Source organism: Larus michahellis, chromosome 5 (genome assembly GCF_964199755.1).
Source record: "Larus michahellis chromosome 5, bLarMic1.1, whole genome shotgun sequence".
Taxonomy (NCBI): domain Eukaryota; kingdom Metazoa; phylum Chordata; class Aves; order Charadriiformes; family Laridae; genus Larus; species Larus michahellis.
Window position 1 is genome coordinate 71,028,354 of NC_133900.1, and position 110,029 is coordinate 71,138,382.

Below are 110,029 nucleotides of genomic sequence, written 5' to 3' on the forward strand. Positions count from 1 at the left end.
AAGCGGTTTTACCCCTTGTTTGTTTTGTTGGTGGGGAACAAGAAACTCCTTTTCTCGTCCAGTTCCTCGAAAAGTAAACTGCGGCTTTGTTCAAAGGTGGAGAAATGCCCTTTCCTGTTGCCAAAAGCCTCCGTTTTCCCAGGAGTGCCAAAAGCCCTGACGATATCCCACCCCCACTCGCCAAATTCACAGCTTCCTCCCATTGCTTCTGCGAACAAGCTGTGTTCTCAGTGTGACAAACTGGTACGTTTTGGAGACAAGAAACTTAGGAACATATCCTTCTGGAAAAATGCGGCACTCAGTGCTATTCGTTCTGCATATTCCAACCTTAATTTTTATTAAAAAAAAAAAAAAAGCTTGCCACAGAGTACACGGGGCCTTGACTGTAATTGGTTTGGTAGTATTTATCTGAGCAATTAGGTACTAATGGTGTAGGAATACGTCTTGGGTTTTTTTTAAATTATCATTGTATTTAACTGTTTTCCAAGTAAATTAGTATTGGAACACTGACATAAGGAATACAGGATCTTTTTTGTTGTTGTTGTCTGAAAGGAGGAATTAAATAGCCAGAAAGAAGCTTACCTTGTAACGCCAAATCTGCGTTATATGGTGTGGGTAACAGAAACATTTAAACTATGCAAATTTAAGCTGAACAGCTGTGAATCAGACTAGGCACTTCAGAGCATACGGATTGCTTCCTTAATTGGGGAAAGGAGAAAGGAGAAGGCGGGGGGGGGGGGTCAAAACACAGTTTCAAGCAGGAGTTCTCACTTACTGCATTGGTCACATACTATGAAGGTGAAGGGTTCCATTTTCGGCGCGAGGGGAAACCCAACTGTGTGCAGGGCCCTTGTTTCCTTCCTAAATACCAACAAAAGCTAGCTTAGGCTTGGAGGCTTGCCCAAAGGGGGAAATGTTAAATAATTTAGCAGTGAAAGTTCGTTTTACTTCATGCCTGCTGGTGAGCAGATGCGAGGAGAAGACGAGGTGGCCTCTCCTGCTGTGTGTTGTTGCTAGAGTTGATGGGAGCCATCGCCGTGAGCGTGGCCACTGGTTTGCCATCAGGCGGTGGGTTTTCCATGGGTTTGGTGTGCAATTGATTCAACGATAGCGAAAGCGTGTTTCATCATGCTGTCTGTTGGGTCACAGAACTGAAGCATGAAAGTCCAGATGCTCGTTGGGTGCCTAAAGCTTTTTCTGGAAAGACCATGTAGATGTTTTCATTGTTGCCGTCCTCGTTTTCCAGGCACAGCTTTCTCCTAGGGCCAGGCAACGGGGCAAGCGCTGCTTCTTTCTTGATATTCCAAAGCCATGGGTGAATTGCGTAGCTTGCTCTTCCCGTTTGTGGTGTTAGTGTCATCAGCTGATTCATCGTTAGACTCACGAGACCAGCTGTCCTCGACGCGTTTTGCTTCTTGTGTGGTTATGCGGCCGCGGGGCTCCCTGTAGGCAGCAACTCGACTTCAGATTTGGTCTGGCTGGACAAACTCCTGCAAATCACTTGCGCTGTACTGTGACGCAGTGTTCCTTCTCTGCTGTTACCTGCTTTGTAGGCATCAAAATAGCTAGCCCATCGCTTACGGTGCTGAGCCATTCATTGGTAATGTAAGTTAAGATTTATGACTCAACAGACGAGGAAATGTACTGTGAAAATGCTGTTACTTGTCCATCTCTTACGGTTTGCGGCAACTGCTGGTGCTCTGTTGTGGTGTCTGAAGGAGGCTGCCATCATACGAATGCTGATGTCAACCGGTGAAGAACCCTGCTTTTCACTTACCTTTTCCATCCTAAATTCCTGACTTTTCTAATTTAAAAAAAAAAAAAAAAAAATTACCAATAAAAAATACGGCAGGAGGTTGGTTCCTGAGCATCAGCCTCCCTGTGCAGGAGGAGCGGGTGGGCTGGAACTCGCAGCATCAGTGTTTGGTTTGTTTTTTTTTCCTTGAAAATAAAAACTACACAAACACTTTTGTACACAAATGATTTTTTAATAAACACACATTTTAAAAGATGTTGATTTTCACTGGGAATGCTTAACAATAAATGCATGTTTCCCTGAAAGCGGTTTTCATTTTATTTCTGGTAATTGAAGTTGTGAAGGGTGTGCTGCCTCCATGTCGGTGACGAGGGAGAAAGGGAGGATGAGTTTCATGATGCACATTAAAAATTTTTGAAGGAAAAAATTGTGTAAATATAAGCTGTGTCATGAAAGCGTGTGTTACTTCAACTACGCCTGCCCTCATGTCAGAGCCTAAGACAGACGCGTATGTCTACACCACCTCCTCTCTCCTTTCAAAGGCTGTGTCTGAAGAAACAAAGTCGGTAACTCACAGAGGAACGAGTTGTCTTTTGGATTTTCCAGCGCTGCTCGCGCTCCTCTCACCTCTCTGCGTTATTTTAAACCGCGTTCTTTATTCATACAGTCGGTTCTTATGCGGGGAGGTGGCGGCCTGTTGGGTGGTGACACTGCCCTGTGCCCCAGCTGTAGGGAGAAGGGGGTGGTGAGGATGACTATGGATTTGTTTGCCACCAGTATGTCCTATTCACTTTTTTTGGGGCGTATTTGTTAGCTGGAGAAAAGCAGTTTGAAGGAGAGCGTGTGCCCAGCTGAGATGCTGAGCAGGGAGGGGGCTGTGAAGGTGGTTGCCATACTCTCTGTCAGACCTTCCTCCCATCTTTGGGGGTGCGCGTGCCCCTGGGGGGGTTTGCGGGTTTCCAGGCAGGCTCTACCAGCTGTGATAGCGCTGCACGGTTTTATGGTGTTAAAGCAGTGGTGTAAGGGGGATCTTTTTGTTTGTTTGTTTGTTTAAATTTACTATTATCATGAGCTGTGTTGTATTGTGGTACCTCATTCTTAAGAGGGGGGAGGGAGAGGGAGCGCTCCCCAGCCCCTCTGCTGCAGGTGGGGGCTGCTTCTCTTAGCCTGGCTATTAATTTAGAAATTTATTTTTTTTTAAATCCATATTCCCTTGTTCTTGTAGTTAGATGCTGCTCTGACTTGAGTAAGCGAGAGCTGCCACATACCGAAATACTTGCAAAGTTCTCCGACAGCCTTGTCGCTTCTCCCAGCTCCCCAAAACCGGGGGGGAGTGGGCAGCTGAGCTGGACGATGGCGCTGGCTCGGCTCCTCCTGCGCTTCCTTCTCTGTTGCGATGGCTGTGACGCTGCCAGGGCCAGCTCTCCAGCAAGGAGCCCCTGTGCTGCCAACACGGCAAAGCCAGGGTTTTAAATTGTTTTCTAAGGTCAAGTCTGGGTCTGGATCTGGCGCATCCGTGTCTGGTATGATGTCAAATAAATTACGTTGCTTCACTTAGTGGCTGCTTTGTGTTGAAATGCATAAAGTCTTTTGGGTGGGTCTGTCACAGCCTGGTGTAAAATAAAGGGTGATGGGCTGGCATGGTGGCGGAAAATGGAGTCTGGTGTTGCTGGGGGGAAGATGGGAGAGAAGCTGGTTTGTGCTGATGTTACCTGAGCCACCAGATCCTTCCACCACTGGAGTCCCTGGCATGGAGCTGCCTTTGCTCACGGGACAGGGGCTCGTGGTCCCCCCTCTTCTGGGTGGGAATAGGGACTCTGCACAGCCGCGGCCTTGCTTTCCCTGCCCTGCTCCCCTCCATCTCTCCCAAAACACCCCTTCTCCCAGCTGGCAGTTTAAGAAGGTGGTAGGTGGCGAGTAGTCGAGGCTCCTGCTGATCCTGTCAGAGAGGTTTGGGAAGTTCCCTGCAGCCAAGTGGCATTCCTGGATCAGGGGCGCAGCCCTTGCTTGTTTCAGGGCAAAGCCAGCTGTCCCCAGTTTAAACATCTCTCCATGGCCAGGGTGGGGAGCTGGGTGTCAGGGTGGCTTCCTTGAAGCAGGAACACCTCAGTGGTCGCAGCTCAAAAAGCAAGAGCCAGGTCTGCTCCCAGGTGGATTTTGGTTCAAAAAGCAGACCTGAACTCCCCTTTCAGGCTCCAGTCGGGACCAGCCTGGCAGATGAGCCTGTTCCGTAGCAAAGGGACAGCGCGAGGAAGTCATGGTGTTGCCATGGGTTTAAATTTCCCTAAATGTAAGGCTGAGGAACAAACACCAGCCACAGAGCAGGGCCCAGGTCTTCTGGAAATGGTGACCAACATGTCTTCACCTCACAGCAAGAAGCTGCGTTGGACGTGAGGTGGTTTATCTGTGTAGAAAGTGGTGCCGAGGAGCTGCACCCATCACTTCAAACGGTGTGAAGCCCCTGGCGTTTATGGCTGCCACTGTCAAAGGGACAAACGCTGAGAAATGAAGCCTGTGTAGGAACTTCCCCGAGGTGAATGCCCTGCTGGGTGGGGGTGTGGGGAGGGATGTTCTCCCTCTTCTGCTTGGCGTGCACATTCCCCACTGTAGCATCTTCCACATTCAAGTCCTGCAATGATCTGCACCACATCAAAAATGCCAGGAGTAAACTGTCTCTAGGCCATGCTTGTCAGAAGAGAGAGCAATTTGGAAGCAGACACGTCAGAACAAAGTAGCTACCAAAAGTTCACCGAGTCAGATGATGCAGAGGTGGGGAAAAAAAAAAAAACAAAACCAAAAACACCACCACAAAAGCCTAAAAAGGTTCTAAGGTTCTTAAGAACAAAGAGGGAAAGAGCTGTTCCTCATATTGTTCACGTGCTGTTCTCTGTTCTCCTCACCTGTGAATGGTCCTCACCTGCGAGCAGTTCAGCAGTGGGAAGCACAGAGGAACTTGGGGCAGAACAACCCCCCACACCAGTACATGCTGGGGCAACTGGAAAGCAGCTGGGCGGAACAGGACCTGGGGGGGTCGTGGTGGACACCAAGTTGACCGTGAGCCAGCAAGGTGCGCGTGTGGCAAAGGCAGCAAATGGTGTCCCGGGCTGCGGTAAGCAAAGGGTTGCCAGCAGGTCCGGGGCCGGTGGGGGGGCTGGGGGTGGGTGGGTGATCCTGCCCCTCTGCTCAGCACTGGGGAGGCCACAGCTGGAGCGGTGGGTCCAGATGTGGGCCAGAGGCAGCCTGCTCTCTGCCCAGGCGATGGGGGACTCGGGGTTGGGGGGGTCTGTGTCTGTCACGGTCTCTGCAAAAGCAGCAAATAAATGCACAGAAAAGGGCTACATCCTCTAGCTGTGCAATGGCAAAGTCCTCTTGAGAGCAAAAACGTTTTGTTTGGTTGGGTTTTTTTTTTTAAAAAAAGACATTTTGGCTTAAAGGTATGATATTTTGGAAAGAAAGTAGCTCAATGATGCTGAGTCAAATGAAATTTCTTCCTAATGTCCAATCTAAATCTCCCCTCTTTCAGTTTTAAACCGTTACCCTGTGTCCTATCGCTACACTCCCTGATAAGGAGTCCCTCCCCACCTTTCCTGTGGGCCCCCTCTAAGTACTGGAAGGGGTTCTAAGATCTCCCTGGAGCTTTCTCTTCTCCAGGCTGAACAACCCCAACTGTCTCAGCCTGTCCTCACAGGACAGGTGCTCCATCCTCTGATCATCTTCATGGCCCTCCTCTGGACCTGCTCCAACAGGTCCATGTCTTTCTAGTGCTGAGGGCCCCACAGCTGGACGCAGTACTCCAGGTGGGGTCTCACCAGAGACAAGATGGGGAGTCTGTCCTTGTAAATTTACTAGGCAGGCACCTACCCCTGTGATGGTAGCTCCGGGGTGCACAGCACCCCTCAAAATGGCCAAGCAGGAGCTACTACCTGATGGTTACATAGGAAAGGGTTGTGTTGGTCAGACACAACCTGCAGCATCCCCCCACCTCAGCTCTGGTCCCCTGGCTTCCTCCACACTCGCAACCGCTTGGATGTTAAGGAAGTTGCTGCCAGCCTGACCTGCAATAAAATAAAAATATATTGTTTTAAATTATTTTTTTTTAAAGTAGGTCGAAGCTCCCTCCATTATCCCGCTTAGAAGGATTTCGGTAACATCTGCTGCGTCAGTGCACTGGCAGGGTCGGTGCCTGAAGGTTGCAGGAGATTACACCAAAAAAGCCCTTGCGTTACTCCCACACGCCGTCCTTACTGGATCCGCGCGCCACCGACATCTTCAACTCGGTGTTATGACCCACTGTTGTGGCAAAAAACCCCAGGATCAGCAGGAAGAGAAAATGAGAGGGAAAAGCTCTCCCTGCGAGGTGAAGCTACTGACACAACTTTGTGGATGGAAGACCCAAGCTCAAGTAATGCTTGATGGAAACAATCGTCACGGTTTTTGAGGACTCGGAGCCAAATGCTCAAATAAATACAGCACGTGTGTTCATTGAGAAGAGCCTGGCCCCATTTGTTTACACTCTCCCATTTAGGCATTTATAGACTTTGATAAGCTCTGATGGAGGATTTTGCCAAGAAGATGTCTTTGAAACCTGTAAAGCCAGAGAGATGACCGTGTCTACCTCATGGTCAACACAACAGGAGTGTAAATGCCACCACGATCTGGTATGTACAGTCTGTGAGGGTTCGGTGTTTCATACCCCTGTGGAAACCAGAAAAGGCGGCCTTGAAGAACAGCTGGGAAGCAACACACTGTGGCAGGAAGGCTGGGAAAAGAGGATGGGAAAAGGCACTAAGGAAAGGTACAGAGCTATTGCAGTCATGTCCGCTCCTGGGGTCTGCAGAGTGGCTTCCTTGTCCCATGCCCCATTCTGGTGTAATGGCACGAGGAAGGATGAACAGTGATCGCGGCTACCACATTCCAGAATAATTTACCCAGGCTACAGATTGCTCTCTCCCTTCCTGGGAACACTCAGGGATGGAAGCAGCCAAGAGGTGATGGCATGAATTACTTGGGCAGTGACAACCTCTCCGAATTTTGCAGGAAGCAGAGAAGATCCTACCTGTGGGGCAGCAGGGAGCAGCGCAGTGTCCGTGCTGGGACACCTCCTCTCCGGAGGGGAGACGATGGCTCACACCTCTGACATTGGTGTAAACCCACCCCATTTAATCCCGAGATGGATGATGCCGCGGCACCTGAATGTATAGGAAAGCGCATGGTATTTTGAGCCTTGATTTGTACCGCAGGGCAAAATATTCGGAAGGTCCCACTTTCCCTGGGGTAGGGTGCCAGCCAGGCGCTGGCTGCTGCAACCCTGCCACGCCGAGGTAAGAAATGGGATTATCGCCTATGAAGTTTCTAGTGCATGCAGAAATAACCCGCCTGCCGTACAGCAGCCGGACCCAACACCAAAGCAACTCTGCTCCTGCCTGGGACTGTCGTCATCACCCCCCACCTCTTGCTTCAGAAGCTTTGGTGCATCGGGGTCAACATACCTCCATCGCCGCGTCCAGGGCAACGAGAGGAGAATTAAATGCCTGGACTTAAGGAGCAAAACGTGTATTTCTTGTTCTGGAGCACGCCTGCCTTGCAGCGTTATGAACACACATCTGAGCTCTTGTGGCTGTTGAAATAACAGTCTCGTCGTGGGAGGAAGACGCTCGGGGTACACAAAGCTATTTGGTCGCACTTCTTGCCTCAGCTGACACACTGCTGAGATGACGCTGCTGCCAGCAGGACTTCAGCGAGTTACAAATTACCTCGGAAAACCTCTGTGCTCCTGCTGAAGAGCAGACGTGTCTCCTGATGGCCGTCCCTCCCATCAAGTAACACAGGACCCATCTGCATGGCCCACAGAGGTCTCAGTTCTGCTGCCCGTGGATCTAGGTGCGCTGATAAATCCACCAGGTTCCAAGCTGAACAGCTTCTTGCCAAAGCTGAAGGGGTTCACGAGTCCTGACTCTGCCTCCTGTTGGCTCACAACACCCAGCCCTTGCACTGACAGTTCCCCGATAAAAGTTTGCCATGACTTTCGCTGGGCAGAAACAGAGAAGATGCTCTCTGGTGGGTCAGAAGGTCTTCCCACCAGGAGGGACTCCCCAGCAGGAGGACTTCCCCCCAGGCGATGGTACGCTCACTGTACGCTGCCTGTTGTGGGCAGTAATTCCAGTAACATGCAGTTTGTGTCAAGCACCTGTGAGTGACACCGAGGCTCCGAGGGACGCGCTCGCAGCATCTGTAGGCACGTGTGATGCCGGCTGGGCTCGGGTGCAACACTGCTCCTACCAGCTGCTGGAGTAAGTGTGGCTGCTGCTTCAGCTTTTGTAGCCCCGGTCCGGGGGAAGGTTGTCTGAACTGGAACAAGCCTGAACCGACCTCTTGCTGTGGTCCCACTCATTTCTTTACAAGCAGCTGCAAACGTCCAGAAGTTGCTCGTTTCCTTTTGAAAATAAGGCTGGGAACTTGCACAGGAGTGAGAGACGTTCCTGCTCTGAATTCGAAGCATTTCTCGTGAGTCAGATTTGTGGAAGTGGTCGTCCTGTGGGTCACCACAGTGACGCGGTGCTAAGGAATCTATTGGGATTGGCCACCTTCAGTTAGAAACAGTTCATGGAGTGTGAGATCGAAGGCAGAAACGGGGGCGCTCGCCCCCTTTGGTCTCTCATGTGGTAAAACTACAGGAATAAGACAATTTGAATCCACTCTCCTGACCCAGGCTGTGCAGCAGGGAAGGGAAAGGCTGTTGGCCACTGCCTCTGCTGCTCCACCAGGACTTCCAAGTTCTGCTCCCGACGAAGTCCTGTCTTGTTTGCTGCCTTCCAGGAACTGAGGCAAATGGATCCAGGGAAGGTCAGGCTTACAGACTCTTCAAGGAATGGAAGCTGCTGTTGGTCTTTGAAGCTTAGGAGTATTTTATTTTGGGATTTGAGCTTCCCTCTGACCGTTTGAGCACCTGGTGTACTCATCGGCAGGATGAGTCCCTCCTTGTCAGAGATCTAAGCAGGGGCAGGCTTCAAGGGACATATCAAGTGCTGCTGTACAGAAGGACTTCGTTAGCTGCTATTTAACACCTTGCCATTCCCTATGCAAACCTGTTTCTGCACCGAGACACAATTCCTTGGGCTGCGACCAGCTACTCCGCTCTGTGACTAATGCTTGGTTATCAGCTGCGCACACCTGCAGCCTGGCCGGCAAGTAGACCTCACAGTCCAGCTTCTTCAGTTTGGGCTGTTTCCTTCAGCGCCCATTTGGGACTTGATTTCCGTGCACAAACCAACCTATTGCTGCTGATAAATACAATCGCGGGGCACACACATGCGAGCGAACGAGGATCCACGTGCATGATTTCTTAAAGGAGCAGATTTCCTGTGTATTGCCAATGTTTCATGGTCCCAAATCTTTTCAGATCTTTAAAGGAGATGGTCCAGCTGTGACAGCCCCAGCGTTAACTTGGAACTCAAGAGCCAGTCTGATGTTGAACGTGGTCCAACAACGTGTGCTACGTATCTATTGCCTGGAAGTACGTTTTAGATAAGGATTTGTTATTTATCAGCTCTAAAAGGCTTGTCAGCATGTGCGGAAAAGATTTGTAATGCATATTATTTTTCTTGTTTAAGATTGCTCTAGAAAACGTTGTCTTGTCTAGAACAACTATTCAGATTTAATTTCGTTAAGTGGTAGAGGTTTAATTTAGTACGTTACAAAGTATGTCTCAGAACAGCCTTCCTGTCTTGCTGCTGTGAAAGCCATGCGGTCCAGGCATCAGAGGACACAAAGAAACAGAAATAAAATGTATGTCCGCTAAGAAACAAAGCCACACTTTTATGAAGATGGGAACTTAAAAGACAAGAAGAACTTGGCTCTAATTATGTAACTGAACGTGAAACCTCAGCACCCTGAAATCCTACACTGGATAAAAGCCGTAAAGACTGGGTTTTATCGGGTTTCCTTTTATTCTTTATCACACGTTAAAAGTGAAAACCTCTGAGCATCAGTTTTCTTGTTACAATGAGAGAATCCCCATTCTTATGTAGAATATTTAAAACCTCATATGTGGCCAAGTACAAAACCCCCACCTCTTTCTTTGGAATAATTTACCTTCAATTCCAGTTTTAAACTGACTACTCTTGAATAGCTTTTATTTTTAAAGCATCAGAAGTACTAGCAAGGCATAATTTGTATAATGTATAAATGTATAATGTATAATGTATAAAAATGATGCTTGTACTTCCCTGTATTTGTTATAAAGGCTGACGGTTCCAACTACTTGCTATCAGAAGCTGTACGTGTGATGTGCAGACTGCTGGAATGACCCCTGGCCTTAGGGGATATTGTCCATCCTTAGGGAAAGATGTCCATCGCTGAGGCAGCTCCGAACCGGACCACGTGCTCTGCTCTCTCTGGACTCTGGTGAAGGATTAGCTGGGGGCAGGCAGAGAAATTCTCTACGTAGCCTCATCTGGGGCAAGTTCTGAAAAGAAAACAGTGGCCACCAGTAGACCTTTCCTACTTTATGCTGCATTTTTGCTCAGCCAGTTGTGCCCAGCATAATTTGCTGCATGATCGTACCGATTTTCTTTGACTATACTGATAATCAACAGATGGAAGTAACTCAAATGTCCCCTTAAAGAAAACAGAAGAAATGTAACTGTTTGCAGAAAGACAACTGAAAACCCTGCTCTGAGCCATGGCACTGAACCTCCAGAAACCCCTTCTAACCTAAATTATTCTCTGGTGATTGCTTGAGTAACTTGACATTTGAACTGATTTTAAAAAGGGGGGGGGGGAAGGAAAAAACCCCACCCAACAATTATCCACTTCACAAAACCCAAAGCTTCTGGAAACAATTCTGAATATTTGCAAGATTTGTCAAGTCCAGATTTCAAATCATCATTAGAGGCACAACGCTACGTACTAGAGCTCATTTTTAAAAGAGAGTTCTTTTTTTAGGTAGCACCTAAAAACGTCATTGTTTTAAGCCACAATACTGTAACTTTTGCACGAGGGAAGGATTAGACCAGCACACTACAAAGCAACTGCATTGTGAGCAGTAAATCCATCTTGTGAAATTACTTCAGTTTTAGGAATCAAAACCCTGATGGATGTGCAATTCAGTGCTTTTAGACTCTCCCAGTCTCTCTCTGCCAAAAGCACTGCAAATCCTTCAAATCAAAGCATCGCAGATCGCTTTAGAAAAAAAAAAGAGTGGCATATGCCGCTTTGTGCAAAGAGCCCGATTTTCTCTGTTACAGAGCAAAAATAACTGTAACGCCAGTTAAACACTGGGTAGGGAGACCTAGCCATTGTTTAAGAGCACACAACCGCGCCCCAGACGTTTTAGGAGAGCAAGTAATCCTTAACTAATGTCAACAGTAGCCAGCTCTTCTACACGGCGTCAAGGGATTTCAAAACCATTTGCAGAAGAGAAATGGGGAACTGAAGCGCCGGGAAACACAGCGAACTGCTCACTGCCGCTCTGCAGAGCAGCCCCCTTCTCCCCATACAACTTCACGGGATAAAGCACCGTAACTTCACCCAAACAACTTTTAAACTACGTAGCTTCCTGCATTACAACTTCTTTGCTCAATACGATATTTCTATGAACATCCAAGAGCATGCACAGATACGGCAAGTAGTTTTCTGTGAAAGAAAATTAAAAAAAATGAAATAAGAAAATAAAAGACTGCCACATGACACCTAGAAGCGTTTATTTTATGCAACAAACTTAAATATGATCATGTGTACATAAAAGTGTACACCGTATCTATGCTGAACAATGCCAGGAAACATAATATTGATGCAACAATCTTCTAAAATAAACATTAAAAAATGAGCCTGGACAGGAAGACAAAATGCAAAACAGACTTACTTCCAATCAGCACAATGCTTAAAATTGAGAGCAATCCTAAACATTTCCAACTTTCCTTACAAAGCTGCCAAAGTCCAACTATTTTTAAAAATGGATTTTTTTTTTCTTTACATCAATAATAAAAATCTGGTGACAAACATTATAAAATCAAATGCTGGACTGTCTTTACTCCTTTAAAATTTAGAATATTCCAACAGAACCGCAGGAGTAAAAACACTTAAAAGTGATATATGTTTTTATAAAACAAACATCAATATGTACATTTATTGCAAATTATATTAAACTAAAATGGAGGGAAAATTAAAAAATGAAATGTCTACTTGCGAATTAATAATAATTTTAAGTGATTACTTTCCCACTCTGATAAAAATCAGAAAGCAACATTTATAAAATTGCCACCACATGACTTTTCATAGCAGGGAACTGAAATCTGTACATCTTATTTTTGCAGAAAAGTAGGCAGGCAGAAAGAATTATACATAAAACAGTCTCCAAAAGTAAAGCAAAAAAATTTTTTTGTTATTTTTTTTTTCCTCTAGTCTTATTTAAAATCCATTCAGTAGGCTTCTACTTTTCCTGTGAAACATGGGAATACCTGGCTCTAGGACCATGAATTTTCAATGTCAGTGTAAGGACCTCCTCTGACTTTCTTTAAAAAAAAATGCAGCATGAAAATTAATGGTGTAAATACACTTTTAAACTCCAGAATGCAGGAACTGGAACCAAGTGTTAAGCAATTTGCTTAATTATTGACTTTTCATAAAAAAAGTCTCTGGGGAAATAAGTACAGATGCTTTTAGCCTCTTTCTCAAGAGTTTCTGCTTTACATTTCCATTGAGAAGGATTAATTTCATGTGAAAGGGAAGCATAGTTTTCCTTCTGGTTTCAGAGCTGAAAGCTGTGTGTTTTGAAGTAATTTCAGTTCCTGTACAGGAAATTTCTGAATCCTAATTTTTGCAGAAGCTTGGAGCATGCCTTTATTTGGCCTTCATTTCCTCCCTTTTTCGAGCGAGTTTTCTTTTTACCTTTTTGGGGGGAGAAAAGGAAATAAAAGTTAATCGTAAGGACACAGAAATTACAATTGATTCTGAATCAAAACACTACCTATATCATTTACATTTTAGCTTTTACACTCTTTATATTGTGATTTTTCCAGCTCCATCTCGTATCTTCTCAATGACTATGTAATTAATGGAATATAACTAAATTTCCTTATTGTATAGCACAACTTCCTGATAAACTTGGAAATACACAAGTTGAATAATAGTAATTCCATAGCTGAGTCATGTTTTTTCAGCATAAACAGAAATACATTTATCCATAGCTTTTACTGGAATCAGAGAATAAGAATGGTAACTTGTTCTAATTAACTGTATTTAATTACACAGATTTATAAAAATAACCTGTCTTTCTTAAGAATAAGCACTACTTCAAATGTTTTTCAAATATTTACAGTAACTTGTACATGTCTACTTGAAGGAAAAAAAAAAACCAACCCTCATCGTACACAGCTATTTTTACATACATTTTTCTAGAAGACAGACAAATTTCTTTTTCCTTGCTGTATAAGCTACAATAAAACACCCAGAATTGTCCTATATAAGATGCCTGCTACACCTTAAGGAAGCCTCCCTCTGCTATCTCTGTATCCTCAGTATCTTCCTGGCTGCTCCCACAGGCCTTAAAAAGATCCATTGCATTTTGGGAATATTCTGGACTCGAGTCTATCTCCAACAGTGAATCTCCATCACTTCCAAGCACCTGGCTTCTGAAAAACGTTTAACAATGTTTTGGTGTTTTTTTCCAAGAAACACTAAGGTATCACATATTTTAAAGAAGCTATCTGATACAGGTGGCTTATTAAAGACTATAGATAGTGCAATTTGTTATGAAGACTTACAGAAATATGATGTATAAAACAAGCACTGCAAGGCAGTACACAAATATCACTCTCTTGAAAGACCGAACAATTTACTAGTGTGTGAACCTTGCTGTGAGAGGAAAAGGTAATTCTTTTTGATCGAGGTTCTCTGTAAGATCTTCAATTTACAAAATGTCTAGAAAGAAACCGTTACAATCATTCTTTCTTCCATTAGATTAATTTGAGATTTCTTCCAGCACACTGGTTTGCTGACCTTATGTTATTGCTCTACAACCTTGTCCACTTTTGCATTAAAATTATTATTGTATCAGATTCAGCTAAACAAATTTCTTAATGTTTACGTGCATTTGTAGTTTGTTTATACTGGAAATCAATCAACACATTTAAACACTAGGGTATAGAAAAATAAATTATCATCCAAGAGCTGGTTTGCAGTTTACAGTTCCAAATTCTGCTTTTGATTTACTTAAAGTATGTATTGAAATATTATTAATATTAAACAAACACAGATCCAAAATATCAGAAAAGAATTACAGTTAGAATTACAATTTGCTCTGTTCATTAAAGATGGTCGGTTTTCAAGCCTTTGTTATCAATGAACTGAAGCAGAGCACCCGAATTCCTGCGTACACGGCATTAATGAATGCACTGAAACACCCTCAACTTTTAGTTCTTTTATGTAAAAGTGGAACAGACAAAAAATTAAATTTGGTGAAAACAGTTTAGATTACCCTGTTCTGACCAAACAACAAATTCATTTTTCCAATTCCAGCTGCCCTGGTACTTACTTTGAAAAACAGAACACACACAACGCGATATATGTTGGACAATGGTGTTTATAAATCATCGTGGTTTAGTTGTACCCTTTAACTATGCTAGATCTGTTTAATTATAAATTAATCAGGATCTATCTGGAAACAGGAAAGGCCCACCCCACCCATGTATTTTATTATTTATTTCTTTTTACCTTTGTAGATCAATTTGTCTCTGTGCTGCTGCTGGCTTTTTTGCTGTGTCTTGCTGTTTTGGGGCTTTGGCATTACCTGCCTCTAAACTCCCTGGACTTTCTTGACTGACTGCTGCCCTTTTCCTTCCCCTGACAGGTGGTTTATTTGTTTCCTCGTTTTTTGCAGTGGTACCCTGAGGTTCAGGTTTGGGTGGACGCCCTCTCCTGGTTTTTGCTGCGAGTGATGGTCCTGTTTCATCTACATTTTTTTCTTCCGGTTTTTGATGAATATTCTCAGTTCCGGATGCTGTTGCTGTTCTTTTTTTCCCACGTTCAGTGCTGTTTCCTTGTGTAGCCTGATCAGAATTAATCTCCTAGAAAATAAAAATCATGAATGTGAAGAAAAACAAAGATTCCCAAAGGCAAACTCAAATTGTTACCTCCCTCTGACAGAAACATGAGTTTATAAAAGAGAAGTGTTCTTATAAAAACACATCACATGGGCTGAGACCTAGTAAAAAGTTTTACTAAATGGGATTTCGGACATTAACTTTGCAAAAATATTTTCTACACGGTGTGTAACATTAGTATCTGCATGCAACGTATCTTCCAGTTGCTTGGAAGTGAAATTACAGTAAGACTAACAGTCTTAGCTCCTCCCATGATGGTTCTTCTGGACAAGCTCCTTTTACCGCCCCTTTGCCAACTGGCAGGAGAGAGCGGAGGAGCAAGAGTAATGATTCCGGTACAGCAAATGATATTTACTTAACATATAACGCAAATTTTGAGACCAACATCCAGTAAAGGTACAGATTACTAAAACCCTAAATACAAGTGAAAGGGAAAAATAACAAGGCTTGCAGGGAATAAAAGGAAGTAAGACCTAGTCACAAATGAAACTCGCTGTCTTTGTTAACTCTTTGTCGTGTCTGAATAGGTATGGCCTACATGCATGTTTTTTTCATTACACTGAAGAAGGTAATGGCAGTGATTAAATTTCATGAAGCGGTGTCTGTATATGCGAAACAGAAAGGCAATGTAGGTCTCTACGCAGGAAAGTATTCATATGGAAACAAAAAGGAAGCAACTGGATGATGGACTTTCATTTGAACACCAGCTTCCGAAACAGCTAGGAGGAGGGGCAGAGAAGAAGTAGGGCTGGACTGACTTAGCAATTGCAAACACACCAATTATAACAGTGAGCGGCCTTAAGTGCTGCGTTGGAACCAAGGAATTTTTTGTTAAATAGTCTTCCACTATTTCTTAAATGTTTAAATAAGTCAAGCAGTTGCTGCAGTTTTATTACTGTTCTAGAAACTGCATAGCAGTCATTTACAACTTCTATTCCTAAGAACTTTACACACAACTACTCTTTGAAAATTTCAACTAAACTCAGGTTTCAAGAACCTCAAAAGCATTTTTTAAGATTTATTTCATAAATGCTTTGCCTAACTTCTCTAACTTTTCAGAAGAACCCTATTTTGGGGGAAAAGAAATAAAAAAAAAAAAAGGAACCACATGTTGAAATTTGGGGAAGATTTTTTTCTTCTTCTTTAGCTCATGGGTGCGAATATCACATGGATATTACTTTAAAAGATTAAGAAAAAACTAATTTTTCTATGTGATGATACAAATCCAAAACACTTGCTTATTACTCTGATTTCATCTAATCAAAAAAGACTGGGTAGATATATAACTTATTAAAATGCATACATTATGAACCATCTATGTATCCCTACATTATTACAAAAATCTATTTTGATTTTAGAATCACAGAATCATCCAGTTTGGAAGCGACTTCTGGAAATTATCTGGTCAAACCTTCTGTTGAAAGCAGGGCCTCAGGGGTTATTCAGGGCCCTTGACAAGCCAAGCCATGAACAGCAACATTCCACCACTTTTCTGGGCAACCCAGTCCAGTGTTTTCCATGTTCCTCACAACGTAGATTTTTATTTCTTTTTTTTTGGCTTGCATCCAGATGGAATTTACCCTGAAGCAACTTCTGCCTATAGCGTTTTGTCCTGTTACCATGCAGCCTTGAGAAGAGAGTACTTTCGTCTTCTCCATAAATACCTTGTAGATATTGAAAGACTGACTGGATCCCCCCAAGGCTTCTCTTCCCTACGTTGCACAAACCCAACACTTTTAACCTTTCTTCACACAACAACTTCTCCAAACCTTTATCATCTTGGTGGCCCTCTGCCAAGCACTCTCCAGTTTTTCAATATCTGCATTAAACTGGGGAGGACACAGTATTCTGGACCCAGTATTCCAGGTGTGGCCTAATGAATGCCAAATGGGGTGGAATAATCACATCCCTCAACCTGCTTGCTATACTCTTGATGATGCAGACAGGACCCAGCTTGCCTGGACTTCACTGCTGCCAAGGCACACCGCCAACTCATGCTCCGCTGGCTGTCCACTGGGATGGTCCCCCACGTCCTTCTTGGCCAAGCTACACCCCAGCCAGGCAGATCCCAGAGTGTTGTACTGCTGCTTGAGTTTAATCTATCCCAGGTGCAGGACTTCACATTTACCTTTATTAAACTTCATGCAACTGTATGTTTTATAAGTTAAAAAATCATTATGATTTAGGCATGATCTTCTCTATCTAATGGAAGGGGTGGAAAGCGTTAAAAATCTTTAAAGTTTAAATAATATTTTAGTTGTGATACAATCCAAAAGTTAGATGTTTATGTCGTCCTAGAGGACCATTTGACATTTTCCTGGCAATATCTTCAGTTAAAGCTACAGGTGTCAACCTTCACTCAGAATCACAGCCTTACTGTTATTTATACTGGAAAACACAGAATAAAGGTGGGAATCTTTTGGAATTTTAGAGAAAAAAAAAAAGAAGGAAATCCCTTCTGATTTGCCTGTGCTATTTTTGAGCACATGAGCTCTATTAATTAGTCTGGATAAAATAAATAGTAGTTTTGAAAGTAAGGGGTTTTCTATTGGGCTAGAAAAGTGATATAACTACATGAAATGAAATTGGACATTACCAATTCCTCAGAGACCACCTGCAGTGATGTGTATGGAATAAACCCCTAATGGCAAGCTTATTATAGAGATACAGTCCACAAAATCCCCAGACATACCTTGTTTTTCACAGGTTCTGTCTTTGCTGGTGTGACTGAAATAATCCTCACGGGATTTTCATCGTTTTCACTGACCCCAGTTTCTGATATATCCGAACTTTGTTCCCTGGTAGCATAATTGAAGACAAAATAAAACCAAAATATACAAAACAAAAGAAGAAAAATGTTTTCAATTATTTTAAAAAATTAATTATAATAATAATCATCATCATCATCAGTGCAGACAGGCTAAATTAGTTTAAAAGAGCTGGATGTGCCTGAGTCCACACTCACATTTTCTTTCCCAGAACTGGGAAACCTCTGCAAGTGACTGGCTAGTCACTGAGCTGAATCCCTTATCACAGATACAGTACCGTATAATTCTTTTTGCAAACCTAGACCAATGCTCTAATCGAGGCCGTGTTCTTTTTACAGACAGAAAAAGCCAATACTGGCAAAGGTAGTGATAAAAAAAATAAAATCAAAGACCAGCAATGCTCAAACTTCAAGTTAATTTACACGAACATACAGTAATTTTAAATACAAAATAGTTTAAAAAAAAAAATCAAGATTATTACAGCATATATCAAGCACACTTACAGACGAAAATCTGAACTGAGTTATATTTCCCTTTGGCCTTATGAAATGCAGCAACTAGAGTTGACTTTCTCTACTTTCTTTAACCCTTTATCTTAGCCAGTTAATCAATTCCAAAACAAATTAAACAATCTTAAAATTTGAAAGCGTAAACTGTTTCTCCAGATTCATGACAAATTTATTAACTCTGGATCCACATAAAAATAACACTTACTACAAAAAAGCCCAAATATTACAATCATATGCTGCATCTTTCCACTGAGAACCTGATCCTCTCCAGCAAGCTCTTTTTAATTGTTCCTAATCTTAACTAGATCTGAATATTTCATCTACATAAAAAATATTTCTTGCTACCAATCAGGATTAATCCTAATTTATACATCAAAAATGTGTGAGTTGCAAAATCTGTTTAGTATTAATTCTGGCTGTTATCTTCAATTAATATATTTGCTGATGTAAAAATATTGTTAATAGTAACCATCGAAATTTCAGACAGTATAATGGCTCTTCTGCTGCATTATATGTAATTACAGGCAGGCCACACCTAAACACCGTACTGAGTTTTTCTCTACTAAAAAAAAGTCTCCAAACAAAAATCAAAGATGGAGATTTTACCTATAGAGAACTCTGGTATTTTTTAAAACTGGACAAGTTAAAGACACTCTTCAAACATACAAGCACACACACCAAATCATCTCCTGTTCTAAAACATGCAAGCACACTGGAGAACATGAAGTAAAAACGGTTGATGGAAGAAATTTCACACTCCTGTACCTTGATCTGTTTCCTGCAGAAGAGCTCAGCTCAGAGTTTACACTGATATTGCTTCCAGTCTCTGATCCTGTAGTTCTAATATACGGTCTCCTTCCAGTTGCAGATAATGGTTTGTTTACTGTACCTAATACAGCAGTTGGTTTTGGCTAAAAGAAAATTTTTCACCTTAAAAATGGTAACTTCAGATACATATTTAAAATATTTTCTTGAGTATTTTAAAATACTTTTTTCTGGATTAACACTCTTAATCACGATGGTATCAGTTTAGAGCTACAGACCTCATCTTCACTTAAAAACCATTGTCTATCCTGCTTTTATTTCTCATCATTTAACAGATCCATCAATTGCCTGGCTTTCTCTCACGCTTTGAAGGGACGGCAGATAGAGAAGACCCAGTGAAACCCAAAATGTTAGGTAATATTAGAGGACTGAAATGGTGTGTCGACATCCTGTATTTGCAAAGCTCAGCAGCTCTGGGGAAAGCTTTCCAAAATGCAACGCTGAATGAGGTTCACTACAACAGCAGAAAATGTATACGCTTACTATACAGAAAGCCAATGTAAAAATATTTAACGCTATCTATCTGTTCTGGGCTTCCCCGGTACAGTGATGGTATTTTAGATCTTGCTACGGCTGGTGTCTGTTGACTGATTTGGTCAAGCTGGGTAGGCAGTACAGAGGTTTTTTTTTTATTTTGTCTCTGGAGAAAACTCAAGGAAGTTTTCATAACTGGCATGTCACATTCTTCACGTAATTTTACATTTCCTCAGAGACCAAGTTAATTTATTAAGACGTTCTCACAAGAAAAATTAATTCCCACGTGTTGAAGTTATGAGGAAGCAGGCAGGAGAGAGATGCCACAGATGCTGGAAAACATTTGGCCAGCAAAAAAGGCAACACTCTCTGCAGAAACAACCTGTTACTGCGCACATGTTCAGTAGCTGCATTGTCCTAGTGCTAATACTGCACAACATTTACTTAAATATATTATTCTTACAATGTTTTATTTGCTCTGTTTACTGAGTATTTTATAAAAAGTAGGAAGCATTTGGTGCAACTAACAGGAGAGAGAAAATGTTTAAGGGAGAAAAGAAAGTGCTTCTGCGCAACCAGCAGGTTGCAAACCTCTGGCACCTCCTGCCACAAGATGTTCTGATGGCAGAGCATGGGGAGGTTCAAAACCAGAGAAGACACATTGGTCACCAAGTCCATAAGATGACATCAAAACCAGGAGGCACAGATGCAGAGTCCAGCATCCCATTATAAAAATTATAAATGCCGGGGGAGTACAAGGGGGAACGTACTGCAGAAAGTGGCTAGGCTTGCATGCTCTCCCTAATCGTGCTGTTTTGGTCCCTCTCGGGGACCAAAACCAGGCCAAAAAGGATCATCCATCTGAGTCAGTGGGATATCCTTATACATCTGTCTTTTCCAAAATGGAAGTAGTCAGAAAAAGAAGCAAGTGTTTGCGCGTTCTATCGGAGCATGGAATAAATGTCCACTTTCCTAGAACACTAAAAATTGCCTAAATAATACTATCTTGATACTGGCCATCCCTCTTCTCCCTCCCCCCCCCCCAGCTTGCAGTTATGGGAAAAACTGTAGTTAATCCAGAACTTATGCCTCAGTGTGAAGGTAACAATCTTGATGTTGTGTACTCACCAGGTAGGACATTAAAGGCGTTAATTACGCCATCAAATAAAAGAATCACAAAGTATTGTAAACAAATTCTTAATACAATTTTTGAACTAACAGCAGTCCAGGACATTTAAAAAAAATCACAAGTAATAGTAAAAGAAAAGTAACTTCTCAAAATACAGTACCTTTCCTGTCAAAAGAAGAACCCTTGTCTCTTCTGAAATGTAATTCCTGTCATTGCAGAAATCCTATATAAAAATAAAATAAAAATTAGTTTGTGTTTGATCTCTCAATCTTGCTGTTGTTTTTAATATATACACAACGGACTTCTCAAAATTAGATGCTACTGTCAAGTGCTACAGATAGTTCACACCATGCAACATGCTAACAAATTAATCAATCTCATAAAGATAGGTCAAACTAGTATTTTGAAGGAGATCTGTAGCGAGCATTACTGACAGTATGCCACACTTGAAGTTGGGATTAACATTTTTTCTTCTTGAATGACATGAATCATTTGAAGTGAAGCAAAACCGCCCTCCCTCTTTTTTCACTTGTGTCTATTTAATGGGAAGTCCAAAGAGAAGAAAAGAGGTGCCGTCTTCTCTAAACAAGTTGAAAGCTGCTACCTTTGTCACTCTGACTACAGTTGACACAGACCAAACCACTAAATCTGAATGCAGGTAACTATCACAGACACCAGCTCCCTGTCACCATGGCATCTGCCATCTCACAGTTAAATACGCAAACTCAATTTTGAAATGATCTGGCAAAACATGCTAACATATCCAATATTTATTCCAATTAGCTCTCACCTGGTTACAAACACTGCTGGTACACATTTACAAGACATAGATAGCATAGCGTAGAGCCGATGTTAAGAAATTTAGTTGCTACGGGTAAAATATACATGCATTTTCCCACACAGGATATTATGTTATGGAGATAAACAGCTCTAAACTATAAAAATAAAAGTATTTTCCCTTATTACTTTGGAAATTAAATTAACAAGTTTACCTTTTCAGGTTGTGTAAAAAATTTGGTTGGCAATACAGGGTCCTTCGGTGAATCTGCATTGCACAAAGCACTTTTGCTGTTGATTACACATAGTGCTACGTCACATACTGTATAAAGTTTCTGAAGAAAAAAAGAAAAGTATGCTTTAGAAATTACTTACTGTTTTTACAGTGTACACAGAACATAGTTCTTTGAAAAGTTTAATCTATGTGCTAAAATAACCACCACTAAGGACGTATTTTGTAATTACATCATTAACCATACCGTTGGCTCTTCAAACACATACAGAAGTCCGCATTTTTCATATGATACTATTTAATGAAAATTAGTAATACTTTACATGTCTATGCTGTACAACAGAAGCTCTTGCTCAATCAAATCACCATAAATTGTTTCTCATCTCTGCTAGAAACTAGCAGGTTGTAACAGTAGCCATATAATACACTATTTCCCCCAACAGCAGAAGATACTTATGTCAGGAAACTAGGCAGCAGGAGTTAAAATAAGGCAGGCAGGCAATAACAGGAATATTTTACACACATTGTTTATTAACTTCATTAGGCATTGTGTGCTGGGCAAGGTCAGCAAGGTTCTGAAAGAATGAGATTGGCAACATACAGACAATGCTCGCAATTAACACTCTCTCTAAAAGACCATAAAAATGTCTGAGCTAGTGCTTTCAGATTTCCTGCAGATCCTGTTCATCAACTGCTTGTGAAACTCTCAGCCCATCACCCAACACTTATCTGAACTGCATTTCTTACTTCATTGGCCTTTGGCTCATCAGGAGACTGAGCATCCCGGGTAAGCTTGATGTTTTCTGCCATCTTTTTCATGAAAGCATGGCTATTGTTCTCATTCTTTGTCATTAAAACTTCAAGCATGAACCACAGGCACCTAAAGCCATAAAACCACAAGCAATTACATTCCAGCTTTTATACTGCAGCTCCCACATATAGCAATGTCTTAAATTTTTTTGTCAGCTGTACTTGCTTTTCCTTAAGAAACCGCAATCATTTTGAAGATATCATGAACAGATAACATCATCTGAACGTGTAAATAGAGTACAGACCTTTAACACACAGAGTCTTAATCGTACTCTTTGGAATAAATCTGCCAAATTAGTGTGCTTTTCTATTACATCTGTAAACACTGGGCAAGCAATCAACTCTTGCAAGAAGCAAGAATTCTGGTGCTACCATCACCTAGATGAAATTCTCTAATCACTATCTTGGGCTATGTCTATGTTCCCATCAACAATGTACCATGACCACACTCAAAACAGGCTTAAATAAATCATACTGCTGCTAGACAGTTACCCACACTACGTGGTTTAATACAAAATTCACACAGGAGAGAAGATCCAAATCCGAACAGGTCAGATTTTTGCTAATGTTCCATATGGGAGGAAAAGGAATCCTTACAGATAGACATAATGGAATTAACTTTCCAAGTTTTCTTTCTTTAAATCTAGTTTATTTATAGGGAGAACCCATTATATTTTGACTAAAAGTTTGTTTTAAGAACTTTTCAATTATGATATAAAGCACAACGAGTCCGTCCATGCAATCATTTGCTATCAAACTTCAGAGGTGCACATGGCAAGAGGGTCAACAACAGTCATAATATGGTAAAATAATACTAAGTTGGGAAAGACATATGGGTGGGTCTGAGAAATGCAAACTTTGCCAGTAGCTAATTTAATTCTGAAGCTCTGGAAGAGAGATTACCTTGTAGAAAGAGGCTAATAAAAAAACTAGAAAAACAGGATGACTGAACATTAGAATTCCCTGTCCACGAAAGCCCCAATCTTCTTAACTGATACAAATTAAAGATTGTAACGCAAGAGATGAAGGAACATAAAATAAGACATCTATATTCTGACTTGCAGGCTATAAGTAAATACATGTGTTGGATACCTTTACATCCATCTATTCACTATTCTCAAGAACTTAAACGGGATGAATACCAGACCGATAACATACCACACTGACCCAGCTTCTCCAAAACACTGTATTGTCCAAAGATTACTGTTGAGGACAAATTTTACTCTGGTATTCCCAGTTAACACATGTCAACTTCAATAGCTTGATTTCCATACTAAGTCAACAAATTAAATAAATCTTCATCAACCCTGAACAAGACCTTTCCAGAACAACAGTGGGATTTCATGTAGGAAAATATGCACCTAGAAGAACACAGTCACATAAAATAAGTTCATTTTCTGCATCCATTTCAGTACTTTTGGAATACGAATTCAGAAGACAAAGACATCGTCTCAAGATAGAAACGAAACTCAAACCAAATATACCTCTGTAAGACAAGCTTAAAAAACTGCGTAAGAATAAATATGATAGATTATGGTTAAGGAACTTGCTAGGCACGTATTTACTTTACATGACTGTATTTAGGCCATGTAAAACCAAGACAAACTAGGGAGACAATTACAAAACACACTGCCAGCCTGATTTTCCAAGTTTGCAAGCATCTATGTCAACACTTTAAAGTGAACACTACAACTCTCAGAACTCCTGAAAGAAACAGTGTATTACATTATATGAGAAAAATGTTTTGCATTTATCTCAGGAGACTCTTCAGAGAAGTATTCCTGCCAAAATTCCTGTACAGAGTATTTCTTTGTTTGGAGCAGTCCTCTCTGGCTAGTTCAGCCAGCCTGTGACTAACATGAGGGAGGAAATTTGACAACAAAGGAGAGCTATACAAGGGGTGTCCAGAAAAGCTCTGTGCACTAGAAAGCACTTCTCAGAGAAAGGATTAACAACTGCGAATCAGAACTTGTTCCATGCGTTTTGGACAAAGTACACGCTGGAGAGTGCTTTCAGAGGTTGCCAGGAACAGGGAGTCCTGGGACAAAATGTAGACTTGATGATTAGGTAAGAAATCTTCCCTGACTCCAGTTTCTGACCAGGTGTGAGTCAAGTAACTCAGAAATCAGAACAAATTAAGTCTCTAATTTAAAGGAAGAATCAGACTTCGACTCTCACAGGTGAAGGTGCAAAAAGAATTACGATGTGAACTGGTCTATTTATGCCAAGAATGATCTGCTTTTCTGATAATGTATATTGTAGTATGTGGTTATAAATGCCTTTGTAATACCAAAACAACACAGCTCACAGTTCCACCAAAAATAAATATAAGAAAAAACCAAAACACTAAAACTAAAGCTGGGGAGGACCCTTTAACAATTTTTAAAAAGTGTTAAAATTTATGTATTTTTAAAAAATTCATTACAAGATATAAAGGAATACAAAAGTTATACTTAGGTATGTAAGATTATTTGAGGCATACAAGACGGTCTCAAACTGGAAAGAGTACAGAACAAGCTTCTGTATGACAGGCCTGTGTACAGTAATCTCTGCAGAATACATTAAGAAGCGCTAAGCCTGCACTGTAGACGTATAGTGCAAATGATAAGTCAGCAGCAAACTTTGCATGAATTCTAGTAGGTCGGCATAGGGGGCAAAATAAAAGTTTCCAATGAAGTAGCACTCTGACCCAGCATTGGTGGCACTACATTTTCAAGTCTTGGAGAAGCTCTGTATTTTAGAAGTTCCAAGATATGTGAACTGACATTATTTGGCATCTCTTTAAGTGTGCTGGGAAATTCCAGAGGTATTCCTAGGCACAAATACAAGAATCTCAAATCATTACTTCAGTTTAAAAGGAGCCTAGGCAACTCACTGATTTGGTATACTATGGTGCGACCTATAGGCTACCATTTGGACTTTCAGAATATGCTACTAAGCAGTTGTTGATGTCTTCTTCCCTCGGTTAAAGTGTGACACTCTTCCAAGATTGCCCTTTTGCAAAATACTGTCGATAAAGCAGTTCCTCTTCCTAATCAGTTTTTTCCAAGCACAGAAAAATTCTCAGCATAACAACTCTAGAATCATTTGACACTTACTCTTTGACATCACGAAGCTGATCAACATCCTGAGGTTTTGTGAAATCTGGATCATGTGCCAGTAAGTGAATCATATATGGTACCACATATTCAGGCAGCAAGGATAGCAATTTTTCTACAGTAACAAAAAAGTCATAAATAACCTCTATATTAAACACACCCCACAAGAAACACTTTTTCAAAGTATTACTTTTCTAAATATGGAATGTAAGATTTTGATTTGCATTTTCTTCCTACATATTTTACTTTTAATAAATCATTAAAAATAAATGAACGAGTTTTACTACTACAAAACTACTTGATCTTACTTCAGGAAGAAGGTCATAAAGCCTAAAATATCAGAAAACAAAATTTATTTTTTGAGCAAACCAACTACCCCAATAACAGCGTTGTATTTTACATGCATAATTCTCAGCAATGTACAGAGAAGTATTTCCTGGTTTATGCTAATGCTAAGCTAAGTAAATTTAGATTTGAATGTGTCTAATATAAACAGGAGGGAACACATTAAACTTATCCAGTGCTTCTTTAAAAAAGCAAATTGCTTAAGTTTTAATGAATACTCCTTCCAGTTCAGGATTTGACTATTGTATTCTTAACAATTTTACCAAAATACTAACCGTTAGCCATAGGATTCTGCTTAATATATTCTCTTCGTATACTGATGTTTTTGAGCAAGCACTGTCTGGCATGTGCTCTTCTCTCTTTCACAGGGTCTTTGGCACACAAAGCAAAGATTGCCATATATTCCAAAGGGAGCAGTAATTTCACAAGTGCCTTATGCAGTTTCTGGGCAAATATCTGCCTCACTTGGTAGCACTCATCCTATAGTAACATAAAATGTTAACAGTGCAACCATAAAAATCTTGGTTGTAAGAAAAAAAAAAGAAAAACATTCAAGGTGGAATTATGAGGAAAGACATTTTAAAAATATGAACAGGTGCAGCACAATAAATATTTGAAATTTCAAGAACTCTTCTGAAAGCTGCAATGAGGAATAGAAAATACTCAGTGGAGCAGGAACAAAAGCTCAGATGTAAGGACTCTGAACTCAATTAATTAAGAGCCACTTCAATTCAAATGCAGTTACTTACATTAATGACAAGTGCACAGAGCTGGAACTGTTCTGGGGTAATTATTTCATGGTAACAGGGTTCCTGTGCAAGCTTCATTATTGCACTACCAGCAGCTAATCGCAGTCGAGACATATCCGATTTACTATAAAAAATGAGGGAAAAAAAAGAAAAAAAACCCCACAACTCACCACAACTATTCTTAAATTACTTGTATGTCATGATTTCTTCTTTTTACAAGATCAATGAGCAATTAAGGTTTTTCTCTGTCCGATCTGATCACAGTTCTATAGCTTCAGATCAAGCTAAATTAACCCAAGCAAATTTGTGAAAATAAGGTGCTCCGCTTTCCCCACAAAAGACTTAACTCCAGTAAAATAGTGGAATGAGAAGAGTCAAGTTTATTGTTTTCATATTACTGTCTAAATGAAAGCAACGCTTTTGCCATAGATTTTCTTTTTCCTTCCTTCACCCTCAGAATGAAGATGAGGTGCAAAGTTACCTTACTGTTGGAATGAAGAAGCTCCACCCAACATCACCTAACTCTTAAGTGTGGTAAATCTCATCACTCAACTGTTTTCAAAGATACTCCTGGCAGGTCTTTTGATCTCTAGAATGTCTTTTACTATCAAGATGCCTACAGGGTTCTGAGTTCGATTAGTAAATTACAAGAAAGAGGGAGTTCCACTCCTAATGTTAAAACTCCAATCAGATCTGTTTTCTATCATCCCATTGTCCAACGCTGCGCTCACCTTCAAATTCTAAAAAAAGCTTCAAAAGAATTAATATTCTTTGAAATTCTACAACAAAATTGATGGAGGCCTGAAAGGAACAAAATCTGACCTGATTCGCTTCTGTTCTGTCAAGTCTCCTTCACTGACGAGCATAGCTGATAATAACCGGAGTGTGGAATTTGCGGATTTCGACTGGTTGTTTTTCATACCCAACAGCCAGCGTACCAAAAGTTTAATTGCTTGCACCTATCAAATGCAAACAAATCAACAATGAACTTACCTCCTAACATGGATAAGGCACTAAAACCTACTGCTGTCAAACTGAAACTTCCATAGACTCCTATTTATTAGAGCTGACAAATTTTTAAAGGAACAGAATGAAGCAGTAAATATTTACAGAGTGAAGAAGGAAGTAGCAGTCTTTGTGACATCGGGACATTTCAATTACGGTTCAGTGTCTTCTCACAAGTGCATCTAGAGGATGCAGGATACTTGCTACATGATTAAAAATAAGAGCAACTAGATAAACATTTCTAGAAATGGCCATAATGAGATTCACAGTAAATAGCCTATAAAGTTGAATGAATAAAACTCATCAGGGTCTCAATTTATTTCAAATCTGTTTACAGTCAGTAAAGTCAAAGTACCTTTCTTGTAAGGAAAACCAAAACTTTTGAATCCCTTAGTTTTCTCAACATAATTAACATCAGTAAGTGAAGACACCAAAATGCACGGTTTCTACCAGTTTTATAACTGTGTGCATAATTCACACAAACTCTAGAACACTGCATATTCTAAGGAGACTAATACAAAAGTACTCGAAGGGATTTATTCTAATACTTTCCACTGCACAACTTGGAAAAAAAGTATATTTTTTATCTCAAATATACACATTATTACTGACAGCAGATCATTCACCTTCGCTAGTACTTCTGGAGAAACCTCTTCATCTGGAGACCACAATTTTCCATTTTTCTCACCTGTTGACTACAGAGATTCATGTAAGTTTAAGAACTGGTCCAACCCATACAGAAAATGCAGAAGTGAAAATGGAAAAGAAGTCATTGACTAAGCTTTCTTTCACACAAAGATCTTTTCTACTGCAATTATCACTATAATAGCCATTTATAGAACATTCCTTTATTGACCCATTTAACAAAAAAGCTCTATTCCCCACAGAGTTAATAACAGGCAAACAACAGTAAGGACTTACCAAAAAAGAAAATCTTACCCTGTCATTCATTAGGAGATCTTTCACAATGAAATTTGCAACAACAGATTTCATTGGAGAAGCAAACTGGTCTGGAGCCAACATAGAAATATGACCCAATGAGACTAACGGAGTTATAAGTTGTTCTGGTACATCAGCATTCAAACTTCTACTAAGAGGCTGAGGAAGAGAAAAAAAAAAATAAATTCAAAATTCAACTATACAAGTAAGCTCGCAAGCCCAAAAATCATTTATTTTACTGCTGGATTGCTGATGAGTTTCACAGTTTTTCCCTAAGAATTATTAAAGTTAGAAAATCAAAATGGAGAAAGAATGCGATTTCCTAATTAGCAGGGCAACCAAAAATCTCACATGAGATAAGGGGAAAACAAATTTTATATTGTTTTAACAGTGAAACACATTCAGACCTGAGAGACATGGGAAAAGACCCTGACTCAATTCTATTCAGGAGCTGTGAAAACTTGAATCATAACTGCAAATGGCAGAAAATAATAGCCGGTAAAAAAACCTTGGAAACCACCGGGGACATTTCTATCAGTGATCAGCATTCCCCTTCCAGGTAACAGTCACCAGGATAATTCCATGCTGCTGTATCACCCTGACATCGTACTCTTGTATTAGGGAGGGAACATGCACTCTCACAGAAGCCTAAACAGAGATCAAACTCTGAAGCTTAATTCAAAGCTTTTCACACTTCTGAATTATGCATAGGTTCAAAGACAGCCAAGATTAAGAACCTAAGATATTTTACAAGTGCAGATTAACAATGTTATTATTTAAGAGATTATAGTGAAAAGTAATAACCTCTCTTCTCTGCATAAGGTGACTTTCTGCTTTACAACTTGTCTAAGCAAGCAGTAAGCTAACGTCTGAGCTTATAGTCAAGTAGTTATTCTGCACTAACTTCCTCAGTGAGGAAGTGCTGTATGTGCAAAGACCTTAAAGCGTGGTAATTTAATACATTTTGAAAGTAGAGGATGTTATCTCTCATTTAGTATCTGCTAAATGTTTCCTCATGGCATTTAGTGTGGATCATTCCAGCATATTTAGCTTATTTTCCCCCTAACTTTTCCCGTGTAATCAAAAAGGAATACCTTCGCTATCAGACATCACATTACAAAATCATAACTGTAAGACACAAACGTCAATAATTTGCTATTGTAAAATTAATGACTTATCTCAACTACCACATACCTGTCGGCTCATAAATTGTTATCTGTTAATAAACAGTATGAATTAAATTTATGTTTATTACTAGTTTCAATTAAGAACAACAGAAACATCTTAAAAACCGAAAAGCAAGACATACCTCAAAGATCTGCGCAAGTTGCACTTCTTTATTTGAAAATATGGCATGTATACAGTGAACAGCTTGTTTTGCCTGATGAGGAGTGCCTCTTTTTGCTTTCTGATGCAAAATCGGAATTAGTGTTCTGTGAACATTAAACAAAATACTTCAAAATGCAATTTGCAATCTACAAAAAATAAAGCTCTTCACCTATACAAATCTATCTTCACAATCTTATAAATCAAGCATTCCTTTGAAGTCTGTTCAGGAAAGATCATAATCATAAAGTGAAAAGCAGGACGGAATTGTATTTAGTAATACTTGTTGAACACCTGACTGTATGCAGTTAAGCAGAAAAAAGCCCACAGGGAAAAAAATCAAACATGAAAGAAAATAATGATCAAAATAAGGCTGTTTAGGAAGCTAAATATAAGATGGGGGGAACCCAACAGCTTCAGCTAGGGTAAACTCCTGGGCTTCTTATCCAAGCTTGGAAGTGACAGGGCTGAAGAAAATTTATGAAAGCTAGGAATAACCATTAAACATCAGTGTTTTTACAAGCCTTTACTGCTTTAACTTTGGTCTTTAGTCGCAGTGTATGCTCAAGTGAACAACTGCTTCGTTCTGAGCTTTTGCATTTGAATCCCCCAAAGTCGATCTGCTGATCAGAGGCCACTGAAGGAAAGAGCAGGGCAGAAGCCACCCCAAAGACCAGGTCGAGGTTGGTCACACTGTTCAGTTCCGCCCTTGAGAGCACACTGGAAAGCTGGCCTGTCCCCTGAGAGCTCATCGCCTGAGACGCTAACTCATGAGACTTACCACACAACTCACCCAGCAACTGACACAAGAAAACAAACTTGCCTAGAAAGCACCTGACACGGAAACATCTTAAAAAAAAAAAAAAGTTCCTTGTTTTCTTGAAAGGCTCAGTAACAATACAGCATTTAGTACATGGATTATTTAGCACCCAGCCTTCACTGACACGTTCTACATAATCAAAATCAGCAACAAGATGTGCAAGAGGAGCTTGAAGGGTTGAAAGAATGAAGTCTCAAACGTTTTCCTCAAAAACCACACAAAACCCAAAACCAAACCAAAGACCTCCAGAAAAATGTGAACAGTATTTAAAGTAGGAGAATGCCTCTTCTCAACTTGGTAAGATTCCACAAGTTGGATTAAATAAGAACCAAAATAGCAAAGAATTCAGTAAAACCTGCAGTTAAAACAAGCTTCAACGCCTAACCTACAGTTTTCATGGGGTAAGTACATGCATATTAAAGAACCTTTGCCAAGCGCTGGCACATCAGTTACAAACTATACCTCATCACGCCCCAACTGACAAAATTCTGCAAAAACGTGAAACCTGACGTGTTTACATGCACCTTTACACGTTTACATGCTGTCCCTAGGCTGCTCTCTTTGAGCATGGACAACGCTTCCATCAGACTCTAAGGCCATACAGCAGTCCTTGCCTATGAAAGCAGCCTGGTCTAGTAGGAGGTGTCCCTGCCCATGGCAGGGGGGTTGGAACTAGATGATCTTTAAGGTCCCTTCCAACCCGGATCATTCTATGATTCTATGAATGGTGCACAAAAACATTAATTTTCCATCCGAGGAAGAACTTGGACTACTGCTGCTGAGCACTACTTCAACAGAGAGCAGACAGCCTGCTCACACAAGGGGTTTAAAAAAAAAAACCAAAAAAACCCCCCAAAACAGGTCACCTGAAACAAGCTACCTTTTGTTTATGATAAAGGTTTCTGAACATATGAAATCTGGAACACCTACTTGTCCTCAGATTTCTTTTTCTTTGTGTCAGCGTAAACACTGACCTGGTTTTGGCATTCAGAACGTTCACCTGACTTGCTTGCAAACCATGCCAAAGGGCTAGACCTCCATTTTGACAGAAAGCAATGTCAGCAATACCAGCTCCTTTGACAGAAGATGACATACCCCAGCAATGTCAGTCTTGCCTACAGCCTAGTAGGGAACTATACTGACAATGGGGATTGCTGGGCTTTTCCTTCTCTTCACCCCTACAAACACCTTAAAAGGCATCTCATATGTGAACTTGTAACATTTTTCTTTTTGCCCAAAATCTGATTCAAATCCATAAGAATCGCTGAGGTTACACCTTCAATTTACTGAGAACTTAAGGTGTACACTGGTATATATCTTAGCATGGTAATACCTGAGATGTTATTTCAATATATGAGAACTTGAAACCTGTGCTTTATAATCTGGATTAGTTAGTTACTAACAGGCTAATTTTAAGGTTTTAGATGTTATTCACAAGGTTTTAAATAGTCTGTGAATACCTAGTAGATTATGCAGCTTTAATCAGCAGTTAAAGCATGAATTGCATAATGACGACTTATAGACAGCCAATTATTCTTTGTTAGAAATTCATGCCTGCTTTTGGATCTTGTTTCCCAACTTGTTTCATAACAAACAGAGCTGTTAACCACCAGAGATTATATTTTCGTTCCTTACAAAGATAGAAAAGTTGTGTGAAGGACAGATATAAGTAGAAATGATGCCAAGGAATTACATCTTTGCCATATTCTTGCTGTTGCTTATTTCGTAACCTGGGAAACATGCTACACGCTATTAAATCTGAGTACCTAACACCTTCAATAGATACACAAAAATTGTGAGAATGCAGAATTTAAAAATGAAGAGACAGAAGCAGAAAGGTAGCAAAGGAATACAAAATGATGGAGGAGAAGCTGTTCACATTTAACTAGACTATAAAGTAATTTTAGGGGCAACATATTAAGTAAACTATCAAGAGGCAGAATTCCAGTTATGAAAAGCTGTGTGTAAAGAAATACACTCACGATCTTATCTGTGGCAGGTCTGTTTCTATTTTGTGACCCGTGTTTCTGAAAATCTGTATGGCTGCCTCAGCTACCTTATCATCTTCCATCCTGAGGCACTGCAGCAGAGACTCATAGGTCTCTGCAGAGTGGAACGAGGTAGGATGTGTAAAGGACAGAACCTGTAGATACAAATTTAAACAAAGATACATTTAATCATGGAAAATGAATCATCAGCAAAATAAAGTTATGGCTGTTTATGAGCATTACCATCAACATAACTAGTTATTACACGCTCATATGAGATTACGTTCAATAACTTCAATAACTGCATTTTGGAGAAGGTGATATAGGCATTTTCAAATAAATTAATCTGTGCTTTGTTCTTCAGGTCCTCCAAATATCTGGTAAAATACTACATTATTTGAATATGTAAACATATTTACTGAAAGGAACACTTATTCAAGAGTATTCATTTATATTCCAATCTACTTAAGAACACCTTTATTCAACCTAACAGAACTGAAATCTTAATTTCTCCAGAATCCCTGAGCAGAAAAGATATCAAGAACGTTAAGACATCTACAAACAAAACATAGATTACTATCCTTTTAATCTAAAGCTAATGACATGTACCACATTCTGTTAAATAGGGGAAACGTCAAATAAGAAACTAAGCATGCAGGGATTCAAGGCAGGACAAGAGAGAACAAAAGGTTATCCCAAAGCAAAGCTATATTAAGTATAGTAAAGTTCAGACAACATAAGGTCGGGAGAACAATGAAAACTTGCATGTATTTTGTGTATTCTTTGGATTTGTCTTATCTTGGTTTCTTTCTCAGAGTTACCTATTGCATGAGTATCAGTGAGAAATAACGTTCTCAAAGATATCCATGTCACAGCAACAAAATTTTCAGCCTCGGCAGATTACTTTTCTGAGCTACATTCGCAAACAGATATTACTTCTTTGCATACTTCCGTATAACTATTTCTATCATGGTTGCCATTACCAAATTTGGTGTGATATGTCTCCATAAACTCCACCTCGTTCATTCACACTTCTGAAAAGTCTCACAATAATTACATAACCTTCCCCTCTGTTCCCTCCTATATGTTATACTGCTCTTTGTTAAGATGTTAAAAATAAAGGCTCATTAGTGAACTGCCGAATCCATCACAGATTTTTTCCAGAAATTTCAAATCCTTCTTTCTCCCCCAGCCATTTCTCATCACCAGTGAGAACACAAGTTTCCCGACCCCTTTTTGTCCTCTCCATAACTTGGCTCTTGAATTTATTCCTTGCTTTCCTTCCAGTATCATACAGGTCCCGAAGAACGTGCCTCACCTAATTTCTCCATTTATCTTCCTCTCACTTTACCTCTGCACCTTCTTCTATATGGCTTCCCTGAGCAGAAACCAATTTCTGCTTTAATATGCGTATTTCAACTCTTGGAACCCTTTTCAAAACATATTTCCTCCAAAACCCCATCTCTTTCATTATTCTTTTCCAAAGTGAGTATTAATAACCAAACAATTTCATACATTAAAAAAGTAATTATCTAAATAATAACTATTAAAACCACGCTAAGATTAATTTACTAGTCATTCCACTTTTGTTGCTTCATTACGAACTACAGTTGCTTTAATGTAGATTACCTTGAGAAGTTCAAGTCCTGCACGAATAGCAGTATCAGGACTTACACCCTCCTCTTCATCATCAGCTGTCCCCTCTATGGATTTATTCATTAGTTTTACTAGTGCACTGAAATAAGAGATACAAAAAGAAAAAAGCAAATGAATGTGACAATGTACAATGATAAAGGCTGGGGATAGCAGCAAGATTACTTGTTTGGCAATATTTGACAATAAATAAAGGGAAAGCAATAGTCCATTGCGGGGGGAGGTGTTGCGGTGTTTGGTTTTTGGTTGTGGTGTTTGGTTTTAGGTTTTGTGGGTTTTTTTGTTTTGTTTTGTTTTAAATCAAGCTATTCCATTATTCCTTTTCCTTCTGACTTAGCTTTCTGCAAAATTAATTCCTTAGGAGAAAAACCCAAACCAGCAAAAAACCCCACCACACTGGAAGCATTCAGATCAACACACAGTTGCGTGAGTTTCAAAATGTAATCAGGTTGCCAGACAAGTCTCAAATGAAATCCAAACATTCTCTTACACAATCCCACAAAAGATAATTAATTCAACTGCTATATGGAAGACCGTGTTGCAGTTAACTATGTGAAAATAATGATCATCATTTTCACCTAAAGCCCCACAAAGAGCAGTTTCACTGGGAACAACTACTATATTTTTAAAATCATTTACAGATGTAAATGAAAATGAACACATTTACAGAATTATTTAACAACAACAAAAAAAGCATATTACCCTATTTACTGCTAGGACAGACTTAAGAGAAATTCCAAGAAAAAAAAATTATTTTTTTGGTCATTTAAATCATCTTAGTATGATCTTTCAAACTTACCTAATGGCTTCTGAGTCAATATGTACAGGGGCAATTCTTTCCAAAAGAAATTTGACCATTTCCAGAAAAGGATTTGTTGGCTGCTTAGGATTTGCAAGTTTCCGGGCTATCTCTCTCTACAAGAATGTTAGATACAAACATGAATTATACTCATTTTACTTACTACTTAAGCATGTTGAATAAGCTGAATATAGGCACTTTTAACCACAGAGGTTGTCTATATAACCAGTGAAATGTATTTGGGGGGGGGGGGAGGGGGGGCTGATTTTATCTCCAAATCTTTCTTTATCTCAATATACTGAAAGCAGACACACTTTACCAAATTTTATTTACATGTAAGAGGTATTTAGGTTTCTAGTGAAAGTTCTTCAGAGCTTCCTAAGGAATTGCAGACCAGAACCAAAACAGAATCGAGGGAGAGCTAAGTGCAATGTAAATGGAATTTAAGTATCTGTGTCGTCAAGAGTAATCCATAAATCTGTAGGTAATCCTGTTGTATGTATGAGATTTCATAAGCAACAACAAAAAAAACTGCAGTAAAAGCTACACTACTGCAGATGTGCAGAAGCACTACACTACCTTGAACAACAGATGTTTGGATCCTATGTACTTGCCTTTGAATATTTTGGATCCAAAAATCTGGTTTTCCCCTCTGAATACCCCAAATGTCAAGAACATTACATTCAGCTGCAAATCCAGGTGGAAAAGAAGATATTTTTTGTTTTGAACAGAAGTCTAAAAATCTCTCTAAGAAAATGACTTCTTGACCTTCCCTCTCCTAAGGGTTGGACGCTGCAGACATGACAAACTAGGAAATTGTTCTGTTATGCTAATTTACCTTCAGGAAGAGGGAAGAAACCCTGGCTCTTGCAGCCGCATCACTGCATTCCCAAAGTGCAAAATTTACCAGTTTAGAAGGAGACATACTCTCTATATCAAGTAGTTAGGACATAATTCTGAAGGTCATTCTGTTCTCTTCCCTGGACAATTTCAAAGTCATTAGACAAACCCCAAGAAGCCTATGTTTGTTTGTTGATGCTCTCTATTGCAATTTCTATCAATGAAATTGCTTACTTTATTTTGGGACCACAATGAAACAAAATCTGTGATTGTTGGCACAATCTGTAAATCTCTGGAAAAGCCTGATTTAATATTAAGGTGTGCATCTTCATCAAAGAGATTAAATAGATGAGAGAGATGGAAAGACTGATCTCAAAATAATGTTCTAGGAAGAAAAATAAATTAATAATATGCAGATAGTATAATATTTGTCTTGCTGGTACTCAGAACAAGTTTCATCAGTGTCAGAAAACAGTTTAGGAACCTTACCAGAAAAGAGACACTTGAAATAAAATATTTAAAAAACAATTAAATTAGTCTTTCAGACTCCATGCTCGATGCTTATAATCCCAGGAAGGAATAAAGCTAATGTTTCCTTAGAAAGCAAAATAATCACCAAAATTATATTTTCCATAATCTCTACAGGTTAACCAAAAAAGTATTTTATGAAAACCAGAAATATATAAAATTCATGTTAAGGTACCAAAGGAGACCATTAACTCCAAATAACTGTTTTAAGAACAAATATTTAAGGTATAAAAGTTTGTTTTTCCATTTCCTTACCACACAGACATCTGCCTGTTTACAAGAACATGTAGGGCTAATTAACAGTTCAAGCTGGGACCGAAGTTTCTCATCATCACCCAGAACCTGATTGAATTTCTTCACAAAATCTTGTGCTTTTCCAGGATCTGGAAGATTTTCTGTACGATTAAACACAATTTAACATGAGATAAATATACTTCTGTGAAACTTGGCATACTGAAATCGTATAATTTCCAGGAATACTGTAATAACAGTTTATAGAACTTATTAATACTTACTTGCTATGGTCATCAGCTTTCCAAACATGGCAGCACTGTTTGCTTCTGACTGAGGACAACAGCAAAAACAAACAAACAAATCAGTGATATCTCCTTTATAAAATCTACCTTTAAGCTGACCTGTTAGTTCTTCTGCAGCGCTTTATTCTACTCTGGAATCTTATGCTTTATGTTTTTGTTTTAAGAATAAACACTAGAATAGCATAACAGTATCATTATCAGCTACTACACACAGAAAAAGGAGAAAAAATATTCTTGCAATATCAAAGAACCAGAGAAATTCACTAATTCACATAACAGATCAAAATCAATTGTTGAAAAAAAGACCTAAAAAAACCCCTCCAAACAATTCCCCCCTAGTCCACCCCCCCCACAAAGCCCCAAAGCAATGCCCTTCTAGTTAAAGTTTCTGCTAGTTTGAAAATGTGCTTGTAAGTAAAATTCCAGTATAAATACTTAAAAACTTGTTTTCAAACAATCATTGCGTTATGTTACAACATATTTCATTCTCAAAATATGTTATAAATAATATGTTATAAAATGATATGTTATAAAATGAGAAACAAAAAAGTTGGAATTTTTTTTTTTTTTTTTTAATTTTTTCCAAAGTTATTGACCAGTAATATAAAATAATGGTAAGCATAAGGAGGCCATATACCTTTAAGCATTACTGAAAGCAACTTTACTTAATGAGAAAAGAACATTGTCTGCATATGGAAATCAACAGAATAATAAAGTCACACTGAACATATGATATTTTAAAAAACCCAGTAAATTAGTCTAACAGGTCCACTGGACAAAGTATTAATATTTTCAAAACCGTACAGTGGGCTGCTTATGCAAGTCTAGTAATTCTCGTACGTGACTCCTTAGCATGTTCTGGCACTTCCACATCTCATTCAGTGCTCTGCAAAAGCGCAAAACAAGAAAAGAAAGGCTTACCAATTTGTTCATGACAAAAACATGCTGGATGTATTGGTAAACAGGATTGTTTATTTATTTCTCTTATAAGTGCAACATCTGCTAGGTACAATCGAAACCTACCAAGTATTAAAAATAACCATTCCAAATAAGGTGGTACTGATTTTCTTTTTTTTTTTTACAGAACACCACCTCTCTTATTATTCTACTTGGAACAATTTCACATATGCAGGACAGCCACAGTATATCTTATAACCACCCAAACGATCTTGAAAATAACATTTTCAAAATAAAAAACAGGCCACTATCAACCAGAATTCAGTTATAGATATCTTCATCATGGACCTAACAGAGCAAATCTAGAAGTCATTACTTGAGCACTTTTAACTCTGCATTGTTCTCATTGGATGAAAATGAATGGATAAAACCACTCTTCTCAAATTTCAAGGTATCTTTTTGTCTAATTGACATGTAACGTTTGTATGTAAAAGGGAAATGTTTTTAAATTCTACTTGCAAATAATGCTAAGCATCAATTACTTACATTTTTATTTAAATCCTGACAATACAAGATGATACAGACGTTGGAAAAGCCTGAGAAAGCAAGTGTTTGCTGAATACAAGCTATACTCACTTGACAGCATTTGGATCCAAGCTAGCATACAAATAGTACAAGCACTTCATTCGCTCTTCCGTTTCCAAATTGTGTGGAACGAGATACTGAGCAAAGATTTTCTCTACCAGTAATCTGCAGAAAACAAGGAGATAAAAAACTGTACTTTTACAAAAATGGTGATACCTTTCAAACAAGCTGAAGGAACAAGAAATATCGGAAGTCATTGAAACTACATTTTTCGACAGAGAAGAAAAAATAGTGCTCTTTCTCATCTGTAAAGATCCGTTCCGCTGTTGATACAAAGATTAACAAGAACTGCTTCTTGAGAGCTTTTCCATGTTCTTTCATTTTCACCTCTAAGAAGGAGTAATTGCTTTATTTGTCACCATCCAAATTCTCCTTTTTCTTTAGGCTCTGAGAATCTCCCTTTGTTCATACTTATACATAAACGAGGGGGATATAGACAGTAAAAAGCCCAAATAAAGGAGAAAGAATACAAGAATATATCTCAAGAAGAGGGAAAAGTAAAAATCTGGGAATGCCATATACAAAGAGCATAGAAGGCAGCACAGGTCAAACACACCATATTTTTGCTCAAAGAAAATTCCATGAGACATGGTGGCAAGGCACAGGAGTAAAAGGATGATCATGAACATGACTACAACTATGTCAAGGCCCACGATAACATTAAAGAAAACTTGGCTTTCTCCCTTTGAATGTACATTTTACTACTGATGACTCCAAGAAGTAAATTACTTGGGGTACAAGATCTTCAGATCTCATTGGAAACCACCTCTGTTTAACATACTAGGAGGTTGGAGGCATCAGAGTTATCTTACTAATTCATGAACATTGGTCTAGCCCATGTCTCTACAGATACATGTTCTAGTAAATCTGTCAATACAAATGGTGAGACTACATCACGCCTTCCCTGGTCCATGTTGGTTAGGGTGAAAATGTACAGAAATACAGAATATCTCTGGGACACACTTTTACCCTGTGGGGAAAGTCAATGGCTAGCATATCAAGAGTGGGTAACAGGGCAATGTTTAAGATGTGGTTATTTTACCCCTTTCCCTATGCATTTGTTGCAAAACAAGGAAGCCCAGAGCACACAGGTGATAAGCAGTTCTTACAGTCAGAAGTTCTCAGTCTTGAGTAGACAACGCACATCAATAGTCAAGTACCATCAAAAATATTATCAAGTGACTGAGTTAAGGACGTGTGGAGGAAATTTGTTCTATTCCACTTCATGCCTGAATACTGTGTGATACTGTGCTATTATCCTTTGAAAGAACTAGTGTTAATCCTGTGTACACAATGGAAAATACTCCACATCTCAGACAGCTGTTCACTGTTACTTTTTATCCTCCTCCCTCATTACAGAAAGAAAACAGGCCAGAGTTGGCTAATTTTGACCTCTGCTTCTGTGCTTAGATGACTGATGGACTCTGTCTTAAAAGATTATAGCATTTCTACTGCTCTTCAGGTGCTAAAAGTATTAACTTTCTAATTCTGACAATGGTAACATTGAAACCCATTTATTCCTTCACTCTGAGATGAGGAAACCAACCCAATGGTGTGACTAAGCCAGAACTTCACTGTCAGCCCTAAAAACTACCAGAATTTGAATTAAAATTGAACTAGAGAAAATCAAACCATCAATCTTTCGGAGTGGACACCCAGAAAACAAACAGCATACAATCCATGCCTACTCATGAAAAGACAGTTTCAATGGCTTAATCAGACTTTCAGAAGAAATCACTTCAGAGGAAGAAACTCAGCTTTGATGACACAGTCTTTCCTTAAAATTCCTTGCCTCATTTCCCTGACTGCATTTCCTGTGAGCAGGAATATGGAAAACATCTGTCCCATTCACTGTAGAACTTCAATTCATTCCCTGGTCACTATCAAACCTGCGTACCGACAGTGAGATGTGAACGTGCTAGAAAAAACATGAATGAACCTCTCAATGCAAATTAAAGCATAATTGATGCACAAACATATGCAGAATTAGCTTTGTACAATCTACGTGCAGATTTCCTAATTTTTCACTATTTAATACTTCTACCTCAGCAGACTTTCAGTGTAATTTCTGCATGTCAATCTCATAACCATACCTTTCTTCTTCTTAAAAAAAGAATTACGTCAACTAATCGAATACGTAACTCTGTCCCACTTATGATCAGCCAGATGAACAAAGTGAGAACCTTCACCACGGCAGCAGTAAGAATTTACTGTCATAATCAGCAACTGAAGGAGGTTATTAGCCCATTCCAACTAGTCACTATGATCACGCGCCCTACTGAGGTAGCAGACTGTATAACCAAGATGCTAAGAAACATTACGAAGAAATGGCTGGCTTGTGAGTCTGCTGAATTAAAAAATCTAGGCTGAAATTCTATCTTTGTGTGATCTCATAGTTTGGCTTTCCTTGTGAAAGACAAAGAATTAATAATGAGAGTTGAAAACTATCTTCCAAACCCTTGGCCAAAATACTTTTCTCTAATCCCAAATGGTATTTCCAAAATTAAAGGGACTGAGTGACAAAACAGGGGAGACCAGACAACAGTGGAAGCACCCACAACATTTCTGCAGCTTTTATGTAGAAATTAACCTTTTAGGTAGAACAACATACCAAAAGGAGATGTCTGTGCGTGTACTGTGGTGCATACATGCACGATGCTCACAGACCATGGATTTTAACATGCTAGCCTCTGGAATGTTGTATGGCAAACATGAACTGCGTACAGCATATGCACAATTTGACAATTTTTTCTATGCAGTGGTTAGTTAACAACAATCTACTATCATCACAGATCTAGTTCCATCAGTAAATAGAATGAATACATGAATAGACAATGCGACCACCCTGAGTATCTTAGTACATGTCTTAATGATTATTAATTAAATCTATCATACTTAAAATCACAAATACAGAATGTAATATAACAGCTTTCTCAGGATAAGCACATATTTTCAGAGTATCTCTTATGACTATACAATTAAATTAGGAAGGCTTAGGTTGACTCACTTGTCATCAATGCTATTTTGATAATATATGTGCAAAAGCTTATCCTTTATCCAGCTCACTTTCTCTGCAGCATCTTTTCCAGCCTCGGCATGAAGACAATACTTCTTGTATAGCTGGGCAAGACCCATCATAGCTTCTTTTCTTACTCGCCACTGGAGGAGGAAAAAAAATGAAAAGGAAGTGGGGAAGTGGTTTTGGTAAATAAATGTCAAACATATACAAAATATAGTAAACATGTAGAAGCGTGAAAGATAAAACGGCCACACTCTGATCTCCTACATTTAGAAACTTCAAAAGCTGAAAATTGCTGTTTAGAATGTCTAACATGAGAATTTGTAAAGCCTACATAAGGGATTACTTCTCTGTAGTATGCAGATTAAGTATTGTCTGTGCAGAGGAATCCAGTACTCCTCTGGGTTGAGCGAAGAAAGTCCAGGAGCTAGTCAGTATAAAAAAAAGTTAAGTACAGCTTAACATGTATGCCTGAATAAGTGCCTTCTTGAGCCAGGATTTGGAAGACTTATCTATTCAGAGACAGGCGGCAATCAGAGGTGGCAGCATTTTATCTCCCCATAGTCTTACACGGTCTTACAACACGCTTGTCTAGAAATGGGAGATCCGGAGCTTAGGCCTAGCTAAACCTGCCAAGGCTTGAACTCTTAGGCCACTCTCCAGGACAGTGGGAGAGGCTCTTCTTGCTGAAGCCTTTAAGTAATCACTGTAAGACTCCAGGGACCCAGGAAAAAGCGAGACTACAACATCCGCAGATGGAGTTCCTGGGTTTTCATCCATGCTTTTGGTGGTCACTACTTTATCCCCTCATGTAAACAGGAAACGTCCCACTGTTAAACACTTTAACAGACAAGATCTGTAAGCTCTCCTACGCTGACTCGTGGAAGGAATCACACCAGAACAGGCTGAGGATTAATTTAGAGAGAATAGTTAGCATCTCCCACTGAATGATTTGCACAGTAAGCCCCAGAAGAAACTTGTTTTGCCTCACCATTTAAAAAAAATGCATGAATTTCAAACTGAAAGAGATAATTTCTTCCAGAACACGCTAGATGTCAATTTTGGCCTTGAACTCCAAGGACTAACTGCTCAAATCATTTCACTCTATCAAGCATAAATGTAGATACAATCATTCACACTGTGCATAACTTCTTCAATCTTGTTAAACTGAAGGCTTGCTTTAATAACAGTAAGTGAGATATTGCACATTTGATTTCTTAATAGTTTTACTGAGTGACTTCCTTTACTTGAAGGGCAAAGAAAAGAAAAATCTTGAAGATAATATGTCTTATGTCAGCACAACAACCTTAGACACCACAAGTAGTTGGAACAAGTTATATCAAGAAGATGGAAAAAATAAAACTATATTTTCTTACATATTTCTTAAATATTAAAACCACAAGTAACAGGTCAAGATAGTAATGACTTTGATAGTATATAATATAATACTTTGTTTTCACAAAAGAGAAAAATTTTAGATATAAATTGACGTTATTGTTTAACTTCTCTGCAGGAATTTGTTCACACCCATTGCAATCTAAAGCACATTTGAAAGAAAATAAAGGTCTGAAAGAGAAACATTTTCAGAAAAGTATTCATTAGATCTCCTATATGAGACAGGAAAGATAGCAAAAGTATCGTCAGAACACAGTGAAGAAGGATTGCAAGAAATGATTCTAAAAACTTTAAGCCTAAAATGAAAGCAGAGTACTTAACAAGGGGTTATAAGGAAAGGAGGTTTGGATTGTCAATAGATTTCTGATCATTGAAATTGCTGTAGAGAATAAAAGTCAGAGCACACGGTTTCAGGCAGAAGATGGGAGACACCCTTAGATGGAAATCCCTTAAAGAATGCTTTGAGACATCCTGGAAGCAACTCAGTGAACAGGAGATACAGGTTAAAAAAAAAAAAAAAAAAAAAAAAAAAAAAAGAGTAAGGTGTTACTGAGAATTAAAGCTCAAAGAGCATAAAGTAAAAGATGAAGACAAAGGAAAATAAAGGGGAACGTAGTAATCAGTTTCAAAGGGAGCAGATCAATAAACACAGCTAACAGAATTACTACCCTGACTGAATTAACAGAAGAATTTTGAGTGTCTTATCTTCCTTGGTTAACCAGCATAATTAAACTCCTTCACTGAAGACTGCTGAGCTGAGTTAGAAAACCTGTTATTGAAAATTCAAGACAACCCCTTACCTGTCGGAATAGCTAACCTATTCCTTCCATAGAGTTAAGAATATTAAAATCTTAAAAATCTTTCTCCTTCATCTGGAAAAAGCCACAATGGGTTTTAGTACACACAGAGAAGGAAGAGTTAAAACTAACACATGAAGTAAAATATGTAAAGAGAAACAGAAAATGGGAGTCTGTTCTATGGCTCCTCATTCTATAGCTTTTGACTTCAAGCTGATGATGTGAAAGTCTGTTCTCATGACAGGACTGAGACTCTAGACCACAAAGGCTGTTAGGAGAAATGGGAACAGAAGTCAGCTGTCAAAACCCTTCTCTAACTTTTCAGGTTGTTAAGTTTACCCCAGTATAAAAGAAAAGTAGCTGAACCATTTTTAGAAGCTTTTAAAAAAATTGGGTCTCCTGAAACTAATGATTATGAAAAGTGAAGACACTGCAAAGACCCTAGAGACAGTGGTCCAATGGAAAATTCCTCAGAACAATTCTTACCAAAGACTGGATTCCAGTTTTTGGGATGCCTCTGTTTCCAGAGTTACTTTTCCAACTGGACCAATAAAAATGGATTTGAAAACTACAGGGGTGTGCGTGGGGTTGTTTGGAGGTTTTTTGGTTGGTTTTTTAATAGCTGTAATCATTGTACAGAGATTGTACTGTGCATACAGATTGAGTTAGCTAAGGATTTTTTAAAAAAAATAAGTGAAGTACTGTCTTTTAGCCAAAACCTTTTACCCTAAAAAAGTCATTAGGCTATCTTTACTAATACTGTGCCAGTGAGAATATGGTCAGGAGAAAAAACAGACCACATAAATGACATAACAGCATGATTTAAATTTGAAGTTTTCTAGATTCCACTTTGTTTTACAAAGAAAAAAGGCAGAATTGAAATGACAGACTAGTGTGTTTAAACAATCAGCATTTTACTTCAGCCTGCTGGACAAGTGTTCTTTTTATAGTAATATCTATACTCATTTGATAGATGATTGCAGGCCTAAAAAGAATTACATGAAGTCAAACTGACAAATAATCACTTAGGAGTCTGCAGTAGATTTGTCCAACAGCAATCTGGCTACAAGGAGTAAATGCAGTCAGCAGAAGATAATAGAGTCCTTTAAAGCAAAAGAATAACTAAAATAGGTATAATGCACTATGTCTGGAACTGAAAAAATCCTACATAGAAAATATAAAGACAGTTACATGAACCTATCAATGCTCCTCTCCCAAACTGGACGAAAATCCTAAAAAAAAAAAAAAAAAAAAAAAAAAAAAAAAAACCGAAACTTTACAAGTCCTTGATATTCACTTTATAACACTGATTATATTTAGAAAGACATGCTATATAGTTATGGTCTCCTTCAAATGCTAAGTATTTTTTGTAGGCATTTCTAGTCAATCCTCAATTTTAATTTCTCCTCAGGATGTACTTTCATTAAAGCTCTCTCCAGAGATTTTTGTAAGAGAAACATAATCTAGAGATAAAGTTATTCTTCTCTGATGAATGCCTGAAAAGGCACCTAACCTTGAAGCGTAATACATCAGCAAACCCCTGACTGGTGCGAAATCACAGAGTCAAACATATTAGGAACATTTAACTACCACCACACGGGGTCTAAGGCTACACCAACTGAAAATTCCTAGCGTAGTGGAAATGAGTACTACAGCTGCACAACTGATTGCCTCTTGCTGATGGCGACATGCTAAAGGAGAACAGAGACACTATGCAGAATCACAGAATCATAGGGTTGGAAGGGACCTCTGAAGATCATCTAGTCCAACCCCCCTGCCAGAGCAGGGTCACCTAGAGCAGGCTGCACAGGAACGCGTCCAGGCGGGTTTTGAATGTCTCCAGAGACGGAGACTCCACCACCTCTCTGGGCAGCCTGTGCCAGTGCTCTGCCACCCTCAAAGTAAAGAAGTTTTTCCTCGTGTTTAGGTGGAACTTCCTATGCTCAAGTTTGTGCCCGTTACCCCTTGTCCTGTTGCCAGGCACCACTGAAAAGAGCCTGGCCCCATCCTCCTGACACCCACCCTTTAAGTATTTCTAAGTGTTGATAAGGTCCCCCCTCAGCTGTCTTTTTTTCAGACTGAAGAGACCCAATTCCCTCAGCCTTTCTTCATAAGAGAGGTGTTCCAGTCCCCTAATCATCTTGGTAGCCCTCTGCTGCACCCTCTCCAGCAGTTCCCTGTCCCTCTTGAACCGGGGAGCCCAGAACTGGACACAGTACTCCAGGTGCGGCCTCACCAAGGCAGAGTAGAGGGGGAGGATGACCTCCCTTGACCTGCTGGCCAAACTCTTCTTGATGCACCCCAGGATGCCAGTGGCCTTTTTGGCCACAAGGGCCCATTGCTGGCTCATGGTCATCCTGTTGTCCACCAGGACTCCCAGGTCTCTTTCAGCTGAGCTGCTCTCCAGCAGGTCAGCCCCCAACCTGTACTGGTGCGGGGGGTTATTCCTCCCCAGGTACAGCACCCTACACTTGCCCTTGTTGAATTTCCTAAGGTTCCTCTTTGCCCGAAGACACAATAACAATCATCCCATTCTGACTAGGTGGAAGTCCCAGTGGGAAGTGGTGGCTACACTAAAAATTTTTGTATCTCACAAAATGACTTTCCGGGCTTGTTTCTTTAATGGCTGAAAAAGGAGGAAGGTGGTCTTAATCACTCCTGCGAAACGTGCGAGGTCAAGCTGCAGGTACAACTAATTGAAGAGCTGCTTTATAATAGTGAACATACTCAAAATCAGTATTTCTCATTGTGCAAAGAGGACATCCTTTTGTCAAAATCCATTACAGTAACATTAAAAAGGGGAACATAAAAAAGAGAAATTATTTCAAAAGAATTAAAGTAACTAGCTAGTGTGACATAAGGAATAGAAAGGATGCCCCTACCAAAAAGGAACAATAACAAAAAAAAAAAAAAATCAACATGGCTACACAGCACAGTGATGCCTGCTATTAAAAGATCATCCTCTGAAGAGCACGGAGCCACATCTGAAAGAGTGTAAACAGGAAAAAGTATAAGCTCTGGCAAGTTGAAGGTAAATCCTTGATGAAGCATGGCAAAAGTTTCAGAACCAAATTATTAAAAGCATATTAATTAAATATCTTCACCAAAGTCTCCGAAGCAGGAAGCCTTCCAGACCCTTGTAGGGCTGAAAGACAAACAAGATTTATTCCAGGAGCGAGGTCTGAAGAGGTTTCTTAAAGTGTCATTAGAAGACATTTTAAAACAAATTAATAAAACAAGTAGTAACAAAATCAGTAAGACCAGGTGGTATCCCATCCATGACTTCTTCAGGAATTTAGAATTGCTACACCAAATACTAACTATTCTGTTATTGCAATCTGTCAATGAACAGATTGAACACAGCAAATGTGAAAGAAACCGAAGGGTCCCAAGATAACAGAGTGCCACTCACCAGAATATCTGATTTTGAATGGGCAAACAGGTTGAAACAGAACAGTAACAACTACAAAGAGCAGGCACTGCTGAAAAATGAAGTCATGGGACTCGGTCATTAAATTTTACATAACGGGAAGTTTTGACCAAGAAAAAATGAATTTCAACAGACTCACAAATATACCAGTAAAATGCACCAAGGATCCCAAAAAACATTCCAAAGTCTCACACCAGAGGATCTTAAAATAAAAATCCCATTGTGAATTAATTATTAACTAAAACATAGGAGACGATGAGTGGAAATAAATGACTGGTCTTCACAATGAAGGGAATGAAGGGAACCTACTGATGGATTCAGAAGGGAATCCGTGACAGAACACATGAAAAATTATTAGACAATGAACTGAACAACGTGCATAAAATTTACTGAGGCAGTTGGATCTATCATTATAATGAGGAACTGCAGAAAAATGTTACACTACTCAGTTGTTACAATATGAAATGAAAGAAACTCAAAATAAGGTCAGATTTTTCCCATCTGCATTAACTCCGCATATAGAGTACTGGGCAATGCATCATCTAAAATTATTCAGGGAAAATACTCAAGTCAACATAGATGTTTTCCAAAATAGTCAGCTCAGTGCTCAGAAATAGCATAAAAGACAGAGAGAATAAGAGAAAAAAAATTATCATGAAGTATGTACACAATATGGTGCACACCTTGAATGCCATGGCCGAGTCTGGTCACCTTGGTTCCAATAGGATATAGAACAACCAGACAAGAATGATCAGAAGTATGCAATAATCAATTTGTGTGGAAGTTCATGAGGTGATTATTTAGCTTGAAAAGTAGAGGAGTGGAGAAGATATGGTATACGTATTTATTAATTGTAAGTGTGTCGAAGAATATTTATTATTTTACATAATGCAAGAACGATGAGATACCCAGTGAAATTATCAGACAAGTTCAAAACAAACAAGTGAAGTTACTTTTTCCACACATGCATTAAACTTGAATTTACTGATGCACATGCCATGGATGCTTATAAATAAGTTCAAGAAAGAACTTGACAAATTCATGGAATAAAGTTCCATCGAAAGCTGTGATGAACATGATCATGCAGATTTAAAAATCCTTAAAAGACAAATTGCTGGAAGCCAAAACTGACGACTATGAGAATTAAACTGGGCTATAGGGACCTTTGGCCTAAACATATGCAGCAATTCTTATACTGTTCCAATACGACTGCGTTCCTCACAAGTCAATGACCTTATTTGCTTGACAACACTTGATTGGTGCCTCTGTAACATGGAATCTACATTAAGATGTTCTGGTAAGAAAATTATTTTTTCCCCCACAGTATTCTAAGTTGATAGTCAACTCTAAAATTCTCTATTTATGTGGCTTTGGTTTTTTTGGTTTTACTTTTACCAAATTACATTAGAAGCAATATTCCTGAAAATAAAATATTAACACTTACCCGTTTGTCTAGCGTTCTTTCCCTTACAAAGCCAAGCAGCTGATCATTGACTAAAGAAAGATCTCTCTTGCCCGCAGTAATAATTGTAACAATAACATCATGTCGAATGGCTTCTTCTGGGTCATGTGATCTAACCTTCAAATATTCTGTTATGATCAGAAACAATGAAAAGCTTCGCTTTTTTATGTACATATGACGTATTCTGATTTGTTAATAATGTCGGAACAATTAAATGTCAGTCACACATAATCAACCATATAATCTATTAAACATGTAACTGCCTACAGGAAACATCTGTTCCATCATTTTCTACGTTAAATACAAAACAATTACATACTTATAAATATCAGAAGAATATAAAAGTGAATCGCTTTTACAATAGCCTCATTTGCAACAAGCAATGAAGTGAAATAAAGCTGATTAGAATATACTGATAATAAAGGGGAGTGGGGAGGTGGGAAGAATGCCATAAGAAATAGAAATTCTGCTCATAGTTAAAACGATGCTGAAGCGAAAAAAAGAAAATTCATTGTTTAGATCAGCACAATGGCATTTTCTGAACTCAGTGGAAGAGAGTACTGGGGAACACGCTGACTGTTCTTGAAAATAAATCAAGATGTTCATCAATATTTGCTTTGACTTGTTAAAGTTTCACTAGAATCTGAAATTACTTTAAAACTCATTCTGCAATGGGTAGCTTTGTAACGACTCCCTCTGACAAAGCCCACACATCGTCACACACCCCTCTCTAATAACTAGCACTTGTCTTCAGCAGAAAGCAATTATTCAGTAGTGAACTCTTCCATCCAACATTGGACTTGATACATTTTAGAACTATACTGCTATGTACAGAAATAATTACATTCTTCCTTGCTCATTTCTTAAATTATTCTAAACCTCTGTATGAGCATCTCACCAGTGAGGTCTTTTGCTAAGTCTGGATGGTTCATTAAACAATGACTGGCGAATTTCACACTCTCTAATCTCACAGGGACATGGATATCATTGAACCTAGAGGGACAGAAGATGATGAATGTTAATTTTTAATTAGCCTTGCAAATCAAGATTATTCTCTATGTAGTAACATATGTTGATTGCATGTTCCATTAACTATTAGAATCCTTTTATATGGCAAAATAATACAATAGAAATATTTTGAATTTATCTCCATAATGTACCTCATACAAATTTTATGTTATTTCTTGTGAAATTGTCAGGACTAAAATTAAAGGATGAAGAGACTATATGCGGATGAAATGTTGACCCAATGGATTTTGTCCATTGACTTTTGAACATAATTCTCCATACACTGTCAACCATGTGTGTTCGTCTCTTTCCCTCTCTCTCTCTCTCTATATATATATGAAATTATAAAAATATAAATTGCCATATAACATGTAGCATTTGAAAACATTCACTTTTTAAAAAATGATACATTTCTATATTTACTTAAAATGAATTATTTCTTCACTCAAAAAGGTAAATGCCAATAAAACACATATAGCTGCAGATACAGCTGAACAGTATGAAATTTCAAACAATGCTGGCGTATCTATTCTCTAATTTTTGCTATGTATGCAATGTGCTGTCTACCTAACCTATATTGTCATAGCAGACATCAATATAGCAGCAGTACTTCAGGCTTCTTCATTCTAAAATATAACTGTATGCAATTCTCTGCTTCGAAGATTTAACAAAAGAACTTGTTCAAATACAAGCAAACAGTTATATCCTATGAAAAACGCAATACTATCACAAAATTCAGAACCATAAAAACAGAAATTCAGAATTTTTTCCCCGTTTCTCTTACCGCCCAAGAAAGCACTGCCAAAGAGGACGATTTTGTGTGGCCAGATCAGAATCTTTGGAGCCAAAGAGTTTAGCCAGAAGTCGAACGACAGCCAAACGTTCTTCTCCATCATTGCTCTAAAAATCAAAACATGAAAAACGCACTGTAAATCATTATCTGTAATATCTTAATAACAATTTCTGGCTTCCTTTTCCTTCTACTTTTATAAATTAGATTAGAAAGTGAGTTTGACATTATTTCTGATAATCCTCAGTCTCCCTAATTAGATGAATATAGTAAAAATACACAAATAGCTATTAAGGTAACATATACAGCCACTGACTAGATGGCTGTGCTTTGAAAACTCCTTCTCTTTCAGGAATAAAAACCCCCACACAGTAATTTTTATAACATATATCCCTAACAATTTAAACAATGAACAATCTTATTTTTGTTTTAAAATAGAGTTTAAGACTATTTTACGTGTGTGGAAAATTAAACCGAAAATTAAGATGTTATAAAATAGATGTGCATGATAAAAGATATATGCAATTTCACCAAATACCTATTTCTTGATTATTTTTGTTTATCGTCACCTTACCCTGTATATACATGCACACACATAAAATTACTTCTCTTGTCCATTTACAATCTTATGAAAGACAAATAGCTTTTTAATTAAAAAAACCCAAGCCCCCACATCAGGATGAATTAGCTATTTCCAAGGATTCAAAAGAAGTCAGCTGTCTTATTATCTGATTATGACAAATCTGAGAAAATATTTGGAGACACTTCTTCTCTTATTACAACATTATTTCGGAAAAGAAAATTCTGCAAATCAATACTGAATCTGACATACCTGCATTTCATGAGATAAGCCAACCACAACCTAATTACTTTATAAAATTTCCGCTGAAATCCAAAGATTAAGTACATATAACTTTTGTATTAGATATAATGATTATATATTTTGTGTGCATAATACACCTTTGCCAGCACAGAAAGCACACAGCTGCGTACAACTTTCCTGTGTCCTTCCTTCAATATTACATTTCTCTTTATTTTAAAGTGATAAATATTAAATTTTTATCCCTCCAGTAGAACACTTATTAAATCTACAGCTCTGCACTCTTAATATCCACACAACTTTTATTACTCGTCCAAAGCATCATTGTCACCTACCTTCAGCTTGAATTCAAGCTGTGGCATGACAGATAGCAGTAAGTGAGGATCTATGGCAAAAAGCTCTTGTATCAAGTCAAACACGTGTTCTGATAAGTCACTTACTGAAGACTTTCCCAGTACCAGAACCTGGTTAAAAAACTAGAATACAAACAATATTATTTAGCAGATTTTCCTTCATTAATGCAAACACTATTTTAAAAAAATATTTTAACATAGTATCATTAATGCTTTATTTCTAATGGAAGGCACTCAATACATATTTTTTTTCTTTACATCAAAGCATTTCACCCTTACAGTTTTGGCTCAAGCAAATTACCAAACAAACATCCTTCATAATTCAGTTCTATCACTTCTTTTAGGAATGATTCATTCATGGTAATTTGATAATTTATAATATCAATAACCATCTTGTCAGCAAAATTAACACGTAATAACAGAATTGTTAATTTAAAATGCATATCGTCCACTAGAAGTTGAGAAACAAATTTTGTATTTTATTTTTAATTTTCTTATAATTTAAAACCAATCCAAATTGAAGATCACCAAATGTTGAAAAAGAAGCTTCTTTACTTCTACTTTTAATCCATTTTAAAGAATGTCAGATGACTTTACGATGTGTCTTGTGATATTTGACGGTAATGTATCAAGGTTGTTAGTGATCTAACAGAAAAAAAAAAGTAGCTTAAAATATGAATGATTTCTTTTGGATTTGTTAAATTTTAATATGCTTAATATACTTCCTATTAGATACTGTGGGTTAATATTAATATTATTTGAGCAGTACAAATGCTACAAAGCTGTTACACACTTGAATAAGAAAGTAAGAATAATAATATTAAATCAACTCAAAGGTCACTCTATGCACTATCCTGTTTCCAGCTATGACTAATTACAAAAGCTTAAAGAAACAGGGGAGTTGGAAAGTGGTACTTGTTAGTGAGACTCCTTGAGCTTTCAAATACTTACTGATTAATCTTTTATGAATTTGCCTAATTCCCTTTATAAACTACTCCGGCTTTTAACAATTCTATGGGCTTCAGCGCCAAGGGAAGGCAACAGAATGGACCAGGCTACATCCCCCACAAGACTGCAGTAGCTATTTTAATAGGTAGAACATACAACATCGACATTCAACAACAGGTATTACAGTAGAAGGAAGCCTTGTAAGAAACTCCATTCTTTTAGTCTTTACAACTAAAACACATTTATGATGGGGAAAAAAAGCATCTAGTAAAGAGCTGGTAGTTTGAAATGCTTCATCCTAGAGCTTGGTATGAAATTAGGCTGCCTGGTTGCTGGACATATGAAGTACTAACAATTCCGTTTATTGCAACAGGGTTTTTTGGTGGTCACCTGTTTTCACAGCCTAGATTTAAGCTTAACTTCAGACTGAGATGGGTAAAAATTAATTTCTTCTTCCCTTATTTGAAACATCTGACATACTTCTTTAACAATTGAGCTAATAATATCCTATTTGGAAAATTATATTCTCTTAGCTGCATTACAAAATGTGCCTTTTATAAACAATATTTTTAAACAAACAAACAAATCTTCAACAAATCAAGACTAACAGGAACACTCGTTACTTGTAGCTAACATGGATTAATTAATTTACATACATTGGCAATACACGGTTCAATGGTCTGGACGGTCCTTTTCAACAGGACTTTTGCAAGATCAAATGCTTGTTTATTAAGGTTCTGAAATAAAGAAAAAATAATAATAATAATAAAATTTTAAAGAGACAAACTATTTCAGATGACTTTACTTTTCTCTCCTAACCTTAAAAGACCATGACTTTAGAAAGGTATGTTTTACCACCAATCTATTTGTTTTCAAAGCTATCTAAATTCAGTTATGTTAATTCCAAAACTACAGACAAATCTTAAATCTAGTTTTCCACACACTAAAAAGATCTAACCCAAAACCATCACTTCTTGCACATTCTTCTAAGACTTTGTCACTCTGGTTGTTACCTCTAGCATTACATTCATATCTATAAGAAGTTTTCACATGCAATCACATTAAAAATTTTGAAGAAACAATATCACACCTTCATACTTTGATAATTAACACGCACCAAATTTTTCCAATGAAAAATGAACTAGTCTAACTTACATATTCCTTAAAGACCCACCCTGTAGCAAAGTTCAGCCATGTCTAGAAGGTAAAACTGTGCACTGACTTCTCCATGGGCTGTACTGTGTGCTCTGAGATAGCCCACAGAAAGCACCTACACTTCAGCAGAGGTAGCTACAAACTTTCCAAGTAAACATTTGATTGCAACATGACAAATCTGAACATTGTTTTTATTACTCTCGGGCAAGATAAGGAATGTAGCTGCACATCTGAAAAATGTGGCTGTCTAAATCTGCACAAAACCCAATATGCAGTATCTCAACTCGTCTAGGGATTAATGCAGCTTGGAGGTGGGGGGGGGAAGGAAAAAAAAAAAAAGGAAGATGGATTAGCTGATTGCCGTGAAAATTACAAATGACTGCAGACAAAATACAGGCAAAACCTAAGGACGACTGATTCTTGGAAAGACAGCATTTGGCAAGTCTACACTGAGAATGACTCCCTCGTGTTCTTTTAGCTGATGAGATGACAAACCGAAAAACAGTTCATCAACTGATAGTAAAGAGAAACAAATGGCCAAAGGCGCAAACAAGTATTTCCTCAGTCACCATAGCACTAAACTGATATCTCTTTATAGAAGAGAGACAGATACGTATAAACTCTTCTCAAATTCAAAACAAAACAGTTTCTCTCCAGACCACGATAAAAATCTTGTTGGCAGGTACGTCTGTATTAAACTAAAGGACTACCAATCTCCTACAGAAAACGTATTTTATTTGGATCTTCGATACAGCTTCAAAGATTCCTTGCAATGAAGCTGTGTTGGGGTTTTTTCCCCTAGACAAACTCTCCAGAGATAAAAAAAATACCCCAAACCAACAAACCAACAGCAACCCAAACAAAAAAACCCCAAACCAAACCCGAAAACCCCCCAAAGAACCAAACACCAAAACAGCCTAGAAGAGAAAAAAACCCAACCACGAAACAACAAAAACAAAACAACCCCACCAAAATGGAACAGAATACATTATCCCAAACACATATTTCAGCTCCTTTACAAAGACGAACTTCCATTAAGTGTAACAGTCTAGCCACACTGGTACTTTTTTTAATGTCGTAGCAGAGAATAACTAGTACTCAATTGCTTTGCACAGACATAAAAGTATTGTTATTATATGTTCTCTACAAAAAAACCCAAACTGTGCTTTTAAAGCTATGGTGCTTCTCATTTACATACCTAAGAACAAACAATTAATACAATCACAGAATTTCCTAGGAGAAGTGTTCACGAAAGAACATAATTACTGCAGTCAAACTCTGCTAGGCAGAGCAGACTAAAGAACTTTCTGTTGTTTGTTTGTTTTGTTGTTGGTTTTTTTTTTTTGTAACTGTCATGGTAAAGAACAGTTTAAGTTCTATTGTTACAGGAAACAAACAAATTAAAACAGACCAAAATACTGACCAAAGTATGATAGCGAGCACTGACTACAGCTTATTATTTCCTAAGTCATGATGGCCAAGAGCCAGCAAGGACTGGCCACCAGCCTAGAGGCCAACATACTCAATGCAGCACAACCCAATATTTACACCAAGTTTACCTCCCTCTTTATCAGACCCTTGCTTGAGAATTTCCTCCATTAGGCAAAATTAGCTAACCATGTTAATGCCAAAGGACCATATTCACTTCTATTTTGCCTACACCGAGTAGTCACAACACGTTGCTCCATTGTACAAGGTTTACCAGGTCTTTGCACCCTCAGAGCAACGCCCACCATCATTAATAGCATCACCCAGCACCTGACATACACATCTCCACTCCTCTATTTCCACTCCTGATCTCTACTGCCTATAATTGATTAGAAACAACTTACAAGGAACGGCATATTTCAAAGGACTCTTTTTCTATTGTTATAAGAGGCCTCCCTTCTTGTTAACAGTTTTAATAAGATATCATCTTGTTGCTGTCAATAAAAATTAGCTGGCAGAACGATATTCCCATCTCATGGTCACGACAGAAGGAATGTAAACTGACCTCAGGTGACAGATACTTTTATACACCCATTGCTAAGATTTCACAGGTGAATGACAATGGCCATGGCTTAGTCACTCCTGTGCTATACATTTCTATGAATTCTCCCTCTTCAGGTAACCAAAGGAAAAACCCCTAGTTTTATGCGCTAATTTAACTTTAATTATGTAGTCATGGATGGAGCTGCCTTAATATTGTCACTATTTTAAATTAATAAATGAACAAACAGAAACACATACTCGGTAATCAGAGTACAGTTCATTTACTCATAATTGAAACTTACTGTTCTCCATACAGTTTTCAGTAAGAAGCACAAGTGTTTTAGCAAGGAAATTTCCTTGGTCAATGCAAGGCAACACCAGCCTGGCATCTCACTTTCCCTGATTTCATGGCTAAGGGAGTTCGGTTTATTATCCTTTCAACTTTATTTTAGCCATTATGGTAAAGGTACTTCAAAAGCTCAACTGCAGACCCAGTGACGAGATAATAAGTCAAACGATGAAACCGGAAGGAAAGCATCAGTGACAGTTCATGAAGCTGACTGTAAAGGGTGAATCTCTGAAAAACCTGCTGAAGCAGCTGTGTAGTTGGGCTAAGACAACACCTGCATGACAGCAGCAATCTGCCAGGAGGGGCTCACATAAGACTCCTCTAGGAAGAAGCGGGGGGTGACTTCTAGTGAGTTAAAGGGATGCTGAAGTCTGCAAAGGGCAGGATGATTACGGAACTCGCAAAAGAATAGGGAGCACTAAAACCAACCAACCAAAAAAAAAAAAGTACACCACTTCAGGCAATAATTAGGTTTTATTAAAAGGGAAGGACAGTGGGCAGGGTGGAACACAACTAGGGAGGTGGAGGGGAGTCTGACTGGCAAGCTGAGGCAAGCAGCAGGTCACCACAGAAATCTTGGGGAAGTTTCTCCCCCCCCCCCCCCCTTCTTTTTTTTATTTTAAATAAAAAAATACTTCACATCTTTTCAATTAAAAAAACCCCAAAAAAGCCAAAAACCAAAACAACCAACAACCCACAGCCCTTAAGATGTAATGTCTTCCTTATTGCATATTACATTTGCTTGAAAATATTTTATTTCTGTTTCAGTAGAGAGTTCCTGAGGTGGCAAGTAGCAGAATCTCTTGATACTGAATAATCTAAACATAGCTAATGAACAGCATCAAATAATTCCCAAAGGAAATTTTCAATCCACTGTTACAAGGCTGGGGGCAGGGGGAAGATGGTGTGATGGCTAAAGTGTGTGGAGAGATAAACAAGCAAAAATAAATAAAAATTATTGTTACAATGTTATGCTACTATAATATTTTACTTTGCAGACCTTGTGTGCAGGAATGAGGTTAATCAAAATGGAGTCCAGCAGCTCCTGAGTTACTCCATCGCCTTCCATGATGATAGAACTCATCAAATCCAGCATGTGCATTTGTACCTTCTGGTTGTGGCTATTACTAAGATGATAAAGAATATTATCAATAGAAAATTTTCAGACCCTGACAAATATTAACAGTACTGTTAAGAAACAATGTCTAATGCCGTCCAGCTTGTGCTCCCTTACACTCTCCACATCTCAAAACTCCAAGTTATTTTATGTGCCTTTCCTCTCTTACAGAAATCTTCAAAACCCTACAACACCCTAGCTTTGCATTAAGAAGTGAAACAAAACAAAATAAAAGAAAATCACAACCATGGAAATACAAATGTAGATAAATGAGTCAGAATGAAGTATATTCTTGTAACATGGACAAGAAGTTTTAAAACACATCTACTTTTAGAAATACACCCCTCCATATCGTCAGTAATTAACATTCAGTTGCTTTCCCTTTATCTCCTTGTTTGGAAGAACAGTTCTATTCAGACGTATTTATTTGTGCAAGGATTCAGTCTAACCCCAAAACTGATGATATTTTGACAGTTTAATATAATTGAGGCAATTTGACTTACTTGATAACTGAAAAAAGAGTCCTAAAAAGCTGAATAAAAATTTCATTGCAATCTTCCAACTCAAAGCAGATGTTGTAAGATTTAACCCAAGCTAAATTCTAAAACAAAAATAGGATATTCAGGATATTACAACTTCACATTAAGTCACATAAATATAATCATGTTAGTTACATTTTTTCTATTTAAGGAAAAACATTATACAATAGATTGTAAACCCTTTGGGGAAAGAGACTGGATATTTGCTTTGAATATAAAGAGCTCTTAACACAAAGGGGCTTTGCAACACACATCCAGAAAAAAACTAAATATAGGATAACCTGATTTCTTATGAATAAAAGCTGATTGGCAGAAATTGTTAATAAGTCCACGTTTCTAGACTTTTTTTTCTTCATGCTAAGAAACAATACAGTTTTAAACATCAATAAAAGGTTTACAAACAAGATATTGTTTCTAAACACACACCGATAAATCACCCACATTTCTTGTCAAGAGTAGATTTTTCTAATTTTTTTAAACAAAAATCTTATATTCCTCCCATCATCAATATAAGCAGATTTGCATTTTAATCAGCATTTGAAATTCTCTCTTGATGAGGCAATACAACCTTAAGGGTGCACGATACGAAAAACAATGTATAGAACTGTAAGACAAAGGCTAAATGTTAATAAACACCAATCGTTTTAATGTGTCCTCAACTATAGGCTGCATGAACTTATTAAATGCAAACAGAATTATAACTGCTAAAAGGAGCAATGCATTGAACTTTAATGAGTTGGTGTGATTTACAGAATAAAAAAAATTTCCCAGGCATACTGGCACATTTGGAGAAAGACTGATTACATTTCTTAGGCTTACAGAGCAAATACCACCTACTGAAAGTTACAATTATTGTGTTACCTCTAACAAGTAAAAGTATCTGTTAAATTGAGGGCTCTTCGTGTCCTCCAAGCCTTTTAATTGTCTTGTAATAAACAAGAATATGTCCTGTCAAAAAACGATAAAGTGTTTACAAGCTTGATTCATAAGAGCGTAAAAATACCACACTTTAGAAGTGACACCTACCCACATTTACAAACTTATGATACTGAGAACATTAAATTGTCTTTTTTGGCACTGACAGAAAGCTATCACCGATACGGATACTGGTTATCTAGTGTTCTTTAACACATCTCTGGCCCTTAAAGTACTACACTGATTCACAGCAACATCTCATTCAAAGCAACACTCATTCAAAGCAACATCTCTTCAATAAAACTGAGCATCAGTGTAAATGCAAGTAAACAAAAAAATTTCTCAGTTTTTTGTTTTGTTTGGTTTTGGGGGTTTTTGGGGGGAGGGGGGAGTGATGGTGGTTGGGTTTTTTTTTTCCCCTCAATAAGAGAATGAAGTAGGAAGAAAGCCTTTATTTTATAAAGCATTTTTACCTTAAGTTTGTCATGGGAAGTATATGGAGCTTCAGGAGCATAGATACGAAAGATATCAGCCAAGCAACATGCTACAAGGAGGCGCACATCTTTATTGGGATTCCTGAGGAAGAATTCAGATGCAAGGTGCAAGGCTAATGGGAGATACTGCTGCTTCTCATCTTCTGAGTCCTGGTCCATATCCATGAAAGTTTTTACCACCATCTGAAAAACACAGGAAAAATGAAACATTCAAGTGCTTTCTGCTTTTATTCCTGATTACTAAACAATACGTTCTAAAAAGATGCAATGCTATCAATATGCATTCCATTGCATAATCACAGTACTAGAATTTTTTTGTTAGGACAAACATCAGAAAAAGAGAAGTGTTAATCTGGTACTTAAAGGCTTACTGAACTCAGTATTTTAAATTAAGACACTGAAAAATGCTTTTGCAGCTCTCCTTATTTTGCCAATCTTAACCTGAGGTGCAGCACAGAAACTGGGGCACACCAGTGAAGTCGGAGACAGCAGCAATTCTTCATCAAAGCTGTCCCAGACCACTTCAAAGTGAGAGCTTGCCTCAGTATGGACAGTGCGAGGGGCTGCAGGCCATCTGGCCTAATGTATGGGCCATATATGATGCAGCTGCTTTAAGAGCTCTGCCAAGACTCGAGAGGAGCCTAAGAGGCCAGTATTATGCTCTGCCTGTATCAAGGCACAGAGCTCAAGAACTACTTTACATATGCACAATCCTTTTATTTAGTTCAAATAAACTAGATACCACATAAGAATTTAATCCCTCATGTAAAATATGTCTAACACTGCAGATCTATTCTTTATGCATATCCCAAACTGCATCTATAGCCTTATCCGTATAATGAAAAAAAAAAAAATAAATAAACTACGTGGTCTCCTTGTTTCTTCTAGTGCAGCTAAGAACTACTAATTCCGATGAAATGCCACCAAGATTGCTTATTTTTATTTATTACACAACCCCAGTCAAATGAAACATATCAACATAATGATTTGAGAAAACTTACGTGAAAATTTAGTTTGAAGAAATAAAAAGTTGCCAGTTTAACTTTTGGAATAGGGTTTGTTAAAGGATGAGGATGACTTCTAGGATGTAAGCACAGAACCAGGAGGTGTGCCACAGGTTCTTAGTATGACCTTAGTCAAATCAGACTTTGTGTCCCATTCCTCCATGTCACTCGAGAATCTTTAGAGTTAAAACTGTGACAGACAGCCACATTGCATACCAGTTGGACTTAGTATACCCATTACACACATGCACTATACATAGTACTATACACAGTACACACATTAAAGAGATGTAAAAGAAAACACAGAATTATAGATCTTGATGGGTCAAATTTGCCTCTAGACTATTAACAGTAAAACACAAAAGGAGACTGAGCTCACGCAGCTAATAAACACATCTTTTGCTCTTACCACAATTCTTTTGTTATCATGTCATTCAAATGATACTAAGGTTGCTTCTCCATTACTAAGCATGCTCCTGCTGCCAACATGAAAACACTGCCTTTCAGCTTTACCTCCTTCCTGAGTTTTGGAACTCAGTTTAAACTCAGTAGATCTTATAAATTAAAAAAAAAAGGTTTGACAGCAAACTCTTCTACATTGTGTTACTTAAAACTCCTCCATTTCTCTAAATGTACAAGTACATTCCTTCCTGAAGCAACTTATAGCAAACCCAAAAATCAGGAAAGAAACAAGAGAGAAGAACAAACAAACAAACAAACAACAGAATAAAAGAGAACTTTACAGCCACAGACCATAAAAATCCAAATTCTACCTGCACTGGCCTGTTTCTCTGAACATATTCTTAAGTTATATTTTGAAGCACTAGCTGAGAGGACAAAACTATCCTTCTAGTGACAGTACAGGTCTGTCTGTTACGGTGTCACACATCATCTGTCCTTCCTAGCTGCCAGAATTAAAAAAAAAAAAAAAACAAACCAGGCAACCCAGCCTTCAAAACCTACCAATTCTTTCAATAAGGCTTAAAAAACAAACAAACAAAAATAACTAAACACAAAACAAACCACACTACCAAACCAAAACCCAACATGATGCAAAGCCAAAAAAAACCCAAAACCACACCATGCTCTCTCTGCTGATGGCAGGACAAAGAGTAACAGCCTTGGCTTTCAGCATGGGATTCAGATAAGTGTTACTAAAGGCCTTAAGAACAGGGCAGAAAGGACTAAAAGAGCTGTGGATCCTACCCTGGAGACTGATGATAAACTCTGTCTGTACCATATAAACTCATACCACTAAAGTTCCTTTCAGTCTTTCTACTAATGGTAAAGACAACATATATAAGCGATGTTTTGCTCTTTCTCATAAGCCCGATCTCCTTTCTCCCTATGCAAATCGTCAGCTTCATAACCAGAATACCCTCCTATACCCTCTCTCTCTTCGGGTTCTCATAGTCATATGACAACATGCATAAATCCTGCATATATCCCTTCTCTGATACGTCAAAAACAGGCAAGGGGTAAGGCACCATGGTGCTGTGAATACTCACACAACTTTCCCATTCAGTAACAAAATGTTAAGATATTCTGTCATTAAAGTAATGAAACTAGTCTTTGGCACTGTCTTCCCTGTTTGAAAACACACCAGCCTGACAGATTTTCCTATGTTGGTCTTGTATTCAGAAGGAACTGCCAACAAGTATCCATAAAACCTTGTTCTATTTCCCTGCAAAGCACTCCTTGATGTTTCTTTTCTATTACAAAATAACACTTGGTCAGTAATTGGGCCATTGGCAAGCTGCAACTGCTATTTAACTTACTGATCTATGTTTCCTCCATGGCTTCTTTATAGTCCTTTACCTGCATGTATTTGTGTGTTCTCTTTTGTTTTCTAATAAAGTCTTCATCCATGACGTTCTGTTTATAGCACCCACAAAAAAGGAAGAGAACACTGTCTTCGTCTAACTAGGATCTCAGATACCAAAGCAATACAAATAATGAATAATATGTATGGGGTACACAAAATATATAGTATAATGCAAATCATGAAACTAGTACATAAAGAAACTATAGAGGGCTATACCATGGTTAAAAAGCATGATGTAAATAAATTCCTGCTAGCGGCAGGACACATATAAGATTTGGGGGAAAGGGAATTAATAAAGACTTCCATTTAAGTACAATCCATAATTCTGTTGGACTGTCACCACAGCTCAACAAAATAATTCTATAAATTCCTTGAATACATGCAATTAACTATATCTAAAATCCTACAGCCGGGGAGTAGTCTCTACAGCCAAGCAACTACTGGCACTGATTAAGGTATTATGCAATAAAATTATTTCCAAATGCTTGCTAATCTACATATGAGATTAATTGTTTAAACACAAGAAAAGGGAAAAAAATCCAGACATTAAATACAATATGTACTTGGCTCTTCACACTTGCTAGAAAGCCAAGAACTCGCTCAGCATTTCACCAGTTACAGGATTGGTGCTCTGATAGCACAACTGAAAAATTAGTTATCAAGCAACAACCAAGTCTTTAGAAGTACAAGTTATTGTATGTTTGATGAAATCACTTATTTGTTATAGAACCACATATCCTTGAGTACAACACACCAATCAACAACTGTTCCATGATTTCCTGGGGTACTTCCTTCTTTCTCTCCACAGCCATCACTTGTCTTGTTTCCTCTAAGACAGGAACTACCTTCCCTTCCTCCCCCCATGTTTATACGAAGTCTTGCTCTAGGACTACAGTTCACAAATACATACATAATACAAAGAAACGAAACTACAACATACTGCAAGTTCTTCTCTGTGTTAAGGTCTGAAAAAGCAAAGTCACTTCTAATCACCTGGGACCGGTATTGCTTTGGATACACAGAACCAAAAGAAATATTAACATGTAAAGTTAAGCATGCTTATCCAGCCCTTCCCAAAAATCTGTCTTAAACTGTATTGTAGTCACAGTTCCCACTCTTTGTACATTTCCTACAACTCCATTAAATTTCCTGGTACAAATTAGGGGCTATCAGGGAAATTTAAGGGAGAGAGGAAAAAAAAAGCAGTATGCAAGTTGCATGATGCCTAATAAATATTGATAACATCTTATGAAGAACTGCTCATAATTGCTTCAGAAAGATTTTCATAGTTAAAATTGTTTAGCCATACCACTGCAATACCGGTATTAATTATGACAGGTAGAAATTGATCTATTAAAAGAATCTGCTAAGGAAACAGAAAGCCTGAAATAAACTCTACATATACAAAAGACTAAAGGTCCAAATACTTTAAAATTTTTATTTTTTTTAAACCCAAACTGGAAGCCACTCATAAAACTAGTGACATATGTAAACACAACAATGAGGGAATATGACAAAGCAAGTAAGGCCCAAAAAATTCAAGGCTGTGGTTAATATTTTATTGAACCAGGGGGAAGAAAAAATACAACTGCAGAGATGAGACGTGAATTGCTACCGCCAGACAGATTTTAGTACAAATATTTTTTCCAGGAACCTGTATGTTAAGAAAATCCTTACCAAAGTTATACATCACGATATATGTGTGTGAATAGGTGCTCTATTAAAGCAAATTACATCCAAGACGTGATCCAAGCAATCCCTCCTTCTAATTGCAAAAAAAGCCCAAAACAAACAAAACCCCACTCCAGTTCCTTTTTGTATTGAAGTTTTCATTTTAGGTCTAAAAGGAGTCTCAATTTCCCAATGTTTCAATTCAACCATTAAATACATATTTCTCTAGCAGAATTAAGTAGGTATTTCAGAGTTAGGTATTAATCATTATCACGATAAACCAGTTTTTACTTCAGGAAAAAGTGATTTTCAAGTTACAGTACTATTGTCTAACTGAAGTCTTCCTGTACAGCCAAAACAAGCCTAGCTAGAGCATTTATATAAAACCCTACAGATAGTTTCCACCATAAAAAATTCTTACTGTCTTCTGTGCAAAAAGTAGGAGACAGTATTATTTAAATGTATTAATGTAACATCATCCATTATTTTCCAAACAATTAAGCACTCAATTTAAACAATAATTGCTAGCAAATGTAAACTAAATACAGCTATTCACATTTACTATTAAATTCATTCTGCATTGGTTTTGATTTAATGCATCTCCATTAAGTTATCACATACTGGTACTTCAGTTACTGTGCAAAAATAAAAGTGTTAGAACTCTTCTAGAAATTTTCATTATTGCCATTTCTACCATACTACCTTGAAATTCTAATTATCAGACCAAGATTTCACTTGCCCAGGCTCTGCAAACATGTACGTTAACTGCTCTGATTATAACATTGGAGATGGTACAGAAATGCAAATGCCTTCATTCAAACTAGCAAGAACAATGGCTAAATTAAGACTGATAAGTCACTCTCAGCACATTATAAGTGTATTGAAAATTAAAGAATTTAAAGGTTTCAGGGAGGCGTTCACCTGACTGCACAAAACACGCACTGCGCAAGCCAGTCACTCTGGGCTACCCTTTCATCTGTCAGAGAGAAATGCACAGACCGGGACTGAACTGAAGGACAGATGTCTATGACGTTACAGACCTCAGCTCAGTTTTGCCCTGGAATTCTCCGTGCTGTCCATGAAAGTGGTCAGCGTGACTAGATGCCTGAAATGAAGTGAGATGAACTCCACCTGCAGCTTCTTCTGAGACTGTCAGCCTTTCAATTGCATTGAAACATACAGAAGAGGTTGCCAAAGCGTTGTTCACAGCCTGCCCACACCTCGTACACAGTTTGCATGTGGCCTGTTTTCAGAGACAGTAAATCAGCACGGTCGCTTGCCCTTATGTGACTCAGCTGCATGTGGCTCTTGTGCAAGACCTGTGCCTCAGTCAGGAATACTAAACTTTTGCTCTTTGAATCCTGGTTTGCATTTATTGACCACGCAAGATTTAGGTGTATGGTTTGTTGGATCAGAAAGCTCAGCTACTGTGGAAACATACTGAAGGTCCCAGTATTATAGGGAGGAGAGCTATACAAACACAAAGAGAGGACAGGGTAATTGGTGTAGACAAAGACTCCAAACAGTGCTTGCAGAGAGGAAGAAGCAGCCAGATCTAGGAAAGCCTTGCTGCAGGTGGCAGGACAAACACAAACCTCCAAGCTAGTCACAGAATGCGGAAGGTGTGTGCAAGCTGCATCTGTTCTTACAGCAGCTTATTCATAGCATTCCAAAGAAGTAACATTGAACCACCCTTGGCTTGAAAAAAGACCAGGGAAGGATACTCAGTATCTAAAAATCCACCTTGCAATCATCAAAACATTAAATTTGACAGCTGAGAGAATTTGATACCATCTACTGTTACAGGCATAATATTAGAAGTTAACTTCAGTATTGAGATTAAATACAAAAGATATTTAGAAATAAAACTTCCCGAAATTGATGAGAGTCCAGATGACTCTTCCGGAGCTTGGGCAGCTCAGGGAAAGATGTTGAGTGAAGGCTGAAATCAAAGTATACCCAAATGCTGCAATTTTCAACAGAGCATTTCTACTTTTTTCCCCTCTCATGGTTTCAGTAGTATTATGGGTGACCCTTACCATTAGTTATTAACAATAAATTATGTTGTTTAACTAAGACCTAATTGTAAAACATAGGAAAATCCACAAACATGCGTATCTGGAAAAAAATACTTCTACACGGTGCAGATTTAGGACGAGAAGTCTTGGTCTCCCTCAGATGTAGTCCTGTCTATCAGCCAGAACCACCAAACATGGAAAAATGTAAATTATTGTGTGGATAGAAACAAAATTAAAGATGTCAAAATATTCAAATCAGGAGGACCAGATGATTCTTATTTTGGAATCTTTAAATACCTGACAAATGGAATCACAAAACTTGGAACACAGGTTTTGTTTGCTTTTCTTAAAAAAAAAGGAAAACAAAAACAAAACACCAAAATCAAACAAAAAAAGCCAACAACAACTAAACCATCACACACAAACTAACACCCGAAGGGCACCAACTGGCCAGAAATTGGCAACTGTTAACCTAATTATCAAGAAGAAGATCCTGCCAACACATCCAACAGGCTGACATCGACAAACCTTTATAATACAAACCTAATTTGGAAAGGCTAAACAAACACAGAAGTTAAGAAAAACAAGGCAACAAGCAAAAAAGGAATTACTTTGCCAGCCTGATACACTTCCTTTGATAAGATAATCAACTCTCTAGACAGGGAAGAACATGACAGGCAATTTGTCTGAGTGTCAAGCGCAGCATCACACTGAGCCACGTGGAAACTGGAGATGTTGGAAAAGAGGACACTTAGCCCAACAATGTCTCCTTAGCCCCCTCCTAAAGTGTTAAACTGAAAGCACCTTTTGGATCTGAATGAATTTATTGGTGGAGAACGGTGTTATAATTGACCCTATTTGCTGTCTCCATAAACAACTGTGGTACAAGAAGTAGGAATGGAGTGTAATGACAACAGTTAGGGACTGGCAGTAGAGGACAGGATATCATATGAGAAGAACAGAAATACCAAAAAGTAATCATTGCGAAATGATCATATGCTTAGTGCTTAAAAGCAAGAACTTGCGCTATTAAGAGCTTATCAACTGGAAACAACAGGAGAAGAGAAAGATGGATATTTATTAAGCAACTGTAAAGAGATTAAGAGCCAACAACTGGCTATGTGCATGAAAACAATGAAAATGCAATTGCAGGATATGACAGAATAAGTACTTCCAGTCGAGGAAAGGAAAAAACAGCAATATAACCCATGGAATGCTAAAAATACTAAATGCTGATTTGAAACACATCACTTAGGTCTCATTACCCTCAGTGATGTACAAGAAGAATTCAAAATGGGAAAGGTACAGAAGGTAGCTACTAACGGAGTCTCAAAAGCCTTTTCTTATAAGAGGACATTATGAGACTTCAATTTGCTTAATCTACCAAAACAACAGCAAAAGGTCTCTCTTTTAATATGCTTTAAATACAGGAGTGACATTTATGCACTGGAAAGAGATTGCAAGTAGAAGCGAGTAGAAACGGGCCAGCAGCACCTCCAGCCTGAGAACTGGGGCTGCTTTCTGACTGTGGAAGCATACGCTCTGGAGCACCGTCACCTTGCAGGGTGTTGCTTCATGGCAAACAATTCCTTTTCAGGGTCCACATTTATTAAGAGTCATAGCTAGACAGAAGCAGACGCACAAATCAAGTAAGGGGCATATGTGAATCATAGAAACAATGAACTGTAAAGAAGTTGATGGATTTTTGAGAAGTTTTGCTGTCGTCAATAATGAAACAAAAAGTATCACTGCCTTCCTGATACTGTTAGTAACTCCTGAAAAATAAATTTTATTGCCCAAATTCCTCTAAAAATTCTGTATCTATTTTATACTCTCTGACAGGACATTTAACTGGCTCAGAATAACTCAGAGAAAAAAAAAACCCAAAAGAGTATGCAAAGCATATTGTACGCTCTTTGGGGCAAAGGCTGTTTGCTTCCTCCTTTATACCCTGCTCACCAAGTGAAGGCAATGACCAGGGTTTCTAGATGTGACTGCAGATGTATTGTAAGAGATGTAAAGCTTATGCAGGAACAGCAATGGTAGCCTGCACAGTGATACACACATTTTTAAGTAACTACATAATGAATATAAACATCACACACATACAGTATCATAATCAAAACAAGACAAGTATTGTCACCAATTTGGGAGAGAGGTTGTACAATTACCCGCATGTTGTATCTCCATAACCAACGCACATCAGAATTCCAGTTCTGCTATAAATCTAGAAGATTCCTCAAGTAACATAGATGCAACAGATGCGGGCGGGAAGGCGAATAAAACGAGAAAAATCAGATACCTTAATATAAAATGTCTTTCACAGCACAAATTAGAAAATGCTATTTAAATAGTGGTGGAATATTTTGCCGTGCTATATCAGTCATGTAACGTTGACATCTTGATTACAATAACTTGTACAGACGGCTGCAAAGAAAGGTTGCAAAAAAGTATGCTTCCCAAGATTACAACAGCACAAAAGGAAGTACAACGGTGTTCTTCCTGTCCAGCAGAAGATAATTCTAATACGTTATCGCTTCATGTGATAAATCTTGTACTCTTTGGCCATGAACAAGCCCATCAGAAAAATCAGATTCATGATGTGCAAAGAAAATACTACATGCCTGCCCTTATGACTCAAATTTTGACAAAATGCAACATCTTATTCAAAACTGAGTCTTTTAGATGGTATCACTGACTTTAAATTTGTACTGTAGTAAGACTGGAAGATTCAAAACCATTTTTATAGAACCCCAATTCCTTCACTACTATATCTAACAGTGAGGAGCTTTCTTCCCACCAAGACAAATGACAATTCAAAGCCAAATCTTTTTTTTTTTTTTTTTTTTTTTTTTTGGTCTTTAAGCAGGTATCACTATGCTTCATGTAAGAACATCCTGTAAGTTCATTTATGTCCACTGTTGTCACAATATGAGACACTTCTCATCTCTTCTCTCCTTTGAAACAGGGAGTATTTTAAGCTGTTAGAATAAAGTTTAAAAAACCCCACTCCTATCAAAACAGGCTGTGCTTCTGTTTGTTCTGAGGACATTAAAAATTGTCATTGAGGAGTAAACAGATTATAATCAGCTTTAATGGCCAGGAATTTAACAGATCTTCCCTTGTAACCCACTGGCTGGAGTACTATCTTTCTTACAGTTCCGTACACACTGACAGGGCAAGAAATACCAGAGGAAGATGAAGCACAGGCAGAAATTCAGACCTGTTTGCCAACCAGGAGTCACAGCAATACATAGTTCAAGTCCCTCTCCCAGTAGCTATGGTTTTGGTTCCACATAACATGGAGATCCAGTTGAACCACTCACTGCCACCATCTCCTTCTCCCTTTCCCATTACTCACCCTGTCCTGCTTCCGGCCATGAAGTGCCACCACATATTTTGCACTAGCCCCAACACTTGTTGAATAAGTCCATGAGTCAACTTAACCTACTAATCTGTCTGAAAACCTCCTCAGAAAAAGTCACAGATAGTTTTTTGACAGGCACAGTCAGATCATAGACAGATCTGGTATGTTCCAGAGCCAGAGAAGGGAAGGCAGATAGAATCCAATGGTCAAGACCAGGGAGAAAAGAAGAATTTAGCTTTCTGGTACATAAACACTTAACGAACAACCTAATAGTGATGCAAATTCTTAACCTTAATACTGACAAGCACGTGAAACCTAAAAAAGGCAGCTATATCCAAATCCTACTGGACCTCCAGAAAATTTACCTTTACCTCTACTCATCAGAAACTGGCATAAGATATGATCACTGATCATTTTAAATTCAAGGTCTCAGAAACATGTTGTTAATAGTAATTTCCAAAACCTGTACCCAATGTATCAATTCATTTATTCATTTTAATTTAATGATATATTTCCTGGTTTTGTATTATGATCTGAGACAGCAGAGGTTCCCCGTTCACCCTTCTAGAACATCACTTTTACTTTGCCTTCCCGCGTCCTATTATTCTCATCATGTCCTCATCTCATACCTTTGAAGGCAAAGGTTCACTAGAACTGCAGTATTGCACAGAGCACATTCACACAGTATTCAAATGAGCACACTTGCCTAATGTATATAAGCGAAGCATAATATCCATAGTGTTTACCATCTGGCTCCTTACCCAGCATTAAGTTCTATTAGATTTTTTGACAGAAGCTGTTCAGTGACCGATTTCACTGGGCAGACTAGACTGATACACCAGTCTTCCCTGACTTAGTCCTTTACAACTTCATAAAGACAGCAAATAGTTCTGTTTTCTCTCACTATTCCTCACCTTGCTTTTATTGTCAGTAAGCCTAAAAGCTCCCACTGGACTCACCCCATTCACTTAGATTATTTGACTTAATAGCAATTCTGTGAAATCCTCCTTGCTTGTGATCAACCAACCAACTCACCTCATCATGTTTCCTGTTTCCCAAGCAGCCTAAAGGTTTCCAAGTGTGCAGAGTACTAGCTAACCTTAGTTCACTGTACGGTTTGTCATTAACAAAAATTATTTCTTTAAATCTACTTTTTGTTTACTATCAGCTTTTGATGCATGACAATACATGGCTACTCAACTCAAGACCTTTTAAAATAATTTTACTGTAAGAAAGGTTGAGAAATATTGCTAATTTGGCCTTGCCATATTGAAAACCTTTAAGTAATTTTTTATCCTAGTTTTATATTTTCATTGAGGTTTTATGACAGAAGCTATAACACTGTGGATCAAATAAAATGTTTTAACAATGTATGTATATTTCTTCTCAAATAACAAGAAGTAAGAGACAGTGCACGTATTTATCGTCACATTATCTCTTCATACTCATGCTACTCATCACCTTTTACACATCCAAGATTTGAGTGTGGTGCCGCAGCACCAATTTTTATTTTATTTTTTCAAAGAAATCCAGTCTTCGGCAGTATCTAGTCTTTACTACTGGAAAGATTTGTAATGGGATCCTTTCCGATTTTCCTGCCAAAGTCTAACAATTGTTTAAGTACTCTAAAGAAAGTTCATAAATTAAAAAAACTGAAAGTCTTCGAAGTTCCCAGAAACTTTGCTTCCACATATACAGATACATCACAAAATAGTATTTGCAGAGGGACTAAAAAGAGCTTATTCTTTAAACATTCTAATGATAATTCAAGACATCACCAGTAGAAGCATTTCATTAAATGTCCTTCTCCCCTAGGTATACTAGCAAGTGTTATATACGGCTGGGGCAAAACCGAAAAATTCTTAACAGAGTATTCCCCACAGTGCAGGAGTTTCTATTTCCATATGAAGTTTCCCAAGTACTTTGGTAATAGCCTCCAGATGTGAGAGAGAGGATTCCTTATAACCAGCTCACTGCTGTGTGATAATTCATTTCCTCTTCCAAAGAGAAGGTGGTGCTGGACAAGAACAACAATGGCATTTTTATTTCTACTGTGAGCTGACCATAAGGGTTCATTTTGAAGTGAATATTTAGGCTCAATTCTCACAACAAAATCATGTATTAGAGTTTCACATTAAAACACAACTAGAGGGCTATGCTTCCAGCAATACTGATGCTTTAAAGACTACCTCCGTGTCTATTTCTACACAGCGGAGCAGGTGCATCCCATCTTACAGTCTTCCCAACTTAGTCATCCAGAAGGGGGGGTACATAAAGCACATCATGCTCTCTTTCCTGCTTGTCTTCCAACACACCAATAAATGTGACCAAAACCAGGGATATTTTTTTTTTTAAGAAAATACACTTTTTCTATTTCAACAATCTTGTAAATTGTGGTGAGTTGAAAACTTGCTATACCTACTGAAACAGAAAATTATTCAAAATACTTGTACCTTGATCTTTAGCTCTGATTGCATAGTCTGTGACAGTAAGAGAAGAAATTAAAATTTCTTTCACGGAACTCGTTCAATGACTGGCAATTACGCATATTACCATCATACTCACAAGAAGGTCTCAAGGTGAACAACAAAATACTCTTCAGCCATGGCATTCATTTTCTGGTTTCTTTAGGAGCCAGATTGCACTGAGCCTTAGGACTGAACATTAGAAGGCAAATCATGTGAAACCCTACTGTGAACCCATATGTAATGATAAAACTGCATTGAAGAATTTTGTCTGTGTGCCTGTCATCTACTGCAGCCTTAATACAGGACTATCATATTAACGATGATTACCTAGAACGCAGAAGACGTGGGTTTCTATTCCCCTGTGAAAGGCTGGACAAAAATCAGAACTGTCAAACTGCAAAAACTTGATATTTCACAATCAAAACTAATACTACCAACCAGCAACAACAATAAAAAACCCTAACCAACGCCACATCAAACCAGAACCTGCTCTCCAGAAGGCCCTGGCTGACATGGACATTCCTGTTCATCTCACTGCAGTAAACTCCAGCCAGCAGCTGCTGGTGCACCAGCTACTGCACCTACCAGACCAGATACAGTTCTGCAAAGGGCTTCTATTCAGACAAATTAACTTTCTCCAGTAAAGCACTATTTTACCAGAAAATTTTGCTACCTGTTGGGCGCTATTATCTATATTATTAAACAAAAGTTTACTCTTTAGACAGCTACCAATCTCAAAAATAGGGCATCCTAGAATGGACTGAAGGCAAGACGCAGAAATTTGCTTACCCTGTGCATGGCTGGTGGTTTCATTTTATTTTTAAGTAGCCCCATTAAAAACAAAGTTTCTAGAAATTTTTAAAGCACAGGAGAAAATTGGTGCATGAAAAATTGGACCTGAAACATATCTGGAGTGATTTCCTGGCTATAAGTCTTATTTAATTCTTTAATATGGAGGAAGAAAATGATGTATAATTAGTGCATGGAAAGTACTGTATTGGTAGAATTCATTTAATAAGTTTAAATTATTTTACTCTGAACAATGACAAGTATCCCTAGTAATAAAGATTGATTTTGGATATATGTTAATAAAAAACTATTTTTTAGAAATGTCCCCTTTTTAAAGTTTTCTTTGAAATGGGGTGGGAAACTAAAGGAAAAACAAAAGGCACCAATATCACTGACGTAAGGATATGAAAATCAAATCCACAGTGCTCAGCAACAGGATGGTGCTAAAGACTTACTGATTATATGTAGGATATTCAGTTTCTGAGAAATAAGCCTGGAAAATTAATACCACAAGCCGATGTATTTTATTATAATGTAAGTAGCAAAGAATAATATGAAAAGTCTTCAATAAATTGATCTTGTAATATTGCCATCATAATTGCCAATATGAAAATTGTGGAAATATTTCAAATTGAATATATTATTTACAGAAAACATTTCGAAGGACTTCAGATAACAACATTTAAAATGTTATTTTTTATGATTTTACTGTTCATTCTGCGATACAGTATTTCACACAAGAATATAAACGTTTCAGTTTTGGGTACAGGAGTGAGGTGCATTTGCATGTCCAAAGAAAAAGTAAAAATAAAAAAGGAAAAGGCAAAGGCAGGAGACTGAGGAAAAGAAAGGAAGACAGAAAACACCAGAGTTTTTCCCATTCATCTTTCTATCTCAGAATCTTTTTATTTGTTGGATCTTGATGTTTACACCCAATCACCAGTCCCATGACTATGTTTTCACTTGGTTCTAACTTTGCTAAACATTTTAATATCTTTTTCAAGCCATATAGCTATGTTGAGCTGACCAAAAATTATGCCCCATCCAAAATATGTATTCTATTTCCAAAACCAAGACCTTTTTTTTGCCTAATTAAAGAAACAAAATCAAACGACTGCTTTTACAGAGCTCTACTATACCTTTCTGGATTAGCAATGCTATGTTAGGGGACATGTCACCCCCCAGAGTTGTGGTGATTTTGTTAATTTTCTGCAGTTATGTTAATTTCACCTAATAAAGCCTTGTCTGGGAATTCTCCTCTAATATTTTGAGAACTTTAAGTAACTCTGATTTCCTACACAAGAGTTCTGCAACCATTTTTCCTATCAGTTCCATCAAATTTTTGCCTTGTGGATAGCTAGAATATGCCCGTAACTGCTGCACCTGTCCCTCAACATTCCTCATATGTAATCACACAGTTTTATAGCTACTGATTTTGCTAAGATAAGAAACAGGCAATATATCAGATATCAAGTGTTATTGCAAGGTTTACTAAGGTTTACTTTTTTTTTTTTAAGAATGTTTTCAAAAAGGCTATGCCTGACTTTTTTTAAATAGTTCCAATAAGGAGAGTTCTTGTACTAAGGCTTCCGCAGTGAAATATGTAAAGATTGCCAATGTCCCAAAGACCAGCGCACTGCAGTGTCCTTTCTTTGCTAAAACCAGACTTCAGATGAAGACTTCATGGTATGACCATTCCCACTATAGACATCAGCCACCCACCATTAGACAGATTCCCCAGACCACCCTTGGTGACATCACCTGCATTGTGCAGCGTTTTCCCATTTTACCTTCTACATTCAATTCTGCTATATTTTGAAGCTCTCCAATTAGTATAACAATTTCATTATCTAAGAAAAAATATGATATTTTCTGGAAAAAAAATAATCATGTAACTATGCAAGGAAGAACTCAAATCAGGCAGACTTCTCAAAGGCTGAAAAGTTGCTGTACAAAACTTTTATTAAAAAATACACTATTGATCTATTTAAAATATTTCATTTATATATTTAAATACATTATTTAAGTTCAGTCTCAGAATTAACCGTGCTAAGTTTAGCTTAAAATAACATTTCACTAAACCATTCTGCTGAAACCAGCAACCTGCAAGTACTAAATATCATTTAAATAGCTGCCAGCAACATTCTCATAAAGAATGCCTAAAATAGGAATCCCAGAAGATTTTTAAAGGTCCGATGTACTTATAAAAAGCACTTGAGGCATAGTAGCTCTGTATTTGCAGACTTTGTCGTGTTCACTCAGAAAATCACTTATCCTCTCCATGACAAAATTGGAGAAATTTCAATCCCCAAACTACAAAACAAAATAAGATTCAATCCACTTCTTGAGGTTATGCCCCTAAAGATTATTTTAACACGTAGTTTAATACTTTATTAGAAATAAAGTATTGTTACCCACTAAATTTTACAGTTTCTAAGAGTCTCGTAGTACAGTTATTTAAACTTATTCAATAAATGCTATCAATGCAACAGTACCACTGTCTCAAGACAGAGCACACACTGCAGCAGTGAGGAACTTTTGCCTTCGCTTGAAACAGCTGGAAGATGCAGCTGATTCCCTTTGTAAGATGAGACACCTGAAACAATACTAACCTGTACCCCAAGCATGAACATAAATTTGGTACCCATTGGCAGAGATTTTGGTCATTTCACAAATGTCTGCATCTGTGACAAAGAAATATCTGAGAAGCTTAGAGAAGGCAGCAAGCCTCAGCCTAAAAAATTATGATTGCCCAAAACACCTAAGAAAGTGCACACTTCATCAAGAGTACTGGATTGAAGTGGCCGGAAACCACAAGCAAAAATAACACCTCGTTGTTTAAAAAATTATCTTTGTTTTTGTTTCTCTGACTCAAAAACTGAACAGAGACTGAACTTCACTTGCTCAGCTGAAGCGTCCTGAGAACAGTAGTCCACAAGGACGTGCTGGATACTTAAAAAACAGCTAAAACATAAAAAAAAATATAAAAAAAATATTGGGAAATTGAAAAAAGGAGTGCAAACCTTACCTGGAAAAGAACACAATAGATCTCTCTCACATATAAATTCTGCAGGAGAATGACAACTAGCTCACCAGGTGATTGTCAAAATAAGCCAATTGATCTTTCTTAAGCATATGCGAGACACTAAGCACAAAATTTAACCTTCCTTATCTAAAAACATTCTAGACTGTATAGTTACTACCTTCAGGTCCTGAACCTCATATAAATTTGTTTGTCTTAAGCTTGCATATAACAAGACTTAAAATACATAAAGTTTCATTGCTTTTACACTTCAAAAGCAAAAACAGGATGAAAACTCAGTTTTTGGGTTGTTTTACTGTTTGATTTTTTGTGTGTGTCTGTGTTGATATGGCTTTTATTTTTTTTTATTTTTTTTTAAAATCACCCTCATGATCATAGCATGCAGGTCCGTAGCATACTGAAATGGTTTACAAAAAAACCCTGTGGAACGTATCTTGCTGCGTCTGTTTTCTCACCTTTCCATCCTAAAAAGAAAAATGTAACAGTGCAATATTTTATTCAGGTTGAATTTGTGTTGTTGGTTTTGGGTTTTTTCCTGCCTTTTTTTCTTTTTTTTTTTTTTTTTTTTTTTTTTTTTTTTTTTTTTTTTTTAGTTTCAAATCAAACATTCCACAATGCGTCTTCATAGCGAGAAAGGAAGACTTCAGAAGTGCACTTTGGCCTACAGACTGTGGAGGCTTGCAACAGCCTTCAAGAGCTGCAGGACTTAATTGAACATCCTAATAATGCTGCTGGCAAAGATTTATGATCAGGAAACAAAAGCAGTCAACAATAATCTTTAAGGCCTAAAATTCAGGCATTAAACTGAAGCCATTTAGCACCTTAAAGAAAAGGTCTGAGACCTAATATTTTGACTACGAATTTTATGGGAAATTAGTGTAGGAAAAGAAAACAGTAAGTTGCTGCCCAAGTAACGTATATTGAGGAAAATGCTTCAGTATTTACATTAGATAGTTCCAAAATACTGACAGATTCATGACAAGATTAATCACAGAATTCTATTCCAGATGTTGAGAGTAAAGTAAATAACTATAGGATAGGGCTGAAATTCCTAGCCAAGTAGAGAGCCAGACGGTGTAACTCCCAGATGCTACTACTGGCAGTTTCCTCACTACAGGTAAATACAGCCCCGTACTAAGGACCAAAAAGAAATAAGTACTAAAGGAAAACATCCAGGAAAAGAAACTGAAGGATGAAGAAAGATACTTCCTGCTGCCCGCTTGAAACCACCGCCTTGCTCAGCTTTAACTTCAAACATCTGCCTTTTGCCAGAGCTCTAACACAGGGCGTTACCTTGGCAGTGGTGAAATTATGGGGTAACATATACATCGGGTAGTGGCCACCTGCACTGGCTGACACTCTTATCTTCAACATTTGCTTGGAATTTGCTTAGGAGCTGCATTCAGATGTCAAAAGGAGGACTTCAGAAGACAGTTGATTCTTGTGAGAGTCAGGTATTGAGAGGCCGAGGGGCAGAAAAGTAGGTTTCCATCACTGAATATATTCTTCCAACTTAAGCATTTTGTATCCTATATGCTTATCACTTCTCTTGGGTGAGAAAGCAGGATCTCCCAGTCAGCAAACTCAGAGAAGCCCAGGAAAACCAGAACATCTTCCCCCCTCATCTTCAATGTGAAAGTTTTGTGTGCATTCTGGTCTGAATTAAGACAGTGCAAAGTCAGTTTATAGTAAAATTGATACTAGCCTCCATCTAGCTTCCCTTTGCAACGTGATTATTATCTACAATCAATGTACCCAAGTTTCTTTGTGTTGGTCAAGCCTCTGAACATTTGATCCATTGGTCATGAATGGTTCAGTCACTCACATTTTTTTTCATATACCATCAAAGACTTGAAAGATAATTAGAGATTTTGAATCAAGACTCACTTAAGGTCTCCAGAATTTATTTACAAATGAAAAGACTGAACCCCAGGAATCCCAATGTACTACTGACTGGTGAATATATGCAAAGCATATCCACACATTCATTCCTTAAACATTATTTTGAAGCTTTCTGAATTGAAGATTACAAATAAAGATTTGCTTTAATAATAATACAAAATGAAACAACAAAAAACAACAAGCCACAAACCCACTCAATAATACGAGATGAAATCAAATTATTTCAAAGTGAGGATTTGTATAATCAAAATTGTCCATACAACTTCATCCAAGAGTTTCTGGCAACATTCCCATGCAGCTATTTTCATAGAAGTTTCCAAATACAAACAAATTACTACTAGAAAAACAGGCAAAATTCATTTCTAAGGCTGGGTGAAGTTTGGCAACTACAGAATTTCAATGCACACACCATCACAGAAGTGCAAGCTCCTTGTAAACACTGTCTCTTTTAAGAATAAACAAAAGTATGTTCAAACATTTTGCAACAGCAGTCAGATTTTTGGCTTATCAAGGAGTCCTTAATAATATATTCTGCACAACTCTCAGGCCCTGAAATGTAAAAAATATGAGTTGAATGAGTAACTCAAAGAAGAAGGGTTTTCACTTTCTATGAATAATTCTGGAAGAGCTTCATGTGCAACAGTAAACTCGTGGCCTGTCCCTGCTATGAGCTCTGTGGAGTGTTAACAATGCTGGCTTTGGGATGACACAAAAAAAGATTCTACTACTTGCAATTTATCGGTTCGTGCTTGGGGGGAGGAGAAAGCTATGTATGGTCTCTATCTGCTGCGTAGTACAGTTTTTTTTGAATGTGTGATTACTTGGAAATAAAAGATTAATTTCTGTCTATGCGTACATATGCACACACCTATTCCCCTACAGACAGATATACATCCTGTAAGTTAGCGCAAGTCTTTGTTTGAAGAACAATCAACTACAGCAGGCGTTGGGGGGGGGGGGGGTGGATAATGAAAGCTGGCATGAAGACAAATCTGTTTGCAAGCACTGGCCTGTACCGCCTACTCTAGTTCAAGTCACAGCACAAGACTCAGTAGTTTGGACTGCAGAACAGGAAGAGACCAGTCTAAACATCAAAGACCACATCTCATAACCATAATACTAGTACAGGACTGTGAGACATTGGGCTTAGGGAGGCCTGAAAAACACTGAAACCTCAAATTCCTTCTTTTGTACAAATGGGAAAGACAATGAAGGGGAAAAAGAGGAAACCAAACATTTGTAGAGAAAGGAGATGTGTATCCAAGTACCTCTCCCTAAATATTACCACACCAATTCTGAATTACAATATAAAATCCATTTATTTTGAAAGCAATCGTGTACTAGGGTGAATGGTATGATCTATTACAGCAGCCAGTCAGCTAAAACATTAGAAAATTCATCGTGGATTCTACAACATTCACGTTAGTTCAAAAGTACTGGCACCAGCACAATCCCCACATTTGGGTATAATCGCAGCACTGATTTCAATTGTTTCTAACCAGAGACCATTCTCCTCTATATCTCAGTTTCTTTTTCAGACGCGGAAGGGTAGCGCATCATTCGCTGCAAATACACGTGCAGCTCTCCAAAACAAGGGACACACTTAATTTTGTACACAGATGCTGCCTCGCCACATTGAAGGGGTGGGGGATGTTTGGAGACTTTCTTAGGGTGCAGTTTTACGGCAGCATGAGTCAACCAAAATCTGTCAGACCTGTCCCTCCATTACTCCAGCACACATGCAACTTGATGAGGGACACTACTGAAAAATTGCTTTTTCTGGCCAGGTTACTTTTCAGACAGATATGATTCTTGAACCAGCTCACAACATGGCTGAAAAAAAAACACACAGGGGAGAGTGGGACTGCTTCAGCTGAATCTTAGGGGGCAGTTTAATGAATCTTTAAGTTGATTTAATAAGGTCAAACGCAAGGAACACAATGTTCCCAACTAAGCTGTCGTTGCAAGTAACAGTTCTGTCACCCCAAGATTGTCATACAGCTTCTGCCAGCACAAGGAGGGGGACTGCGTAAGTCACATTGATCCAAATGAAAACCAACCTGGGGGGGGAAAAAAAGTGGTTTTGAATAGGATCACTTCCACCAGCCAGTGTCCTGCAGGCCACAGGCAGACCTGGGCTGGCATGTGGAAAAGGATGGCCCACAAGCAAGCGTCTTTCACCGGCTCCAAGGGCTGGCTTTGGTGTTTGTGCTTCCACACATTCCAGCTGAACGAGGCACACCAGGGTTTGATTCAGGGCAACCCTCCAGCTACTGGTCGAGCAACTCCATCCTTTCCAACTACACTACTTTCCCCCTCCTTGCCTACACTCACTACGTGCCTCTGTTTTTCACTTTTCTCCTCTTACTCTTCACAAACCTGATTTGCTTCTATACCTTGAGAGTGCTGCTGACTCAAATAAGGCAAACAACTTTGAACTGTTGCTCTCCCTGACCAGCTATGGCAGCACGGCTGAGGATGAGTAACTGTTTCCTTCAGCAAGTAGTCAGGTACAACAGTGTCAGGATGACAAGCTTCCAAAACACAATTCTGGCACTCCATAAAGAGGACTTGCATTTATTTTATTTTTAGATAAACTTAACTTGCTTTTCACTATGTTAAAATACCCGCTGTGCAGGTCAGCTCAGATTACTAAGCCGACTCGAAATACTCTGCAGAACTAACCTGTAATTACTTACCCCTCCACCTTTTCACCTTCCTGATGAAATGATTTTTGCCAATAGTTTTGTTTTCAAGCAGAAGATTGATAAAGATGATGAAAAGCAGTATGAAAACCCTCAAGAAATCTTCTAAAAATGCTAGTGATTAACATTTTCCTCATTTATAAAGCTCTCAGGTGATCGGCTAGTTTTAAAATTAATTTTATGAGGATGTTGCATGATTGCCAGGCTTTTAACCGAAGTGTTGACAGGAGTTAAATCAGATAGGATACAGAAACTTAAACTCATCACAGCCCACATACAGACTTGAAGTCAGAGTGACTCTGAGGAGTCTCAAGACGGTGTGAATTAGGGCACAGCTCCACAGTATGATTTCTCAGGAGGCAGAGCCAGTGCGAGAGAGTCCCTGGAGATGTCTCTCAAACCAGCTTCACTGCCAGATAAAACGTAGTGGAGAACTCCATCCTCACAGATGCATATGGGTATCAAAAACCAATTTTAGCATCAGAAGCGGAGTGGCACACAGAGCTGCAGCTCTAGCCATGAGTATGCTTTAATCTACACAACAAACTCAACTCAGTCAGAATGTTCCAGTTTGCACAAGAACCGAAACTAAGAACAACAGGCAAAGATGTCAAAATGAAACAAAATTAAATGGCAGCCTTTTTACTTCGTAATCTGACTGAAGGTGTTTTAACCTTTAAAGGGAAAAAAGGCTAGGACTGAAAAGATCGTAACTTTGGAAAACATTACACGCCACCCCCACTTTCCCAGCTGAGGTTTAGAAACATAGCCTTTAACTTGGTTTTCACTCCCAGCTCAAAGAGATTTTTTTAACAACTTATGAGGCCTTCTACTGACCTACTTCCAGTTGTACCATTGCATATATGTTGTACAAAGATATAGTTTTAGTACTTGGTGAACCCTCCCACTTCCCAAAGCAAAATTCTCATGATTTTACAGCAGTCTAGACTACAAGCTCCAACTGGGACAAAGCTGAAATCTTATTTCCAGATTTTGCACTTTCCCTTAGGCTGCAGAGTTATGCCCACTTTCATATTCTACATACATTTTCTAAGAAAGAATGTCACTAACAGCTCACAAATAGAACTCCTAGATCTTTATTTACTGACTTCACACAAGAAAAAAATAGTACTTTTCTTGCCACTGGAATTTTACTGGTGATAGCAGAAGTGGAAGCTTTAGAGAAGAGATGGATTAGAAGTTTTTCAGAAATAGTGACACATGCCAACTACACTTACAAAGGATGACTGAATAAGGTATTGAAAAAAATATGTATTTTCAGTAAAAAGCTTTAAAAGTTGCCTTCCATTTCTTTGTTTTGCTTTGTAAGTGAATGAATGTTAACTCTGCAGCAATTCAGTGCTGAGAAAGAACCACCTATCAAAACCCAAAGATACAGGGTAACCTTTCCCCCCTCCCCCCAGAATGCTGAATTCTGTTTCTACCATCAAAGTAAGCACCGAGTTTACTTTATTTCATTTTTATTACTGCAACAGCTTAAGAATTAAACTTCCCTTCACTTAGCCTACAATACATTGTGCCATTGAGGGAACAAAGGGGCGTAATTTCTGAATGATTCGTCTTCACTGTTTCATGTAAACAAAGTTTTTAAAGAAAAATTATATCCTTTCTCACTGACTAGGATATCAAAGGCACTGCAGCCAGTGAGACTGTGACTGAGTATCAGGTTTTACTCTTTTAAATCACAAGAAAAGAGCAATTTTTAAAATCCTCAAGATTTAATTTCAAATAATTCCCTATTAAATTATGAATATGGTTTGATTAAATTTCAATAATGAGCTTATTATGGAGAACCATTACTGCATTTTGGATAATTAAGTACACGCATGTTTTCAAATAGCAGCAGAAGAAGAACATAGTTAAAACACAAAATGATATTAAAATAACAGGACTTACCCTTCTTTGACTACTCTATCTGAAGGCAGACTAAAAATTCTAAGGGGAAATATCCAACAGCATTTTCCTTTCATTAAATTGGTAACACAAAGTCAATCAACTTATTTTTTTTAAGGAACAACTTATTGTAACCAACTTATTTTCACATCCACACTATAGCATCATCATAAGTCTCAAACTGCAAATTTTCTTTATATTAAGCACTTTGTAAGATCAACTCTACTTTCACTGCACACATTTTGCTTCAGCATTTGCACCTCTGTGATTCTCAGCAGCCAAAATAAACAGAAAAAACAAATTATGTTAAGAAAAATACCATAGAAAACAGTAACTTAAGAGCTTAGTGCTCATCTTTTGAGATTTCTAGCTACTTTTGAGTGTTTGTGGTTTTCTCATTTTTGCTTCACCCTTTCTGTAATAGCATATTGCATAACCAACTTTCATCAGGATGATCAAGGAACACAGGTATCATTTTTAGCTGTTAAAAAAACACCACTCAAAAGTTAAAAAATTAGTAATAAAATAAAAAGCTTTTTGTGCTTTATTTTAGCTGTTTACCTCCTTTACTGCTGCTATATTTTTAAATGAGTTTTATCATAAGGAGCAAAAATTAACGATGGCTGGTTTCCAACAGGTCTGTTCCCCATCACTCTCCTCCAAGAGGGCTGCCAGCTCACTCCCTTCTTCATCTCTCACTCCCACCCTCCTGCGCTACCTGCCCACTCCCCTCTGGGTGCCCTGCCTGGAGAGCTGGGGGGGAGACAGCACATCCCCTACAACATTTGTAATACCCGTGTGGGAATCAGTTGAATTTATTCCAGATAGCATATGGGCTGCTGCCTCTTGAAACATTTAACAGTGCCGGTCCATTTTCCTTTATATAAACTGAATTCGGATGTCTCTCTTCTGCTCAGCACCGATTAGAATTACAAAAATCTTGCATCTCTGAAACCTTTGCCCAGCTGCCAGCAAGTTTTGAACTAATGTAACTTCAGGGAAGATCAGTAATAAAGAAATTAGACTGGCTGATCAGATAAAAACCTTATTTCATTAGAAAAGCAAGCTAAAAACATTTGTCCAGATGAAGCACTATCAAATATACAAAGTAAACTGAAAAACACAAATATGTTTTCTTTCAACTTTTGAGACTAATTCTCAGGCACTTAAAACTACAGTAATAAGATTTTCATAATAAGTACAAGTTTGATCTTTTGATGGTCTCTCATGTTAGATGCAGTAATAAAAATAGTTTAAAGATCAGCAGTTACACAATATTAAAAAAAAAAATACTGTAAACCTACAGATCTCAAGCTATTCCCTGATGGTCAATCTGGTTATTTCCATAGAAAGCCATAAGACAGACAGAGACTAAAATTGCCCGGAATTCTTTAATGACTGCAAGCAAATGCTAACACTACTACACACTAACATAACTACTTTTTTTTTTTAAAGCATGTGAGTTTTTCAGGTGTTGTAGCCAGCAAAGGAAGGGGTGGAGGAAGACTCCAGAAATACTTGATTTCTCCAAACTCCTTTCAAAATGTTTTCTCCTTTTCTTTAATCTTCAATATATCTATCAGTTCAAGAAGTTAATTGTAAATAGAAAAGGGAAGTCTCTTTAATGTTTATGAATGTATTTTGCCAGTACAAAACTTTTTCTCTGCTTCAACAATTTAGAAAGTGTTGATAAATCTCCTGGAGACAGATGTCATAATTTCTACCATAAGGAATTAAAATACAACACTAAAACCATAGCATAAGGCCTAAAATTGCTAATGACTACACCAAACAGTGTTTCAGCAAAAGGTGACATTCATGGAAGACAAGAGTACCATGGAGATTAGGTAATATTACTGAACAAGAAGAAAGAAATAGGAACTCACTATTAAAAAGACATTAAAAAGGCTGACCAGTCATCACAGTAAACTTGAATGGATTTTTCCCTCGCTGTGGCTGCAAAACTGATCCTAACACCACAAGCTCTGACATCTCCATCAGATAACCATGTATCATCTGTCTCATATAAATAAAACATACATTTAGGATAACCCATGCTATCTAGGTACCACGAAGTTTTCAACCTTCCTTTCTAAGCAGGAACATACTTTGTGCCAATTTTATCTTTGTTTACGTTTAACAGTACTTCATCATGCTTAAGTTATCTTTGCAAGAACCAAATTCTGATGTCAGCACAGCAGTGGGAATACAGTTCATTAGTTTACTGCAGCTGCAGAGCCAGCAAACACACATTGCTTTGAGTGACACCAATAATAAGCATGTGTTTTAGATTTCTAGGTAACAATGGTGATTAAGAAGATATTGCAGTCTGGAAGAATTTCATATACAAAGAATGTTTAACATAGATCGGGGACTAGACGAAAGTTTGGTTTAACTACCAAAATGGCTATAATATGTACTGTAAACGAATCATCTGCTAATTATTTTGTCTGTTGTTTTTCTTTTTGGTAGCAAAAGATGCACATAGGCATTAAGCAGCCAAAATAATATGAACTGATTCAAGTAGACAAGGAAGAAAAGTAACCTCAGATGATGTTTGATTTCTCTTCCCATCAATCATCTCCATATTACTGTCTGCAAACCAAGGGATAATTTTTCTTTCACTTCATAGCGCTGTTGTGAGATTAACACTTCATTTATGAGTCTTTGACCATAGCTACGGCTCCTGCTGTTTTGCAAACTTATGCATACAAACTCCTCATAAGAACGCAGTGATATGTCAAGGATTTTGTATCCAAACTTTATTTACAATATTTGAATACACAAGAAGTCTCCTACACTATACCATAAAAAAAACCTTTATACCATAAAAAAAACAGGCACACCCACCAAAAGCCAGTGATTTATGATTAAAACACATCACTTATACTAAATACAACATCAGTTCAGCTCTGCTCTGCCACAACCTTCCAGTGTAACCCTAAGAAATATTTAGCCTTCAACAATTTTTTAAGTTTCAATTTCAACGAATGCTCTTTCTTCAGGAGAGAGGGGCAAACTATCTGTGATTCGTTATTTTGTATGCTTTTATCACAACAACTCTTATTCACCCCCTTTCCAAGGTAAACAATCCTATAATTCTCAAACATCTAGTCAGTCTCCTCAACCCTAATGTTAATAGGGTATTTGGTAAGTGATTACATCCCTTTTTCTTTTTCCTTAAAAAACAAAAACAAACAAAAAAAAAACCCAAAAAAACCAAAACCAAACAAAAAAAACTAAAAAAGCCCCCAAAAACCCAATAACAACAACAAAACCCAAACAAAAACTTGAAACCATTACTTTGTTCAGTCCACAGAAAAGATTTGTTCTGGCGTTAATCAAGGTTCTTTGGTAGAGGAGCGCATTACCCAAAGGCCACCTTTCTGTGCCATGTTTTAAAACAGTTAAGCCTGAAGACTTGCATGCTAGCCTCCCACCTATTGCAAAGTTTCTATACGATGCCTGTTAAACAGCCTATAACAAAGTTTTCACAGAAAATGTTTGTCATTTTCTGGGTTCTTGAGCAGAGAGGATGAGGCCTCCTTTACAGAAGTGCTAGGCACTCAGAAATATAACTGAAATCAAAGGAACTTGTGGTCTGAACATGTAAAGTGCAACAGAATGCACAGTCAGTTCAGAACTCACATTTTAGAAATGCTAAATCAGGCATAAGAAGCCAGCTTGTCTTTCTTGTGTTTGGGTTTGTTGGTTTTTTTCTTTTCAGGAGCTCTTCAGTTCCCCATCTTTTAAACTGTGATTAACATCATGCCTTCACCTCACAAAAAAGCATTAGCACAAGAATAAATTAATAATTCTTCAAGGTTTATAATAGAATAAATGAGGGCATAAGGACTTATCAACTAGTCTGTCCATTTCGGTGGCTAATCAGCAGAAGTTATCATTCTTAATTCAGCAACCTCTATTTTTCCCCCTTTCAAATTGGGGCTTCTTTTCTTTCACAATATATTTATCTTCTTGTTGCCAGGAAACCATTGGAATAATATTGTACATGTGAAATTGCCATTAATTACTAATGCACTTGTAACAAAAGAAAATTATCAGATACAAAAACAAAGGACCTCATCATCAATCATTTTGAAATGAAGTAACATCTGGGTGAACTGGGTGAGCCTACATGGTCTATTTCTCTAAGGATTGATCAAATCGGGACATTTACAAAGAAAACAGCTATTATACCATTGGAAAAAAAAAATCAGAACAAGATTTCTTGTTCTCTGACTAGTGGCCTGTCCTAGTTAATGAAAAACTTGATTGTTACAAGAGTCAAACTAATTAAAAAGATTAAACTATGAGCAAAATCAAATTAGAAATTTGGCTTTAGGCTTGCGTGGCCAGCAATAGCTCAAGAACATTGCAAACTGCAGTCTGCAGTTAAATACAATTAATGGAAGTTTTAAAATTGTTAGAATAATTAACTGCGGATCATTTCTGTAACCTGGCTATATGACCTCCACAAAACTACTTATAATTCTTAAATGTAAGCATGTAAGCACACGCAAGTCGGAGGTTGAAGCCATGAAAATGCCCATGCTATCTAGGTCTTGCCAGCAAATAGTATTTATTAACTAGTAGTAGAATCCAACATACTTAATACGTATACCTTTTCCCCTCAAGCATACCAAATTCTAGTGCATGACACAACATAAAATAGATTTTCTTCTCTGTGATGATACTCTAATTTATATTTTTTAAGTTTCCTTCAAAATAACTACCTAAGCATAGCCAGGTCAGACCAAAGGTCCACCTAACTACACAATCTCAGAGAGTGGCCATTAACTTATGTAGAAATATCAGGGTGAGTAAAGAACAACTTTTTTTTTTCCTCTCATGTACCTCCAGCCTACTCTAAAACATTTCAGTAGCAAAAAAGCAACCTTTCTCAATTTTAACTTTACGTCACAGATGCCTAAAAGCCACCTGGGCATAATATGATAAATTATTAGCATTAACTATTTCTAGTGATATGAGGATAATCTTCCAAAGATAAATACACCACAGGCCCAACTACAAAGAGGCGAACATCTACTAAACCAGAGGAAGGGGCAGAAAGACAATAGGAAGAAGGAGAGGGAGTGTTTGTTTCACTCTGGCACAAATACATATCAGATAACTAAGAAATGCCATGAGACAAGATAAGGAAGACTTCAAGGCACACTAGGAGTGCTAACTTCTGCAGAGGACCACAAGCTAGGCCTTGGGGTGGGGTGGCAGGAGGCGGAATTGGGGAGGGGGTGGAAGTGGTGTGGAAATCAAAAGAAACTTTCACAGAAAATGCCTTGTCAGACTGTCACCACAGGAAAGGCAACACGACTACTGGACTGATTGAAAAACAAAAGGAAAAAAAAAAAAAATCACTCCCCAAAACAAAAAAAACCCTCAGAAAACAGAATACTAACCCCAGCTATAATAAAAAAGAACTACAACGCTCTCATTAAATTCTAACCTATAAAACTCTGAATTTCACAAAGACAGGTTTTTACACTGCCTTAAACCTTTGCTAAAAATCTCTATGGTGAAACTAATTTATCACTCCTTTTCCTTTGGAAGGTTTCAGAAACTTCCTTTTTTTTCTACTTTTGTACCTTAAGTGTCCAACTAAATGTTCTTTTTACAGATTTTATGAATTAGCATTGCTTACACTGATAGCTATAGGTAAAATAAAACACTGCACTATAAATGCTTTCCTTTTTTTCCACAGACTTGTCATACACTTTACCAAACTGCATAGTTGTTGGTACAAAGCTATATCTGAACTTGTCATTGCACATTATTTCTTTTACTCAAATAATCTAGCAGGTGAGATAGAGATGGGAACTTCTGCATTGTTTCTGCAAAATTATCTCAAAAGATAACATTTGCAAACTTTCAGATTCAAATCAACTCTGAAGTTCCTTCAACACTCTCAGGTAGGACTGCCGCAGAAAGAAGTTGCTTTTTCCCCTATACCAGCACAATCATTTGTAAGCTCTTACGGTAAGTCAGGCAATAAAATGATTCAGGATAAAATTATACAGGTCTGGGGTTTTTTTTCCTCACAAGTTTTCACCCAGATCTGCTCACCCACCCGTTTTGGCACGCAGCAAACCAAAATGCTTGTAAAGAGGGTACAGAACAGAGGTTGGGACAAGCAGCAGAGCGCGCCACTTCTTTCAGTAGCAGTTATGGCTTTGCCTACAAAATCAGTCTCAGACAAACTCCATGCATTTTGGATTGATGGGGCTATTTTTAGTATATCTGACAATTAAGTACAGTACTATTAATCTTACTCATAATGATGACAAGGTTATATATAAATGACATCAAAATATTCTCTTGTGACCAAAGAAGATTGTATCTGAGATGTAATAGTTTACTGACAACAATATACATGTATGGAGTTTGACAAGTCAGTAACATACAGCCAATTTTGAGAAAATGTCAATAGTCATAGAGAAGCTTTGCAGCAAAGCAAATGCTGAGTTTCTAAAACTTCTTTCAACCTTCAACTATCTCATGAGAAGACCATTGTTCTCAACTTGTATTCAGTTGCTGGCTTGATTTTGGAACTTCAGGACTACTTGGGTGCCTTAAAATTGTTTGTCATTTTCCACTTCTATCACTTGGTTAAATAAGAGTTATCACCTCTCTGCACAAACCTTACTAAATTGACAGGCATTTGACTTACAGCCCTGAAACCAATCATTGAGTAACTTGAACAGCTGCACTGTAAAGAGGAACATTAGCCAAAAAAAAATTTAAATCATTTTGTAGTAAGTCTCAACTCTCTGCTAGATGCCAGCTGCCTAGTTTAGTTAAACTTAATTGGATCTATTAAACAGACACTTGTCCCCAGCCATAGCACGCCACAGTTAAAATCACTTCTTCAACAGCTGAAATTAAACATCACATACTGTCACACTCCAAGAAGGCACTGACCCGTCAATGTAATCTAACACACCAGAAAGCACCTTTGCCTCCATCAAGCACCTGAACTGGTGTTTCATTCATCATGCATATGCAATCCAGAGGCTTTTTCTTTCCACTTTACTCAGAAGGTTGATTTTAAAATTCTCAATACTTCCATTTTCAGGACAGTGCTAATGTTATCGTACAGATATATCAAAACACTGTAAATGAATCTGGCCTACATTTTATTACCCACAACCCCAAGCAGAAGGAGGGAAAGGACAGAAAAACATTCTTTTTAAAAGTCCTTGGCACAAAAGCTGCTGCTCAGGCACTCTGGGACAGGTGCCCAGAACGTCTCAAGTTCCAATAATAAGAAAAGCCTTCATTACGAGAAGGGGTCTGGACACAAAAATACGGATGTGATATCAGAAAAGTTGCTAATAAGCACACAAATTTGCAACCAATTAAGTTGACCATGACTTCAAGAAGCTAAAAGAACAAAAATTTGCAGGAACTGACCCAAAGTGGTGGTCAAAACACCAAGTCACACACGCATCTTCTGTAAGAGACACACAGAGCATCTTTAGATCATGCATGACCAAGAAGGCGGCAAAAAGCCTACAGTTTCAAGGATTGATTCATGCCTGAATTTGTACATTCTGCAAAGGCTGTTTTTTAACATCAAGTCATATTTAAAGTTGTGGAAAGTTATCTTTTAATTGAACAAAGCTTTTTCAAGCATTTCCATCCCATGCACTGCACCATCATTATATTCCACATGCCAAAGTGAGTGTTTTTTTTATAAATCAAGTTGATATAAAGATTTTGATTTCATAAATAAAGATTATATGTATGTCTATGCAAAAACATAAGGACAAAAATACTTGTTGGTTTAGTTCTAAAGTGTACAGTACTTCCCAATTTTCTTGATGCTTCAGTAAAGCCAGTATCTGACCAAAAACACTCCTCAAAATTCAGCTTAAGCAGTACCAATAAGATAAGAAAAGTCTTCCTCTGTTGTTTCAGTGATGACAGGTCCACTAGGCAAAGTATTTGTTTCCATTTAGTCTATGGTCTTGAGGTCATGTGAATTCCTTAACAGTAGTTCATTAAAAAAATGACAGAAAGAAAAAAATCTGCTCTTAGCCTGAAAATTATGTCCAACACACACATGTGAATTTGGCAAAACATGTATGTATGTATGACTTTGAAATTCTTTTACTCCTATTTTCTAGGAATGGCAAGCTCACCATTGCAAGCTCTTCAACTGGGACAAAATAAAATACCCGTTTCAATGAGCACCTCAAAACTGCTCTCTTCCCCCATTCCACACAGACTTTGATTCAAGGTCTCCATCCAAATGATGAAAACTCTAGGATCTTCTCCTGTAACTGGCAATATTCCACTGGAGTTTTGAAAATACTATGCTGGACTTGTCCATTCAATAATTTTCAAAACTGTAATCAGACAACAAGGCTCGTTTTCAAAGAAACAACCGACACGTGCCTTGCTGCTTTGAAAGCAAAGCATAAAGCCTACATTCTCTTCACATTTATAGGTAAAACATTTTTTGATGTACTAACTGACTAGCCAAGACCATGATTTCTATTTTTCTATCTTTGTGAGGTCACTGTTATGATGGCAAACAGATCATCAGATGAGAGAGTATTTCCGATCTCTAAAAAATTATTACTACATCTCCACCCTGGGCACAGGACCAAATCCCAGGTTACGACAACTTTCTGGTCCAAAGACCATGGCGTTAACTAATGAGCTGTGCCAATATTTGATCAATGCTCCACTTTATTCTCTATTTTCAGCATAGAGTTAAGAAATAACACTATTGTATCACAGTAGCATCTCATGTTTCCAGTGAAAAAAGGGATTAAAAAAGTAAAAAACAGAGATAAGCCTCCCAGTCCCCCAGGATGCTGTCAAGCGAGCAGAGAAGACGCTTTTGTAACAGTCCCTTTTGCTTATGAAAATTTAGCAACTTTGCCAAGCACCAGTTGTACCGAATAGGAAAGAAACAGTATGCATTATATCAAATTGCAAAATCTGAGGCAGGTTTTACATACAAAGCAATTAAAAACTTCCATCTATAAGCTCCAGAATTAACCTTCACTGTTTATGAATGGTGCTATCTTTTCAGTCAAGAAAGATCTAGATCTACTTGTTTCCCCCACTCAACTACGCTTGCTCGAAGTGCTGGCACCCACAAAAAATTTCTAGCTTACCAACAAAAATTTTCACTAAGATATCCTGCAATTGTTGCTTATGATTCCACTTCGGACCTTTCCCCAAAACTGTGGATGTATTTCACGCACAAATTAGCAGTTTAATGTATTAAACTCCAGCTTTGAGAAAACTCACAAGAGTGCAGTCACGTATTATAAAAACGACTCCTCCTCTTTTATGGAAAAGCAAGGAAGTGGTATTCCCATAAAGGTCTGCAGGCAAGGAAGAGACATTTCAACTATGACAAGGAAACAGTTCTCTGGCAGTTCTCCTTTCCCGTGATGAAATGTTTACCTTAAGAAGCAAAAGTTGCAGGGAAGGGGATGGTGGTCAGGACTGCTCACCTTTAACCGTTTAACCACCTCATCGTTGGTAATTTTGTCCGTAATCTCCTTCACTCCGGGAGGGTAGTAGATGACTTTACCATCGGCAGCAGGTTTTGGTTGGGTAGCAGGGAAGTCCATCCTGGCGCTGCTGGTGATAAACTTTCCTTCTCCACAGTCCTCTACCGGCCTCTATCGGTCAGAAAACAAAAGTTCAGCAGAATGGAAACGACTTTCTAACCCCTCTTTTTTTTTCCCATTTCTCACCCTCAATTCGCAGAAGGCCCCGCTGATCGTCCGTCCCCCCCACCCGCCGCCGCCGCATCCCCCCGCCCCGCGGCCCGGCCCGCAGCCGCCGCCGCTCCCCGCAACTCCGGCCCCCTCCATTCCCCCCCCTCCGCTGCCTCCTTTCATTGCGGGGCTGCTCCAGCCCCAACACTGTTAGTTCGGAGCCGACGGGATTTTTTTACAATGAAATTTCGGGCTCCATCGAAGGATGCCCCGCGGCCGAGGGCACGTTACGGCCCGCGGGGTGCAATTCCCGGCCCCGGAGGGGTGCGGGGGGGTTTGAAGCCGGCACGCCGGCCCCGGAGCCGGGAGACGAGGCCTAAACAGTTAGGCCTCAAAACTATCAGGAGGCAGAGAAACCAACAGGAGAGGGGGAGGGAGGGAAGGAGGGAGGGAGGCGGTGGCGAGCACAAACAAAACACCCCCGCCGCCCCCCCCCCTCAGCCCGGCGCCGGGCCCCCCGCCCGCCCCCCCCGTGGCGGCGGGAGCCCCCCCGGGGAGGGGGCCAGGCCACTCTCCACTTTCCATTTGTTTCCCGCAACTTCATGTCCCTTCGCCCCGCAGCCCCCTGCCTCGCCCCGCACCCGGCCTGGCCCACAAAGAGCCCCCCGCCACCCTCCGTCTCGGCGCACGCACCCCCCCGGCGGGCAATGGGGAAGGGGGTTGGAGGTGGGGGGGGGGTGTGGAGCGGGGACGGAGGGAAGCGGGACCCGGAGCCGCCTTTACCTCATGCAGCTCCGGAAGGTGCAGCATTGAGTAGCCTCCGTGCCGGGTGGTCCTCGCCGCTCCGCCGCCACCTCCGCCGGCCACTGCCCTGGCTGCTCCCACCGCCTCCCTGCTCCGCGGTGCGGCGGCGGCTCCTGCTCGGGGAGGGAGGGCCGGGGGGAGGAGGGGGAGGCTGCTCGGTGGCGGCAGCGGCGGCCGGGGAGAGGGGGAGGCTCCGGCGGAGCGTGCGCCGCGGGGACACAGTGCCGCTCTCTGTCCGGCCGGGGAAGAACAGCCCGGGAGGAGGCTCCGCTCGGCGCCGCGCCGCCCTCCTCCCCCCGGCCCGCCCGCCCGCCCTCAGGCCTGGGGCCGGGCCCGCAGCGCCACCCAGCCAGGATTCCCCAGCCCCAGCCGCGGGGCAAGGGGCGAGGCCGGCCAGTAAGTCTCGTAGCCCGCCGAGCCCCGCGCAGGGCGGCGGCGGCGGGCAGTACCGGCCACAGCCGCCGCAGCGCTGCCTCCCGCTTGGCGCCAAAACCCCCGGAGCGGCCGGGCCGCGGCCTGAGGGGGATCGTTCGCCGGCCGGGCCCCGACCCCGTTGCGCTCTCTCCTAATGGGGCAACGTCCGGCGGCCACGGCGAGGCCTGGGCGGTGTGCGGGAGACATGTGGGGCCGGCTAGCGGGGAGGGGGCCGGCGGCAGGGCGGTGTGCGGGAGGCGCCGGGGGGAGACATGTTCGTGCTTCTTGAGGGAGCCGGGCTGGTCATGGCTGCACCGTGTCGGCCGGTTCCTCAGGCAGCTGGTGCCGGCGGTGGGGCCTGGTCGGCGCGATGAATAAGAAAATGGGGGGGAAACGGTGCGTGGGGTGGTCGAAGGGTGCTATGGAAGGTAGGAGTAAATAGCCCGTCCTCAGAGAGATGGGGGGGGAAGAGCAGTATCAACGTCCAAATTTTTCTTCTTCCCTGTTAGCAGATGAGTTTCTCAAACGCTAATTTAGTTATAAATCTTCAGGAGCAACTTGAATATGCAGACCGAAGGAGCCCTCGCCAGCCGACTCAGGAAATCCTTCCATGCAAAATGTCTTTGTAATTTAATATTCTTTTATATTTTCAAGAGATGGGGTATGTCTGGAAAATCAGTGGCAAAGTGGGATATATCTGTCTGTTCTGAAGCTGCATTATGTGCCCTGCGTGTCTTAAGTATAGGTGGCTGGAAAGGGTTTTCCAGATGCCCACCCTGCTCAGAGAAGATGGGTGACAACTGAAAGATGACTTTTAACCGATCAAGACTAATTTAGGCTCTTCAGCTGCTTGTTCTTGATTACTTGAACTGGCTAGAAGCATCGTTCTTCTCAGTTTGGCTAGAAGTATCATTCTCCTCAGTTCTGGAAATCTCTAATGCATTTTCTGTAGAGCAAATTAAAGGCTGGGACCAGTCTGCATGGAGGGATGGGTTTTTCCACAGGGGTGTGTGACTGGGGCCTTGCTGGGCACAGCAGAGGGGCCAGCATGGCCTGCCAGCCACGCAGGAGGGAGGCAGGAGAGTGAGGGGATGGAGAGGGGTAGGTAAGTGAGATTATGGTGAAGTATGACAAATTGTGGATTTACACGGTGTGGGAGGAAAACGTATAAATACTGAAGAGCTCTCAGGTACTTGTGGTGTAATAGCATGTGGGTGGGACATCTCTCCTACACCTGTGTTCATTATCTCCCTGTCGTGTTGTCCTAGGGGAGTTAAAGCCTTCAATGTCCATAACCTGCATGAAACCAGCTCAGAAGGATTATAGTGAATATGAATTAGAGTTGCAAGGAGCACTTAGGAGATCTCAGACGCTGATTTGGAATCTAGAAGGCAGACAAGGCATTTAAATCTGGCTGTGAGTCCTTGCTTAGATAAAATTATTCTCTTCAGGCTTAAGGATGGATGGATTGGGGCATTCATGATGGACAGGGGACCCAGGGAGTGGGATACACAATTCAGTTTTAACAAGGTTGTACTGATTTAATAAACAAATAAAGCCAACACCAAGTGTTTAATCTTTTTCCTAATCTAAACTTCAGTTGCTGTTTAGATTTGCCTTAGAGCTGAAGTACTCAGACTAGCTATCAACTCTTATTTGTGTCAGTAAAATAATATGTACTGTCAGAACTATTATACTTTGAACAAATTTGTTTTTTTTTTTTATCCTTATATTTGTTACATTAGGTATTTTGCTTCCCAAATCAAATGACTAATATAAGCATTTAATTTGGTGTAGATTCCTTATTTTTAATACACTTGTATTAACACAATAAATCAGAAACAAATCCTGTAACTAAATAAAGGAAAGTACATATCAAAACCCTATAGGAGCTGTCTTCAATTTAAAGAGGAAAAAGAGAGAATGTAAGTTAGTAAAAATGATACAAGAAATAAATTTGAAGTGACCTTTGCTGAGGTTTTTTTATGACCCAAGCATAAAGCTAGGAAGTTGTTAGGCAGGCTTCTCTTTGGGCAGAATTGAAGTATTATGGGTGTCATATTCTAGAAATTTCACCTAAGTCTCTCAGCTTCCTGGGTTTTAATGTTTATTTTCAAGTAATTTTTTATTTTTTATTGAAAAGCGGTGTTTTAGGTCTGTCATTAATGTGACCTACAATGTCATAATGTTTCCTTGTAATCTTGTGGTTATGAGTTTTTCAGAAAGTGACACCATCTTTACCTAGGCGTTTTTATACAACAGACCACGAAGTAGGAATAAGAATGAAAAGGAAGAGGGCTATTTTCCCACAACTTGTTTTTAGCCTAAGTTAAGGACAAACACAGTGCAGAGCCACTAGCATGCACTTGTAGTCACTTTTATTTGCCACTGAAGAATAAGATAAATTTTTGCATTCTAAGGCATATGTGCACTGTAACTAACATGTAGTTGGATGTGTCAGTTCAAAGATTTCACTTGAAAGTGCCAGGCAAAGTTTGCTCATTTAATTAAAATTTTATTTCACCTTGAGCAAGTTGTTTGTCAAACCCTACACTGGAGTACCCTTGGTTGTGGACCAAGATCTCTATCTTCTTGCAGACTTCAGATAAATAGTGAAGTTAGCAATTACTGTGGAGTAATGTTTGAATATTTTTAATTCTCAGGATTTTGTATCTGTAGTATAACGCAGAAAAAGTCCCGAAATACATCAGTGGAAAGCTGAGTATCTAGGATAGATTCACACTATATTTCTGCTTTCACAGGTAGTGATTAGTCAGCAGTATGAAAACTGACCACCCCTCAGCGTCAATGTTGTTAGGAGTCCTTAGCCATTAAATGTAGGTGCAGTTTCTACCGGTAGACTCTTCCATTTCTGGTATAATTTGCTGTCTGACTGTAGGTTCTGGTATAAACACAACTTTGCTGACATACCCTAGGTCTGCAGCTGCAGTATTTTGCCAGCATACTCATGTAAAACTGTCAGAGCACTCTTAGGATAGACATTAATTTAGACGCTGTTAGTCAGATATATGGTGTTTTGAATGAGTCTTGGGCAAATCATGATCAGCGCAGTGGTTGAGAGAGTAGGAGCAAATTCTGTAATCATGGGATGATCAAGCAATGGTCCGTTTTTTCTCAGAAGAGAAGCAGCGGGATTGGTACTTCTGCACCATTTGAAATTCTAAAGGGCTAAAACAAAGCGTGTGGTTCTGATATCACACCCAATTAAGGGAAGTATGAATGAACACTTAACTGCCAATTAGCTTGAATATATGCATGGCATTTTCAGAATGTGCAAACATAAAAGCTTCAGATAATCTGACCTGTGGTACTCTTAATCTGAATAGTCCTGAAATCTGCTGGCAGATATGATTACAGCTGCTAGTGTCTGGTTTGTTGCTTTTGCTTGCTTGACCTTCACCCTTCTAATTTCAGCAAGCAGCTGAGATCTGACTTGGACTCTGCTTCTTGTACAGCTGTAGCCAGGTTCACATGATCCCTTGGATTTTAATGGATGACTCTGTCTAATAATAAAACACAGTCCTTTTAGTATTTACAGATTTTATTGAGTCCCTACTTGGACAAATTTATGTTGGAATTTATTTACTTTTGCTCCCATTATTTTTATTGGAATGTATTTACTCCAATCCGTTTGTTGCTTGTTTGTTTAATATATTTTAGACTACCACTGCAAGTATAATTTATAAGAAGACTGAAATAAAGGGTGCTGAGCAGTCTTATGGGGCAGTCTTGTGGGGTGCTTTTTTCACTCTATCATGCCAGGAGAGGTTAGAGGAAAGTACCAAGAAGAATGTGGTATTTTTACTGGTAGGAGAAATAATGCAGCACAGAATTTTCAGAACAAAACGGCTTTCAGGTGAAACAGAAGAGAGTACGGAGTGATTACTCTAAGCACAGAAAATCCCTTAATTCATGTTGATTAAATTAAGCTATGCGCATGTTTCCAGGAACAGCTTTATGTCTGTCCTCAGGTCTTTGTTAGTACAATAAACATGGATAGTAATAATGATCAAGAACTAGTCATATCAAGACACAACAGCGTGTCATGAACTGCAGAATAAGTCATATCTGTCAGTCAACTGGGCAGACATGTAAGAAACCCTATCTGGTGGGTTAGGAAAGCACTAAAGCACTTGTCTTCCTAATAATAGCTATGCTCTTGAAAGCTCCTGCTTTGCAGAACCAGGTGGTGGAGTGTGGTCCTTCACTATGAAGTTTTTTTAGTCACAGTCAAATAGGTCAAGGGGTGGGGGGAAGCTTAATTACTTGTTTTCAACGCGAGCATTTAGCCAGTTTTTGGTATCTAGCAGGTTGCTTTCTGGCAGGTTTCTTCCTGGCAGGTTGCTTCCTGATTCCCCCCCCACCCCCTTATGGAAACCTTTTCCTGCACTATAATACCAGTTCCTCTGAACTCAGTAAAAATCAAACCATGGAAAATAGTTTTTTGTCCTCAGTTTTGAAAAAAAAAAAGCTTTCTCTCTTAGCTTTTTGACTTTGATATTAGCCCTTATTTCTGGTCATCTTTCCTCTTTGTCCATCTGTTGTTTGCCTCACGTGTGCAGTCACACACAGCTACTCCAGTTATAATTATAACCTCAATGTTTGCTGCACTGGACCTTCAGAGATATCCCTGAGGTTTCTAATTAAGCTTTGCAGTGTATAACAGCATCTGATTGTTTGAACTACCTATTTTTATAAAAGAACTGATGTTTTTTACATCTTCTGTAAATTGAGAATAGTGGTTACATTCACCTGAGCCAAAGGCGGGTTTCTTTGCAATGTGCATTGCCATAATGAAAGACCTCCAAAAGGTGTCCCATTCCAGAGGGTATTTGCAGTGAAATTACTCCCATCTAAGAATAGACCAGGAAGCACGTTTTGTCCTGAAAACGGGGACTTATGTGTGTCTCCCATGATCTACACTGACAAAGCAAAATCCGTAAAAAGGTGGAGGAGGACTTGTGTATATGTATTATCTCATGAAGACAATCATCTGGAGGCAAAGAGCTTCCTTAGAACAGAGGGGAGTCCCACAACTCACTGACTTTTCATGGAGTACCACCAGTTCTGAATAAAGGGAAGGACTAAATACTATGTGGATGATACACTCTTTTGAAACTGATCCCTATCCATAATCTGTCTAAATGTTATTTTGCTCTGGTTTTGGTGAGGAGGGCTTTTTCCTGTGCTGTCTGAAAATGTCTTTATTCTGAGTCATACTTGGAGATAGGGCAGTTATACTTGCCACTGGACTTTCGTGGGATCAAGGCACGTTGAGAAATGACAAGGATTGTCATTGTCAATACATTTAAGCCATTGTGAAAAAGTGTATATTTGCAAATACACTTGTAATTTGCAAAATACCGTGTTGACAGAACAATTGCACTTGTTTCCTTTGCTTGCAAAGGAAGTAAAATGATTTTATTGGCACCTGCCTATTGGTGATTTCATAGGAGAATTTTTAGAAGCCTCCTTGATCCGTTGCTAGTTTTGAGCAGTCAGAAACTGAAGTCACAGCAGCCTACTGCGTGTCATCTATCCACCTCCTTTCTAGCTGCTCGCTATTATGATGACTTGTCACCATTCACTCCATAATTACATTCTCAAGGTTATTTCCATCTCTACTCCTGATGTGTCCAAAGCACGTACATTTACACCTATTCATTTCTGACAACCAAGTCTACTTTTCTCCAATAATATATTTAATATGAGCATTTATCATCTTTTCTGTCCAGGAGATATGCAAGAGTCTTTGCTTGCACCACATGTCAAAAGCTTCAATTTTCTTTCTGTCACTATCAATAATTTCTCAGAAGTCACATTCATAAGTTGCTACCAGCAAAAAATTAAGCATTTCCCCAGTCAAATCTTTCTACTTTTTGAGGTGGAATGTTTTTTTTTTCAGGCTTTTATAAGGGAAGCCATGGATGGATCAACTGTTCTTCAAATTTTTCCAATTTCTATTGGACAGGTTCTGATGGGATAGATTTGATGCCAGGTAACTGAATTTATGAACAATTTCTGTAGCTAGCCCATTAAGCGTGAAGTTAGCTTATACTCTATTTTTATTAATTAATAAAGTTATTTTATTTATGGCACACTCAAGAATAGCCTGTATTTTTCATTAGCCTTTTATTGTCTCTCTAATACTTGCTGCACAGCAGAAGCAGTTGTGGTGAAGACCATTATGTTGTCAGCCTAAGGTCACTTAAAATGAGTCTGTTTCAAATTCAACTTTTCCATTCTGTAAAGTCCTTCACAGTTTTTTTTTTTTTCTCCATCCAGCCTGCAAGGAAATCTGTAGTTACCTGCAGTTGTAGTAGTAGTGTATGGCTCTTTATGTTTGCCTGCTGTTTTTTCAAATAAAAAGGCAGATTTGGGGAATTTCTGAGTGTATGGGACTGCTTAGAGGAAATACCACTGAGGAAATTGAGAAAGTTTGGTAATATATTTAGCCCATGGCAGCTAACTCTTCCCTCCAGCCACCTGGAGGGAAGACAGTATGAGCAGAGTCTCTCCCTCTGCCCCGTAAGATGAGAACTGTCCTACAATCTGTTAAAAAATGAGAATATGTGTGGTACTAACAAATTCTGATTGAGAGGCTCCTTTGTGAAAAGTATCGATTGTATTTGTGATGCTGCTGTTCTTAATTCTTTCACAGATACATTGTCTGCTGCTTGCAGTAAAGAAAAGTATTATATGAAAATTTACAAATGAATATGAACTTAGAATTTACCATTACGGTCAAAGAAAGATGTTTGATGAATGGATGTGCAATCTCAGACCTGTACTGTAATGATGGGGTCATTTCATGATGATGGATAGGTATGAGGTACACTATTCAAAGGCTTAAAAAGGGGTTGCGTTTGTCAAACTCAGGGAAGCATCAAAGTGTTTGGGTATGGCTCTGTGAGCAATAGAATCATTGCAATTTGCCTTTGAACAAAGTCATGAAATATATTGATCATATAGCTTTATGCTGCTAGGAAAGCAACTAATGATGATTCAATTGAAGTGTACTGTGAATGGCTTGAGGGGATAATCATTAAAATATTACACCACAACGCCATTTGGGAACTTGAATATGAAAGTTGGAATTTCAGACCCTTGTAAAGAACAATCTTGTGTTTGAATTTACAAAATAAAATTACTTCTTTGGATTGTGCAGCTCTGGTCACTTCATCCTTACGATTCTACTTCAGTAAACTCGCTGGATGTTTGCGTCCATGCAGGTCCTCAGGCAGCACAACAGAGGAGCACACTGACAACACAGTGAGCAAGCAGCAGGGAATACTCAGTGTCAGTGGAAGACGATTCACCTAAATTCAGGATATGTGGCAGCAGAGAAGGTAACTAAGGTTATTTGAGCCAGTACTCGAATGGGTATTTAACAAAGCGGACAAGGAATTGGTGTCTAAAGAGAGGACAGAATATCAGGTATTGAATAGACAAAGCCAGAAGTAGGCTAGACAAGGCAAGAGCAAATACAGAAATTAGAAAAGCGTAGTCTTGACAAAAACGGAACGCTTAGTAATACAAAAGCTGTTGGATTTCTAACCAAAAATTCTCCATGATGGAGCGTGAAAAAGTCCATGATGGTAGAGTGATTGCTGAAGGTGGTGATATTAAATGCCAGCAGAGGGATTACTGCTTGTAAAGTAGACTGATATGTATCCACTTACAATTTCACCAACATCTAATACCACTATTTATATCCTATCTGAATTTGGCAAGGCAGCTCATGTGTACTCTGTGTAATATACTATAACTACACTGTATCAAGCATATAAACACTTGCTTTCTTAAGTATATGTCTGTACTGTTCTTTTTATCTTCCAGACACTGCATACTTATACCTAATAATTTATGTTTTCAGGGAACCGCATACTAAAATTGTAAACTTCCTTTATCTGAGACCATTAAAAAAAGCAGACAAAGACTTTTAGCCAGCATGTGAACATTTAAGTCACTACTTTAGATGTACTCCAGTTTTTGCTTATGGAATGCCATTGATCGATATTTAATCAATATTTTTTAAATTTCCTTCAAGATCTGCTTGGCAGCCACCTCTAATCCAGCACATGGGGATGAAAACTCGAGTGAACCATTTTTTTCATTCATTTTCAGTATCATTTAGCTTGACACTGCCTGGATGGGCTCTGTTAGGCTTGTATCCTTGCTTGAAAAACTGTAACAGTATGTTCTCTCACACAGCTTCATAGTAAAAAAGATATAAATGAAAAAATATCTTGACAAGTCTATTAGATTCTGAATATAATTAGAGAGAACAGAACGATGTTACTTCTAGGGGAGAAAAACTTTATCTAGCAACAGGTCCTTAGATCCCCTAAGGAAGCAGCTTATTATAGCAAGTAAGAAGAAACACTAAAGAAAGTACATGGATTCTGACATCATCTATGAATAAAAAAACCCCCAAGGGCTTTATAGTTTCCTGAATTTAAGCAAATTTGCAGTAATATTTAGTCTGTTTTACCAAACCCTTTATTTTGGTGTTTGTGTTCCTTTCTAAAAGGTTTGTCCCTTGGCCTGTTGCTGGATAGGAGAAATGGGAACACAAGAAAAGGTATGAATGAACAGGAGAAATGGGAAGGGGCAAAGATGAATATGTGTGGTAGAGAATCTGCAGCTGGCCAAGCATTAGGGAGTTTCATGTCAGCAAACAAAAAAACGAAGAGATAGAAGGTGAAATAAATATCCCTGAGTGAATTGCAAGTATATTTTAAATATAATGATTTGTCATCAGTAAGTACAATTTTGCCAAATTCAAGCTGAATTGGAGAAGCAAAATTCTGAGAACAATATGATTAAATCTTCTGTTACATATCTTAAAACTAGTTACACCTACAGTTCATATTTACTTAATATAAAGGCTCCTTTTGAATTAGATTTCAGCTTTGCATATTTGGAAGCTACAAAAATAAACTTTTCTAAAACTAGCTGAACAAACTTGTGAGAAGATTTGCAAACAGACCATACTATTAAAACTAAAAATGAGGTTGTCGATTTCTTTTGACCCTGTTTACATAGGAAGGGAGTTCCAGGTCAACTGGAGAACTACATCAGAATATATTGGGAGCTTTTGTTTCTGTGTGCTTATGTCCTGCCTGCTGTTTTGATGCTGCTATGGTTAGTAAATGTCTTCTTGCTGAGCCCAGGGAAGAATATATATGTGACAGTGGCTGCAGTCGCACTCCTGAGTGACGCAACCTGCCATCCACGAAGGGGTGAAGCTGAGTGTTGACAGGTAAATGAAACAAATTTAAATTATGGAAGTGCTTTTTGTTTTCTATTTTCATCCTAATAACAGGTTTAAACATAATCCACATAGGGATTTACTTGTATGTGCCTTTGATCACTGGTGAATTTGAAAAGTAGATGTATAACCAGCAACAATTCAGAGAGTCCCAAAACATTTGCCTTTAAGAGTCCTCAGAGTCACAAATTGCATAATGTTGCTGAGGAAAATAATTACCAACATGTGTATGGATGAGGGGAAAATTGGCAATTTGGTCTTCTGCTGAGTATTTAACCTTTTCACTTTCTACTCTTCAGCACTGTCTAGAAAATACAGTTCATTTTTTGCATGTGGAAAATAGGCAAGTTCATAACAAATACTGATGTAAAGATAAAATTCTTACTGGTTTTGAGGTACACGTTGTTCTCTTCTAATCATCACCACTGCACAGAAGAAGAAATCATAGCTCAGAAGTTGAAGAACTCCATAGAAAATATGAACTACTCATGTTTCAATGTTTTTTTGAGTTAGTGTGTTCTTTCGTCCAGGTTTTGGGGAATGTAAACAGAGGAATAAAGTAATTGAAAGAGTTCAGTGTTTGATCATCTATTTGAAGAAAGATTAAATATGTTTTCATGTTGGTTGTATCAGCTGTTTTGGTTGTTATTTTTTTTTAGTAAGTTGTCTATTACAGATGGGCCCAGATCCAAATTACACCACCTCTCCTCCATCCTGAATTGTGTGTGAGCTACATCTGGTTACAGATACCAATCTGAATATCATGAGCTAAGGCAGGGTGGAGTGGAGCTTGTCTTTAGATCTGACTCTCTTGTTCTCTGGACCTGGAATTGGCATGAATTTGGCAGGTCCGAGCTACCTGATTTTTACCTAGTCCTCAAATAAATAAATCAAACTGTAGACTGCCCTGTTACAAGGAGCGACTGTCATGTCATGTCATGTCTCTGAAGCCCTAAAGTGGTCCTTAGCTGCCTGCGGCTTTATAAATTTGAGTTTCTTTTGTTGCTAGTGTTATTCACTGGGAAAGAATGTGACCCCATTTACAGTGACAGAGGGTGTGAAATCTTAAAAAGTCTTAAAATCTTAAAAATCTTAAAAAAAAGATTGGTAGATTTTAAAGCTACAAAAAAAAAAAAAGAAAAAAAAAAAGAGAGGTCAGAATTTACAGGGAAGCAAAAGAAGGCCCCTTTCCCTGTTCATCAGGGACCAAATAGCCACGGAGTTGATTTCCTATCTAAATAATTAGGTTCTATCATGTGGCAGTTACAAAGAATCACATACCGAACAAAGGATTTCCTTTTTTTTAAAAAAAAAAAAAGTAGTCTATACAGCTGTTTTTAAATGCACATCACTCACTGCTCCCTTCCCCCATCTCCTTGGCTTCTTGTTTCAGCATAAGACACGCATCATACAAGTTATTCAAGTTGAGAAACTAGTTAGTGAAATGTAATTTATAAATGAGTGCTAGTGGGTTTAGATCATAACCTCCCTAATTTATTTTTATAAGCAGCTGGAGTAATTTGCAGACATTCGTGACAGAGGTCAAGCGCAAGGGTTGCTGTAGCTAACCACTTTTTGTGTAACAAATGGCGAGTGAGCAAAATTGACACTAAGCAGGATAACTGTGAGATACTTACATATCGTAGAACTTTGAAGCCATTGACTTGTGGTATCAGAAAATTTTGTAAAATACACAGGTCTGGATAGGGTCTGTACTTGGAAATAAGGCGTCTATGAAACTCTTGGGGAAAGAAATAAAATAGATTTTTGTATTTTTTAAAATCTTCTATTAATTGAAGGTCAGTCACCCGTGAGGAAAATGGATTCGTAAATCACTTATGATTGGCAAGCAATTAACTTCTGGTAAATGAATCGTACAGACAATGGAGTAGAGTCTGTCTTGACAGGTAAAAGCATTTGTTCGTTCAAGTGACATTAATAGATGATTATTGAAACTTCCCTAAAATTCAGGCTCTTACTTAACATTAAATCTACTTAGAAATTCCATTCTGCATCAAGGTCCTATGTTTTAACATTTAAACATTTCTGAATTGGAGCAAACAACAGACAACCCAAAACTTCCAGTAGAATGGAAATACTGGGTTTTATTTAGAGTCACTGAAAAGTTTTAATGACTTTTTTCCCCCAGTATTTTAGTAAGGTGAACTGGACTGATAACCTTTAACATCACAAAAACCATAAAATATGAACATACATCAACTAAAAGAAGCCAAAATTTTCATTGAAATAATATTACATAGTCAAAAGAAAACAGTAACTGATAGCTTTTTTTTACTTTTCTTTATAATGTCAAATTGACTTTTTCAATAAATGGTTTGTTTTCAAATGTTTAATTCTGCATCTCAGCATGACTTGGTCACATTAAGTAAACTTCGGCATTAATATATTTGAGGAAATGCATCTGTTTTTCTTGAAGGAGAACAGTTAACTTTAGGCGATACAGAATACTTTAATGTGATAAAATCCTAATACGAGCAAGGTAGTTTGTAGTTTTTACATGCTATTGTGGTGAAGGTAAATAGATAGGAACACAAGATTATTTTAACCCTCTAATACTTATAATATGATATTGTTCCAGCTGAAAGAAAGAAACTTGTTTCCCTTTCTGCCTCTGCTCCATTTTTTCCACAGTGAAGATAAAGTCCAAAATAGGATGATTCGGATTCAGTAGCTATCACTTACATTAGGGACTTGGCTCTGGGTAAGATATCCTGGGAGAAGCTCAGCTGCCCAAGGAAATAATCCTGGAGACTCACTGCAAATTCTTGAATTATGTTAGTTCTGTCTTAACCTAGAAAATTGTAGCCCAGTTCAATACCAGTGCAATTTCTCCTGCAGCTGTGGCTGTCGAGCTCTTAACCACTGCTTGATGGCAGTTACCTTGCAGATTGGAAACCTGGAGATTTTCTGTCCTGGCGCAGTTTTGTTCTTACAGCTTCGGCTTTACCAATGAATGGAGGCCATTAATGATACTGTTCCTTGGAAACGTTCTCTTTCTTGATCACCATACAACAATTGTTTTATAAAAACCAGTTAAGTAAACTTTCACATCCTGGTCAAATTCCAGTTCAGATAACAGCATGCTGCTTACAGAGTTCAGAGTTCCTGCAGTTCCAACTGGACAGTATGTTGATGTCTGTTAACCTACTCTGTGGTATTGCATGGCACAGTTCAACAGCTGCTGCATTTTGTTTGAGAGGTGGTTTCAGCTAATTGATGTATAAAGTGGATCCCCCCACGGTTCTTTGGGTTTTGTTTTGTTTTTTTTTTTTTTTTTCAAAACATTTTGGGGATGCTAAAAGTTACAGAAGTGTCAAACATTATTTTTTTTTGCTGTTAAGCTTGGTCTAATTACTGCAGTGATATAACTGAAGTTGGATTTTAAAAATAATATAGATTTGCAGTTTTACCGCTAGCCTTTTTCTTAGACCGTGTCTTAAATAAATACACTGACCTCTAAGATCTTTGATATTAAATTTGCTATGGGATAGGATCAATGCAGTTTTTAAAAACAAAGGCAGTGATATTCATCAGATAAGAACATGACAGTTACAATGAAAGTCAGTTTATTACTTTTTATCATGTGCCAAGGAGGCATATTAAGCATCGTTTGTTTTTCCTTTCTGCAGTTTAAACAGATCAGGATGGATTTTTGATATTCATGAAATTTGACATTTCAGACTGATAAAAGCAGCATAGCAGAGAACATCCAATACAGGAATCAGATTCAGCACAAATCAAAACTGAAGTGTGAGCTTATTCCAAATTCAGAAGGTCCTTGGAGCAGTGAGGCTTCTGTCAGCTATATAAGCATGACCTCATTCTGTGCCTGCAGAGAAGATACAATTAAGTATAATTCTTTACTTCTTGGATTACAGTATTTGTTGTCATCATGTCTCTGCATCTCCTTTCCAAAAACCCAGCCATCTTTGTAGTTCTACATTCTGGTGATCTTTAGTATATCAGGTATAACAAGCAAATTTATTATTTCTGTTCTGCAGTATATCTGGAGTATATGATTAAAGTACAAGTATGCTGCTTTAGAATGGCTTTAAACAATAATTTGAAACTTTACAACTAGTAACTTTCAGCATAATCTTATAAACTCCTTTGACCGTTTACTGATGGGTAGGTGAAGCATACACTGATTTGTTAAGTAACTTGTCAATTCATTACTGATAATGCTGGAATTGGTGTGACCTGCTCACCTAAAAATGTGATCCTGTTGAAACCAGCAGAATTTTTGCTGTTGTCTTTAGTGGGCCAAAAATTGCCCCATGATCTAGTTTTTCTTCCTGCTTCTAAATACTATTTTTTCCCCATTTAAAATAATGCTGAAATAGAACCCCATATAAAGGCAATGAAGTCATTATTTTAATATAGGCATAGTAAAAATGTACTATTTGGAATGAAAAAATATATATGTGAATTAACTAACATTACTGCAGGGATACCAACCTGGCAGTTTCTACAGTTAACTACGGAATCCATAACTACATGGAACAGAAGATCAATATACTTCAAGTATAAGAAGCCAGACGTGGAGCTCCTTTACGGAGATTAACCACCACAATTCACTATGCATTTGACTTAAATCTGGAGAGGGGTGGAGGAGAAGAGACAGTTTTGTGACTTATTCTGCAAACATTTATTTTTATAAAGCTTCTATCCTTCCCAACCTGCCTTTTTTTTTTTTTTTTTTTTTTTTTTTACTGAAGGAATTAGATTTCTACTTCGGAAATCAAATTCTGGCTGAGGAAAGAGTTATCTTATGTAGGAACACAAACTCCAAGATCATGGACAAAGTATTGTTAACTGGAGACAGACATTCCAAGAAGCCAAGTTAAACATCTTAAATCAGCATTAAGGTAAATCCATTAGGAAAAAAAATAAAAGGGGGGAAAGCTAACACTTTTTATTTCCCCCAATGGTAAATGAAACCTAAAGCGGGCAACAAAATGTGAAAGGCTCCTTGGGAAGAGGAAGGGTTATAGCATGGAATCAACTTTTATGAAAATGTTTTCTGCAGGAACTAGATGGGGGCTCTTTTCATCTCTCCTTTCTTAAGGATGGAAAACCCCGCGATAATTCGGGGCTTTGATTGTATATATTAATGGTCCAAAGTAAAATTCTGAATAGTGACAAAAAATATACCTTAAATTCCTGGAAAGATAACTTATTTCAGATTTACTGCAGGCAGGCATGAATTTCTAACGCACCCTAATCTCTCAGGCATTTTCCTACAGTATTTATTATTGTATATTCAACGTGTTGCTGGAAGTCTTTAAAATGTCTTTCTTGCCACACTAGAATGTTCTTCAAACCAAAAGTTTAGCTGCAAATTGTTCTTGCAAATCAAAATCTAATCTAATCTTTTTTAACTATAGACCCACAAAGACAATTTGAGCATAGAAGAAAGGAAATTTGCTGAGTGGACTTAGGCTGTATATAATCAGAAACATTAAAAGAGTCGGGCATTTCCTTGTTTTCATAGCCCAACTCTGGTAATAATACTATTTTAATGTGAGTTATAACATAAGCAAGAACATAGTGAAGTATTTTTACTTTGAGAAGGCAGCATTGTAGAAACTGAAATGGAAAATCTGTTGTTAAAGCATTCAGTGAAAACCAGACTAAACACTTGAGCCAAACAGCACAGATTACATGCTGTATGTTCAAGCCACTCCAAGTAAAAACAAGCTGACTGTAGACACAAGGAGAGACAATGGAATGAACAAGACCCCCAAAACAATAGCAGATAATTGGCGATTATTATGTTTGAAAAAGTTGTGTGAAAACTCAAAAAAAAAGGACACACATACTTAAAAGAACCTCTATTACAGTGATTATAATTATTTAGATACCAAAATCCCTCCTGTTTAAAGTGTTAACTGTGGTATCAAGAAATCTGCCAGCACCCAAGTTAGTCTGGCATTTTCATGGTGTCAAATACTGTACAAATACTGTAATACGTACAACTGGCGAAGAACAACATAGCTTCATGCATCAAGTGCCAGCAGCAACACCCCACTAGCAATGCCGCTTAATGGAGGCTGTCAGGCTCGAGCGTACTGAAAACCTCTCTCTTCCTCTTTTTTGGCAACCTTAAAAATATAAAGACACAGTCATTAGACTGGAATTTACATGACCTATTTTTCCAAACGTATGATTAACACATTAGCAGCATCACACCCTTAAAGAAAAACGATTTTGTTCCAAATGCTTGTCCAGACACTGAACGCATGAAGTGAGGAAACTGTTCCTGGTACAGGCATGAAACCACCACTTGACACCACCACACGCACACACAAATTCTGATCAAGGCTTTTCCTCCAGATTTTGGGACATATACAGTATCAGTTTATTGAGTCATGGCAAGAGACAGCTTTTTTGAAACTTAACAGCACATCCTGTGGATGAGTATGTATATGCTTTACGTATTGTATTAGAAATGTAAACGTTTGTCCTTGTTTATTTAAATATCACACACCATGTAACTACAAGATAAACACTGAAATAGCAAAGTGACAGGCAAATTAGCAATGCCTAAATCAATTTAATTGCTAAACTATTAAATGCTTTGAGTACTAATTTCAAAATTTCTAACATTACTTTTATTGTGAAATATATACAATCACACATAAAAATTATTTGCTTTTCTGTTGCTGTGCAATCAAGTAGGCAGCACTTTGGGACTGCGATCTCCACAAGCTCTAGAGAAATTACTCTGAGCACACTTCTGCAGTTTTCACAAGACAACTATAGTGAGCTACCCGTGTATAATTAGTTCACCTTAAATTAAGCTTATTATTTCTGCACTTGCTTATTCGTTATTGGCATTAAAACTAGTTACATCTCTAATGCAACAGGTTGGTGCTGGTGGAAGAGGGAAGGAGCCTCCAGGCCCCAGAGGGAAGCAGCAGAGGAGTACGAGGGACCAGTGACCGAGACACAAAGCTGGCCGGGACTTCTTGGGTCTTTCTTGTGAAACATGTAACACTAGCTGCTAAATAAGCAGCGCTTTAGTAGTCTGCTAAAGGCTGCTTCTCGTTTCCCTCTTTGAAGGAAAATGAAGGACAAATGAGGCTCAGGGATGCCACCTCGTCCTTGAATGGGATGAATCACAATGTGAGGAACCCTCGGGCTGGGGCACAATCATACTTCCCTCGGGGGGGAAATGCTCTTCCTCTTTCAGAGCAGCGCCATCACTTCTGTTCCCTAGGAAGATCCCAGTGGGACACCTCCAGCCAACGTCCTCCAGAGGCATTGTGCCCTGATGGGAGGCAGTTGAATACAGATGGTGGGGTGGTATCTCCAGACAATGGTGTGTGAGAAGGCACCCATCTCCTGGGAATCAGATGAACAAGCAGGAAGTTGAGACCCAGCCTATTATCTTGCTCGGGCAGGCAGGGAGACAGAGCTGACAAGGATGCCTGTGGCTATGTAATGAAGTCCTATTCTTAGAAATCAGTAATGGGTAAACCTCATCAGTAATTTTCCAATTATATGTTAATGCCCATTTGTTGACCGTGAAATTTCTCAGATCGACAAACTTCTATAAAACTACAGAGAAGTTTCCCAGTAGAACCCCCTCATCTTGAGTGTTTGGGTTTGTTTTTTGTTTTTTTTTGTTTCATTTTAAGAGCTTTGCCCTTTGTTTTGTGTTGATAAATTCAAACCTCTTTTTCAGGTGCCTAGTTCCCTTCATGGTGGCTTCACAGCCGTTTTAATTTAAGAGCTGCTTATAGTCATCTCAGTCTGTCAGAAGCACATCTCTCTTCCCTTTCATCTTTCCACAATCCCTTGCTTGATGCAGATAACGAAGCCCTCTCCTGATCAGTTGCTCCGCTGTTCTCCTGTTGCAGTTCACACTCTCCACTGCAACCGCTGATGCCAGATCCCACCAAACTTTCCTCAGATTCCTTAAAAAGTCTCGATTTCTCGTCTGCCGCTGACAAATCATTTCTCCTCCCAC

General features: G+C 38.5%; 1 protein-coding gene across 3 annotated transcripts; it reads right to left on the bottom strand.

Annotated features, from left to right (window-relative positions):
* Nucleotides 1–11,434: 11,434 nt before the first annotated feature.
* Nucleotides 11,435–92,579, bottom strand: PDS5A (PDS5 cohesin associated factor A). Of its 3 annotated transcripts, none has more exons than XM_074587848.1 (33): nt 92,304–92,579; nt 91,311–91,481; nt 59,090–59,293; nt 58,563–58,649; nt 57,666–57,763; nt 57,046–57,172; nt 53,227–53,307; nt 51,605–51,745; nt 50,444–50,559; nt 49,550–49,644; nt 48,634–48,779; nt 41,556–41,707; nt 38,540–38,653; nt 37,811–37,892; nt 36,986–37,034; nt 36,726–36,865; nt 35,103–35,218; nt 34,280–34,385; nt 32,645–32,805; nt 29,826–29,949; nt 28,517–28,675; nt 28,204–28,272; nt 27,395–27,531; nt 26,573–26,696; nt 26,099–26,303; nt 25,479–25,593; nt 22,318–22,450; nt 21,554–21,673; nt 20,722–20,784; nt 18,899–19,044; nt 17,549–17,654; nt 14,468–14,820; nt 11,435–12,643 (listed from the first exon to the last, which is right to left on the bottom strand). In XM_074587848.1, exons 1-33 carry the CDS (start codon nt 92,328–92,330, stop codon nt 12,640–12,642), a joined length of 4,071 nt encoding a protein of 1,356 aa, XP_074443949.1. In that variant the 5' UTR covers nt 92,331–92,579; the 3' UTR covers nt 11,435–12,639. The 3 variants fall into 3 exon arrangements, with proteins under 3 accessions (XP_074443949.1, XP_074443950.1, XP_074443952.1); XM_074587851.1 differs by lacking the exon at nt 11,435–12,643 and adding an exon at nt 13,099–13,386; XM_074587849.1 differs by lacking the exons at nt 57,046–57,172; nt 57,666–57,763; nt 58,563–58,649 and having other exon boundaries at nt 92,304–92,569.
* Between the last annotated feature and the right edge of the window lie 17,450 nt (nt 92,580–110,029).

Bases quoted from the DNA above. Each gene is read 5' to 3' on its own strand.
- PDS5A (XM_074587851.1), bottom strand. From the start codon at position 92,330: ATGCTGCACCTTCCGGAGCTGCATGAG. The intron at 34,386-35,102 runs GTAAGTTTGAAA...CTCTTATTTCAG, and splicing joins ATTGACTCAGAAGCCATTAG to TGCACTAGTAAAACTAATGA. The intron at 13,387-14,467 runs GTAAAAAGAAAT...AACGTTTTTCAG, and splicing joins AGACAAATTGATCTACAAAG to AAGCCAGGTGCTTGGAAGTG.